Source organism: Oncorhynchus tshawytscha, linkage group LG14 (genome assembly GCF_018296145.1).
Source record: "Oncorhynchus tshawytscha isolate Ot180627B linkage group LG14, Otsh_v2.0, whole genome shotgun sequence".
NCBI lineage: Eukaryota > Metazoa > Chordata > Actinopteri > Salmoniformes > Salmonidae > Oncorhynchus > Oncorhynchus tshawytscha.
Window position 1 is genome coordinate 28179992 of NC_056442.1, and position 144179 is coordinate 28324170.

Genomic DNA, 144179 nt, shown 5'->3' on the forward strand with positions numbered 1-144179 from the left:
GTGTATCAAATACTTGTTCTCCCCACTGTACAATGTATTGAAACAGGATGTTGACGACATCGCGGTTTATGTATAATACACGCATTTACCATGTAACATGCTGCGCTGGTGTAGCTCAGTGGTTACTTTGAAAACTTTCTCTATCAGAAATGTTCTGTACCTCTGCAAAGGGGTTCGAACCACGGGCGCTGTCCAGTGTTTTGCCAGTCACTTTTTCATTACTGTAGCGAACCTTTGATAATTTTGAGTGGGAAAATAAAGACTACAACAAAACAAGACAGAGTTACGGTGCATGCAGGAGTCATTCGTTTGGGAATTTAGATTAACTTTCACATAATTGTCTATGATACAAAATTGTGAAACAGTGAACCCCTTTGGCCAAAATAACTTCTAATGTAGGCTACTTGCCCACCGTCCCAGATTCAGGATCGGTTATATATTGTGTCTCCTTCTGATTTATACCAGGGGTGTGGTTAGAATGCTGATCCAAGATCTGCATGTGTATCGGGTGTATCAAATACTTGTTCTCCCCACTGTACAATGTATTGAAACAGGATGTTGACGACATCGCGGTTTATGTATAATACACGCATTTACCATGTAACATGCTGCGCTGGTGTAGCTCAGTGGTTACTTTGAAAACTTTCTCTATCAGAAATGTTCTGTACCTCTGCAAAGGGGTTCGAACCACGGGCGCTGTCCAGTGTTTTGCCAGTCACTTTTTCATTACTGTAGCGAACCTTTGATAATTTTGAGTGGGAAAATAAAGACTACAACAAAACAAGACAGAGTTACGGCGCATGCAGGAGTCATTCGTTTGGGAATTTAGATTAACTTTCACATAATTGTCTATGATACAAAATTGTGAAACAGTGAACCCCTTTGGCCAAAATAACTTCTAATGTAGGCTACTTGCCCACCGTCCCAGATTCAGGATCGGTTATATATTGTGTCTCCTTCTGATTTATACCAGGGGTGTGGTTAGAATGCTGATCCAAGATCTGCATGTGTATCGGGTGTATCAAATACTTGTTCTCCCCACTGTACAATGTATTGAAACAGGATGTTGACGACATTGCGGTTTATGTATAATACACGCATTTACCATATAACAAACTGCGCTGGTGTAGCTCAGTGGTTACTTGAAAACTTTCTCTATCAGAAATGTTCTGTACCTCTGCAAAGGGGTTCGAACCACGGGCGCTGTCCAGTGTTTTGCCAGTCACTTTTTCATTACTGTAGCGAACCTTTGATAATTTTGAGTGGGAAAATAAAGACTACAACAAAACAAGACAGAGTTACGGTGCATGCAGGAGTCATTCGTTTGGGAATTTAGATTAACTTTCACATAATTGTCTATGATACAAAATTGTGAAACAGTGAACCCCTTTGGCCAAAATAACTTCTAATGTAGGCTACTTGCCCACCGTCCCAGGCTCAGTTATATATTGTGTCTCCTTCTGACTAATACCAGGGGTGTGGTTAGAATGCTGATCCAAGATCTGCATGTATATCGGGTGTATCAAATACTTGTTCTCCCCACTGTACAATGTATTGAAACATGATGTTGACGACATCGCGGTTTATGTATAATACACGCATTTACCATGTAATATGCTGCGCTGGTGTAGCTCAGTGGTTACTTTGAAAACTTTCTCTATCAGAAATGTTCTGTACCTCTGCAAAGGGGTTCGAACCACGGGCGCTGTCCAGTGTTTTGCCAGTCACTTTTTCATTACTGTAGCGAACCTTTGATAATTTTGAGTGGGAAAAATAAAGACTACAACAAAACAAGACAGAGTTACGGTGCATGCAGGAGTCATTCGTTTGGGAATTTAGATTAACTTTCACATAATTGTCTATGATACAAAATTGTGAAACAGTGAACCCCTTTGGCCAAAATAACTTCTAATGTAGGCTACTTGCCCACCGTCCCAGATTCAGGATCGGTTATATATTGTGTCTCCTTCTGATTTATACCAGGGGTGTGGTTAGAATGCTGATCCAAGATCTGCATGTGTATCGGGTGTATCAAATACTTGTTCTCCCCACTGTACAATGTATTGAAACAGGATGTTGACGACATCGCGGTTTATGTATAATACACGCATTTACCATGTAACATGCTGCGCTGGTGTAGCTCAGTGGTTACTTGAAAACTTTCTCTATCAGAAATGTTCTGTACCTCTGCAAAGGGGTTCGAACCACGGGCGCTGTCCAGTGTTTTGCCAGTCACTTTTTCATTACTGTAGCGAACCTTTGATAATTTTGAGTGGGAAAATAAAGACTACAACAAAACAAGACAGAGTTACGGCGCATGCAGGAGTCATTCGTTTGGGAATTTAGATTAACTTTCACATAATTGTCTATGATACAAAATTGTGAAACAGTGAACCCCTTTGGCCAAAATAACTTCTAATGTAGGCTACTTGCCCACCGTCCCAGATTCAGGATCGGTTATATATTGTGTCTCCGTCTGATTTATACCAGGGGTGTGGTTAGAATGCTGATCCAACATCTGCATGTGTATCGGGTGTATCAAATACTTGTTCTCCCCACTGTACAATGTATAGAAACAGGATGTTGACGACATTGTGGTTTATGTATAATACACGTATTTACCATGTAACATTTTACGCTGGTGTAGCTCAATGGTTACTTCGAAAACGTTCTCTATCAGAAATGTTCTGTACCTCTGCAAAGGGGTTCGAACCACGGGCGCTGTCCAGTGTTTTGCCAGTCACTTTTTCATTACTGTAGCGAACCTTTGATAATTTTGAGTGGGAAAATAAAGACTACAACAAAACAAGACAGAGTTACGGTGCATGCAGGAGTCATTCGTTTGGGAATTTAGATTAAATTTCACATAATTGTCTATGATACAAAATTGTGAAACAGTGAACCCCTTTGGCCAAAATAACTTCTAATGTAGGCTACTTGCCCACCGTCCCAGATTCAGGATCGGTTATATATTGTGTCTCCTTCTGATTTATACCAGGGGTGTGGTTAGAATGCTGATCCAAGATCTGCATGTGTATCAAGTGTATCAAATACTTGTTCTCCCCACTGTACAATGTATTGAAACAGGATGTTGACGACATCGCGGTTTATGTATAATACACGCATTTACCATGTAACATGCTGCGCTGGTGTAGCTCAGTGGTTACTTCAAAAACTTTCTCTATCAGAAATGTTCTGTACCTCTGCAAAGGGGTTCGAACCACGGGCGCTGTCCAGTGTTTTGCCAGTCACTTTTTCATTACTGTAGCGAACCTTTGATAATTTTGAGTGGAAAAATAAAGACTACAACAAAACAAGACAGAGTTACGGTGCATGCAGGAGTCATTCGTTTGGGAATTTAGATTAACTTTCACATAATTGTCTATGATACAAAATTGTGAAACAGTGAACCCCTTTGGCCAAAATAACTTCTAATGTAGGCTACTTGCCCACCGTCCCAGATTCAGGATCGGTTATATATTGTGTCTCCTTCTGATTTATACCAGGGGTGTGGTTAGAATGCTGATCCAAGATCTGCATGTGTATCGGGTGTATCAAATACTTGTTCTCCCCACTGTACAATGTATTGAAACAGGATGTTGACGACATCGCGGTTTATGTATAATACACGCATTTACCATGTAACATGCTGCGCTGGTGTAGCTCAGTGGTTACTTTGAAAACTTTCTCTATCAGAAATGTTCTGTACCTCTGCAAAGGGGTTCGAACCACGGGCGCTGTCCAGTGTTTTGCCAGTCACTTTTTCATTACTGTAGCGAACCTTTGATAATTTTGAGTGGGAAAATAAAGACTACAACAAAACAAGACAGAGTTACGGCGCATGCAGGAGTCATTCGTTTGGGAATTTAGATTAACTTTCACATAATTGTCTATGATACAAAATTGTGAAACAGTGACCCCTTTGGCCAAAATAACTTCTAATGTAGGCTACTTGCCCACCGTCCCAGATTCAGGATCGGTTATATATTGTGTCTCCTTCTGATTTATACCAGGGGTGTGGTTAGAATGCTGATCCAAGATCTGCATGTGTATCCGGTGTATCAAATACTTGTTCTCCCCACTGTACAATGTATTGAAACAGGATCTTGACGAAATTGCGGTTTATGTATAATACACGCATTTACCATATAACAAACTGCGCTGGTGTAGCTCAGTGGTTACTTTGAAAAGTTTCTCTATCAGAAATGTTCTGTACCTCTGCAAAGGGGTTCGAACCACGGGCGCTGTCCAGTGTTTTGCCAGTCACTTTTTCATTACTGTAGCGAACCTTTGATAATTTTGAGGTGGGAAAATAAAGACTACAACAAAACAAGACAGAGTTACGGCGCATGCAGGAGTCATTCGTTTGGGAATTTAGATTAAATTTCACATAATTGTCTATGATACAAAATTGTGAAACAGTGAACCCCTTTGGCCAAAATAACTTCTAATGTAGGCTACTTGCCCACCGTCCCAGATTCAGGATCGGTTATATATTGTGTCTCCTTCTGATTTATACCAGGGGTGTGGTTAGAATGCTGATCCAAGATCTGCATGTGTATCGGGTGTATCAAATACTTGTTCTCCCCACTGTACAATGTATTGAAACAGGATGTTGACGACATCGCGGTTTATGTATAATACACGCATTTACCATGTAACATGCTGCGCTGGTGTAGCTCAGTGGTTACTTTGAAAACTTTCTCTATCAGAAATGTTCTGTACCTCTGCAAAGGGGTTCGAACCACGGGCGCTGTCCAGTGTTTTGCCAGTCACTTTTTCATTACTGTAGCGAACCTTTGATAATTTTGAGTGGGAAAATAAAGACTACAACAAAACAAGACAGAGTTACGGTGCATGCAGGAGTCATTCGTTTGGGAATTTAGATTAACTTTCACATAATTGTCTATGATACAAAATTGTGAAACAGTGAACCCCTTTGGCCAAAATAACTTCTAATGTAGGCTACTTGCCCACCGTCCCAGATTCAGGATCGGTTATATATTGTGTCTCCTTCTGATTTATACCAGGGGTGTGGTTAGAATGCTGATCCAAGATCTGCATGTGTATCGGGTGTATCAAATACTTGTTCTCCCCACTGTACAATGTATTGAAACAGGATGTTGACGACATCGCGGTTTATGTATAATACACGCATTTACCATGTAACAAACTGCGCTGGTGTAGCTCAGTGGTTACTTGAAAACTTTCTCTATCAGAAATGTTCTGTACCTCTGCAAAGGGGTTCGAACCACGGGCGCTGTCCAGTGTTTTGCCAGTCACTTTTTCATTACTGTAGCGAACCTTTGATAATTTTGAGTGGGAAAATAAAGACTACAACAAAACAAGACAGAGTTACGGCGCATGCAGGAGTCATTCGTTTGGGAATTTAGATTAACTTTCACATAATTGTCTATGATACAAAATTGTGAAACAGTGAACCCCTTTGGCCAAAATAACTTCTAATGTAGGCTACTTGCCCACCGTCCCAGATTCAGGATCGGTTATATATTGTGTCTCCTTCTGATTTATACCAGGGGTGTGGTTAGAATGCTGATCCAAGATCTGCATGTGTATCGGGTGTATCAAATACTTGTTCTCCCCACTGTACAATGTATTGAAACAGGATGTTGACGACATCGCGGTTTATGTATAATACACGCATTTACCATGTAACATGCTGCGCTGGTGTAGCTCAGTGGTTCCTTGAAAACTTTCTCTATCAGAAATGTTCTGTACCTCTGCAAAGGGGTTCGAACCACGGGCGCTGTCCAGTGTTTTGCCAGTCACTTTTTCATTACTGTAGCGAACCTTTGATAATTTTGAGTGGGAAAATAAAGACTACAACAAAACAAGACAGAGTTACGGCGCATGCAGGAGTCATTCGTTTGGGAATTTAGATTAACTTTCACATAATTGTCTATGATACAAAATTGTGAAACAGTGAACCCCTTTGGCCAAAATAACTTCTAATGTAGGCTACTTGCCCACCGTCCCAGATTCAGGATCGGTTATATATTGTGTCTCCTTCTGATTTATACCAGGGGTGTGGTTAGAATGCTGATCCAAGATCTGCATGTGTATCGGGTGTATCAAATACTTGTTCTCCCCACTGTACAATGTATTGAAACAGGATGTTGACGACATCGCGGTTTATGTATAATACACGCATTTACCATGTAACATGCTGCGCTGGTGTGGCTCAGTGGTTACTTTGAAAACTTTCTCTATCAGAAATGTTCTGTACCTCTGCAAAGGGGTTCGAACCACGGGCGCTGTCCAGTGTTTTGCCAGTCACTTTTTCATTACTGTAGCGAACCTTTGATAATTTTGAGTGGGAAAATAAAGACTACAACAAAACAAGACAGAGTTACGATGCATGCAGGAGTCATTCGTTTGGGAATTTAGATTAATTTCACATAATTGTCTATGATACAAAATTGTGAAACAGTGAACCCCTTTGGCCAAAATAACTTCTAATGTAGGCTACTTGCCCACCGTCCCAGATTCAGGATCGGTTATATATTGTGTCTCCTTCTGATTTATACCAGGGGTGTGGTTAGAATGCTGATCCAAGATCTGCATGTGTATCGGGTGTATCAAATACTTGTTCTCCCCACTGTACAATGTATTGAAACAGGATGTTGACGACATCGCGGTTTATGTATAATACACGCATTTACCATGTAACATGCTGCGCTGGTGTAGCTCAGTGGTTCCTTTGAAAACTTTCTCTATCAGAAATGTTCTTTACCTCTGCAAAGGGGTTCGAACCACGGGCGCTGTCCATTGTTTTGCCAGTCACTTTTTCATCACTGTAGCGAACCTTTGATAATTTTGAGTGGGAAAATAAAGACTACAACAAAACAAGACAGAGTTACGGTGCATGCAGGAGTCATTCGTTTGGGAATTTAGATTAACTTTCACATAATTGTCTATGATACAAAATTGTGAAACAGTGAACCCCTTTGGCCAAAATAACTTCTAATGTAGGCTACTTGCCCACCGTCCCAGATTCAGGATCGGTTATATATTGTGTCTCCTTCTGATTTATACCAGGGGTGTGGTTAGAATGCTGATCCAAGATCTGCATGTGTATCGGGTGTATCAAATACTTGTTCTCCCCACTGTACAATGTATTGAAACAGGATGTTGACGACATTGCGGTTTATGTATAATACACGCATTTACCATATAACAAACTGCGCTGGTGTAGCTCAGTGGTTCCTTCGAAAACTTTCTCTATCAGAAATGTTCTGTACCTCTGCAAAGTTGTTCGAACCACGTTCGCTGTCCAGTGTTTTGCCATTCCCATTTTCATTACTGTAGCGAACCTTTGATAATTTTGAGTGGAAAAATAAAGACTACAACAAAACAAGACAGAGTTACGGTGCATGCAGGAGTCATTCTTTTGGGAATTTAGATTAACTTTCACAAAATTGTCGATGATACAAAATTGTGAAACAGTGAGCCCCTTTGGCCAAAATAACTTCTAATGTAGGCTACTTGCCCACCGTCCCAGATTCAGGATCGGTTATATATTGTGTCTCCTTCTGATTTATACCAGGGGTGTGGTTAGAATGCTGATCCAAGATCTGCATGTGTATCGGGTGTATCAAATACTTGTTCTCCCCACTGTACAATGTATTGAAACAGGATGTTGACGACATCGCGGTTTATGTATAATACACGCATTTACCATGTAACATGCTGCGCTGGTGTAGCTCAGTGGTTACTTTGAAAACTTTCTCTATCAGAAATGTTCTGTACCTCTGCAAAGGGGTTCGAACCACGGGCGCTGTCCAGTGTTTTGCCAGTCACTTTTTCATTACTGTAGCGAACCTTTGATAATTTTGAGTGGGAAAATAAAGACTACAACAAAACAAGACAGAGTTACGGCGCATGCAGGAGTCATTCGTTTGGGAATTTAGATTAACTTTCACATAATTGTCTATGATACAAAATTGTGAAACAGTGAACCCCTTTGGCCAAAATAACTTCTAATGTAGGCTACTTGCCCACCGTCCCAGATTCAGGATCGGTTATATATTGTGTCTCCTTCTGATTTATACCAGGGGTGTGGTTAGAATGCTGATCCAAGATCTGCATGTGTATCGGGTGTATCAAATACTTGTTCTCCCCACTGTACAATGTATTGAAACAGGATGTTGACGACATCGCGGTTTATGTATAATACACGCATTTACCATGTAACATGCTGCGCTGGTGTAGCTCAGTGGTTACTTGAAAACTTTCTCTATCAGAAATGTTCTGTACCTCTGCAAAGGGGTTCGAACCACGGGCGCTGTCCAGTGTTTTGCCAGTCACTTTTTCATTACTGTAGCGAACCTTTGATAATTTTGAGTGGGAAAATAAAGACTACAACAAAACAAGACAGAGTTACGGCGCATGCAGGAGTCATTCGTTTGGGAATTTAGATTAACTTTCACATAATTGTCTATGATACAAAATTGTGAAACAGTGAACCCCTTTGGCCAAAATAACTTCTAATGTAGGCTACTTGCCCACCGTCCCAGATTCAGGATCGGTTATATATTGTGTCTCCTTCTGATTTATACCAGGGGTGTGGTTAGAATGCTGATCCAAGATCTGCATGTGTATCGGGTGTATCAAATACTTGTTCTCCCCACTGTACAATGTATTGAAACAGGATGTTGACGACATCGCGGTTTATGTATAATACACGCATTTACCAGGTAACATACTGTGCTGGTCTGGCTCAGTGGTTACTTTGAAAACTTTCTCTATCAGAAATGTTCTGTACCTCTGCAAAGGGGTTCGAACCACGGGCGCTGTCCAGTGTTTTGCCAGTCACTTTTTCATTACTGTAGCGAACCTTTGATAATTTTGAGTGGGAAAATAAAGACTACAACAAAACAAGACAGAGTTACGATGCATGCAGGAGTCATTCGTTTGGGAATTTAGATTAAATTTCACATAATTGTCAATGATACAAAATTGTGAAACAGTGAACCCCTTTGGCCAAAATAACTTCTAATGTAGGCTACTTGCCCACCGTCCCAGATTCAGTTATATATTGTGTCTCCTTCTGATTTATACCAGGGGTGTGGTTAGAATGCTGATCCAAGATCTGCATGTGTATCGGGTGTATCAAATACTTGTTCTCCCCACTGTACAATGTATTGAAACAGGATCTTGACGACATTGCGGTTTATGTATAATACACGCATTTACCATATAACAAACTGCGCTGGTGTAGCTCAGTGGTTCCTTCGAAAACTTTCTCTATCAGAAATGTTCTTTACCTCTGCAAAGGGGTTCGAACCACGGGCGCTGTCCAGTGTTTTGCCAGTCACTTTTTCATTACTGTAGCGAACCTTTGATAATTTTGAGTGGGAAAATAAAGACTACAACAAAACAAGACAGAGTTACGATGCATGCAGGAGTCATTCGTTTGGGAATTTAGATTAAATTTCACATAATTGTCAATGATACAAAATTGTGAAACAGTGAACCCCTTTGGCCAAAATAACTTCTAATGTAGGCTACTTGCCCACCGTCCCAGATTCAGGATCGGTTATATATTGTGTCTCCTTCTGATTTATACCAGGGGTGTGGTTAGAATGCTGATCCAAGATCTGCATGTGTATCGGGTGTATCAAATACTTGTTCTCCCCACTGTACAATGTATTGAAACAGGATGTTGACGACATCGCGGTTTATGTATAATACATGCATTTACCATGTAACATGCTGCGCCGGTGTAGCTCAATGGTTACTTCAAAAACGTTCTCTATCAGAAATGTTCTGTACCACTGCAAAGAGGTTCGAACCACGGGCGCTGTCCAGTGTTTTGCCAGTCACTTTTTCATTACTGTAGCGAACCTTTGATAATTTTGAGTGGGAAAATAAAGACTACAACAAAACAAGACAGAGTTACGGTGCATGCAGGAGTCATTCGTTTGGGAATTTAGATTAACTTTCACATAATTGTCAATGATACAAAATTGTGAAACAGTGAACCCCTTTGGCCAAAATAACTTCTAATGTAGGCTACTTGCCCACCGTCCCAGATTCAGGATCGGTTATATATTGTGTCTCCTTCTGATTTATACCAGGGGTGTGGTTAGAATGCTGATCCAAGATCTGCATGTGTATCGGGTGTATCAAATACTTGTTCTCCCCACTGTACAATGTATTGAAACAGGATCTTGACGACATTGCGGTTTATGTATAATACACCCATTTACTAGGTAACATACTGTGCTGGTCTGGCTCAGTGGTTACTTTGAAAACTTTCTCTATCAGAAATGTTCTGTACCTCTGCAAAGGTGTTCGAACCACGGGCGCTGTCCAGTGTTTTGCCAGTCCCATTTTCATTACTGTAGCGAACCTTTGATAATTTTGAGTGGGAAAATAAAGACTACAACAAAACAAGACAGAGTTACGGCGCATGCAGGAGTCATTCGTTTGGGAATTTAGATTAAATTTCACATAATTGTCAATGATACAAAATTGTGAAACAGTGAACCCCTTTGGCCAAAATAACTTCTAATGTAGGCTACTTGCCCACCGTCCCAGATTCAGGATCGGTTATATATTGTGTCTCCTTCTGATTTATACCAGGGGTGTGGTTAGAATGCTGATCCAAGATCTGCATGTGTATCGGGTGTATCAAATACTTGTTCTCCCCACTGTACAATGTATTGAAACAGGATGTTGACGACATCGCGGTTTATGTATAATACACGCATTTACCATGTAACATGCTGCGCTGGTGTAGCTCAATGGTTACTTCAAAAACATTCTCTATCAGAAATGTTCTGTACCTCTGCAAAGGGGTTCGAACCACAGGCGCTGTCCAGTGTTTTGCCAGTCACTTTTTCATTACTGTAGCGAACCTTTGATAATTTTGAGTGGGAAAATAAAGACTACAACAAAACAAGACAGAGTTACGATGCATGCAGGAGTCATTCGTTTGGGAATTTAGATTAAATTTCACATAATTGTCAATGATACAAAATTGTGAAACAGTGAACCCCTTTGGCCAAAATAACTTCTAATGTAGGCTACTTGCCCACCGTCCCAGATTCAGGATCGGTTATATATTGTGTCTCCTTCTGATTTATACCAGGGGTGTGGTTAGAATGCTGATCCAAGATCTGCATGTGTATCGGGTGTATCAAATACTTGTTCTCCCCACTGTACAATGTATTGAAACAGGATCTTGACGACATTGCGGTTTATGTATAATACACCCATTTACCATATAACAAACTGCGCTGGTGTAGCTCAGTGGTTACTTCGAAAACTTTCTCTATCAGAAATGTTCTGTACCTCTGCAAAGGGGTTCGAACCACGGGCGCTGTCCAGTGTTTTGCCAGTCACTTTTTCATTACTGTAGCGAACCTTTGATAATTTTGAGTGGGAAAATAAAGACTACAACAAAACAAGACAGAGTTACGATGCATGCAGGAGTCATTCGTTTGGGAATTTAGATTAACTTTCACATAATTGTCTATGATACAAAATTGTGAAACAGTGAACCCCTTTGGCCAAAATAACTTCTAATGTAGGCTACTTGCCCACCGTCCCAGATTCAGGATCGGTTATATATTGTGTCTCCTGATTTATACCAGGGGTGTGGTTAGAATGCTGATCCAAGATCTGCATGTGTATCGGGTGTATCAAATACTTGTTCTCCCCACTGTACAATGTATTGAAACAGGATCTTGACGACATTGCGGTTTATGTATAATACACCCATTTACCACATAACAAACTGCGCTGGTGTAGCTCAGTGGTTACTTCGAAAACTTTCTCTATCAGAAATGTTCTGTACCTCTGCAAAGGGGTTCGAACCACGGGCGCTGTCCAGTGTTTTGCCAGTCACTTTTTCATTACTGTAGCGAACCTTTGATAATTTTGAGTGGGAAAATAAAGACGACAACAAAACAAGACAGAGTTACGGTGCATGCAGGAGTCATTCGTTTGGGAATTTAGATTAACTTTCACATAATTGTCTATGATACAAAATTGTGAAACAGTGAGCCCCTTTGGCCAAAATAACTTCTAATGTAGGCTACTTGCACACCGTCCCAGATTCAGGATCGGTTATATATTGTGTCTCCTTCTGATTTATACCAGGGGTGTGGTTAGAATGTTGATCCAAGATCTGCACAGTTGATGAAGCCCGGTAAAGATGGCTACAACACTAGATCTGTTTGATTTATTTTATCGGGCGCAGTTCCTAGGAGCAGTGGAATGGTATTGCTAGGCCAAATCTTCTCAATGAGCGCGCCAGGCGAGGTAAATTAATCGCACCTAAAATGTTGCACATGCGCAGACCATACAGTCAATGGCGCAGACAGCCAGTAATGTTGACAAACAACTGGGGAGAGGCCAATTGCACCGTAAGGGAAATATTCCGATCTTGTATGTAGCTATTGTACAAATACTGTATTCTCTATGCAATTAAATGTTTCAAGCAGCGTTGTACAAATGCCAAATGTTCGATATTTGCCTGGCTTTATTACTGTCTAAATAGCTAAGGTTAGTTTACGTTAATTCACAACATTAGCTAGTAGCAGCTAGCTATAGCCAAGGTGCTTTGTTTAACTGACCTGTCGCAGCTTGAAGTAACCCTTGGAATAATGCAGCTTGCTACATTTTCGTAACTTATACAATTAAATATCGGTATGTGTGTTGGTTTGCTACTACTTTAGCACTCTGGATTTGGCATTTCGAATTTTGACATTTAGCTTCAGCTGTTTGCATGACGTTTTCGGCAATGAAATGATCTGGAAAGTTACAGGGTAAAAGTAGTTATTTGTTGAATGATGTTCCAAGCTCGCGGCTACATTGTAGGGGGCAACATCCACTGTAACTACTGAAGGGGCCTAAAGAGTACTGTTATCACTCCAATCAAACATACTGTATAGCTGGTTCCTTGAATGCTTTCTAGATTTTTTGGAAATCAGAGGTTTCAGGTTTGTGATTGGGTATCTATAGCCTAGTTTGTTTTTCCCAAAAGATTACCAAGTTTACCTTTTTCCTCAAGCCTGTTTAGCTCCCGGGTGAATGAAGGAGATTCCCTTTCCAGTTGACACTCTGTGAAAATGAAGGGGTGAGCTAACAATGCATTGATTTAACCATAATCCATTTGAACCAAAGCTACTTCCACATGATTTGTTGTAATAAATTTGAGTGTTGGGCTAGATGGTCATATTCTAGCACAAGTTGAAAGAGTGGTGTGTTACTGTATATTTGTTACTGTGTATTATCATTGTTCTTCTCATTTTGTTATGTAGTCAACAGAAAAGCCCTGACCCGGATGAAAGTGCACATGTCATTGAAGAAGGTAATGTCATGTAGAAAGGAAATAACGACCCTCAAAACATCAGGAGACAAGACACCCATGGTATTTTCTTTCTGATATTATAGAGACTGTATTCTGAATTTTGCTCTACCAGGTGCAGTGGCTACAGCAGATGACCCATCAGCTGCCATCGCCACCATTCAGTCTGCCGCCACCTTCTCCTCAGAGCATCCGATAAAGTATCTATTCAAGACGGAGGGAGCTGGGGGGCAGGTAGGGGAGCTGTACTACCCTCCCGCTGGGCAGGTACAGTTGGGAAAAGCATACTGTACAGGGCTCACTAGATCTAGCCAAAGTCACTGAGCTGGAAATCTGAGCCCAGCCAATGTCCATCCAAGGTTTTCTAAGGCTCAGTCTTCTGTCATTACTAATGAACGATTTTATGTTTCGCTCAACAAACCTGTGTGTTTTCTTTTGCTTAAGGTGACATACAGAGTAATCCAGGTGTCTGATGGACAGTTGGAGGCTCAAAGTGATGGAGCCACAGCGGTCAGTGTGCTAACTGGATTTCCTGCAGCCACACAGCCTGTGACCCAGGTGAGAATTTATACGAGCAGGACTTGGGGCCCTCCCAACGGGAAACACTGGTTGAAATAATGTCAAAATAAGTAATTTCAGCCTGTTTTTGGTTGTAATTACTTACATTTCAACCAGTTTTGTCCACCAGGCTAGTAGTATTTGATTAAAGTCGGATTCTGCAAATCAAACATAGCATTGTTTTTAATCTGGGATAGCAAAGATGATCTACTCTATTCTATTCCTCTACTTCTACTACTCACTGTATACAGTTTCGATTGTTATTCAACACTGACAAAGGTGTCCTCTTGCTGTAGGCTTTGTACTCTCAGTCTGAGGGGTTGGAGGGGGACGGCACTGAGACGCATTACACCTACTACCCTGCAACCATCGCTGATGCTTCACCAGGCACCATGGTAACCAGCGTGGTACAGGCATCTGATACACATCTAAGTCAGAGCACTCCCACTGGTGAGGAGATGGAGACTCAATCACATAGAAATAGAATTACTATATAGAATGAATAGATCCTATTTCTATGTTCCATCAGCTTGGGCATTTATTTCCAATTGGCTTTCCATTTTGAATGCCATTTGATATTGATACAGTTAGAGTACCAGTCAAATATGGACATAATATGGTCTTGGTCTTTTACTAAATAGGACCCCCAACCCTCCCATGTCACAAATCAAAATCAAAATCAAATTTATTTATATAGCCCTTCGTACATCAGCTGATATCTCAAAGTGCTGTACAGAAACCCAGCCTAAAACCCCAAACAGCAAGCAATGCAGGTGTAGAAGCACGGTGGCTAGGAAAAACTCCCTAGAAAGGCCAAAACCTAGGAAGAAACCTAGAGAGGAACCAGGCTATGTGGGGTGGCCAGTCCTCTTCTGGCTGTGCCGGGTGGAGATTATAACAGAACATGGCCAAGATGTTCAAATGTTCATAAATGACCAGCATGGTCGAATAATAATAAGGCAGAACAGTTGAAACTGGAGCAGCAGCACAGTCAGGTGGAAGTTGAAACTAGAGCAGCAGCATGGCCAGGTGGACTGGGGACAGCAAGGAGTCATCATGTCAGGTAGTCCTGGGGCATGGTCCTAGGGCTCAGGTCAGTTGAAACTGGAACAGCAGCATGGCCAGGTGGACTGGGGACAGCAAGGAGTCATCATGTCAGGTAGTCCTGGAGCTCAGGTCCTAGGGCTCAGGTCCTCCGAGAGAGAGAAAGAAAGAGAGAAGGAGAGAATTAGAGAACGCACACTTAGATTCACACAGGACACCGAATAGGACAGGAGAAGTACTCCAGATATAACAAACTGACCCCAGCCCCCCGACACAAACTACTGCAGCATAAATACTGAACAGAACTGATTGGCTCAAATGCATGAAGGAAATAAATTCCACAAATTAAATTTTAACAAGGCACACCTATTAATTGAAATGCATTCCAGGTGACAACCTCATGAAGCTGGTTGAGAGAATGCCAATAGTGTGCAAAGCTGTCATCAAAGCAAAGGGTGGCTACTTTGAAGAATCTCAAATATAAAATATATTTTGATTTGTTTTACACTTTTTTTGTTACTACATGATTCCGTATGTGTTATTTCATAGTGTTGATGTCTTAACTATTATTCTACAATGTGGAAAATGGTAAAAATGAAGAAAAACCCTTTAATGAGTAGGTGTGTCCAAACTTTTGGACTGGTACTGTATATTGTTAATTTGGATTGAAAAAGGCAAGGGACTTCTTTGTTTCAGGGCAGTTGTATGTGATGATGTCCCCCCAGGAAGTGCTGACGGGAGCCAACCAGAGGTCCATTGCACCTCGCACACAACCGTACAACGCGTAAGCTGCCATTTTGATCAGTACAGTAGGTACTGTGATGGCTCTCCTGGAGAAGCCAGGAGAGTCATCACAGTTACCTTACTAGTTAGTCACACTGTCCTGTGTCCATTCATGAGTTTCTTTGTGTTGGGCTATTTTATTAGTCTTGTTACTGTTTTAGCTGCACACATGGATGTGTGCATGTGTATGCTGTGTATGCCAAAGTTTTCATGGTAATATCTGTCTATTCATGTCTATACTAATTGTGTCTTGTAGAAAATCAGAGGTCCCACGCACTTCTAGAGATGACAAAAGACGAGCCCAGCACAACGAGGGTGAGACCTAGATACCCATCATAAATTACTCATACAATACCTCATATGAAATGTCTCTTAAATTCTAGTTGGATTTGGATGTCACGATGAGCACAGAATCATGTGTTGCCCTGCCTACCTACTCAAATTTGTTATTGTGTCATTTGTCTTCAAGTTGAACGTAGACGCAGGGACAAGATCAACAACTGGATCGTCACGCTCTCAAAGACCATCCCAGACTGCAACATTGACCCTACCAAATCAGGGCAGGTCAGTATCAGCAATGAGGTCAGTATCACCATAAAATGGGTCACTGTCAAGTCTCATGGGTATGGCCAGGAGTTTTTCCTGACCATGTCACCTGACTAGAAAAAACCTAACTATAAAAAGTAGTACCAAGAGTTTTTTTCTTGTCAGAACACATTCTCAAGAAAAGCCTCCTGGCCCTACATGGGAGAGGGTGACACAGTCTTTGTGTTTTGGTCCAGAGTAAAGGTGGGATCCTCTCCAAAGCCTGTGACTATATCCAGGAGCTTCGGCAGAACAACCTTAGACTGGGGGATGACCTAAGCACCCTGGATAGGCTCAAAATGGACAACCAACTACTGAGGCAAGAGGTAAGATACTATGGTTGTGTTTACACAATTCTGATATTTTGCCCAATTATTGTTGAAAGAGCTAATTGGTCAAAATACCAAAAAGTGGGAAAGATCCGAATTGGGCTGCCTGTGTAAATGTAGCCAACTTTAAATCGTTCACGCTTTGTAATAGGTTCAAATTAGGTTCTGATTTTGATGATCAGGCTGTAGGATTAGCGAGTGAGGGATTTTTGTGCTATCAATCCTGTTCACCGACTTACTGCAACACTAATTGTATATGCAATCACACAGAACCACAGAAAACATTTCTTTGAGATTTGACAACGTTGTCGGACTGCGCAGCGTCACTGATCTACAGTCGTAGCCAAAAGTTTTGAGAATGACACAAATATTAATTTTCACAATGTCTTCTGCCTCAGTTTGTATGATGGCAATTTGCATATACTCCAGAATGTTATGAAGAGTGATCAGATGAATTGCAATTAATTGCAAAGTCCCTCTTTGCCATGCAAATGAACTGAATCCCCCCCAAAAACATTTCCACTGCATTTCAGCCCTGCCACAAAAGGACCAGCTGACATCATGTCAATGATTCTCTCATTAACACAGGTGTGAGTGTTGAGGACACGAGGACAAGGCTGGAGATCACTCTATCATGCTGATTGAGTTTGAATAACAGACTGGAAGCTTCAAAAGGAGGGTGGTGCTTGGAATCATTGTTCTTCCTCTTGTCAATCATGGTAACCTGCTAGGAAACACGTGGCAACATCATTGCTTTGCACAAAAGGGCTTCACAGGCAAGAATAATGCTGCCAGTAAGATTGCACCGAAAACAACCATTTATCGGATTATTAAGAACTTCAAGGAGAGCGGTTCAATTTTTGTGAAGAAGGCTTCAGGGCGCCCAAGAAAGTCCAGCAAGCGCCAGGACCGTCTCCTAAATTTGATTCAGAATGGCAGCAGGCAGGTGTGAGTGCATCTGCATGCACAGTGAGGCAAATACTTTTGGAGGATGGCCTGGTGTCAAGAAGGGCAGCAAAGAAGCCACTTCTCTCCAGGAAAAACATCAGCGACAGACTGATATTCTGCAAAAGGTACAGGGATTGGACTGCTGAGTCATTTTCTCTGATGAATCTCCCTTCCAATTGTTTAGGGCATCTGGAAAAAAGCTTGTCCGGAGAAGACAAGGTGAGCGCTACCGTCAGTCCTGTGTCATGCCAACAGTAAAGCATCATGAGACCATTCATGTGTGGGGTTGCTTCTCAGCCAAGGGAGAGGGCTCACTCACAATTTTGCCTTAGAACACAGCCATGAATAAAGAATGGTACCAACACATCCTCCGAGAGCAACTTATCCAAACAATCCAGGAACAGTTTGGTGATGAACAATGCCTTTTCCAGCATGATGGAGCACCTTGCCATAAGGCAAAAGTGATAACGAAGTGGCTCAGGGAACAAAACATCGATATTTGGGGTCCATAGCCAGGAAACTCCCCAGACCTTAATCCCATAGAGAATTTGTGGTCAATCCTCAAGAGGCGGGCGGACAAACAAAACCCCACAAATTCTGACAAACTCCAAGCATTGATTATGCAAGAATGGGTTGCCATCAGTCAGGATGTGGCCCAGAAGTTAATTGACAGCATGCCAGGGTGGATTGCAGAGGTCTTGAAAAAAAAGGGTCAACACTACAAATATTGACTCTTTGCATCAACTTCATGTAATTGTCAATAAAAGCCTTTGACACTTATGAAATACTTGTAATTATACTTCAGTATTCCATAGTAACATCTGACAAAAATATCTAAAGACACTGAAGCAGCAGCCTTTGTGTTATTCTCTAAACTTTTTGCCACGACTGTACAAATCACCTCGCATCCAAACAACTACTTATTAACTACTTATAAAGCGATCGAGGTTAGGGGTTCTGCACCTCGTCGTGCTCAAACTGTACCCCTCAAACATGCTGAAAATGTAACTTGCAAACAAAATATCAAACCAAAATACCAACAGCTTTTCACGAAAATCCATGCATCAGATGTAATAATAGGTTTTGTTTGAGCTGTTTTTCCCATCTAATTTTGCACAGGTAGAAGACTGGAAATCCAAGAACCAGGTTCTGAGGAACCAGCTGCGACAGAATGGCATTGTAGGAGCAGCAAACGCAGACACTCAGTGAGGAGCAGCAAGGGTAGTCGGGGGAGAATATCTCAGTGAAGGAATGGAACTTTTGACCTCAAACTAAAAGAAAATTCTCACTACAAAAACTTCACTGCAAAATCAGTCTGAAGGAGTTTGCAAGATAGGTCATTAAATGACCACATTTTACATAAGGAAAACCATGTTAGCTCCTGTAAAGATTTTTCCCGCAGCTCTTCAGCTGTTATGTACATACTTGTTTAGCTTTTTTACCTTTTTGACACAATTGCGCTTCATTGTATCAGGTATATATACTAACTCTTAGTATAGATTTCAAAATACATTTCACATTTGACACATCTAGAGTATCAGATGTCCCCACTTGCAGAAATGACTCAGAACTTTTTTTTCTAAACTTGTCAGCGGGAAATGTATTATAATGATATATATTGTAATAAAGGATCTTTGTATTGATAAATTATGATGGAACTTCATATTTGAGTGGAACGACTTCATGGGATTGAGAGCTTTCTATTCAGTTTACTTATTGAATCAAATCAAATTTTATTTGTCACATACACATGATCAGCAGATGTTATTGCGGGTGTAGAGAAATGCTTGTGCTTCTATCTCCGACAGTGCAGTAATATCTAACAAATTACACAACATATACACACAAATATAAGTAGGAATGAATTAAGACTATGCATATGGACGAGCGATGTCAGAGCGGAGCAGACTAAGATACAGTAGAATAGTATAGAAAAAAACAGTACATATGATATGAGTTATGTAAGCATTATTAAGTGAATGAGATGCTGTAGAATAGTATAGAAAACAGTATATACACATGAGATGAGTAATGTCAGTTATGTAAACATTAAGTGACAAAAGATACCATAGAATACAGTATAATACATATGAGATGAGTGCCAGATATGTAAACATTATTGACTAGTGTTCCATTCCTTATAGAGGCCAGTGATTCCTAGTCTATGCCTATAGGCAGCAGCCTCTAATGTGCTAGTGATGGCTATTTAACAGTCTGATGGCCTTGAGATAGAAGCTGTTTTCCAGTCTCGGTCCCAGCTTTTGATGCACCTCTACTGACCTCGCCTTCTGGATGATTGCGGGGTGAACAGGCAGTGGCTCAGGTGGTTGAATCTACTAAGAACATTAGTGGTATCATTCAGAGTTTTCATTTAATCATTGGCTAACCTATTACATAATGTATGATTGTCATTAGATTTTTTTATAAAACAAATTTACGAGTAATATGGATGTACTAACTATATTTTCAATAGTTTTACTGTTTCCTGAGTGCATGCAATTTACGTGATCTCGCCAGCAGGGGGTCATCTTTCGGAGACTGGCGCTTTAAGAATGAGACTACAGTGTAGCAGTCCTGTCGTCACAGTTCAACGTGAAATTGTATGGTAAACGATTTTACTATTTATTGTACCGAATCGCATAAACCAAGGCATTTGATGTCGTTTACACGCGAATAAGACAAGGGCAAAGAAAATGATTTGCATTTTATTGGTAGCTGGTCACGGCACTGTTCTAGAAACTCAGATAAAGGTAAGTTGTTTATGTAAGCAGACGAGGTTTGGGTGCAGAGGTCGTATAACTTACATGGTTAATTTCACAACACAAGCAGGTCAATGCACACAAAAACATACCCTGCACTTAAATAATACAAAATCAGACTTACCGCTGAACAAGGTAGGCTAACTACCAAAATAATTGAAAGATGTAGTTTCGAACAAAACGTTTTTTCAGGAAGAAAAAGGGATGTTCAATGACACAACGTTCAGTCAGTCTTGGAGTGTTACAGTGCATTCAGGAAGTTTTCAGACCCATTGACTTTTTCCACATTTGGTTACGTTTCAGCCTTATTTTAAAATGGATGACATTGTTTTTTCCCCTCACCAATCTACACACAATACCCCATAAACACAAAGCACACATTTTTTTGTTGAAATTTGCAAATATATCGAAGGTCTGCGTTCCTGAGCCCTCTGGAGCAGGTTTTCATCATGGATCTCTCTGTACTTTGCTCTGTTCATCTTTCCCTCCATCCTGACTAGTCTCATACCTTTTACTGAGGAGTGGCTTCCTTCTGGCCACTCTACCATAAAGGCCTAATTGGTGGAGAGCTGCAGGTTTTCTGGAAGGTTCTCCCATCTCCACAGAGGAACTCTGGAGCGCTGTCAGAGTGACCATCGGGTTTTTGGTCACCTCCCTGACCAAGACCCTTCTCTCCCGATTGTTCAGTTGGCCGGGCAACCGGCGCTAGGAAGAGTCTTGGTGGTTCCAAACTTCTTCCATTTAGGAATGATGGAGGCCACTGTGTTCTTCAGGACCTTCAATGCTGCAGAAATGTTTTGGTACCCTTCCCTAGATCTTTCTCGACACAATCGTGTCTCAAAGCTCTACGGATAATTCCTTCCACCTCATGGCTTGGTTTTTGCTCTGACATGCACTGTCAACTTTGGGACCTTATATAGACAGGTGTGTGCCTCTCCAAATCATGTCTAATCAATTGAATTGACCACAGGTGGACTCCAATCAAATTGTAGAAACATCTTAAGCTCAATTTTGAGTCTCACAGCAAAGGGTCTGAATACTTAAGGTATTTATTTGCTTCTTTTTTTTTTGCAAAAAGGTCTAAAAAAACAGTTTTTGTTTTGTCATTATGCGGTATTGTGTGTAGATTGATGAGGGGAAAGAAATATTTAATCCATTTAAGGCTGTAACATAACACAATGTGGAAAAAGGGAACGGATCTGAATACTTTCTGAATGCACTGTAAGTCTCTTTTTCCCTATTCACCTGTATGACTGTAGGGCAGGCTGAGCTGTGTGTGAGTGAGGGTGATAACTGGTCACTATGCTATAGGCCTGCTGAAATATGTCCAAGTATCAACATCCTTTGGAGAATATTATTTTAAGAGGAGAAAATAAAGTTCTACGGTGTGCAACAACTTCCAAACCCACATCCCTTCACTCCTTATTTGTAATTTCTCTAGAATGATGCCACTGGTTTGTATGGACAGCTGACTGGGGTGCCAAAGGCATTGTTGCCTGGGATAGGAGGAAAGAAAATCCTGGACTTCTGGTGGGAGACGGTGAACACGTGAGTAATCGGTCAAATTTAATGACTGTCGACTGCCCTTACAGTTTTCCTGTACAACATGTCTTATACTCAGTCCCAGTTGACATAATTACATTATTAAATCCCTTGAACTTTGGAATACTGTGCCTTCAGAAAGTATTCAGACCCTTTGACCTTTTCCACGTTTTGTTATGTTACAGCCTTATTCTAAAATGAAAAATCCTTGATGTTTCGTAGTATACCTGTGGTAAATTCAATTGATTGGACATACCTGCCTATATACACCTGTCACAGTTTACAGTGCATGTCAGAGCAAAAACCAAGTCATGAGGTTGAAGGAATTGTCCGTAGAGCTCCGAGACAGGATTGTGTCGAGGCACAGATCTGGGGAAGGACACCAAAACACTTCTGCAGGTCCCCAGAACACAGTGGCCTCCACCATTCTTAAATGGAAGAAGTTTGGAACCACCAAGACTTCCAAGAGGTGGCCGCCCGGCCAAACTGAGCAATCGGGGGAGAAGGGCCTTGGTCAGGGAGGTACCCAAGAACCCAATGGTCACTCTGACAGAGCTCTAGAGTTCCTCTGTGGAGATGGGAGAACCTTCCAGAAGGACGGCCATCTCTGCAGCATTCCACCAATCAGGCATTTATGGTAGAGTGGCCAGACAGAAGCCACTCCTCAGTAAAAGGCACATGACAGCCCTCTTGGATTTTGCCAAAAGGCACCTAAAGGCTCTCAGACCATGAGAAACAAGCATCACGTCTGGAGGAAACCTGGCACCATCCCTACAGTGAAACATAGTGGTAGCAGAATCATGCTGTGGGGATGTTTTTCAGCGGCAGGGACTGGGAGACTAGTCAGGATTGAGGCAAAGATGAATGGAGCATTGTACAGAGAGATCCTTGATGAAAACCTGCTCCAGAGTGCTCAGGACCTCAGATTAGGGTGAAGGTTCACCTTCCAATAGAACAACAACACTAAGCACACAGCCAAGACAATGCAGGTGTCGCTTCGGGACAAGTCTCTGAATTTCCTTGAGTGGCCCAGCCAGAGCTTGGACTTGAACCCGATCAAACGTCTCTGGAAAGACCTGAAACTAGCTGTGCAGGAATGCTCCCCATCCAACCTGACAGCGCTCGAGAGGATCTGCAGAGAAGAATGGGAGGAACTCCCCAAATACAGGTGTGCCAAGCTTGTAGCGTCAGACCCAAGAAGACTCAAGGCTGTAATTGCTGCCAAAGGTGCTTCAACAAAGTACTGAGTAAAGGGTCTGAATTCTTATTTAAATGTAATATTATTAATTTTTTTTCTTCATAAATTAGCAAACATTTCTAAAAAACAACATTTTTTACTTTGTCATTATGGGCTATTTCGTGTGTAGATTGAGGGAGAACCCCCCCCATTTAATCCAGTTCAGAATAAGTCTGTAACGTAACAAAATATGGAAAAAGTCAAGGGGTCTGAGTACTTTCCAAATGCACTGTATTTATGTATTTCTCTCCAGGCGGCAGTTGTTCAGTGAGGTCTATCTGGTCACAAACGCAGACAAGTAAGTACAGTAACATGTGGTAAAAGTGTTGACACTTGCTGTATTTCATCATAGCAGACAGAACTGACCCTGCCTCCCATGTATTTACATTTAAGCCAATTGTATTGGGAAATGTCCTATGAGCTGGAAATGATTGATTATCTACCAGTTACTGCTTAGCTGTTCCCCTTTTTGTCTCCCATTCCAGGTATAAGCACTATGAGCGCTGGGCAACGGCCAATGACTTCCCTGTGGAGAATGTAGTGAATGACGGCAGCACAACCCTTGAGGGCCGGCTAGGAGCAGTGGCTGACCTGGAGCTCGCCATCCGCAGCCGCAAGCTGCAAGACGATATCATGGTGGTACGGCACTGATCCTAGATGTCATTTTATAATTTCCTAATTGTGTGGATTGAAATGTTCCATTATGTGGGGATTATTTTTCAAACAGCGTGTTTGTGGACAGATTGCAGGGGATATGCTCTGTGCAGACCAGAACTTTGATATTGCTCAGGTTCTCCGCTTCTTCAGGTCCAAGGTAAGATAACATATGTGCTCCTTCTGGTGAATAACAACACCTCTGGGAAACTGTAACCACGCTCATAGCAGAGTAGGTTTTTGGCCTTGTTTACATGTTAGTATCTCTGTATTTGACTTAGCCTGGAGAGTTGGCCATATACTATGAGCTAGAGGAGGGAGAGAAGAGCAGCTCCAGGGGTATAGTGGAGGTATGCCCTGAGACCCACAGGTAGGCAACAGGAAACATAATCTTTGGCAGAACTTATCTTGATGCCAGTATATTGTTGATAACAGCACTCCCATTTGATCACTGAATGGGTAATTTGCCACCAACAGAAAAGTCTAAAAGAACGGGTATCTCTGTGTATTTTAGGATATCTCGCTTCCTCGAGAAACCACAGGAAGGAGTGACAGCATTGCGTCTGGCCAGTGTGGTGTTCTACTGCCTTCGCAAAGCCACACTGCCTTACCTCTCGGATTTCCTCACCCTGCAGCCCCAAGCTCAAGACAGGACCTTCGGCAGGTTCTGGGTCAGTAAGGACTGTGAACATGGGAATCTTTGGGTTTGGGCTCAGTTCAGTTTTCAATTCAGTGTCTTCCCGGAAGTGAATTGAAATTCAATTAATTAATTGAAAATTGTCTGTTGCTTTATATGAGGATTTTCTAGTCGTGATTTGAATATCAATTCACTTTCTGAATTGAACCAGGGTTGGGGTCAATCCAGTTTTATTTCAGTATCGCTAGTACTATCTATCAAATTGGTTAGCAACTAACACTCGCGTCACAAGACTCACTGTTTGTCTTTTCACCCAGGAGTGGATCATCAATGAGGAGAAGTTACCTGTGTTTGGCATGAAACTGCCCACAGGTTTCCAGCTCATTGGACAAGTGGTGGGTTGATTTTTTTCCCCCATCCATACAGACTACTGTTGATTAACAGAATATTCTAATTGTCACTATTGTGTAAGTTTCAGGTCAAGTTGTTATGACATGAGATATGTAAACTCTCCCCTGGAGAGCATGTGAATAGATTGACAATCATTTAGATTATCAGCTCGATTGGAAAGAGTAATTTGATGATGCTGTATATTGACAATATGTATTTATCTTCTGGATATCACAGGGGCTGTCAGACTACACCAAGTGGCTTGCCCACTATTCTGCCCAGCAACAGCAATGCCCTGCCAAACCCATAACATGCCGCTCATACGCAAGGTAGATTGCACCGCTACGAAGACTTTATGAAAAATAGTATTGATGGGTTGTTCTCTCACCTTCTGGACTATCTTCAGGGATATGTAATTTCAGTGAATGTGAGCTAACATCATCTTTCACGTCCTCATAGAGTTGGACTGATGGGGAATCCTTCTGACGGCTTCAATGGAAAAACGATCGCCATGACTATCTCCAACTTCTGGGCTGAGGTCACACTCATGGAGAGCCAGGCCCTGGTAACAGTCAGGCTTTACTCCAGTTAATATACACGACAGGACAATACAACATGCGTAGTGTCTTCTCTGATCAAATGTTAATGTATTCAACCATAAAGATAGTATGATTGATATATTTGCTCTGTTTTCTTCAGGTTCTTCTGCCTCATCCGCTCAATGATCCGACTGAATTTGGAAGCTTGCAGGATCTGTACTGTATCAGCCGTAAGGAGGGGTCAGTGTAAAAGCCCCAATGCCACACATGCATGCAGGATGTTTGCATGATGAATTCACAAACCGTATTGATATTGTTTTGATCTACAGGTACTTGGGAGGTCTACGGTTACTCCAGGCTACCTGTAAGAAGTTTTACCAATTCTGCTCAAAACAAGGGTGAGAAAAAAATGTCATTGGAGCCAGTAAACAGCAAATGCAGAGTATTCAATAACTCTGATGTGTGTGTGGGGTTGGGGGGGATACAGCTGAACATTCTTATTCTGACATGGTTAATGCTCGTTTGAGTCCCCTGCACGCTTTCTTTGGCAGTATTGCTTTGACAAAGCAGAACTTCACTCTCAAGTATGATACCAACATTCCTCGCCAGGTGGTAAGTGTCTATACTACAGTCTCTATATTTAAAGGCTCACTCTGTGATATTTAGTAGGTGTTTTTGTTCATTTGAATTAATGATACCCATTAATTCTTGAAGAACATCACTTATAAATGTCTCATGAGCCTAGTTCATGACAGTGTATCCTGAGAAAGTCCCTGAGAGATCTGTATGTGTCTGTATATGCTGTTTTCAAATATGTTAGGCCAAAAGGCTAGTGATAATGTTAGTGACTGATTTAATTATTATTTCCCCCCTTTCTGCTTTGTTGAAGGGCCTGGCTGGAAGTAGGTAAGTGCTGCCTGGTGAACTGTTATTTTCTTCCATATTTATAGGTAAACCACATACTAATCAATATTTCCTCTGAGTCATATACTTATATGTTTTTGCCTTTTTTGGTCTTGTCATCTTTTCTAGCTCAAATTCCCTTTGTTCATAATGACAGTTCTGTTTATTTATCTATTTTTATAACGTTCTCTTCTCTAACAGTGCAATAGTGTCTGCCACTCTGAAGTGTCTGATGAAATTCTACAACATCACAGAAAGTGTAAGAAGAGGAACATATTACTCTGGAGTTCACTCTATTCGTGCGCCAAATGATCAACCTGTGTTTAAGTTGTTTTGTTCCGTTTGCCCTAGGACCTTCCCAAACCCACCAGGGCCAACTTCATCCTCAACGTCGAGACGGATGAACTCTTCATCACTGCTGGTCTTCAGGACAGAGTTGTGCAGGTCAGCAATGAAAAGACAACACTCCCCTTTTCACACTACTGAGCTGAGCCAAGCTGAGCCAAGCCGAGCTGGACTGTACTTCCCTGGCCTGGTTACTGTAAAGTTTTTTTTCTGACAAATGTTCTTCTTTTCATTGCAGGTCTATGAGGGCTTGGTCTACATGGACTTTAGCAAACAACTGATGGATGAACAGGGCTATGGTATTTGAAATGTGCAGTCTCAATAGCCGTTATGGCACATAAACACATTTTAGGAACTCCTATACATAATAAGGACCGCCAGTATATTAACGCTAATAATAATGGTGAATACAGAAGTGAGCAGCAATGAACAGGGCTCACAGACAGGGCTCACAGACAGGGCTCACAGACAGGGCTCACAGACAGGGCTCACAGACAGGGCTCACAGACAGGGCTCACAGACAGGGCTCACAGACAGGGCTCACAGACAGGGCTCACAGGATGTCAGAAATGACATAAGATCAGTCTCATAACAAAGTTCCTACAGGATAGAGTGCTTGCTATCTTCCTTCATGTGCAATCAGTGAAAGCATTACCATGTTTATCTCTCAGTACTACAAGGAGGATGCAAGTGAAGTTAAGTCTAGTGCTGTAGGTTGGTTATCTTGGAATGCAGCAGGTAATCATACTTAAATGTATTGAGTTTACTGTATATATGAATATTTATAAATATATACTATATACACTGAGTGTATAAAACCGTAAGAACACATGCTCTTTCCATAGTATAGACTGACTAGGTGAATCCAGGCGAAAGCTATGATCCATTATTGATATCACTTGTGAAATCCACTTCAATCAGTGTAGATAAAGGGGAGGAGACCAGTTAAAGAAGGATTTTTAAGCCTTGAGACAATTGTGAAATGGATTGTGTACATGTGCCATTCAGAGGGTGAATGGGCAAGACAAAATATTTAAGTGCCTTTGAATGGGGTACGGTAGTAGGTGCCAGGCACACCGGTTTGTGATAAGGGCTGCAACGCTACTGAGTTCTTCACGCTCAACAGTTTCCCATATGTATCAAGAATGGTCCACCACCCAAAGGACATCCAGCCAACTTGACACAACTGTGGGAAGCAGTGGAGTCAACATGGGACAGCATCCCTGTGGAATGCTTTCGACACCTTGTAGAGTCCATGCCCCGACGAATTGAGGCTATTTTGAGAGCAAAAGTGGAATGTGCAACTGAATATTAGGAAGGTGTTCCTAATGTTTGTACACTTCGTGTATACACTCACTGCGCATGACTTCCAGTTTCTTATTTTCCAAAATAAAAGATCCACTTTTCACTATGTTCACACCACATAATAGGGCAACAATATGTGATTATACAGATGTACTAATCATGATATTTCACATTGTTTGTCTGCATAATTCAAATCTAACATTCATTTGCATGAGACAATGTCCACTTGATCAATAGTCATTGCTTTAGTATCTTCTGGTGCCACAGTTGCCAATGCCATCTATAGTGCAACCAACAGGTCTTGTACAGCCATCTAAGGTTGCAGTGACTTCATATTCACACAGCTTCTAAGGACATATACATAAGATTTACATACCAAATGTCATGGCCCCATGTCCATCGGTTCAGTTCTTATAGCCCTGGTGTGATATGCTGCCATCTAGTGGTGTGGCATGGCCAACTTTGAATGCAGCAACTAATCATTCTCAGATTAATTAGAGGCTAATTCATTGAGGCTATATAAATCTGGAGTCAATCTGACGTATGGTTCATGAGAAGATTTCTAAAGTATTTTATAGCATTAGCATATGTGCTAACGCAAATCTATAGGTACAGTGCGGCCATATTTGAATGCAATTTTCTTTTCTCAAAACCATGTAAGACTGATATGAGATATCAATACCAAATTCAGTGTGGTTCATCTTAGGGACATCCATAATAGCGACAGCGCGTTTCAAGTTGATAGGCCACTGTGGTGTTGATTTACAGTAGTTTAAGTGTACGCATGAAATCAGATTTTTGATTTGTCAATAGCTCAGCCATCTTTTGTAGCTTTTCTCAAACTAGTTAAGACCTTCATTCCACATTTGGTGTCATTTGGTCCTATGGTTCAAGAGAAGAAGATTTTTGAAGTATTTCTTTTACATAGTGTAGCACATTAGCATATGTGCTAATATGCTTCCACTATTATAGTGTTGCCATCTTTGAATGTATCAACGTCATTTCTCAAAATCTTTATGGACTATTGTTACAAGTCCAAAGACCAGATTTGGAGTGAATCTGACATTTAGTCAATGAGAAGATGTTTTATTATGATTTTAAGCATTAGCGTTACAAAGTAAAATAAGTGTTAATAGTTTCCTTATTTTTTTAAAGATATCAATGCCACACTTAACATGGTTCATTATAGTAATGGCTTTGATGACCCTAAAATGTTTCAAATTGATAGGCCATTGTGGAGTGGATTTACAAAGGATTTAAATGAACATGTAAAATCAGATTTCATGATTTATCAATAACTCAGCTATTTCTTATCTAATCCCTTATCTTTTAAGAAATGTACCATGGACGTACATACCGAATTTGGTTCATGAGAGGAAGTTATTTTAAATATTTTCTCAAATTTACAAGATGGAGTAAAATGTATTATGCATGAGAAAAGACACCTACATACAAAGATTCAAGTCTCTAGGTCAAACCGGCAACAGACATTAGGGTTAAATTGAGACTGCTTATAATAGTGCCACCTATAGGCCAATCGATACTATTCTTTTTGATCAAGTTTCTCATGGCCTCTAATTTTGGGGTGTCAAATTAGGAAAAAAGTTACCAATCAATGCTTAACAACTGTGAACCCCTGCAGGGATGTCAAACTCATTCCACTGAGGTTTTGGTTTTTTCCTTTCAATTAAGACCTTAATTCATCAGTCAAGTACAAGGGTGGAGCGAAAACCCGCTGATATTCGGCCCTCCGTGGAATGAGTTTGACACATCTGCGGCCTAATGATTGATTACTGATAATGATTTTTGAAAGGTAATTCATTCTTTAGGGGTATGGGAGTTTTGCTGCATGCGAGTTTAAGGCATCTGTGCATATCTTTGTGTGCATCCTCTTACATATATCTAGAGCTGAATGTTTATGTATACATTATGAAACTGAGTTTACAATGAACCTTTTACATGTTGATGTTTGTGTGTTGACTGTACACAGGAGATTACATTCCTATGGACATGAGCAGCTTGCCACCGTTCTGGTTAGCTTATCTGAGTGATCCCAGTGACTCTGGTCGGATTCACAGCAATGTCAGACAGCGCTGGCTCAACGGTAAGACACACACACACACACACTGTAAGCTCGGTTGGCAGGCAGCAATGTTCACCAGGGTCGGGGTCAATTCCATTTGGGATTTCAGTTTACTTCCTGTATTGACGGAATTATCACTTCATAGATTTTAAACTGTAGGCTAGAGGAATCAGATGATAATAAAAAGGGATACCTTTGTTCTCTATCTGTATTTAGTCCCTCTGTTCACCTCCTTTTTTTCAGGAGAAGCTGAAGTGGTTGATGCCATGAAGTCTTTTGCTGGGCTCACAGATCAAGCCAGGTTTGTGTAAGATGCTTGGAGGCTCACAGGATCAGTGGCAGTAGTGCCCCTGGTGCGATAGCAAAGGCACAACACCAGTGGATGGTAGTCATGGGATTTGAACCAGCAGCCCTCCGGTGCTGGTCTGCCCATCTAACCTCTGTCTACATACTCCCCCCACAAAGTTATTGCGTGTCTCTTGATATGGCTTAATCATGCCATCTAGGATCTTAAGCACATCAAATTCGTAACATGTAAAACATTTATTTATTTGCAGGACGTAACATATCAACATATCATACGAAATGGATGATGTAGTACAAAATTTGATGACTTAGTTATGCAAAAACGGGCACCACTTTTGGCTCGTAAGCACCATTCAAAACTACTGGCTGAAATTATACAAACATTTGAGAGTGCATCTTTAAGTGAGCATTACCTGGTAATGAAACGGTTGGGTTCTCTTGTCCTCCACAGGGTTGCACTGCAGGGAATGGACTGGAGCAGACTGGCACAGTTGATGGATGAGAACTTTGCACTGCGACGGTATAGCGTGACATCCTTTTGAGTCTGTCATTGGTTTGAGGAAGTTAAATCTCTTTGCCCCCGTGAAGTTGTTGGGCTTTTAAATATGTGACCTTGGAAAGATAAAAACATGATCAGCAACTGTCATATAGGGCCAGAAGATTTTCCTGACCCACACGACTTGATCAGCAAAAACTCTTGGCCCTAAAGAGTTAATTCTCATCACCGAACAGCAGGATTTTACGTAGTAAGATGTACAGTAAGTGCACATCATTGTTCACACAGGAAACCACTAATACTGGAACGATCTCTGTCCTGTAGGTCTGTGTACACAGAAGACTGTTTGGGGCCAGGCAATCTCAAGATGGTGCAACTGGCAAGACAGGTAAAGTATAGAGTTAAAATTTCCAAGATTATCTCATCTTTTCCTATGATGTTTCTTTGTAGTTTTTGTTTATCGTTCGGTGTGTTTGCTTGCCCAATGCAGTTTGGCTCAGCTGCGAAACTACCTGGCAGTGGTGGTGCTGTAGTGGGCTTGTGTCTGGACCAAGTAAGACTGGTAAGACTTATACTTTCACATCTTAAACAGCAATGTATACTGTATGCTCTGTGGAATCATTGGAAAAGAGATTGTGTTTCATACTTTGGTCACTTTATTTTGATAGTCGCGTACAAATGGTTAATTGATGCTCAAGCTATCAACTGCAACTCTGTTATATAACTCGACTTGATACACCGCAGCTTCCTAGGATTAGGGCTAAGGTTTGATAGTTACTTAAGCATTTCTAAACGGGTGTGCTTGTCTTTGCTTTGACACTAGGTGGAGATGAGGAGAGCGTTCCAAGAGGCTGGCTGTGTGTTCTGTGTGATTGTGCCATATAACCCATCTGGTACCATTGGAACCAACAGCCAAGACTGATTTTAAATTATCTATAATGGGCATCTTAATAATCAATCAAGTGTAAAACATCTGTAGCTAAGATGACACAACATATTTTTCTGTTCATGTGGGCAAATTTGTAGCCCATGATTTCCTGTATGAATGGATTATGATGAGACCGTTGTGCCTTGGTTTGAGTATGTGACTTGGCTTGAGTAATTTTATAAATTGAACACATTTGTATTTTTATGAACATTGAATAAATATGGTTTATTAATTTATTATGCAAATGCAGTGTGAGTAGCCTAATTTCACTTATTTATTGAATCTACCATATTAGGCGGTGTCTAACGTTACTCTGTATTACATATTGCTCACTTGATCTAAAATTCCCTTTATTTTTTTAATCAAACGTAACCTAACGTTTTGAGGACGCAATGTAAACATCAAAGCTATACTGAATGGGCTATTATTATTCCACTCTGCCAATTATTATTAGGCTACTGTAATTGGGACACTCCTTGGGTCGCTGCCAGAGTACAGGCGAAAATTCATAATAGATCCTGTGCACTCTGCACGTAACTCGGCTTTTGATACACAAAACGAGGCAGCAGACATAATTTGAGTAATTTGAGTTTCTGGGGGCGGGGAGGAGGGAGCGCCCGCGACCACACTGCTCACAATAATAATCGGTTGTAGTCTATTAGTTATCTTTCTCCACCGCTCGCTACAGTACCGTAGACTGGATCTGAAAACCAATGTAATCCTGAATCATGGCTGCAAAAGAGGATCTCTACAGCAAAATCATCCCGCGAAGACTTCGGCCGAAAGTACCTGGCACTGTGAAATATGGATCGAATTTGGACGTCCTCTTATCGATGGGTTTCCCCAAAACCAGGGCGTAAGTAGGCTACTGTGTATAACACGCTCTACTGACACTTTATCGGGGTCACTCGTAGAGGTGGACACTAGCGCTTTGGGTACAGTTTGGCATTTGTTAAAATTACAATTTATATTTGGTTAAAAATACAATGTTTTCTGACGCGCTGTCGTATTTCACCTATAAGGCAATTCATTGATCCCCATATTCTTTCTCACCATGTGCAATTGGCTGGCAGCGTCCTACTTTTCCTCATGACCAGAAACTCTCACACAATATGGACTCAGGGGTAATGGGTAGACAACATAGTAAACGAAAATCCTGGACACTCAAATTAGTATGATATGTTGTTTGGTATGGTATTAATTTGTTGATCCATTTTGTATGATGTCTTACGAATTACACTTCGTATGATAAACTATATATACAAAAATATGTGGACACCCTTTCAAATTAGTCGATTTGGCTATTTCAGCCACCCCGTTGCTGAGCACACAGCCATGCAATCTCCATAGACAAACACTGGCAGTAGAATGGCCTTACTGACGTGGCACTGTCATAGGATGCCACCTTTCCAACAAGTCAGTTCTCAAATTTCTGCCCTGCTAGAGCTGCCTCGGTCAAACGTATTTGCTGTTATTGTGAAGTGGACACGTCTAGGAGCAATAGCCGAGAAGTGGTAGGCCACACAAGCTTACAGAACAGGACTGCTGAGTCCTGAAGCGCATAGCTCGTACAAATCGTCTGATCTCGGTTGCATCACTCACTACTGAGTTCCAAACTGCCTCTGGAAGCAACTTCAGCACAACTGTTTGTCTGGAGTGTCATGAAAGGGGTTTCCATGGCTGAGCAGCCACACACAAGCCTAAGATCACCATGCGCATTGCCGAGTGTTGGCTGGAATGGTGTAAATCTCGTCGCCATTGAACTGGAAGCTGTTATAGCAGCAAAGGGGGACCAACTCTATATTAATGCACATGACTTTGGAAAGAGATGTTCAATTAGCAGGTATTCACATATGTTGGGTCATATAGTCTATGGGAACTGCAATACGTACAATATGTTACAAATTTGCAATAAGTACAGTGCCTTCAGAAACTATTCACACCCCTTGACTTTTCCCACATTTTGTTGTTTTACAGCATTCATTTAAAATGGATTCAATTTAGATTTTGTGTCACCGGCCAACACACATTACCCCATAATGTCAGTGGAATTATGCTTTCAGACATTTTTACAAATGTATAAATAATGTAAAGCTGAAATGTCTTGTGTTCAACCCCTTTATTATGCGGCAGGTAGCCTAGTGGTTGGAGGGTGGGGGGTGGGGTGGGGGGGGCAGGTAGCCTAGTGGATGGAGGGTGGGGGGTGGGGGGGCAGGTAGCCTAGTGGATGGAGGGGGGCAGGTAGCCTAGTGGTTGGAGGGGGGCGGGAGGTAGCCTGGTGGTTGGAGGGGTGGGGGGCAGGTAGCCTAGTGGTTGGAGCGTTGGGGGGGGCAGGTAGCCTAGTGGTTGGAGCGTTGGGCCGGTAACTAAAAGTTTCCTGGACTGAATCCCTGAGCTGACAAGGTAGAAATCTGTTGTAGGCCGTCATTGTAAATAATAATTTGCTCTTAACTGAATTGCAAAGTTAAATAAAGGTAAATAATAAATGGCAGGCCTAAAGTTCAGGAGTAAAAATGGAACATGAACATGCTTTTTGAATGACTACCTCATTTCTGTACCCCACACATACAATTATCTGTCAGGTCTTTCAGTCGAGCAGTGAATTTCAAACACAGATTTAACCACAAATACCAGGGAGGTTTTCAGTGCCTCACAAAGAAGGGTACCTATTGGTAGATCGGTAACAAAAAACAGACATTAAATATCCCTTTTGAGCATGGTGTAGTTATTAATTACACTTTGGATGGTGTATCAATATAACCAGTCACTACGAAGATACAGGTCGTCCTTCCTAACTAACCGCTCAGGAATTTCACCATGAGGCCAATGGTGACTTTAAAACAGTTACAGAGTTTAATGGCTGTGATAGAACACTGAGGACTCCAATACGAACCTAAATGATAGAGTAAAAATAAGGAAGCCTGTACAGAATGAAAATATTCCAAAACATGCATCCTGTTTGCAATAAGGCACCAAAGTAAAACTGCTGAAAATATGGCAAAGACATAAAATGTATGTCCTGAATACAAAGCGTTATGTTTGGGACAAATCCAACACAACACTGAGTACCACTCTTCATATTTTCAAGCATGGTGGTGGCTGCATCATGTTATGTGTATGCTCTTTATCGGTAAGGACTAGGGAGTTTTAAGTAACAGCCTGGTCTCATAGACTAGACGTAACTATCCGGGCCACTCAAATTAGTAGGATATGGTAGCCCTTTCCACACGTACCCCGTGTTAAAAATGGTGGATTTGGGCACTAAGAAGCACTTAAATTAGAACTTAGTGGCTGCTATACATGTCAGAGCTCTGGCTCTGCGCTTCACAGCGCTGTATGGGTTTTACAAGCAGCCCATGAGTCATTTCATGTGACCACCAACGGTTGATTAAAAAACAAAATCCTAGAAAATCAAGACAAACAACCAACACCATTAAAACAAGCAATCCAAAGATTGCGTGTTCGAATCTCATCGCGGACAACTATAGCATTTTAGCTAATTAGCAACTTTGCAACTACTTACAACTTTCTAACTAACCCTTCCCCTAACCTTAACACTTTAACTTGTCTATTAAACTTAACGCCCAACCCCTAGTTTAACGAACATTAGCCACAACAGTTCGGAATTCATAACGTATCATACGTACTGCAAATTCGGAATATATTTGTACAAATTGTAATTTGTAACATATTATACAAATTGTAATTTGTGACATTAAATGGATTCACAAATGAATACATACAATACCAAACGTAACATATCATACTCATTTGAGTTTCCTGGATTTTCATTTACTATATTACATCTATCAATGAGTCCAGGTTGTAAGTAACCTCCTGTCTATGTAACCATACAGAGAGAGGATATGGATCATGCTCAATATGATCTGAATGGACTGACTGTTCTTGATGTGACCAAATTACTGCAGCACAATGTACAACTGTTATGTCAGCTGGGTCCTCACTAGGAGAGACTCACAGACAGACCCACCATGTAAGGAAGCAGTTTTCCTAATGTCACCATTATAGAGAGTAAATACATTGTTAACTTTTAAACCTACATCAATTGCATAATTTCTATGTGATCAGGATCACAACTTCCCAGTGGTTATGATCATAGTTATTCACAATAGTATTGTGAATAAGTCCCGGTCTCAAGTCTGTATTATCTCCAAGACATTGACGTCAGATGTCATAGGGAGTCTGTTGTGACTTACATGCTGAATGGACACAGACAATACGCATGCGCGTGCACACACACACGTCAGAAGGAATGCCTCGAGGCTCCCTTTGTCAGCAGAGAAAGAAAGAAAGAAAGAGGGAGAGAGAGAGAGAAAGAATGCCTAGAAGCTGTGAGAGACGCCACAAGCTCTTTTACATTGGACAGCCCGTGACTGCTTGGCCCTGACAGAGCAAGTTATGAATAGCATCTTCCTGCCTCTCTCAAGTATTGACCCCCTACATTTCCTGACCGACTTAAAGGGACATGCCCTCGGAGATTTGTCATGTCTGCCTGCCACCAATGTCACTGACTAGCGTTTTTGATTCAGGGAGGGGGAGGGGGACAATGCAGATGGGGAGCAAAGCTGGGTTAGCATCAACAGACATTTACTAGAACCTCTCTGATGGGATGAACCACAGTAGCTACAGTGTGTGAGAGAGATCACTGAGGAGTGAAAGAGCAAAAGCAATGTACCGAATAACATCTGGGATGTTGAAACCCACAGTCACGAGGTGCAGTTTTTCAGACTTGCTTTCTGCACATAGTAATTTTGCCAAGCATACAACCCTTCAGCAGGGTTTTTATTCCAGTTGTAACCAGGGGTGCGTGCTGTGCACTCCCAAAACAAAGATAAATATAGCTGCAAGCAGCCATTCACGCTTTGGGCCCATAGCTCCACCATCAAGACAAATTGGCCACATTTCCCTTGGATGAGCTACTCCAACACCATCATTCAGTTTGCTGATGACACAACGGTGGTAGGCCTGATCACTGCCAACGTTGAGACAGCCTATAGGAGGAGGTCAGAGACCTGGCAGTGTGGTGCCAGGACAACAGCCTCACTCTCAATGTGAGCAAGACAAAGGAGTTGATCGTGGACTATAGGAAAAGGAGGGCTCAACAGGCCCCCATTCACTTCGGCGGGACTGAAGTGGAGCGGGCCGAGAGTTTCAAGTTCCTTGGTGTCCACATCACCAACAAACTATCATGGTCCAAACACACCAAGACTGTTGTGAAGAGGGCATGACAACACCTTTACCCCCTCAGGAGACTGAAAAGATTTGGCATGGGTCCCCAGATCATCAAAAAGTTATCCAACTGCACCATCAAGAGCGTCTTGACCGGTTGCATCACCGCCTGGTATGGCAACCATCTGACCATAAGGCGCGAAAGAGGGACCTATGTACTGACCTTTAAATTGCTTGATATAGCGCCACCATCTCGCCAATTGGCATGGCATTGCATGAGAGCATGGCCCATGGGCCTTTACCATTATGCCAAGTTGCACCCTCCTAGGCCTTGCCATTTCACTGGAATTCACATCTTTGACTAAATCCACAGAGAACCAGAATAATACACGCCTACAAATACAACACAGCTTTGCTGCTTGAACCCCTAATGTATATACATTTTTTAGGGCACCCCCAAGAGCCAATGATTTGACCCTGTACTTGAGGCTACTCGGTTGGTTCTGTAGAGACACTTAGACTCAGTATACTGGTGTAGTTGTTGTGTCTAATGTACAACTCTGCCCTTAGGGGGAAAAGCCCTCTCTCATTTCACTTCAATGTCTGTTTGGTGTTAGTTCCTTTTGATTTGGTTGATAGTAAATGATGCACTAAACATACAACACAAGAATAGAGGGTATGAAACAATGACCAGAGACCCTATTTTCTGCCACTGACTGACACCATTATCCCAGTCTACAAACAAATGACTCTTTTGGTTTGCATTTACATCAAGGGTTCAAAACAATACAGCCTCTGAGATGCTTTTGTCAACTGCTGCCCTTGAGGTTTGTCGTTTCTCCCTCTGTATCTGCTATGGCGAACTAAAACAGTGTTAATTAATTGGAACACGGGACAGAGTTGAGCCCTGGTATAGTTTTGATTTTTGATTTGATTTATTGGGATCCTCATTAGCTGACACCAATGGCGACAGCTAGTCTGGAATGGCACATTATTCTTCTAAAGGCCTCCCTCACACATATATTTAGTAAGACATAACCTATACAGTGTCTTTATAACAATACATTTACTCTATATCTATATTCTGTATGTACTGTATGTCTTATCATGTTCTGATGATTATATTTACTCCAAGGAAAAGCTGGAAAAGAGTAGGTGTATAATATCTCATTATTCTGCATGTGACTCTTTTCCAGGGATGTTCACCACACATATCCTGTGTGGTAGTAAATGCGGCTTTCAGCAATTAGCTACGCTCGCCGCATAATCCAAAATTGCAATGCACTGCAGCTTCCAGGGATATTTCTGGCACATACGATTTGGTTTAGCGCAGGCAAACACTGCTTTTGAGATCTCTGAACATTGCAGCGTAGTGGCAGTTCAAGTAACACAGTATGCTACGAATGCTGTCTCAGCACATTTCCCCCTGTTTCTGAGCAGTTTAGTTTATACTTTAAAAAAAAATAACTCTCCACACCTCTGTAATGTTCAGATTATTTGCCGAGGAGGTTTGTGGAAAATTGTGTAAAAATGCTGGTCCCTATGTGCTGTTCCTGCCTTGCCTTCTGCTGTGATGATGAGGGGGACTTTGTGAGGCTGAGGCAGCAGTAAAGCCATATCTGTTAGCTGTGGCTGGAAAGTCTGAAGCGTTGGAACATGTGTGGACAACACAGGGGCTGACACAGTGGAACCTGTCTACTTTCAAGGAGGTTGCTGTCGCCGCCTCCCCCCCTTCTTCTGGCAGCAACATTGGATATAGAAGAACACTTTTATTATCCACGATGACAAAAGATGATGGACATGTTTTTTGTTGTTTTTTGTTGTTGTTCAGGTGTCTTTGAAATAGTTTTGTAAATGAGAGTTCCTTGGATTGCTTTGTTTGACGTGCCAGTCGGGTTCACATGATTACCAATGTAGCCTTCAGGCATTTCATCATACATATTCAAATTCTAAGAGCCGCGGTTAAGTTTACAGGCCAACTTTGCACTAACGCTGCATTAACGCCACATTACTGTCGCTCTTTATCGGGAGGATCATGCTCGGGTGTGTACATGTCATGTGTTTCCTTCCTAAGAGAGTTACATTACTGAAGATAACCCTCATGTCCCTAATGCCTTTAAAACGCTGTCTGGAAACTCAGGGCACCAGATAATGTAATCAATGTTCTCCAACATCACACATCAGGACCAGTTAAAGAGGCTATACAGAACATTTGGATAGAAATATTGTCCTGAAATGACCTCAATTGGCCAGCAAGTGGCACACCTCCCCACACCCATGAGCAAAAAATATATTATTTGATTAAAACTAAGAATTAATGTGGTTTCATGAGATAAGAAATTGATTCATATTATATCATGAACCTCAGCCAAGATTGAAGCCAAAATTGAACGTAAACTATTAGCAAACAACTAAACCTCCATAGTGTATCTTTGCTCTGTCCAGATGCTCAGATACCAAATCATGTCATCATTGTGGTCTCCAATATCAATCAGTAGGGTCAGTTAAGAAGACTCTTCTTCAAAATCCCATGGGTGACCTGTACAAAGGCAGAAGTGTGCCAGTCTGCTCTCCTCAATACTGCCTATTGTCTCTCCAGGCTGACGACTTTGACGAGGCCTGGCCACAGTTGCTGACATCCCCGCAGGTGCCCGCCTTGGCATATTTTGGGACTGGCAGCTGTGCTCCTTCTGTCCCCTCTGCTACTAGTACCGTCTCTGCCCCTCTCTCTCAGTCCCCGTGGCCTGCGAGGCAGCTGTTGTTTGCATTAAGGCATACGGGGCTCGTTCAGTGTTGCATCTGTTCAGTGATGCCACCAGCGACAGACCACTTGGAGCTTTGCAGTAGACACATGGGAGACCAAGCACATATACAGTCCAGCCTTTTTGTCCCTTCCCCTCACACAGGCACGAGCAGTAGCAGAGCTAATCCTGCTTGGAAATGTGTGGATGCAATTTGGTCTGTTGGTAATTGCTTTTTTTGCTAGCCATCCTTTTCCCCCCTTTATATATTTGACTGTGTGTGTGCGTGTGTGTGCGTCTGTGTGTGTGTGTTTAGTTGTGGCCGGGCCATATGTGTCAGTGCTACCTTTGCCAGAACTGCGACAGCCAATCCAAGAGCTAGTGTCCTTCCAGCCTCATGCTTACAGCCTCATGCTTCCAGCCTCATGCTTCCAGCCTCATGCGGCATCCATCCACTGACTGGCGTCACTCTGTGAGGGAGCTCCAACTCCTTGCCAGTTCTCTGTAGATTGGGTCCAAATGATCAGAAATGAAATCACAATGGATGCACTTTTATATGCCGACGGTGCGTGAATGATGAAATGATTACATCAAAATGCATTTGCCCTCATATGGTGTGCCTGTGCAACGATATTCTGATGCCCATATGTGAGGCAGCCTACTTTATCCTTTTTATGTACACAGTTCATGGCTACTCTATGTATGCTGGTAATATTTTTATCCATATTTTATGTCCAGCACACTGTATCCAGCTTTCACCTACCGCCCCCCTAGCAATGTGAAAAACAAAGGTGTGTACCAACCCAGAGTCAAAAACAACTCACTGGAGAAACAGCAATGTGTTTTATAGCCTAAATAATGCCATTAGTTACAAAGGTACCCTTGTTTTCTGTGTCCGTAGAATAGGAACTGAACCAGAGGTGGTTTCTTGGCTCTGTGGTAGAGCTGTAATGACAAGGAAAGTGTGCTTGAGGCTTGGTTTGGCAAGCACAAGGTACTTACAGTTGTGGGGCATCTTTTACGGGCTGTGGCTGTGCACACTGTCTTTCTGAACTGGATGGTTCATTTCTGAACTGGATGGTTCCTTCCTTAACCGGCAGTCTCTTCATCTGATTTGTATCAAATAGGCTAGCATTTCAATGTATAACACATGCCATATGTACAGATGCGTTCCTATTTTTATACAGCAGTTCCCTTACTAAGAAAATATGCAAGAGTATCTATTTAACACCATAACAGACAATAGAGACATGCAACAGCATTTGATTTAATCCCATGTGTATTAGAGTGGTGCTCTACTGTAGGCTGAGGTGCTCTACTGTAGGCCGAGGTGCTCTACTGTAGGCCGAGGTGCTCTACTGTAGGACCGAGGTGCTCTACTGTAGGCCGAGGTGCTCTACTGTAGGCCGAGGTGCTCTACTGCTAGTAGGCCGAGGTGCCGAGGTGCTCTACTGTAGGCCGAGGTGCTCTACTGTAGGCCGAGGTGCTCTACTGTAGGCCGAGGTGCTCTACTCTAGGCCGAGGTGCTCTAGGCCGAGGTGCTCTACTCTAGGCCGAGGTGCTCTACTCTAGGCCGAGGTGCTCTACTCTAGGCCGAGGTGCTCTACTCTAGGCCGAGGTGCTCTACTCTAGGCCGAGGTGCTCTACTCTAGGCCGAGGTGCTCTACTCTAGGCCGAGGTGCTCAGGTGGACTATATTGTCTGTGGGGGAAGGAAAGCTGTGTTTAGTGCTCTAGTTCGTAATAAACAGTTCACTGACTGTTTGATTCTGTTCCCAGGCATACAGCATTAAATTAATATTGCTCATCATACCTGCATAATAAATGTGTTTTCCTTTACACTTGACTAATAATTTAAAAAGCAAAAACAGTTCAAGGTGAAGAAAATGCACACGTTTTATGGTTCTGAATATTTCAGTACAATATTGTTTTTACACATAAATGTCAAATTGAGAAGAAAGGCCGAATGGTTGTGTTCCTATATTCATGTGAAGAAGTTCAACAGTAGCCCCTTCTCAATGTTATATATTTGGAATACTACATAGTTAAGCACAATTTTTGTCTGGGTCAAATTGTTTGACCACCGTTGTGTGTACCCCTGTGATTTGTTTTGTGGTCACTGGTTTTGTGGAGACACAAATTGGCACCGACTGCATTAGTAGATATAATGAGGCAAGAGAAACACTTTTGTGAATCGTTTGGCAGTTTATGGATGACAGCTTTGTGAGAAAAAAACTGTGGATAAGTGAAGGCCTCCCTCACAAATAATTAGAGCATAATTGTAGCATGGTAGATAATTGCAGTCAGTGTGGTACAGCACAGTGGGGGAATTTTGTCTGAACAGTAAGTCTTTCATTTACCCCTCGAGACTTCCTCTAGACATCAATGAAATGCATAATGAGAGGAAAACAGCAGAGAATTAGTCGTCAGTAAAAGCATCACTGAATCCAGCGAGAGTCTGCATGTGAGTGAGGGATTACAATATTCTACATTGACACATTGTTATTAATAATAATGTCTGTGTGTACGTGCCTGCCTGCGGGAATGTGTGTAAGCCACAGTGCAATGATAAGTGTTATTCCAATGTTACAATGCCGTTTAAATTGGTTCAATTTAATTCAATTCATTAAATTGAGAACCTCTAACTTTCAATTCAAAACACATCTTCTTCACAGCTCCTGTGAGTAGATCAACAAAGACCTCTCTCAAGGTATTATACCACTTCCTTGTGTTTCTGTTTGGCTGCCTGAGTGTAGAGGCAGACAGACACATAGCGGTTGTAACAATGGACAGGAAAACATGACAAATCTGATTGGTTCTATTAATGTTAGGAGGACGGAATTCTCCCCCATCACAGCACAATAGGGAGGGAGGGAGGGAGGGAGGGAGGGAGAGAGGGAGAGAGGGAGAGAGGGAGAGAGAGAGATTCTACTGTAGGCCTCGAGATCTCAGTGTGACAAGGTCTCTGGCAGGTTTGTAAACAGGAACTGTCTGGATGCATAGGCCAGAGCCATGGGATTTCCCCATAGAGCTGAGGGGTGAGAGTGCGTCTGTCTGGGTGGTGGCGTTTGGTGTTGAAATGGTATGGGATGTCCTGGGGAGACATTTCCTGTAAATCGTTGATTGGTGATGGGGATGATGGAGCACAACTGATGTCAGACAATGAGGTGGGGCCATTGAATATCCAAAATCTTCTAGCATACAGACAACTTTCATTTGAGCCTTCCCATTGTTCCGATCATCCCCCACTGAGATAGCCAGAGTTATAAAGTGAAAGCACTTTGTCACACATTTTTATAATAGATTTCACTCGTCTGATACTGACCGGCTACAATAAATATTAACTCAACCTCCATTCTCTTTAGTTCACCAATTTCCAGCAATACAGTTGTCTATTTTATAGTGCAGTAATCAGCGTGTCACCCTTTTGAAATCAGATAAGTGCCAGAGAGAGAGAGATCAGAAATACCTCAGGCACTTAATTTAAGGCTTGGCCATTCCATGCAGTGTCTGCATTTGTGGTGTTTTTCCTTCCTTCCTGGTGAGTCATGTGACATCACACTGTCTGTCTGCTGCCCTGGTTGGCCAAGAGTAGACTGGGAGGAGAAGAAGCCAGGGGGAATAATCATAAACGCAGTAGCATTCTGAGTGGCGTTTTTCCCTTCCTTCCTGGTGAGTCATGTGACATCACACTGTCTGTCTGCTGCCCTGGTTGGCCAAGAGTAGACTGGGAGGAGAAGAAGCCAGGGGGAATAATCATAAACGCAGTAGCATTCTGAGCTGTAAATATTACATTGGAAGGCTTTAGTGCACATGGTAACTTTGGATTTGAACAAGGGCCCTGTTTGAATATTTAAGAAATACATCCTTCCCCTCCTCCTTTCGTTGACTTAGGCCATGATTCAATACCAGGTGCGTTATAAAGCAGCACAACAGACAGCTGACAGTCCACCTTTTAAAAGTAATTTCCTCGACATTTGAGGAGATCACATTCATGATAAACACTGGAAATATCGGCTCATAACATTACTTACCTTTTAAAAGGCGTATTGTCAGCTGTCTATTGTGCTGCCCGACGAAAACGCACCCTGAGTTGAAACGCAGCCTTAATGCCCTATATTGCTATTGCTGTCTGAGCCTGGCCGGATCACCTTGACATTTCATTGTCTCCTTGTTCATCTTGTGGTCTTCACAACACCTTTTAGGTATCAATTGTTCCTTATGATTCAGTCTTTCAACACATGGAAATAAAGTGACTAAAGTTCAGCTTAAAGGCTGACTAAACCCCTGGTTTCCTCAGCTTCATAGTGAATTCTTTTTCAGAACCTTTGGACAATATTAGTCATTGTCTCCGTGTGTACTTGTTTTTCTGCCCCATTATGTTGGCCGTCACACATTGTGTTTGTCAGACGGAGTAATGTAAATTTCTCTGCAGTGCTGCATAAGGACGTATTAGTTCTTTTGTACACCTCAAAAACACGCACGGCGCGCGCACACACAGACACACACATATACACTCGGCGTACTACTCAATACGTACACGAGTGAGCTGATTGTGGGGGCGTCCTGCTTAGTGCCTTGTCTGTTCCTCTTCCTGTCTGGAGAAGCTCACAGGATCTCTCTCACTTTCATAATGTAGTGGGCGTTAAAACAAAGCGAGTGGTTTTCTCACCTTCAAGAATGTATAGTTTGTGTGACACAATCATTTACAACCACTGAGTGTGATCTTAATAACATGCAATCCGTGTAACACAAGGCGAAACAATCGACTGGAAAGTATAATATAGGTTGTATATTACGCTGCATTGTCAGTGGTATATCAATAGATTATGGAATGGTAGATTAACTATCTGGGCTGTAAGCATTTTACTATTAATAATGACAAACTGTTTTCCAATGCACATGCACTGTTTATTGTATTGCAGGGGACTGTATAGTGATTGGAGGAACAATGGATCCAGTTATATATCGAGAAATTATTGTTGATGATATATCGTATTGTATCATTTTGACAGTATTATTTTGCCGCTGGTGTGCTGTACCTGCACCAAACTCCAGTATTTCTCCTTCATAGCTTGTTTCCCATCTTCTTCTTTTTTAAAAAGGAGACAATTTTGTTTTCAGCACTTTTATTTCCGTGACTGATCAAAAAACGTGTTTTCTTATGGCTCTCTCTTGTCCCTCTGCCGCAGGCACACGATGAGCAATATGTTTGGACATCAAATCGCAATAAAATGACAGTAATGAATTGTAATACACATCGATACGTGAGAATCGCTGTACACATCGTATCGGGAGGTCCGTGGCAATTCCCAGCACTAGTACTGTGTGTGGGTTTCCATGGGTATAGAAATACACTAGAACAGATCATGGACTGAGAGAAACTGACTTCCCAATACCCCATAATAACAAAGCAAATACAGGTTTGAGAATTTTTTGTAAAAAAATGTATGAAATATCTCATTTACATAAGTTGTCAGACAATTTACTCAGTACTTTGTTGAAGCACCTTTGGCAGTGATTACAGTCTCGAGTCTTCTTGGGTATGACACTACAAGCTTAGCACACCTGTATTTGGGGAGTTTCTCCCATTCTTCTCTGCAGATCCTCTCAAGCTCTGTCAGGTTGGATGGGGAGCGTTGCTGCACAGCTATTTTCAGGTCTCTCCAGACATGTTCGATCAGGTTCAAGTCTGGGCTCTGGCTGGGACACTCAAGGACATTCAGAGACTTGTTCCGAAGCCAGTCCTGCATTGTGTTAGCTGTGTGTTTAGGGTTGTTGTCCTGTTGGAAGGGGAAACTTTGCCCAAGTCTGAGGTCCTGAGCGCTCTGGAGCAGAATCTTGCTGTACTTTGCTCTGTTAATCTTTCCCTTGATCCTGACTAGTCTCCCTTTCCCTGCTGCTGAAAAACATCCCCACACCATGATGCTGCCACCACCATGCTTCACCGTAGGGATGGTGGCAGGTTTCCTCTAGACATGATGCTTGGCATTCAGGCCAAAGAGTTCAATCTTGGTTTCATCAGACGAGAGAATCATGTTTCTTATGGTCTGAGAGTCCTTTAGGTTCCTTTTGGCAAACTCCAAACAGGCTGTCGTGCCTTTCACTGAGAAGTGGCTCTGTCTGGTCGCTCTACCATAAAGGCGTGATTGGTGGAGTGCTGCAGAGATGATTGTCCTTCTAGAAGGTTCTCCCATCTCCACAGAGGAACTCTGGAGCTCTGTCAAAGTGACCATTGGGTTCTTGGTCACCTCCCTGACAAAGGCCCTTATCCCCGAATGCTCAGTTTGGCCGGGCAGCCAGCTCTAGGAAGAGTCTTGGTGGAGGCCACTGTGTTCTTGGGGATCTTCAATGCAGCATATATTTTTGGGACCCTTCCACAGATCTGGGCCTCGACACAATCCTGTCTCGGAGCTCTACGGGCAATTCCTTCAACCTCATGGCTTGGTTTTTGCTCTGACATGCACTGTCAACTGTGGGACCTTATATAGACTAGGTGCCTTACCAAATAATTTCCAATCAATTGGATTCACCACAGTTGGACTCAAATAAAGTTGTAGAAATATCTCAAGGATGAGCAATGGAAACAGGATGCAGGAGCTCAATTTCAAGTCTCATAGCAAAGGGTCTGAATACTTATGTAAATGAGGTATTTCTATTTTACATGTTTTATAAATTTGCAAAAATGTGTCATTATGGGGTATTCTGTGTAGATTTTTGTAGCGATTTTAGAATAAGGCTGTAATGCAACAAAATGGGGAAAAAGAGAAGGGGTCTGAATACTTCACGAATGCACTGCATGATCCGAAGAGACTGCTAGAGAATGGTAACTTGGGGTATGGTGAGTAGGCTCTCACGAACGGTCTTCTACATTGACTTCCACCGTACTTTGATCAGTTGCAGACAACATTGTGTGTTTTGAAATGTATATATTTATTTTGTTATTCCTAGATTGGACAAAAATGTAATTAGCTCGCAAAACAGAATGTTGTACAGCATCTGTACTTCATCCGTTCTGGTAGAAACTGGATCCCACCGGATCCAAACCTCTCGGTTGCCTTGAACCCAAACTCACAGAGCAAAATGTAGTTGATTACAAGTGCACATGGACCTGTGGGATGGTTGATATCATGTAGTTGTAGGACAGATGTGATAGGTTGGGAAACTGCGAAGCAAGACATGGGTGTGTGGGGGTAATAGTGTAAATAAATACCTCACGATGAAGCTCTTCCATGCTACAGACACACAACAGTCTAATAACCCTTCAAATATAATTCAAATACAGTCATAATGATATTAATTTGAAATCCATTTCTAAATTGATCCCAGCCCTGGTAAAACGACTTTACTGCTCAATAAAAAGTCTATTCTGGGAACTATATTTATTGTAATAGCCGTAGGGGGAAATAAAGTTGAATTGAATTCAAATGAATTCAGGGAGCAGAAAAGACAGCAGTTAAGAGTCAGTTTCTTACACCATGTTTGTACTTGAGGTTTCTCTCATCCTGCTGTGGTGGACACAGCACAGCACAGCACAGCACAGCACAGCACAGCACAGCACAGCACAGCACAGCACAGCCTTCAGTGTCTCTGCCAACTTCGCCTACGATGTGTTCACATGTGGCCGGGATCTAGCAGTCACGCTGTTTCTCTCTTCATTCCAGCCGTTCCCGTTGATTGCAAGGCGTATGATCTTCACCTTTAAATACCGGTGACCGCAGCTTATTTTACACCTCGTTCAGATCTGAGAAAGACTGACCACGTTGTCCTCAGCTGATGTACTTCTGAGGCTTTTCCTGACAGAAGCATATGAAGTGTGGATGGGGAAGCACTGCGATACTCTTGGGGGTTTCATTTCAGCGCAGCCCATAGACGGCCGGACAGGGAGAAGGCTCTCGCTACCTGTTTCAGGAGGTCTGTGCAGTTCACAGGGGATCTCTAGAACAGAGAGCAAGCCACAAGTCAAAAGCAGCTGGCTGTTTTATCCATTGCGGTCGGAACCATTCTGAGCTGAATGTAGCTGAACTCATACAACTGTGGCTTTTGTATGTATGATTGTGTTATGCACCTAACATATTCAGTTAGAGTGATGAGATCGCTACACCTCTCTGATTCACACTTGGTACATAGGCCACATTTAGCTTCCACTTTTGGACAGGGCTTGTCATATACACAGATGTAGCAGGGGCGGTGTGGAAACAGACACAAAAATATATATTTATTTGTTTATTTATTTATGCTTTGGCCACAAATACAAGTACAGGATAAGTCAACAAAATGATTGGTGTAAGAGTTAACAGAATAACAGAGATTTCCACTGGACGGTTACTTTAAAGAAGTCCAAGTAGTACACTATCCCACTTGAGTGGGAATTCTGTTGATGGGCAAGATGAATATAACAATGGCAGATATTGAGGATGAAGAGAAGGAGGAACGAGCGACCAGGGACTGTGTGGGATCCTCAGCGGAAGCGCAGAGCTGTGGTTATTGACTCAAGTTTCTGTTTGCAGATTACATCTGAACAATCTCCCTTTTCAGCTGCGACGTCGTTCTTCCAGATGACCTGGCACCTGGGGGTTCCCTGGGGGTTCCCTAGGGGCTTCTGCTGGGGAAAGTGTGATGCGGGAGAAGAAGGCAACACATCTCTGGGGCACTCTACCTCTGTTGCGTGGAGTATGCTGAAATATTGAAGATACATATGCACACATTGAGTTTGTTGTTCCTATGTATTTGCTCTCCCATACCCTTTTGACACTGTTGCGTCGACCTGTGTGCGGGTACAGAAGTCAGTTGAACTGGAGCAATATTGTGCCATTTAGTGCCAGACCACTTTTAAGTGCCCTGTCCAAACCAGACCCAGATCAGAGCCCTGAGACGCTCTGCATCCCTCCCGTTAGTCAGAAATGTACATAAACATTTACATTGGAGAGGGTCTCTGCACCACCTGGTCTCACTACTAGTGTCCGCCAGGTCTCGGAACTAGGTCCTCTCTTGTTCTCCACCACTGTGGGTGCCATGGAGATTATAGTCCCCAGAGTGGAAAATTGCATTAGGAATTTCCACTTTTTCCCCCCCCCTTCCCTTGAGTAGTCTCTAATTAGATTCTGAGGGTCTAATAAGAATAATTGAATCAGCATGCTCCCTCCACTGCTTGTTAACCAGGCCTCCAGGTGCTGCCAGATTTAGGAAGCTGTCTCACAACGCAGTAGTAGAGGTAGTCATTTCGTCACATACTGTGCAGTCTGCCATTTTGGGGAGTGACTGAGCACGTGTGTCTATTTTCGTGAATAAATTGATTTTGACATTTGAAATGGCTGAGTGGAAATTGTGAGGTGGGTTGTTTATTTCACACCTCTGTGTTTCAGTCACACTTATACAATATTGAGTAATCTCCTCCACCCTTTCTTATTAAAACTGTATGATTAGCTTAGCATGACTGTCCACTATATCAGACTGAACTGTTTAGGCTGTCATTGGAAATAAGAATTTGTTCTTAACTAACTTACCTAGTTAAATAAAAAAAATATATAATAATAATGGCTGTGCTACTCCTGCTAAACCATACCCCCCATGACTAAAGATACAGCCACCAGGACTGTTTTGAGTCCACTGACAGCGGCCCTGACGGACATCGCCGATGACCTGGAAGAGGCAGCGGATACCGTCTCTGAGTACATCCGTTTCTGTGAGGATCTCGTTATTCCCAAAAAGGAAGGCAACATCTTCCCCAGTAATAAATCGTGGGTAACTGAGGAATTAAAAGAGCTTCTCAACCCAAAAAAGTGAGTGTTTAAATCAGGTGGCAGTAACAAGGACAGTCAAAATATTCAGAGGCAACTCAAAAGCAAAATGAAAGAGTGCAAGGCAGAACAAAAAATATAGAAAACCTTTTCAAGGACAAGGACATGGTCCTGACGGCGTCAGGAACAAGGCACTTCAGGCGCAGACCAGCTCGCATTACCGTTCCAGAAGTTGTTCCAGCTGTCACTGAACAGTGGGATAATTCCAGACTCATGGAAGAAGTGGCTGATTTTCCCAATACCTAAAAACAACAGGCCAAACCAATTGGCACACCGCGCCTCCAGGGGTGTTGATGATGCGTTACTGGACATGCTGAACAATATCGACCAACATTTCGAAGAATGCATTTCGTGAACTCTACCTCAGTATTGCTTATTACCACTGTGTGAATTTGCGTCTCCCAAATGGCGCCCTTTTCCCTATATTGTTCGCTACTTTTGATGGGTTCCAATAGGCAATAGGGTGCCATTTGGGAGGTAGCTTTTGTCACTTATCTGAGACAAATAGGGAACAGAGATGGTCAACTCTGACTTTGTCCCTCTCGGTATGGCTATAAAGAGAAGTGAGATTCACCATATGTAGGCTATATATGCCTTCACCATACAACATCTCATTAAATATTTTAGTAACAATGTTACAATATACCATAAGTGGATGCAAATAAGGAGACTGCATACAAGCATTGGAAATAAAACCTTCAAAGGGAAGCATTGTAGCCATCACTGTTTTCCGTCTTTGCAGATTGAAGGCACTAGTATCAACAGGAGGCAGGAATGTACAAGCAGCATGTGACTGGTGAGTTCTAACACACACATACATACACTCCCAGAGATGACCCATGTTGAACTGTGATAATGTTATGGTAAGTGTGATGCTGCCCTCTGCTGTACTGCGTATGTGTGTACTCTTACTATTTAGCCAGGTGTGAATGACTATAATTCTTTCAAGGCTCACTGCAGTCAAAAACTAGATGTTCCTGTGTTTTATATATATTTCCACACTATGAGGTTGAAATGATACTGTGAAATTGTGAAAGTTATGATAATGCCCTTTTAGTGTACGAGCTGTTTGAAAAGACGGCCTGAAATGTCTGCTTGTTTTGGTAGGATGGAGTTTTGGCCTGCCTGGTGACATCCCCAGGTGGTAAATCTGTTAATAGACCAATAAGAAAGAGAGTTCCAAACCTTCCCCTACCTACTCAGACCACTCCCAGACAGTCCTAGCTAAATTCTTGCTTGGCACTTTCCTAAGAAGCAATTTTTTGCTTTACTTTTGACAATTTTAATTGAAAACAATCACAGTAAGGTACTTAATTGTTACCCAGAAATGATTTTATATTGAGATAAAAACAGCTACATTGGAGCCCCCCACCCCCACCCATCTTCTACCTCAGTCATTGTTAAGCCTCCTCCTCTTCTCCTGCTCTTCCTCAGGCTGTTCTCCCATGTGGATGACCCCTTCCTGGATGACCCGTTGCCCAGAGAGTACGTCCTGTACCTGCGCCCCAGCGGACCCCTGCAGAATCAGCTCCATCACTTCTGGCAGCAGTCCCGAGTCTCCTGCGGAAAGAACAAGGCCCACAACATCTTCCCCCACATCACACTCTGCCAGTTCTTCATGGTGAGCCCAGGGGGAAATGACACACCTAACGGTCATACATCAACACATGGATGCTCCTCTAATTCAGCTCACCATGAAGTATTATGATTATGTTACTTAACATTGACGTATGACTCTTTATTTTAATTTATTTTAATTGAACCTACACTCACAAAGGTGTTCTTTGGCTGTCCCAATAGGAGAACCCTTTAAAAAACACTAATTGGTTCCAAGTAGAACCCTTTTGAGTTCCATGTAGAACCCTCTGTTAAAAGGGTTCTAGACAGAACCCCAAATAGTTCTAACTGTAACCAAAAAGGTTTCTACCTGTAACTGAAAAGGGTTCTCCTATGGGGACTGTGAAGAACCCTTTTGTAACCCTTTTTTCTAAGTGTGTATTTATCCAGGAAGTCCCATTGAGGTCAAGAGACTGTATCATCTGTCTAGTACGGGCCAGTTTCCCAGACACAGATGAATCCTAGTCCCGGACTAAAACGTGCTTTTAATGGCAATTCTCAATTGAGCAGACTTCTAAGTCCAGGACTAGAATGTCTATGTTTGGAGAACTGGCACTATTGTTGATGAAAGACTCAGTGTTTGTGTGGTACTCAGACTCTACCCTGACCCCCAGTGTGCAGACAACAAGGTGGACGCCCTGTTGGAGGCCCTGCAGGCCACGGTGGACCAATGGAGGGGTCGTTTCCCTAGCCCCCTGCCCCTGGAGCTCTACACCTCCTTCAACTTCATAGGCCTCTTTGTTGAGGAGCAGATCGCAGAGGTCCTCAAGCAGTTTGCTGCTGACTTTGCTTCCGAGGCTGCCAGAAAAGCTGGTAGGGACTCTCTCTGCCTGTGACACCTGGACACACACCCAATCTCCAGAATGCATGCACTCAGCTCTCCAGAATTTTCTCCGCTGTCTCCTGCCAATTGTTGCACATTCATTGTTTCATTGTGTGAATTGTTGGCCCTTTGATTGTTTATTTTTTATCAATCGACATTACATATGTAACCAGTGGGCCTAGTAAATGTAGCATTAATCTCCTTCATTTGGTTACATACATTTCTGTAAAACGCATGTGTTACAGTAATTTACTGCTCTCATTCTCAGAGTGGAAACGTTGTTGGCAGAGTTCACAACCTGCTACACTTATGAGAAACAAGTTTTGGTTTATTTCATAACCATCATTTAGGAGTCTTAGAAAAAAGGGTTCCAAAAGAGGTTGGATGAAGAGGAACCTTTTTGGTTCCTGGTAGAACCCTTTTGGGTTCCATGTTAGGACCCTCTGTGGAAAGGGTTCTACATTGAACCCAAATGGGGTTCTACCTGGAACCAAAAAAGGGTTATTCAAAGGGTTCTCCTATAGGGACAGCCTTCAGTACCCTTTTGGTTTCTAGATAGCACCTTTCTTTCTAAGAGTGTATGGTCTTTATCATAACACCCATTAAGAAAATGTGTGTGCGCGCAAGCACACAGGTGACTTTCTTCATATTCTTTACCTTTATTCACTCGTTCCTCCTCTCTCTGTCTCAGATGTCCATTTAGAGCCCCATAAGAAGCAGCTCCATGTGACGTTAGCCTACCACTTCCCCACCAGTCACCTGACCTCCCTGGAAAAGCTGGCTAAGGGAATCGAGGTGAAGCTAGGCTGTGATTGGCTGGCTGTCCTTTTTTCCCGGGACATACGGTTTGCCAATCATGAGGTAATAATAACCACCTTGTTTTCTGACGCAAACCCTGTCCACCTTCATTTCACATCCAATACTACTCCTGTACTTTCTACTAATCAATACCATGACATGGACCTTGTACATTTTACAATACAAGCTCATGAGGCATTTATAATAAGTTATATTCTTCAAGAATCAATGGGAATATACCGTATAATTAATTTAGAAACGGCTGTAAATATCAGTGACCCTTTACAGGCTTGCTCATTTACACCTATAGCCTTGCATTGTACTGTATTCTGGTGCTAGATAAGGCATGGGTGTTCTCAAGTTGTGTCCTTCCCTCCCTCTGTTGCAGACGCTGCGTGTGATGTATCCCTACGCCCCTCAGAATGAGGACGAGCTGGAGCTGGTCCCGGGCGACTTTGTCTTCATGTCTCCCTTGGAGCAGAACAACACTAGCGAGGGCTGGGTCTACGGGTCCTCCCTGGCCACGGGGCTGTCCGGCCTATTGCCTGAGAACTACGTCAGCCGGGCAGACGAGTGTGACACCTGGGTCTTCCACGGGTGAGCCCTCAGAATGTGCTGTGCCAGTTTGAGAATGTATTATTTTCACCAGCTTCTTACTTACAGCTCTCAGTCCACAACATGGGGGCTGGGGTCAATTCCATTTCAATTCATTCAATCCCGAAGGAACTGTAGAAGAGCGTGGAGAGTTCTGCTCAGTAGTCAGTAGTGATGAATGAGTAGTAGTGAGGATGTGTGTCCTCTACCCTGTCCTCTACTCTTGTCCTCTGTGTCCTCTACCCTATGCAGATCACACTCCTTCTTCAGTTGCTCCGCCCCCTCGGACAAAGTGAGCAGGGAAAGGGGCCTATTCGATGGGCTGCTGGACAGCCGTCTCCTCGACAACACAAGCCCTGGGGACACACCCACCTTGAGCCTCATCTGTCATCCCATGCAGGTACTGGACAGAAGGAAGTCTCTTTAACTGAACCATACATTTGTGATTTTTAGGGCCAGGAGCTTTTCCTGACCAGGATAACTAGTGCCTAGCATTTAATCTTGAAAAAGGATTATTCTTATTCTTGAAGAATGACTTCAATTCAGGGTTAGATTAAAATTAAAACGAATCATGAAAAAACAATTTTAGTAAACTGAAATAAAATAATTAACAAACTAAAACTACATGGAAAATATTATCTTTGACTCCAAAACGAACTCAAATATAATAAAAACAATCATGAATTATGTTCAGTTTTAGATGGTACGTTTTTTTTCACACAATACATTTTTTAATAGAAAACAAATATAAAACGACAAAACTATAATACCCTTGCTTCAATAGCAAAGCTGTTTTTCTGGTGTAAATCAAATCAAATGTATTTATAAAGCCCTTCGTACATCAGTTGATATCACAAAGTGCTGTACAGAAACCCAGCCTAAAACCCCAAACAGCAAGCAATGCAGGTGTTGAAGCACGTTGGCTAGGAAAAACTCCCTAGAAAGGCCAAAACCTAGGAAGAAACCTAGAGAGGAACCAGGCTATGAGGGGTGGCCAGTCCTCTTCTGGTTGTGCTGGGTGGAGATTATAACAGAACATGGCCAAGATGTTCAAATGTTCATAAATGACCAGCATGGTCAAATAATAGGTCTGGGACAGGTAGCATGTCCGGTGAACAGGTCAGGATTCCATAGCCACAGGCAGAACAGTTGAAACTGGAGCAGCAGCACGGCCAGGTGGACTGGGGACAGCAAGGAGTCATCATGCCAGGTAGTCCTGAGGCATGGTCCTAGGGCTCAGGTCCTCCGAGAGAGAGAAAGAAAGAGAGAATTAGAGAGAGCATACTTAAATTCACACAGGACACCAGATAAGACAGGAGAAGTACTCCAGATATAACAAACTGACCCTAGCCCCCGACACATAAACTACTGCAGCATAAATACTGGAGGCTGAGACAGGAGGGGTCAGGAGACACTGTGGCCCCATCCGATGATACCCCTGGACAGGGCCAAACAGGAAGGATATAACCCCACCCACTTTGCCAAAGCACAGCCCCCACACCAGAAGAGGGATATCTTCAATCACCAACTTACCATCCTGAGACAAGGCTCCGCCACGGCACTACCCAAGGGGGGGGGGGTCGCCAACCCAGACAGGAAGATCACATCAGTGACTCAACCCACTCAAGTGACGCACCCCTCCTAGGGACGGCATGAAAGAGCACCAGTAAGCCAGTGACTCAGCCCCTGTAATAGGGTTAGAGGCAGAGAATCCCAGTGGAAAGAGGGGAACCGGCCAGGCAGAGACAGTAAGAGCGGTTCGTTGCTCCAGAGCCTTTCCATTCACCTTCACACTCCTGGGCCAGACAACACTCAATCATATGACACACTGAAGAGATGAGTCTTCAGTAAAGACTTAGAGGTTGAGACCGCGTTTGCGTCACTCACATGGGTAGGCAGACCATTCCATAAAAATGGAGCTCTATAGGAGAAAGCCCTGCCTCCAGCTGTTTGCTTAGAAATTCTAGGGACAATTAGGAGGCCTGCGTCTTGTGACCGTAGCGTACATGAAGGTATGTACGGCAGGACCAAATCAGAGAGATAGGTAGGAGCAAGCCCATGTAATGCTTTGTAGGTTAGCAGTAAAACCTTGAAATCAGCCCTTGCCTTGACAGGAAGCAAGTGTAGGTAGGCTAGCACTGGAGTAATGTGATACATTTTTTTGGTTCTAGTAAGGATTCTAGCAGCCGTATTTAGCACTAACTGAAGTTTATTTAGTGCTTTATCCGGGTAGCCGGAAAGTAGAGCATTGCAGTAGTCTAACTTAGAAGTAACAAAAGCATGGATTAATTTTTCTGCATCATTTTTGGACAGAAAGTTTCTGATTTTTGCAATGTTACATAGATGGAAAAAAGCTGTCCTTGAAACAGTCTTGATATGTTCGTCAAAAGAGAGATCAGGGTTCAGAGTAACGCCGAGGTCCTTCACAGTTTTATTTGAGACGACTGTACAACCATTAAGATTAATTGTCAGATTCAACAGAAGATCTCTTTGTTTCTTGGGACCTAGAACAAGCATCTCTGTTTTGTCCGAGTTTAAAAGTAGAAAGTTTGCAGCCATCCACTTCCTTATGTCTGAAACACATGCTTCCAGCGAGGGCAATTTTGGGGCTTCACCATGTTTCATTGAAATGTACAGCTGTGTGTCATCCGTATAGCAGTGAAAGTTAACATTATGTTTTCGAAAGACATCCCCAAGAGGTAAAATATATAGTGAAAACAATAGGAGGAATACCGAAATTTACAGCTGATTTGTCAGAGGACAAACCATTCACAGAGACAAACTGATATCTTTCGGACAGATAAGATCTAAACCAGGCCAGATCTTGTCCGTGTAGACCAATTTGCATTTCCAATCTCTCCAAAAGAATGTGGTGATCGATGGTATCAAAAGCAGCACTAAGGTCTAGGAGCACGAGGACAGATGCAGAGCCTTGGTCTGATGCCATTAAGAGGTCATTTACCACCTTCACAAGTGCAGTCTCAGTGCTATGATGGGGTCTAAAACCAGACTGAAGCATTTTGTATACATTGTTTATCTTCAGGAAGGCAGTGAGTTGCTGCGCAACAGCCTTTTCTAAACATTTTGAGAGATTCGATATAGGCCGATAGTTTTTTATCTTTTCTGGGTCAAGGTTTGGCTTTTTCAAGAGAGGCTTTATTACTGCCACTTTTAGTGAGTCTGGAACACATCCGGTGGATAGAGAGCCGTTTATTATCTTCAACATAGGAGGGCCAAGCACAGAAAGCAGCTCTTTCAGTAGTTTATTTGGAATAGGGTCCAGTATGCAGCTTGAAGGTTTAGAGGCCATGATTATTTTCATCATTGTGTCAAGAGATACAGTACTAAAACACTTGAGTGTCTCTCTTGATCCTAGGTCCTGGCAGAGTTGTGCAGACTCAGGACAACTGAGCTTTGAAGGAATACGCAGATTTAAAGAGTCCGTAATTTGCTTTCTAATAATCATGATATTTTCCTTGAAAGAAGTTCATGAATTTATTACTGCTGAAGTGAATGCCATCTTCACTTGGGGAATGCTGCTTTTTAGTTAGCTTTGCGACAGTTTCAAAAATAAATTTCAGATTGTTCTTATTTTCCTCAATTAAGTTGGAAAAATAGGATGATCGAGCACCAGTAAGGGCTCTTCGGTACTGCACGGTACTGTCTTTCCAAGCTAGTCGGAAGACTTCCAGTTTGGTGTGGCGCCATTTCCGTTCCAATTTTCTGGAAGCTTGCTTCAGAGCTCGGGTATTTTCTGTATACCAGGGAGCTAGTTTCTTATGAGAAATGTTTTTAGTTTTTAGGGGTGCAACTGCATCTAGGGTATTAGGCAAGGTTAAATTGAGTTCCTCAGTTAGGTGGTTAACTGATTTTTGTCCTCTGACGTCCTTGGGTAGGCAGAGGGAGTCTGGAAGGGCATCAAGGAATCTTTGTGTACTGATCAATTCTCGAAAATGTTGGGAAATGTTATGGATTTGAGTCCCCAATTCACTGTATTGTTTCTTAGGTGCTTCAGGTCAGCAGCAATCACTCTCAGCTGCCCAAGCGGACCCTGTTTGTCTGCCGGCACGGTGAGCGGATGGATGTGGTGTTTGGGAAACACTGGCTTTCACTGTGCTCTGATTCCAAAGGTGAGCAGAGTCAGACCAATGGTACTGGAGGTGCAATCCTAAAAGCAAGTGTGCTTTCAAAGGAGTCATACATTTTGAGTTTGGATGAATCTGATGTTTTTGATAGGATAGATAAAAGAGCAGTATTGTTTGTAGGTTTTAAAACCCTAACAGCAGTGTGCTGGGTTGTGGTGTTCTGTTCTACAGGTAGATATGTGCGCACTAACCTGAACATGCCAGTCAGCCTGCCCATGTGGAGTGGAGGACACAGAGATTACAACATGGACACCCCCATCACTGTGTTTGGTTCCACACAAGCACGAATAGTGGGTATGTGGTTGTCAACACATAGTAGTAGGCTATGTTATCTGCCCAATTCCATATCTCATGTTTCATTGCAGCGTGATAACAATCTATTCCCCTGTCTATCTGTCTGTCTGTGTTGCAGGCGGGGCGTTGTTGGAGAGCAACACAGTGATAGACTTTGTGTACTGTTCGCCCTCTCTGCGCTGTGTCCAGACTGCTCAGAACATCCTCAAAGGTAACCAGCCTGTAGCTACTTGCCACTACAAATCCTATTTAGGATTTTTTTTATTCATCCATAATCCTCTCTAACATTTGATGAAGACTTAAAGGGGCAATGTGCAGTTGCTACATCCATTTTGGGGCTGAGGTTGGAGTGTTGTGGCGTCTGTTCTTGCATCGACACGGTCATTTGTGCTCGTCTCTTCCTGTTTTTGTTTTTCTGTTTAAAGTATTTTAAAGTTGCGAAGTACTGCAATCCTGCCCATATTACAACTAAGCACAAGGTCTGCACTAAAGACATTGAACTCATTGCTCTTAACCTACGGCCATACGACCTGCCACAGGAAGTAAATCAGGTCTGATTATTTATTGTCTACATAGCGTCCTCCGCTGACATCCAACTAGCTGCCGACTAGATTCATGACCTTGTATCCCAGGCTGAGACAGAGTGACCTGAAGCATTGAAGCTAATCATGGGAGACTGTAACGTGTGCAATATATCTGAACATTTACCATCATATCAGCAATATGTTACATGTCCTACCCCAAATGAAGCCTGTCTGGACGTCTGTTAAGGTAACATCCCAGGTGCGTATTTTTCCAAAGCACTACCCAATCTTGGGGGTTGGGATCATAACATTGTTCAGCTCATGCCAGTCTACAAAGTGCGTCTGCAGGGACAGAAGGCTGAAAAGTGGTGGAGATTAAAAGCTGGACTCCAGGGCCGGGTGGCGCAGTGGTTAAGGGCGCTGTACTGCAGCGCCAGCTGTGCCACCAGAGACTCTGGGTTTGCGCCCAGGCTCTGTCGTAACCGGCCGTGACCGGGAGCTCAGTGGGGCGACGCACGACTCCTGTGGCGGGCTGGGCGCAGTGCACGCTAAACAAGGTTGCCAGGTGCACAGTGTTTCCTCCGACACATTGGCGTGGCTTGCTTCCGGGTTGGATGCGCGCTGTGTTAAGAAGCAGTGCGGCTTGGTTGGGTTGTGTATCGGAGGACTCATGACTTTCAACATTCGTCTCTCCCGAGCCCGTACGGGAGTTGTAGCGATGAGACAAGATAGTAGCTACTAACAATTGGATACCATGAAAAAGGGGTAAAAAAAAAAAGCTGGACTCCTGAAACTACTGAAGGCCTCCAGGACTGTTTTGAGTCCACTGACTGGGCGGCCCTGACAGACAGCTCCGATGACCTGTAAGAGGCAGCGGATACCGCATTACCGTTCCAGAAGTTGTTCCAGCTGTCACTGAACAGTGGGATAATTCCAGACTCATGGAAGAAGTGGCTGATTTTCCCAATACCTAAAAACAACAGGCCAAACCAATTGGCACACCGCGCCTCCAGGGGTGTTGATGATGCGTTACTGGACATGCTGAACAATATCGACCAACATTTAGAAAAGACAAATAGCCTAATCAAAATTGTATTCATTGACTTCAGTCGCACGTTTAACACCATCCAACCCCACCTACTGGTGAATTTGGGTGTCAACTCTCTACTGATCAAGTGGATTAATAGTTTCCTTTTGAACCGTACTCAACAATTGAAGTTTACCTCCGCCATCTCTACATTTTGAACGGTGAATACGGGAGCCCCTCTGGTTCGCGTGCTTTCACCGATACTGTACACACTGTACTGTTAGGTTCTAAATATCAGAGTAAGAAGTTGACGGACACTATAAAAGCTCCAACCAAGTTTATTCACCCAATTGATCGAACAGCTGAACAGATAAAAACACATTTCCACCAGCGATAGTATATATACCCCAATTTGGGTGGAGTCTCCTCTCTTAAACATGAAATCTTTATTGCTAGGCAGGAAGTTAAGTGATACAGGCAATAAACTGATCCTTCTCCCTTAATGTGACCTGACCTGACCTCGACCCCCTTCCCCGCGAAACCACATATCTCCATCCTTATCAGTGTCTGCCACATGTGATTACCTTTATTTTACTCATTACATTCTGAGCTTAATTGCCTCCACCATATACATTCCTCCTACAGATAACCATTAACTTCTGGTCTAGACCCTAGACTATAGCACTCAATATTTCAATAGGATACCTGATAATTAACAATATTCCAAGTTTAGCCAGAACTCATCAGTACACAAACGATTGTCAAGCCTCTGACGCAGCCCACATTTATTTGTTTAATATGCAGATGACACCGCTGTGGAGCGTTTCCTCCACCCAGAACAAGCCTCTCTTCAAGGTTTTGTTAGACGAACTGCAAGATTTATCCAGTGGTGTGCAAATAACTTTCTTGAAATAAACGTTAAGAAAACAAAAGAGATGGAAATTGATTTCAGAAGGAACAAAACTCCACTACCACCTACGAAAATCAATGGGGAATCAGTTGATAGAGTGACCCCATATAAGTACCTGGGAATCTAAATTGACAATACACTGAAATTCAATGACTGTGCCTTTGCAAAGATAAAGAAATTGCAACAGATAATGTTTTTTTTTAATGCAAACTGAACCATTTTAATGTTGACTGCCGTATCTTACAAATGTTCTATAAATCTGTCCAGAGTGTGCTGTACTTTGGTCTGATATGCGTGTTCGGAAACATGCGAGTACAAGACCAAGTCAAGCTTCAGCACTTGATTAAGACGGTTGGAAGGATAATTGGTATAGATCAAGAATCATCCACCAACCTATACACAAAACTCATCCTCCTAAAACTTGAAAGCATTTTATAGGATGGTACTCATCCCCTTCACTCAAAACTCAGTCACAGCAGCATTCCGACAAGAGGAAACTCAGTAAAACAGAAAGATATGGGGACTCATGGGGCAGCATGGGGACTCTAGATATATAGATAGATATGGGGACTCTAGATATATAGAAGATATGGGGACTAGATATATAGATAGATATGGGGACTCTAGAAAATTAAATGGGGACTCTAGATATATAGATAGATATGGGGACTCTAGATATGGGGACTCTCTAGATATATAGATATATAGATAGATATGGGGACTCTAGATATATAGATAGATATGGGGACTCTAGATATATAGATATGGGGACTCTAGATATGGGGACTCTAGATATATAGATAGATATGGGGACTCTAGATATATAGGGGACTCTAGATATGGGGATAGATATATATGGGGACTCTAGATATATAGATAGATATGGGGACTCTAGATATATAGATAGATATGGGGACTCTAGATATATAGATAGATATGGGGACTCTAGATATATAGATAGATATGGGGATGATATATGGGGACTCTAGGATATGGGGACTCTAGATATATAGATATATATGGGGACTCTAGATATATAGATATATATAGATAGATATGGGGACTCTAGATATATAGATAGATATGGGGACTCTAGATATATAGATAGATATGGGGACTCTAGATATATAGATAGATATGGGGACTCTAGATATATAGATATATATGGGGACTCTAGATATATAGATAGATATGGGGACTCTAGATATATAGATAGATATGGGGACTCTTTTATTCCAACAGCCATTAGGTTGTATAATAGATAGTCTGTTTGTCCCTCCAGTATATATTATATTGCACTTTCCCTTTAAATGTGAAGCTATTGCACTTTGAATGAATTATTTTGTGTAGTTTCTGTGTTTTCATGTTTTATGTACTGTCTTTTTAAACACATGACCAAATGAATTTGGCGGGAAAATGATGGGATAATAAAGTTGATGTGAATCTGAATCGGAATTATATGTAAACAATCTAATTTATAAATGCTTCATAAGCTTAGCAACTGTCATATCCCATCAGAACCAAAATATGTTTTTTTAACTCCAATGTTTCTAAACAAGTAAACGTAAACATACACTGTATAGCCTACATACATGGTTAAAACTATCATATTATATCATGGATGGTCAGTTCTTGCATCCCTACCTGTGTCCATAGCTTTGAAAATGGTTACATTTCTCCGGCCCCATCCCGAAACAGTGGCAGGGAGTACGCTTTGTTATTGTTTCAACCGTGGATTGCCCCTTTAGTGGTAGAAATGCACTTACTGTATGTAGATCTGAGAGGGCTTTGATACCATTAGTCAATATGGTAGTATTTCCCTTTCCTTTTGATGGGCGGTAGCGGTGCGTGGGAATTAAAACCTATGTGTTGTGATAATTGCGTTCTTTGCTCTATAACCGGTTAGTTCATATGCCTTAACACCGTGATATTTAGGCCTAAGGCCCAGACAATAAGAAGACACAGTGGCAGAATAAATTCAACTACACCTTTGTTTCATCACAAAACCGGACTCCACAAAGCATATTGCATGTAACAAACAGTGACAAACAGCAAGTTAATGTTCCAAAATGTTCAGAATACTAAACAACTATTGATTTATAACCACCAAGTCGCAAAGAAAACACGAGCTGCCTCCACTATAACAGCACCATTTCAACTTCAAGATATCAACATCATCAAATCACCTATGGTTCGTCTAATACAGTCTAAAAGAGACCAAAAACAATATAGTCCAATTAACGTAAGCTAAATATGATGTGGTTGTCCATGGTTCTGATTTCTGTGTGTGTGTGTGTTTGTGTGTTTGTGTGTGTGTGTGTGTGTGTGTGCGTGCGTGCGTGTGTGCGTGCGCATGTTCGTGCAAGTAGAAAAAACATGTTGGCTCACCCTACTTGTAGAGAAACACCAATGCCATCCCCCTCTCTTTCATGTTACTGTTTGACGGCAGGGTAGCCTAGTGGTTAAAGCGTTGGACTAGTAACCGGAAGGTTGCAAGTTCAAACCACCGAGCTGACAAGGTACAAATCTCTTGTTCTGCCCCTGAACAAGCAGTTAACCCACTGTTCCTAGGCCTTCATTGTAAATAAGAATTTGTTCTTAACTGACTTGCCTAGTTAAATAAAGGTACAAAAAAAAATGTTGACGAAACGGTCTATTACTGTGCATTACAGTACACGGTTTTCTTTGTTCTTTTCCTAGGCTACCTGGCTAAAATGCTTACTCTGCTAGCCTAACTTCCTTTCATGGGCAACGTTAGCTAGTTAACATTAACCTTCTAGCTACATATTGAACTTCCATCCCCTCAGGCCAAGGGGACAAAGTATGAATGAATGGTTGGATCAGAATTTCCGTTATAATCATTGGCCAGTACAGACAATTAAGTAAAACCACAAGTCCAAATCCCTAACTCCATCCATGGCTAATTTAGGAAAGGAACTATGTTTAGCTAGCTAGCTTGCCACCAGAGGACAACAACACAACGAGATGCAACAATTCATTTTTTTCTGTCAATGAGTATGCTCTCAATGTGATTTGACGCCAAATCCAAACTGGCTTCCCTTGAGACTTTTTTTGGTGCGTCAGGACCATTCACAGTTGAGCTCACTCAGTTTAGCTCAATGCTGATTGGCTATTATTTTATACGGGTGGCAACAATGTCATACTCTTTTGGATCAAACCGTATCAGATAAATGGCCTACACATACAGAGACAGAAGGGCGATGTTTCGCTCGCTCGGATGCTTTCTCCGGTGAAATACATTCGGCCTCTTGTGAATTGAAGGAGAATTATGAAGCACAGAGAGCCGAAAGATAAAAGATTTTAAAAAATATTAGTAAATTATTATTATATATACAGTACCAGTCAAGAGTTTGGACACACCTACTGATTCCATCCATGAATATATGCCACTGCTGATAGGCTAAGGGAAATTGTCTCCATATCGCTTACATTAATCCGATCGTTTCAATCCAATGCTTTCAGATCTACATAAATGCCTAGGGGCTAGGTGCTACGGGTTGTTTTTGGACAGGGCTTTTGTGTGTAGCAGAGGCTGCAGTCTTCCTCTTTTGCTGATGTGCCTCTCTGTCTCCCCTTGCAGGTCTGCAGCAGGATGGCAAGCTGAAGATCAGAGTGGAGCCAGGGCTATTCGAGTGGACCAAGTGGGTCTCTGGGAGCTCTCTTCCTGCCTGGATCCCTCCCACAGACCTGGCTGCATCCCACTTCACTGTTGACACAACATACAGGTGATACAGGCAAGACTGTTTCCTGGTTCACCTCCAACCTGTAATCTTACTGGCCATTTACACTATACAAGCGTCACTCGTCTAGCCACGCTAGCCTCGCTCTCATGTGGGTGCTAACAAGCTTGAAAGCATGCTAGGTAGTGCTACGTATCAACAGCTATTGTCAGCAAATCCAGTAGGGGTTGGAAGCTATGGTGAGATTCGATTGGTCACTCGCATCGCTCAACAGTCCCCCGCCCACTCCGCTTCTTTTGCTTTCCTTACATTTACAATGAACAGTGGTGTAAAGTACTTAAGTAAAAAATACTTGAAAGTTATTTTTGGAGCATCTGTACTTTATTATTTATATTTTTGACATCTTTTACTTTTACTTCAAACATTCTGAACGAAAGTGATGTACTTTTTACTCCATACATTTTCTCTGACACCCAAAAGTACTCATTACATTTTGAATTCTTAGCAGGACAGACAAATTGTCTAAATCACACACTTCTCAAGAGAACATTCCTGGTCATCCCTACTGCCTCTGATCTGATCTGGCGGCCTCACTGAACACATGCTTCGTTTGTAACTTAAGTTCTGAGTGTTGGAGTGTGCCGTGCCCCTGGTTATGCGTACATTTAAAAAATTAAAAAACATGTTGCCGTCTGATTTGCTTAATATAAGGAATTTTAAATGATTTATACCTTTTTCTTTTGATATTTCAGTACATATAAAACCAAATACTTTTCGACTTTTACTCAAGTTGGTATTTTACTGGGTGACATTTTCTATTAAGGTATCTTTACTTTTACTCAAATATGACAATAGGGTACTTTTCACCCCACTGAAAATGAATGGCTTCCAATGTTTCACAGCACGATGCCGCTTCTATGTGTAAACGCAGAGTTAGGACCAACCCCTAGTCCCTCTAGCCTTGAATCTAGGCACAGCTATAAAGAAACCAGATATATACAAATAATATGGTCAACATTCCATTAAGACTATCATAGAAGATTATAGAGCTACTACGATATTTCCTGTGCTTATTTAATTCCTTCTGACCTATGTACATGAAGTGGTAAATGTAGGGGCTAAGGGTTGTTGCTGGACGGGGCCAGAGCCTTTTCAGCCATGCCTCTGTCTCACTTGTTCTCACTGTTTCTTCCCACAGACCTCTCATACCGATAACCAAACTTAGCGTGTCGGAGTCCTATGACACGTACATGAGCCGGAGCTACCAAGTGACCAAAGACATTCTGTCTGACTGCAAAAACATGGGTAATTATGGTGCAGGGTTTAGTCACTGCTGTGGCTTTGGATGGGATGTGAATAAAAATAACAGTCCTGGGTTCAATTAGTACTTACAGTGGGGCACAAAATTATTTAGTCAGTCACCAATTGTGCAAGTTCTCCCACTTAAAAAGATGAGAGAGGCCTGTAATTTTCATCATAGGTACATTTCAACTATGACAGACAAAATGAGAATAAAAAATCCAGAAATTCACATTGTAGGATTTTTAATGAATTTATTTGCAAATTATGGTGGAAAATAAGTAATTGGTCACCTACAAACAAGCAAGATTTCTGGCTCTCACAGACCTGTAACTTCTTCTTTAAGAGGCTCCTCTGTCCTCCACTCGTTACCTGTATTAATGGTACCTGTTTGAACTTGTTATCAGTATATGTCCACAACCTCAAACAGTCACATTCCAAACTCCACTATGGCCAAGACCAAAGAGCTGTCAAAGGACACCAGAAACAAAATTGTAGACCTGCACCAGGCTGGGAAGACTGAATCTGCAATAGGTAAGCAGCTTGGTTTGAAGAAATCAACTGTGGGAGCAATTATTAGGAAATGGAAGACATACAAGACCACTGATAATCTCCCTCGATCTGGGGCTCCACGCAAGATCTCACCCCGTGGGGTCAAAATGATTACAAGAACGGTGAGCAAAAATCCCAGAACCACACGGGGGGACCTAATGAATAACCTGCAGAGAGCTGGGACCAAAGTAACAAAGCCTACCATCAGTAACACACTACGCCGCCAGGGACTCCAATCCTGCAGTGCCAGACGTGTCCCCCTGCTTAAGCCAGTACATGTCCAGGCCCGTCTGAAGTTTGCTAGAGAGCATTTGGATGATCCAGAAGAAGATTGGAAGAATGTCATATGGTCAGATGAAACCAAAATATATATTTTTGGTAAAAACTCAACTCGTTGTGTTTGGAGGACAAAGAATGCTGAGTTGCATCCAAAGAACACCGTACCTACTGTGAAGCATGGGGGTGGAAACATCATGCTTTGGGGCTGTTTTTCTGCTAAGGGACCAGGACGACTGATCCGTGTAAAGGAAAGAATGAATGGGGCCATGTATCGTGAGATTTTGAGTGAAAACCTCCTTCCATCAGCAAGGGCATTGAAGATGAAACGTGGCTGGGTCTTTCAGCATGACAATCATCCCAAACACACCGCCCGGGCAATGAAGGAGTGGCTTCGTAAAAAGCATTTCAAGGTCCTGGAGTGGCCTAGCCAGTCTCCAGATCTCAACCCCATAGAAAATCTTTGGAGGGAGTTGAAAGTCCGTGTTGCCCAGCAACAGCCCCAAAACATAACAGCTCTAGAGTAGATCTGCATGGAGGAATGGGCCAAAATACCAGCAACAGTGTGTGAAAACCTTGTGAAGACTTACAGAAAACGTTTGACCTCTGTCATTGCCAACAAAGGGTATATAACAAAGTATTGAGATAAACTTTTGTTATTGACCAAATACTTATTTTCCACCATAATTTGCAAATAAATTCATTAAAAATCCTACAATGTGATTTTCTGGATTGTTTTCCATCATTTTGTCCGTCATAGTTGAAGTGTACCTATGATGAAAATTACAGCCCTCTCTCATCTTTTTAAGTGGGAGAACTTGCACAATTGGTGGCTGACTAAATACTTTTTTGCCCCACTGTATCTTTCAAATCCTTTAGCTGTGCTCGATTGAGCTTGCCTGGCGCAATGGAATCAACGGATTCCAAAACGGATCCCAAAAGTGCAAACACTTCTCTTCTCCCACTCCACTCTAGCTAGACAGGCTCAATCAAACGCTCACGGTATTTGAAAGAAAACAAATACTTTTTTAACCCAGATGTGATACAGAAACATCATGTGTGGGATGAACATTGGGATTCATTTGGTCCGTGTTGTTCTTCCGTTCCCTCATTTCCTCATCTCCCACTCTGTAGGAAACAACATACTGATTGTTGCCCACGCTTCCTCTCTGGAGGCCTGCACCCGACAGCTCCAGGGCCGCAGCCCCCAGACCTCCAAGGACTTCATCCAAGTAGTCAGGAAGGTCAGCTGGAGTTATTTTACTCGCTCAATGTGATGTTTTCTTTTGATCTCATTGTGTCTTCCCCCTCACTCTTTTTTCCTCTTACTTTCACTCTATGCCGGTCTCTCTGTACCTGTGTTTCTGCCTGTGTTTCTGTCTGTCTCTCTCTCTATCTGCCTTTCTCGTTCTCCCCCTGCCTTTCCACCCATACTGCCTTTGTTTTGCGGCTGACGAGAGCCTCTTTCCCTCCTGTAGATCCCCTACCTGGGTTTCTGTTCCTGCGAGGAGCAGGGCGACACAGGAGTCTGGCAGCTGGTGGACCCGCCCATCCTGCCCCTCACACATGGACCCAACCACAGCTTCAACTGGAAGGAGACCCTCCTTCAGGAATGACATCCGCTTCCCTGGAGAGCAGACTTGCTCAGCCCCATCCCGAGGCTTAAGTTTCTGCTCAAATAACAGGGAGAGACCCCACCAGAGTCAATGGGTGGTTGGACCTGGATGTACTGTACTGTACATATTGTCATTTGACAGTATTGTTGACATTTCTAATTTGACAGTATTGTTGACATTTCTAATTTGACAGTATTGTTGACATTTCTAATTTGACAGTATTGTTGTTAGTGAGAGCAGAGAAAGAAGAGAGTGAAGTTGGAGAGGGCAGGGCTACTGTAAGTCTCAGGGCCTGGTTAATTGTGGAGGCTATCAAATCAAATGTATTTATATAGCCCTGCGTACATCAGCTGATATCTCAAAGTGCTGTACAGAAACCCAGCCTAAAACCCCAAACAGCAAGCAATGCAGGTGTAGAAGCACGGTGGCTAAGAAAAACTCCCTAGAAAGGCCAAAACCTAGGAAGAAACCTAGAGAGGAACCAGGCTATGTGGGGTGGCCAGTCACTCAGCTGGCTACAGCAAGCACATGGGCCATTACATATGACACCGAGTCAACAGCGTCCCAGAAGGGAGTCATAAGGTTGAGAACATTGACCTAAAAAAAATTAGCAGAATTGTTTGTGTTTGGAAAAGCAATTGCATTCCTTGTCCCGCTTGCAGATTAACTGTTGACGAGGGCAAATGTTATCCTCAAAAGCCCTTGACTGTAGCCACAAGTCATCTCACAGATGTGGAATCTGTGTTTCTGTGTGTATAAAGTTGATCTCGTTGGGGGAAAAAACCTGCTAAACTTAATCCATGCTCTCTTGAATACTGTGCGTACAACCACTTATTCATCCATTTAAACGGATTGCAGTGTGGTCACTATGATGTCTTTTATGGTCACGTTGTATGCTGGTTGTAGAAAAACTTTGTGTTAACGTAGTAACCAGAAAAATACGTCTTTGCCTGGTTGTAATGTGTTATGTGACAAGATAACAACCAACATATGACATATTTACTATGACATCTTGAGCTCATCATAAAAAATACATCTTTATGTGGTTGTAACCGAGACTAGTTGGAAATCTGGTTTTATGACTTCTTCACAACCAGAAAACTGGTTTACAACTAGTTTGCAACCAGAAAATGACGTCATTAAGACAACGTGTCAAAATGTTTTTCACTGGGTGGCTTGTCACCCGGTTTGGTTGAAACAGTCTCGATGGCACAAAGTGCACTATTGACAATCACAGGTGAGCCTTGGTGAGGCCGGTCGAATAACCAGTAGTTAGGAACTTGTATGTGTTTGTTTTACATAATGTAAGGTCTTATGGCAGAATAGTTGTTGACCACTGCACTAGAAAACATCTTTCAGTCTTCCAGTTGTGAAATATCATATACAAAAGACCTGTCCCATGGTAGGGAAATACATGTTTTTCTCAGGTGTAGATTTCATTGTGACCTTTTACAGTATGTGCATTTCATTGGGCCATGAAATGTGTTGAGTGCCTCTTAAGATTGAACCTGATTTCTCTTGATGTCAGAGAGATGTTCTCTGCTCATTGAGTCAGCTTTTGTTTAGCCTCATCTAAATCTATCTGATCTAATCTTTCTGCAAATATTGATTATTAAGGAGGCTCTTAAACAATGCTCTGATGCTGTTCTTCCATTGATACATGCAAGTATGATACTTACAAGTACAATTACAAATTTGTGATAAAGGTGTCAGTGAGGAACAAAGCAAGCCTACATGCACTGTTGAGGAAACCCAGGAAATCTAAAAACTGAGGAGGAAGCCATCTGTCAATTTGTGTTAATTTATTTTCTCCAATATTATATTTCCAAATGTATATACACTTTAATTTAAGAAATATACTTTTCACCAAAATGCTTTGGTTTAGAGGACTAGTGGGCTAAGATGTGCAAAAGATTGAAATGAAAACAAACTGATTGAAGGAAGAGAGGATACAGTATTCCCTGTATATTCAGATATGAGCATCTCTGAGGTGGGTTCTTTATTTTGTTTCAAATTTTGTTTCAAATACCCCCCCCACCCCCACCCCATATGATACTGACAGTATCACTTTTTCAGATATGTAGAAGTTACATATCAAATAAAAAAATCTGGTTGTTTTGTTTGGTTATCTTTTTTGGGGGGGTGGACAATTCCTTCAACAGTTTGTTCAATACGTAGTATTATGGTTTAGCCACTAGGTGTAGGTGTAAGACCTTTGGAGTTGACTACATACAGTATCTATCTTAGCAGAGGCGTCATGCCCATATGGGGCACAAGGGCACGTGCCTCCTCAGGTTTGTCTTTTTTTGTTTCAGATGTTAAATTAATTACTAAACTTAATTTCTAAGTCCATGTTTTAACATAATTATTTATAAAAATGATCTGTCAGCTGTATTTTGTGGAGGGGGTACACTTACTGGACCAGGCAAAGAGTACCCCCCCACCCACATATAATTGAACAGGTAAAGAGGTATGCTTAGATAACCTATGCAGGAAAATAGACATCTTTTTACATAGAATTAGGCATAATGATTATGGATCTAGATTGCAGGAAAAATATGTTTCAGGTGTATGCAAAATTCTCCATTATTACATACTTTGTGCCCCTTTTAAAATAATAGGTGCATGACATCCCTGCCTGAAGTGATTTAAAAACAAAGTAATCCTTAGAAGGGATGCTGGAAGTAGACATAAATAACAAACTAAAAGGAATAAGATACTGTGATATTGTGTAAAATAAATAAAAAATCTAATATTTTGAGCCTTTGGTGGGATGGATTTTTGGCCTGCCAGGTGACATCAACAGGAGGTACATTAGACCTATAAGAAAGAGAGTTCCAAACCTCTGACAATAACAGCTAGTTTTAACTTTTCCCCTCCCCACTCAGACCACTCCCAGACAGTCCTAGCTAAATTCTTGTTTGAGAAAGTGCTCTTTGCCAAGCAGTTTCTTTTTGACCGTTTTAATTGAAAACAATCACATTAAGGTACTTAATTGTTACCCAGAAATTATATGATACTAGGATTTAAAAAAAGCTGTGTTAGACCTTTAAAGGGATACTTCAGGATTTTGGCCATTTTTATGTCTCTGTCCAGTATAAGGGAAGTTAGAGGTAGTTTTGTGAGACAATGCTAACTAGCGAAGCGCAATGACTGGAAGTCTATGTACCCATAGACTTCCAGTCATTGCTCTAACACTAGTTAGCAACTTCCTTCAAACTGCACACAGGGACATAATAATGGTATCCACAAATTAATCTGACTCTGAGGAAGTAGATAAAGGCCCTCATTGCTAAAATCCTGACGTATCTCTTTAAGTCAGGTTAAGCAACCCAAGCCGGGTTAAACCAGAATGAGCTCTGCCGTCAGTCTGATTTAGCAGGCAAACGTGACCATATCACACCCGATGATGATGCATTTATGTCGTCAGCACCACTGATAATGTACCTAGCAACACACGTAATCATGCATACAAGTAGGCTATACAGGCCCACAGTGGAGCTGTCATAATACCCATAAAACCTAGCAGTCAAAAAGGGAAATGGTTCTAATAATTTTTCCACCATTAATTTTTCCCATATGGAATTATAGAAATACTTCAAATGTTTCGTGTAGACTTACCCTGCTGTGACGTTTTGATAACCATGTAAATCTCTCTCGGACAAGGTGATTTTTATCAATATATTCGGCTGTATTTAATATCAGAATCAAAAATGCTAATTAGCATCAAAGAAGACATCATGCAAGACTACAAATCCCTGCAAGCTCCTGCACGTCATCTCTAGCTGACACCTTTGCCTTCAGGTATTGTGTCAATATAGAACTTGCACAAGACAGTTCCCAGAGTTGTCAATTTAAGGAAATGTTGCCAATTTATTCATTACTAAATGTAGCTAACATTAGATAGTTAATCCAGAGATTCTTACCTTTGCCTCGATTCTGCAGTCTTGTCCAGATCATCATGGCATTTGTAGTTCTTTATGATAGCCACATTAGCAGTTAATTAGCCTTTCATTTTGAAGGGGGTAAATACAGGCTTTGTCCAAGGAGATTCACATGGTTCTCAAAATGTCACGCCAGGTTAAGCCTACACGAAATACAGCCCTTATTTGAAGTGTTCCTAAAGTACCCAATGGGAATGGTGGAAATACGATTGGAACCATTTCCTCATACTGTGGTACTCTATGGTACGACTACAAATCTGACAACCAACTCACACCTCTGATTATGTGCATAAAACTTCCATGAGAGTCAATTGTGTATCAATCATCTTGTTACATTTTTTGGGAAACAAACAGCATCCTTCTATCAATAGCATCTTTCTCACTTGTTGAGTCCTTATCTCTGTATAATTAGAGACCCAAATGCAACATTTATTTACTCTGACATTAGGTTATTGTTGCATGTACTTCCAATTATATTTTGTGGCCTGCTCACCCCTATTTACTCCTGCGTATAAATACACCTGGGGCTTTGGGGATCTGGTTTCAGACACTGTTTCAGCACCAGCAGCAGCTTAAAAAGCCTGGCCAACAGGTTTATCCGAGCTGGGGATATTCGATCTCTGCCACTCTTGTCCTGATTTAACCTGAACTCTCCTTTAATAAGCCAGTCCTCCCCCATCCCCAACAGAACTCTGATTTGGAGGCCAAATTAAACGTATTAGTTAGATTTTTTGGTATGTGCTATGATTACCCTCTTCTAAAATACCTAAAGTAGACTAGGAAATGAGAGAAGTGATGCATTGACCCACTTGGATGTAAACAGGACTTTGTATTACCTAGGGCTAAAGGCTCTACTTAGCAAAGCATCATCTACTACTGCAGTGCAGAAAAACTCAGCAATCATCTGAAAACAAACACGTTTCTATTAAATCTCCCAGGCAGATGCTTATTGATGCATGAAAAAATTATTTGCTGAATATACAACTTTGTTGAAAACCTCTGCATAGAAATAGGTCATCAACAAAACATTTTATTGAAGAATTTGATATCAAGGTAGATATCAGTTAGATATACTCAGGTAGATATTCAACATAAATGTACAGTTCAATTAAGAATTTTGTTGAACAACTTGATGTAAGGACATTTCGTGTTTTGTGTCCTAATCTTCCTGTCAAAACAAGAGTGATGTTTTACCTTTGACATAATCTCTCAAAATCTTTCAGTGTTTAATCTATTCCCCATCTACAGTAGTATAGAGAGCCGGGGTGTCTGGGTCGCATGTTCCCCTCCTTTGTTTCCCCTCAAATTGAAGACCAGCACTTTTATGTGTATCTATTAATTGTTTTGGGTTTGCAATGACTTTTTATTAGACATTGTGTCTTTTTAGTTTATTAAGATTGAACTTGCTTTGCTGCGCTGTGCTTCCATTTTTGTTGTTCTCTACTTGATTTATCGTAAACTCCTGCCCCTTGTCTGGTCACCTTGGAGATGGGAGTTGGTCAAGGTCTGCCACAACTGTGCCTGTTGACTAACAAGCTACCTGAGCTACTTAAAATTGCGCTTTTAGTCCACTCTGGGCCTGCTGCTGGAGGGGGAAGTCCCCACCAACACAAACACCACCAACACCTTCCCCCAGCTGCCGCCTACCTGGAACCAGAGGGAGACCTGAGTTGACAATGCTGTCTAGCATGCAGTTAAGGGACAGTCGACCCCCACACCTGTGTGAGTGTGGTATGTCTGTCTCACATCATTGTCAGTGTCCACCCTCTGTTGCAGATTGGAGTTTTCCTTAAATTAAATTAAATCACATTTTATTGGTCACATACACGTGTTTAGCAGATGTTATTGTGGGTGTAGCGAAATGCTTGTGTTTCTAGCTCCAACAGTGCAGTAATATCTAACATGTAATATCTAACAATTTCACAACAATACACACAATATACACACATCCAAAGTAAAAGAATGAAATTAAGAATATATAAATATTTGCACGAGCAATGTCTGAACAGCATAGACTACTAAAATACAGTAGAATAGAATAGAATACAGTATATACATATGAGATGAGTAATACAAAATATATAAACATTATTAAAGTGGCCAGTGTTCCATTGTTAAAGTGCCCAGTGATTTCAGGTCTATGTATATAGCGCAGCAGCCTCTAGGGTGCTACTGATGGCTGTTTAACAGTCTGATGGCCTTGAGATACAAGCTGTTTTTCAGTCTTTCGGTCCCAGCTTTGATGCACCTGTACTGACCTCGCCTTCTGGATGATAGCGGGGTGAACAGGCAGTGGCTCGGGTGGTTGTTGTCCTTAATGATCCTTCCTGTGACATTGGGTGCTGTAGGTGTCCTGGAAGGAAGGTAGTTTGCCCCCGGTGATGGGTTGGAGAGTCCTGCGGTTCCGTCATATTCTGAAGGCAGCTCTGACTTGAGGACAGAAACAAATGTGATTAGTTAATTTTAGGAAACAAATGTGATTAGTTTAGGGTTATGGGTTGAAGTTAGGTTAGAAAACAAAATTGCACTATGTTGAACAAGGAAAACTTCACTCAACACCTCTGTAGTGAACTCATAGACAGGTTGTTTTCTGTGGATAGATGCTGGCTTTGGTATCAGTGTACAACCAGTTACAGGGACCCACCAGGGGTTCAATCTCCACAAACTCAGCCTGGAAGAGCAGACCTGTGCTGCCTCTGAAGAATTATGTTTTTGCATGTTTCTAGTAATGCCAATGTTTACAGTACATGGGCCATCATTGAAAATAAGAATTTGTTCTTAACTGACTTGCCTAGTTAAATAAAGTTAAAATGTCGACTTCTAGGGAGTTTTTCCTAGCCACCGTGCTTCTACACCTGCATTGCTTGCTGTTTGGGGTTTTAGGCTGGGTTTCTGTACAGCACTTTGAGATATCAGCTGATGTACGAAGGGCTATATAAATACATTTGATTTGACTTTGAAAAAACTCCTATCCCCACTGGATTGGGCTGTGTCGGTATCATTTCCGAAGCTCTTCCATTGATTGTGTTTATCCTCTGTGATTGCTATATTCCAGTCTCTCATTAGTCTGATGTTGATTAATTTGTTTAGCCTTTTGTTTAATGCCAAGCTCTAAACCACACCAATTCCTCACGGATGTCTGAGGGACCCAAATAAATGCCTCACTGTTTATCTTCTCTTGTTGCCTGAAACCTCATTTGTATTGGACAAGATACAGGATGGATGTTATTTTTAGGGAACTTCCACAAGAATACACTATGCTCATTTATTGACAAATATTTAAAAAAGGAAAATGTTGGAAGTTGTTTATCGCATTTTGTCTACACCCCAAATAATGGTTTTGAAAAGGTGTGACTGAGATAGAATCATGGCAACGGTATTATTACAACTGCCAGGTCACAGTTGTAAATGAGAACTTGTTCTCAACTGGCCTACCTGTTTAAATAAAGCTGAAATATTTTTTTAAATAAAAATTCACTCGGGAATCATGCCTGTACCAAGTTTCATGCTTTTATGAAATAATTTATATATATTTTTTCACATATCGCCTGGACTATGTATACATGATGGTACTATCATGTTGTATGTGTGAATGCAAATATAGTAGGTAGCTTTTCTCATACAACACTATCAATTAACTGAAGCATCCACAGCTGAAGAACTACTAGGCTTTAGATTGAACATTTATGATATTGACTTAGTGGTTTTGTACAGATGTCTTTCAGGCAGGTATTGATTATCAGAAAATAAATAATAGATCCTCATGAAATAATGAAGTAGTTGCAGTTGATTAGAACGTTTTTATTAAGCCCTTACTCCATATGCAATCAACCTTTTTCCATAGGCCTACTCCACAGTCACATGAATTGTTTGTTGCCTTAAAGTTCTTGATTTATGGAGTGATAGGACACAGAAGAGGCTGATAAAAGCACAGGCGATTTCATTCCTCTAAAAAAACAAGTAATTATCGGAGAGCAGTGAATCTTTGCAATCTAATAGTGCTCTCGGTGTTCTTCTCAAGCTTTTAAACTAATTCGTGATTGATCGCTAATTATCGGTGACGGAGCCTCTCGAGACAGCTGTACTTCCCACCTCAAACATCCCCGCCTTTTCTCTGATTGAAAGAGCTATAACTTTCAAACGGTCGACTCTGCTCGTTGTTTGGTTGAGTCGATAGACTTGAAGACGTTTGAATAATCATTGTGCCCTTTCCCAATAAAGAAGGTAGTTTCACAACAATAAAGCATCAGGCACCCAATATTAGCTGCTGGATGGTGCAATAATGGTAAGCACTGCTAAATAACCTAACCATTTAGAATGAAATATATCAGTATTGCATCGTTATTACAATTGAATATGGTTCCATAGCCTAGGCTACTGTTGCTTCCGAGGTAAATATCCTAGACCTGGAAGATCGCTAAACATGTACCAATATCACAGTGAAATGGTAAAAGAAACGACTCCTAATTGGCTAAATATTGATTGCAGTGAGTCAAAAGTGTTGGCTCAAGAACCCCTGGACTTGTTCCCTTTCCAGGCGGCACGTGACAGGAGTTGCTCTCAATGACCAGCGCAATTGATGTGGGCTATTTGGATGTGAATCGCCATTCTCCCACTAAGTAAAGCATTAAGAATGGGTGTCGACAATGAATTTGTTTTCAGCGCTAGATCAATTGAGGTCTGCTTTTGTCTGTCTTGGAAATCTATTCGCCAATTGCATTGCCTCGAGCCTTAGGATAGGCTATAAAAGTGGACTTCGTTTTTCAAGCAGTATAAAGGCTAGCCTGCATCAGTGATGCTGGCAAATTCAGTTGTAGGCTAGTCTACCATAGCAAGTGACCAACCTGACCATTCTCTGACAAAATTAGGGACCAAAAGAGGACCAAACTATGCGCTGCACTTGACGCGTAGGCTAAGCGATAGGCTATATTACCAGGTAGGTAATGCTGTACCATTCTTGATTTATAGGCCAATTTGATTATTATTGGCTGCAATAATAATAATGGTAATAATGCTGATAATGATAATAATAATGGCCTAATTATTAATAAATTAAAGTTTCAGTAATCAGGCAATTAACGCTAAAATGTAGGTCGAAATCTTGTTCTATGTTTATTGTCTGCCTATATTTTTGGAATTCAGGTGGCTATGGCAAACATCATCAAGAGGTCATTTCATCATGATTTCGACTTTTTGTGTCTCAACGTTCTGATTGTTTCCAGGAAAGTTGTTTTTGCAAAATATATTTGCAAAATACATGAAAGGAATATAATGAAAGGGGTCTTTTGACACTTTACATACAGTACATCATTGATACATTTGACATAAGGCCCCCTCTTATTGAATGGACTTTCTGCAAATGTTTGGGTGCTGACTGCATCAGTGGAGAGACTGGTTGAATATGCAGGTATTCTAATGCAGTGAGGGGTGTGAGGTTATAATTTATATTTCTAGTTTTTCGTAGAATGAACTTTGTGGCTTTCACTGTCGATGACATCGATAAATGATCAGGCATGGACGTTTGTCAAATGACAAATGAGTGATAGAAAATCTGAAAGCTAAATGCCTGTGAAATTATGTGCAATTTGAATCCAGTGGGGGTCACTGGAGAGCCATCTTGTGAGGTAGGTATGACGCTCCAACCCCTCTCGGCGAGCTGGCTGCCCTCAACAATCCAGTCAGTGTTGTTGGTTGCTCTGGTCCGAACTATGTTGTCGGCTGTCTTGGACTTTAGGACCTTACTGTTGAGAACGCTGTTCAATTGGCTCTGATAAAGGTTTATGTTTTGATTATCTTTGAACTGTTATTTCATGGTAATTTATGTCATTGCATTTGCACAACTGTGCATGTTGTTACCCTTATAAAAAAAAAGTGCAGTTACTGCAGTCAACATTTTTGGACCAGTAATTGCAGAATAACTGCACTGTAACTTCAGTTATACTGCAAAATTACTGCAGTAAAAAAAACTTTCTTTTGTTACTTTTTCCTAATTAATCGACACACAATAACCCATAATGACAAAGCGAAAACAGGTTTTTAGATTTTTTTTTTGCAAATGTATAAAAACAACAAAAAACAGAAATACCTTATTTACATAAATATTCAGACCCTGCTATGAGACTCGAAATTGAGCTCAGGTGCATCCTGTTTACATTGACCATCCTTGAGATGTTTCTACAATTGATAGAGTCCACCTGTTGTAAATTGAGTTGATTGGACATGATTTGGAAAGGGACTCACCTGGCTATTTAAGGCTCCACAGTTGACAATGCATGTCAGAGCAAAACCAAGTCATGAGGTCGAAGGAATTGTCCATAGAGCTTCGAGACAGCATTGTGTCGAGGCACAAATCTGGGGAAGGGTACCAAAACATTTCTGCAGCATTGAAGGTCTCCAAGAACACAGTGGCCAAGACTTCCTAGAGCTGGTTGCCCGGCCAAACTGAGCAATCAGGGGAGAAGGGCCTTGGTCAGGGGGGTGACCATGAACTTGATGGTCACTCTGACAGAGCTCCAGAGGTCCTCTGTGGTGATGGAAGAACCTTCCAGAAGGACAACCATCTCTGCAGCACTCCATCAATCAGGCCTTTATGGTAGAATGGCCAGACGGAAGCCACTCCTCAGTAAAAGGCACATGACAGCCCGCTTGGAGTTTGCCAAAAGGCACCTAAAGGACCATAAGAAACAAGATTCTCTGTTCTGATGAAACCAAGATTGAACTTTTTGGCCTGAATGCCAAGCATCATGTCTGGAGGAAACCTGCCACCATCCTTATAGTGAAGCATGGTGGTGGCAGCATCATGCTGTGGGGATGTTTTTCAGCGGCAGGGACTGGGAGACTAGTCAGGATCAAGGGAAAGATGAACGGAGCAAAGTACAAAGATCCTTGTTGAAAACCTGCTCTAGATCACTCAGAACCTCAGATTGGAGCGAAGGTTCACCTTCCAACAGGACAACTACCCTAAGCACACAGTCAATACACTGTAGGAGTAGCTTTGGGACAAGTCTCTAAATGCCCTTGAGTGGCCCAGCCAAAGTCCGGATCTGAACCCGATCGAACATCTCTGGAGACATGAAAATAGCTGTGCAGTGACGCTCCCCACCCAACCTGACATAGCTTGGGAGGATTTTCAGAGAAGAATGGGAGAAACTCCCCAAGTACAGGTGTGCAAAGATTTGTACTGTCATACCCAATAAGACTTGAGGCTGATATTGCTGCCAGAGGTGCTTCAGTAAAGATTTTGTATTGTATTGTGCCTTTATTTAACTAGGCAAGTCAGTAGGCAAGAACAAATTCGTATTTTTAATGACGGCCTAGGAACAGTGGGTTATCTGCCTTGTTCGGGGGGCAGAACGACCAATTTTTACCTTGTCAGCTTGGGTACTGAGTAAAAGGCACTGAGTAAAGGGTCTGAATACTTATGTAAATGTGATATTTAAAAAAAAAAACTGTTTTTGCTTTGTCATTATGGGGTGCTGTGAGTTGCAATCTACTGCAGAGATAGCCTGCAGAGTTCTATCATACTATCCAGGTCTGTGCCCAAACATTTCTAGCTTCTACTTTTAAAAATCCACCTTTCCAGAAACAAGTCTCTCACCGTTGCCGCTTGCTATAGACCCCCATCGGCCCCCAGTTGTGCCCTGGACACCATTTGTGAATTGATTGCCTCCCATCTATCTTCAGAGTTCGTACTGTTAGGTGACCTAAACTGGGACATGCCATCCTACAATCTAAGCTAGATACCCTCAATCTCACACAAATCATCAAGGAACCTACCAGGTACAAACCTAAATCCGTAACCATGGGCACCTTCTTAGATGTCATCCTGACCAACCTGCCCTCTAAATAGACCTCTACTGTCTTCAACCAGGATCTCAGCGATCACTGCCTCATTGCCAGCGTGCGTACTGGGTCCGCGGTCAAACGACCAATCCACATCACTGTCAAATGCTCCCTAAAACACTTCAGCAAGCAGGCCTTTCTAATCGACCTGGTCCGGGGATCATGGAAGGATATTGACCTCATCCCGTCAGCAGAGGATGCCTGGTTGCTCTTCAAAAGTGCATTCCTCTCCATCTTAATGCCCCATTCAAAAAATGTAGAACTAAGAACAGATATAGCCCTTGGTTCATGCCAGACTTGACTGCCCTTGACCAGCACAAAAACATCCTGTAGCATTCTGCATTAGCATCGAATAGCCCCCTCGATATGCAACTCTTCAGGGAAGTCAGGAACCAAAATACTCAGTCAGTTAGGAAAGCTAAGGCTAGCTTTTTCAAAGAGAAATTTGCTTCCTGTAGCACTAATTCCAAAAAGTTTTGGGACACTGTAAAGGCCATGGAGAATAAGGGCACCTCCTCCCAGGATGCCCACTACACTGAGGATAGGAAACACTGTCACCACCGATAAATCTACGATAATCAATCATTTCAATAAGCATTTTTGCTCTCCACCTGGCTATCCCTACCCTGGCCAACATCTCAGCACCCCCTGCAGCAACTTGCCCAACCCCCCCCCCCTTCTCCTTCACCCGAATCCAGACAGCTGATATTCTGAAAGAACTGCAAAATCTGGATCCCTGCAAATCATCTGGGCTAGACAATCGGACCCTCTCTTTCTGTAACAGTATATTTTATTGGAATTTCACAATTTTCACCCATATTAAGAGATACAACAACAGAGACAAAGCAACAAAAAAACAGCACCCACTTACACATACCTACGTATATATATATATATATATATATATATATATATATATACACATACATGCATATACATATATATATATATATATACACATACATGCATATACATATATATATATATATATATATATATATATATATATATATATATACATACATACATATACACACACACCCAAACATACGTACACCATTTTCCTCTTCCCGCTCGGTGCTTCTCTCACCCCATCCTCATCATTGCGTCTCTCAATACATACATTTTAAACAAACTTACAAACAGAAATTAAACAAAAAAGCTCAGTTTAAACCAAGAAGTTAGGTTCCACATATGGAACGTACAGTGTAGTTCTGAAATAAATAGATCCCCGCCATTCTAAGAGAATCCTTGCAGCATAATAGCTGATACCTCAGGTTCTAGGTAATTTAGATAAGGTTCCCATACTTTGTCGAACTGGTCTGTTTTAGAATGCAATGTACAGATATTCCAGAGGCACCCATTCAAATAGTATCTTATGCCAATCTTTAATAGAAGGAACCTTATCACTAATTCACTGTAAAAGGATGTTTTTCCTCGCTGCGAATGTAAGGATGTTGTAAAGCCTCCTTTTACCCACAGAAGTAACATGCCTACTAGGGAGACCTAACAGTAAAGAAACTGGGTCCAATTCTAGATCAACCCCTAGGATCTTTTCAATTTCTTGCAGAACACCAGACCAGTATCTTTGTATTTTGGTACATGACCATAAACAATGTGTTAGGGTGCCTGTATCAGTTTTGCATTTAAGACACTGAGGAGAAGAGGAAGTGGGGCTAAAAGCATGTCTGCGATTTGGGGATATATGCAATATATATATATGTGTATTATTCTTAAATGGATTGCTCTAGTACGATTACATATACTGTGCCTTGCGAAAGTATTCGGCCCCCTTGAACTTTGCGACCTTTTGCCACATTTCAGGCTTCAAACATAAAGATATAAAACTGTATTTTTTTGTGAAGAATCAACAACAAGTGGGACACAATCATGAAGTGGAACGACATTTATTGGATATTTCAAACTTTTTTAACAAATCAAAAACTGAAAAATTGGGCGTGCAAAATTATTCAGCCCCCTTAAGTTAATACTTTGTAGCGCCACCTTTTGATGCGATTACAGCTGTAAGTCGCTTGGGGTATGTCTCTATCAGTTTTGCACATCGAGAGACTGAAATTTTTTCCCATTCCTCCTTGCAAAACAGCTCGAGCTCAGTGAGGTTGGATGGAGAGCATTTGTGAACAGCAGTTTTCAGTTCTTTCCACAGATTCTCGATTGGATTCAGGTCTGGACTTTGACTTGGCCATTCTAACACCTGGATATGTTTATTTTTGAACCATTCCATTGTAGATTTTGCTTTATGTTTTGGATCATTGTCTTGTTGGAAGACAAATCTCCGTCCCAGTCTCAGGTCTTTTGCAGACTCCATCAGGTTTTCTTCCAGAATGGTCCTGTATTTGGCTCCATCCATCATCCCATCAATTTTAACCATCTTCCCTGTCCCTGCTGAAGAAAAGCAGGCCCAAACCATGATGCTGCCACCACCATGTTTGACAGTGGGGATGGTGTGTTCAGGGTGATGAGCTGTGTTGCTTTTTTACGCCAAACATAACGTTTTGCATTGTTGCCAAAAAGTTCAATTTTGGTTTCATCTGACCAGAGCACCTTCTTCCACATGTTTGGTGTGTCTCCCAGGTGGCTTGTGGCAAACTTTAAACGACACTTTTTATGAATATCTTTAAGAAATGGCTTTCTTCTTGCCACTCTTCCATAAAGGCCAGATTTGTGCAATATACGACTGATTGTTGTCCTATGGACAGAGTCTCCCACCTCAGCTGTAGATCTCTGCAGTTCATCCAGAGTGATCATGGGCCTCTTGGCTGCATCTCTGATCAGTCTTCTCCCTGTATGAGCTGAAAGTTTAGAGGGACGGCCAGGTCTTGGTAGATTTGCAGTGGTCTGATACTCCTTCCATTTCAATATTATCGCTTGCACAGTGCTCCTTGGGATGTTTAAAGCTTGGGAAATCTTTTTGTATCCAAATCCGGCTTTAAACTTCTTCACAACAGTATCTCGGACCTGCCTGGTGTGTTCCTTGTTCTTCATGATGCTCTCTGCGCTTTTAACGGACCTCTGAGACTATCACAGTGCAGGTGCATTTATACGGAGACTTGATTACACACAGGTGGATTGTATCAATCATCATTAGTCATTTAGGTCAACATTGGATCATTCAGAGATCCTCACTGAACTTCTGGAGAGAGTTTGCTGCACTGAAAGTAAAGGGGCTGAATCATTTTGCACGGCCAATTTTTCAGTTTTTGATTTGTTAAAAAAGTTTGAAATATCCAATAAATGTCGTTCCACTTCATGATTGTGTCCCACTTGTTGTTGATTCTTCACAAAACAATACAGTTTTATATCTTTATGTTTGAAGCCTGAAATGTGGCAAAAGGTCCCAAAGTTCAAGGGGGCCGAATACTTTCGCAAGGCACTGTAGATATTGTTTTTGCATATCTCCAAATGTCCTCCCACATCTCTTCGTCAATAGTAACAGACAATTCTTTCTCCCACACTTGTTTCGCCCTCTGTGTGTTGACAGCAGAAAAGGACCTTAAAGCATCATAAAACAGACTTACAGACATTTTCCTTTGTGGGAAAAAAAGCATTCTTTCAATGACAGACACATCAGGGTTACCAATTAAGGTGGTGCTCTTCAGAATATAATGTCTTACTTCTAGGAAGCGGAAAAAGTCCTGCTTTGGGAGTTGATATTTCTCGACCATCTGCTCAAATGACAATAAAATCTTGTCAGCAAATAAGTCATTTAGTCTGCATATGCCCTTATTAAGCCAAAAGTTAAAGCCAGCATCCAGCAATCCTGGACTAAAATCTGGGTTGTTAAGAATTGGGGTAAGAGTAGAGGTTAGTTTGGACCTTCCCAGGAAGCGTTGAACTGACCTCCATACTTTGAGTGTGTTAAGTGTAACGGGATTATTGCAGTGATCTTCTACAGACTTGAAACTTCTGAAAAATATAAGATCATGTAAGGGGTATTTTGAAAGAGAAGTCTAAATGTCTAAACAAATAGAGGAGTCATCATTTGTGATCCAGTCAGAAATATAACAAAGGTGGGCACACCATTGATAGAACCTGATATTGGGCAGGTCCAAGCCGCCCATAGAACTTGGCAGCTGCAATATTGCCATCTTAAGTCTTGGCTTGTTTACTCCATATAAAGGAACTTAGCCATCCATTTACATCCTTTATTACCTTATTGGAGAGTAATACTGGGATCATTTGGATTGGGCAAAGTAATCTAGGTAAAACGTTCTTTTTCAAGAGGGATATTCTACCCAACCAAGAAATTGGGAGAGAGTTCCACAGCGCTCCAGATCCTGTCTTATTGTATCAAACAAGGGAACAAAATTGGCTTTGTACATTTGCTGGAATTTAGGAGATACAAATATACCCAGATACATGAAACCTGAGGGAGACCATTTAAAAGGGAAGGGGGGAGAAGTATTAGGTACAGAGTGTAGGCTACCAAGTGGCATAGCCTCTGACTTAGTTAGGTTAATCTTGCAGCCTGAGAATTCGCTGAATAATTCAATAATATTAATAAGAGATGTAATTGAAGTCTCGGGACTAGAGATGAATATCAGGACATCATCAGCATACAAGCTTATTTTATGGTGAACATCACCAATGAGCAGCCCCTGTATAGCAGGCGTTACCCTGATGGCTTCGGCCAGTGGTTCCATAACGAGTGCAAAGAGGAGAGGGGACAAAGGACAGCCCTGTCTGGTACCTCTGTGTATAGAGAAGCTATTTGACCGTAGCCCATTAGTAAGGACAGCAGCCTGAGGATCATCATATAAAACTTTCACCCATTTTATAAAGTTGTCCCCTAGACAAAATTCTATTTAGAGCAAATAATAGGTAAGACCACTCCACACGATCAAATGCTTTCTCAGCATCTAGGGAGAGCACAAGACCACCCATAGCACTTTGTTGGTAGGCTTGAATTACATTAAGAAGCCGCCTGACATTGTTGCATGACTTATGGCCCTTAATGAAGCCAGTTTGGTCTCCTTTCACAATTAGTGGCAGTGAGTCCTCTAATCTTGTGGCTAGAATTTTATAAAGCAATTTTCTATCCACATTCAGAAGGGAAATTAGTCTGTACGAGGAACAAGACTCTGGACATTTACCCTTTTTGAGAATAAGTGATATGTTGGCTTCTCTCAGCGTTTGAGGGAGCTGGTCATTTGAAAATGAGTGGTTAAACATTTCACGCAATGGCTCAAGGATCAGGCCATGGAACTCTTTATAGAACTCACTACAAAACCCGTCTGGTCCTGGGGCCTTACCATTTTGCGGTTTCTTAATTGCGAACATTATCTCTTCCTCGGTAATAGGGGCATTAAGGAGAGACCTCTGTTCTTCGGAGATAGTAGGGAGCTCAATCTTACAAAATAAGTTCTCCATTAATTTGGGTGCATCCTTTGGCAGTTCTGAGGCATAAAGTTTTGTATAAAATTTCTTAAATGAGTCATTTATCAATTTATTTTCATATAAATGATTGCCATCAGAATCAGTAATGGTAGCAATTGACTGAGAGTCAGCTCTCTATTTAGCTAGGTATGCCAAGTACTTTCCTGGCTTATCGCCATGTTCAAATAGCTTTTGCCTGACAAATCTCATTTTCTTTTCAGCGTCCTGTGTTAGGAGAGAGTCCAACATTGATCTAATGACTGATATTTCCTTTAATAGGGCAGGAGTGGGAGTTTTAATGTAGTCCTTCTCTTTAGTTCCTAATTCACCCTCTTAGTTTTTTGCTTTTCACGCTTTTTCCGCCTCTTAGTGGCTGTGAATGACATAATCAGACCCCTGGCATACGCTTTACAGGTCTCTTAGTGGCTGTGAATGACATAATCAGACCCCTGGCATACGCTTTACAGGTCTCCCAAAGGAGCGAGGGGTTATCTGTTGATTGGGAGTTAGAGAAAAATGCTTTAAACTCTGTAATAAAATATGATGTAAATGTATGGTCTTTAAGAATGGTTGTATTCAACCTCCAATGTCTTGACAGATTGGATGCCCCGTTGAGTTTTATGTCCAGGATCACCTCAGCATGATCAGATATGACTATGCTTCCTATCCTAGCGGATAAAATAGACTTCAAAGACGTCCTGGGCATAAAAAAGTAATCTATTCTAGTCTGACATCCATGAGGTGCAGAGAAAAAAGTGAACTCTCTGTTGGAGGGATGAAACGTTCTCCAGACATCCGCATACCCCAGATCATCACAAATAGCTTTAAGTGACTTAGCTTGAGGAGAGAGTGAAGCTATACCGCTGGGAAACTTATCAATAAGGGGGTTCAACAAGCTATTAAAATCTCCTCCAACCACTGCAGTGTCCGAGTTTAATTCTGAAAAGTCTAGAAATACCTTAGTGAGGAAATCAGGGGGGAAGTAAATATTCATTATGGAAATGTTCTGCCCTTGTAAAGTACCATTAATTATAACAAAGCGACCAAATTTATCTTTCACACAATTCAAGACCTTAAGTGGTAAGTTCTTTTTCACCAGAATTGCTACACCTCTACTTCTGGATGTAAATGATGAGAAAAACACTTGACCAAACCCCCCTTGTTGTAATTTCAGGTGCTCCTTATCATCCAAATGAGTTTCTTGCAACAGGGCAATATCAATATTTTATTTTTTCAAAAAAGACAGTACCTTCTTCCTTTTAATGGGGTTATGGCTCCCTCTAATGTTCCATGTACATACACGCAGTCTGTTACCTGCCATTGTGCCTTGACCATTCAATATCCAGACTGAATCCTACTGTAAAAGTGGGGTGGTACCTTTTTCCATGTGTTGAACTCTCCTCTATCTCACGAGCATAAACAAACGATATAAACCCTGAACTCAAACTATACTAAACCCAAAAATTTAACATATAAAGATCCAAAAGGGGGTTTTCCCACTAGCTAATGTGCAGGGGATTTCAACTTTCCAATGTAGACTCTTAAGTCCGCATTGCCACTAAATAGCCTCATCCTTTATATACAGTATATGGAAATGAAAATCAATAGAAGAAGATTGAGGATCTTCCACCTAAAACCAAGCCTGGGCACCAATATGGATTCACACATATCTCAGCCTGAGCTATAGTGGCTATTACTTTAGCAAGAAAAATAATAAAGACACGAATATTACTGAACCGGAGTACGTGAGAACTCACACCACTGTTTCATGATCAGATTCAACTAAAAATTTTAAAAAAGGTATCCAATGCTGCGGAGGTGCAGCTTAAAGTTATTTACCCGAGAGAGTCAATAAACGCAGCAGCCACTTCAGGTGTGTAGAGTTTTTTAGGCGATCCGTTGACCATAATCTTCACTGTGGCCGGGTACAGCAGTGCGTAGTCCATCTTCATTCTCTTGAGTCGAGCCTTGGCCTCATCAAACACTTTGCGTCTTCGTACAAGCGCTGTGGAATAATCATTGAAGAATGAGACCTTTGGACCTTTACGTTGACTACTGTCAGAACTGATGTTTCTAGCCGCATCCATGATGCGCTGCTTGTCGGTGAAGTTGTGGAACTTTATAACCACCGGCCGTGGGCGCTGGTTGGGACCGGGTATCGGTGCTTGAGAGCGATGGGCTCTGTCCAGCTTCACACGACCAGCCTTAGTGTCCATTTGTAGGTAGCCAGGGATCCATTCCTCAAAGAATTTTACTGAACGTGTCCCTTCAGAATTTTCTGGGAGTCCCACAACACGAATATTGCATCTGCGTTCTTGATTATACAAGTCGTCAATGTGCTCCGCCATTTCGCGCACCTGTTTCTCAAGTGCTTGTATCTTTAGTGTCCATTGATGTAGTTGAAGTTTCCACTGCAGCAATTCTTCCTTCCGCCTCATCAACACGTTTCACAACCCTCTGTAGTTCAGCTGAATGGCCTGCTATTGCTTCCAAGACCGTTCTTATCTTAACATCGATCACTTTAGTAATGTTATCAGTCATCCTTTGAATCACCAGGTCCATTGTGCCTGGATCCGCAATGGTGTTACCTTCGCTAACATTAGCTAGCTCCTCCTGCACATCTACAGGGATTGTGGTTTTGGTCAAGTTCTTAGTAGTTCTGTTGGGCATGTTGTCAGAGATGTTTGAGAAATAGCCGTCAAGACTCATTGTAGGATAACTTATTTAGCCAATTCTACCACTTTTTCAAGCTAGGAGATTAATGTAAAAATATAAATGTACGAATGCCACGGGAGCTCGCTGAAACACAGTGTTCTATCTACGGCGCCATTTTGTCCCCCATCGGACCCTCTCTTTCTAAAGTTATCCACCGAAAATGTTGCAACCCCTATTACTAGCCTATTCAATCTCTCTTTCGTATCGTCTGAGATCCCCAAAGATTGGAAAGCTTTCGTATCTTCTGAGATCCCCAAAGATTGGAAAGTGCCCCTTCAAAAGGAGAGACACTCTAGACCCAAACTGTTATAGACCTATATTCATCCTGCCCTGCCTTTCTAAAATCTTTGAAAGCCAAGTTAATAAACAGATCACCAACCATTACAAATCCCACCGTACCTTCTCCACTATGCAATCTGGTTTCAGAGCTGGTCATGGGTGCACCTCAGCCACGCTCAAGGTCCTAAACGATATCATAACCGCCATCGATAAAAGACAGTACTGTGCAGCCATCTTCATCGACCTGGCCAAGACTTTTGACTCTGTCAATCACCGCATTCTTATCGGCAGACTCAATAGCCTTGAGTTCTCAAATGACTGCCTCACCTGGTTCACCAACTACTTCTCAGTTAGAGTTCAGTGTATCAAATCGGAGGGCCTGTTGTCTGGACCTCTGGCAGTCTCTATGGGGGTGCCACAGGTTTCTATTCTCGGGCCGACTCTTTTCTCTGTATATATCAATGTCACTCTTGCTTCTGGTGATTCTCTGATCCACCTCTACGCAGATGACATCATTCTGTATACATCTGGCCCTTCTTTGGACACTGTGCTAACAAACTTCTGAATGAGCTTCAATGCCATACAACACTCCTTCTGTGGCCTCCAACTGCTTTTAAATGCTAGTAAAACTAATTGCATGCTCTTCAACCGATTGCTGCCCGAAACCTCCCGCCCGACTAGCATCACTACTCTGGACGGTTCTGACCTAGAATATGTGGACAACTACAAATACCTAGGTGTCTGGTTAGACTGTAAACTCTCCTTCCAGACTCACATCTCCAATCCAAAATTAAATTTAGAATCGGCTTCCTATTTCACAACAAAGCCTCCTTCACTCATGCCGCCAAACATACCCTCGTAAAACTGACTATCCTACCGATCCTTGACCTCTGCGATGTCATTTACAAAATAGCCCCCAACACTCTACTCAGGAAACTGGATGTAGTCTATCACAGTGCCATCCATTTTATCACCAAAGCCCCATATATATTACCCACCACTGCGACCCGTATGCTCTCGTTGGCTGGCCCTCACTACATATTCGTCGCCAAACCCACTGGCTCCAGGTCATCTTTAAGTCTTTGCTAGGTAAAGCCCCGCCTTATCTCAGCTCACTGGTCACCATAGCAACACCCACCCGTAACACGCGCTCCAGCAGGTATATTGCTCTGGTCATCCCCAAAGCCAACACTTCCTTTGGCTGCCTTTCCTTCCAGTTCTCTGCTGCCAATGACTGGAACAAATTGCATACATTTCTGAAGCTGGAGACTTATTTCTCCCTCTCTAATTTTAAGCATCAGCTGTCAGAGCAGCTTACCGATCACTGTACCTGTACACAGCCAATCTGTAAATAGCCCACCCGTCTACCTCATTCCCGTATTATTACTTACCCTCTTGCTCTTTTGCACCCCAGTATCTCTACTTGAACATCATTATCTGCACATCTATCACTCCAGTATTAATGCTAAGTTGTAATTATTTTAGCCTCTAGTGCCTATTTATTGCCTTACCTCCCTACTCTTCTACATTTGCACACACTGTACATAGATTTTTCTATTTTTCTTTTCTTCTGTGTTATTGACTGTACGTTTGTTTATATGTTGTTTTTTTTTGTCGCACTGCTTTGCTTTATCTTGGCCAGGTTGCAGTTGTAAATGAGAACTTGTTCCCAACTGGCCTACCTGGTTAAATAAAGGTGGACATTTTTTTGTAATAGGCCTACAATATTTCTGTATGACAATTCAAATGACTCAAAATGGCTTGGATCACTATGAGATAATTAACGGGGAGTGCCTGGATACAGCCCTTAGCCGTGGTATATTGACCATATACCACAAACTCCTGAGGTTCCTTATTGCTATTATGAACTGTTTACCAACGTAATTAGAACAGTATACATGCCCTTAGTCGTGGTATATTGATTATATACCACAAACTCCCAAGGTGCCTTATTGCTATTAGAAACTGGTTACCAATGTAATTAGAAGAGTAAAAATGTATGTTTTGTCATACCAATGGTATACTGTCTGATATACCACGGCTTTCAGTCATGGTATAAATAATATTTCCTTAAGACACAAAATTGATCCAGAAGTAAATATTGCAGCAATGTTATGTAAAGTAAGTTGGGGAAGTTGACTTGAGATCTGTGGCTAATGGGAATGTTTGTGCATTATCAATACATTATCAATGCAGTTCATTAATAACACAGATATCAATAGCTGTATATCAATTAATTGCTCTTTCAATACATACAGTGGACTCTGAGGTTAGGTCCTCATACAGTAGCATTTATCAGTAGAATGCAACGTATTTCCTCTCCATCTCCCTCATTTTACTATTGCTATGGGGACTTTTCACAAAGAAAACACAGCAGACCTTAGTGAACCTTTCTTGACCCCGTCTCTCTTTATGGTAGAAGTGGTCATTGAAATGCCAAACGTTTTTCTCCTCAATGTTTTCAATTCAACTACCGCTCTCGACAACCAGCACTAGGCTTGCTCACAAACTCTTAAGATCAGATTGCTCTGAGCTCCAATTTAAATGGCTCTTGACTTTAGATTCTCTGCACACCGCTTAGACATGTATTATTTTTCTTGGTTCTTGATTTATTGATTTAAAGAGAGGGAAATATACTACTGTGGACTACCATGATTATGGGGTTTTAGGCACTTGATGGTCAAAAACAAACAAACAATGGACTTTACACATGTATTTGCACAGGAACAGGTGGACGTTAAGTATGGTCCATTAACAACATGTTGTTGCCGCCTGCCTTCCCTTTTCAGTGCCAGACTTGAGTTGACAAGCAGTGCGTTTGGGTGAACTAATGCGTTCGGCCATTTCATTTCATTACAGACTGACACTGCTGCACATTGTAAGGCTCAGCCCCTTCTGGGCTGCTCTTAATGGCAGTGCTTTGTTCTCGATGCACAGCTTGTCGGCACACAATGTCAGAGGTCATGTTCGGCCTCCTGCCCCCAGACCTCTGTAAAAGAAAGCTAATGAGGCAGCATGGAGCTAAGAGGAACTGGCCACTCTCCTACTGGGAGCCCCACAACACTGGGGCCCCACAAGGGTGCATTCTGAGCCCCCTCCTGTACTCCCTGTTCACCCACGACTGCGTGGCCATGCACGCCTCCAACTCAATCATCAAGTTTGCGGACGACACAACAGTGGTAGGCTTGATTACCAACAACGACGAGACGGCCTACAGGGAGGAGGTGAGGGCCCTCGGAGTGTGGTGTCAGGAAAATAACCTCACACTCAACGTCAACAAAACTAAGGAGATGATTGTGGACTTCAGGAAACAGCAGAGGGAACACCCCCATCCACATCGATGGAACAGTAGTGGAGAGGGTAGCAAGTTTTAAGTTCCTCGGCATACACATCACAGACAAACTGAATTGGTCCACTCACACAGACAGCATCGTGAGGAAGGCGCAGCAGCGCCTCTTCAACCTCAGGAGGCTGAAGAAATTCGGCTTGTCACCAAAAGCACTCACAAACTTCTACAGATGCACAATCGAGAGCATCCTGGCGGGCTGTATCACCGCCTGGTATGGCAACTGCACCGCCCTCAACCGTAAGGCTCTCCAGAGGGTAGTGAGGTCTGCACAACGCATCACCGGGGGCAAACTACCTGCCCTCCAGGACACCTACACCACCCGATGCTACAGGAAGGCCATAAAGATCATCAAGGACATCAACCACCCGAGCCACTGCCTGTTCACCCCGTTGTCATCGAGAAGGCGAGGTCAGTACAGGTGCATCAAAGCTGGGACCGAGAGACTGAAAAACAGCTTCTATCTCAAGGCCATCAGACTGTTAAACAGCCACCACTAACATTGAGTGGCTACTGCCAACACACTGTCAATGACACTGACTCTACTCCAGCCACTTTAATCATGGGAATTGATGGGAAATTATGTAAATATATCACTAGCCACTTTAAACAATGCTACCTTATATAATGTTATAATGTTACTTACCCTACATTGTTCATCTCATATGCATACGTTGATACTGTACTCTATATCATCGACTGCATCCTTATGTAATACATGTATCACTAGCCACCTTAACTATGCCACTTGGTTTACATACTTATCTCATATGTATATACTGTACTCGATATCATCTACTGTATCTTGCCTATGCTGCTCTGTACCATCACTCATTCATATATCCTTATGTACATATTCTTTATCCCCTTACACTGTGTATAAGACAGTAGTTTTTTTTTTTTTTGGAATTGTTAGTTAGATTACTTGCTCGTTATTACTGCATTGTCGGAACTAGAAGCACAAGCATTTCGCTACACTCGCATTAACATCTGCTAACCATGTGTATGTGACAAATAAAATTTGATTTGATTTGATTTGATACTGGGGCTTTCCTGAAGCTCAGATAGGCATAGCAAGCCCCACCTTTGAAGCCCTCTTGGCTCAGGGTCTTAGCCTCAGTCACTTTGTTGACGATCCGCATCCTTCTCTTCCCAGGTCCTGTTAATGACCAAAACTACCTCACAATGCCCCAAAATACCCCAAACAGCTATCCTAATCAATCCTTAAAGCATTAAAGCATAGGCCATAGACGCCGAGACTCGCTAGTCCGGCATCCCATTGTGACATACAGTAGTGACGCTGCTCTGAGAAAACCGCAGGGGACGAGCAGCTCGAACACACACCGTCAAAAATGAAGGGGGGAGGGTAATGAATTAGTAGCTAGGACCCTTCTCCCCCCTAGCCTGCCTGTCTGTCTGTCTGTCTGTCTGCTCCCTGGCAAGTTGGAGCACCAGTCTGACATCACCATATTGACCTGTGCTTTCCCACGACCTTTCATTGACTTTTGATCTCTAGGACCAGTCCACAGCCGTCTGGAGCTCAGGCTTGACTGATACCCCCTTCCCCCGACCCTCTTCCCCAACTTGTCCCCCCCATATTAACGGACTTGGGTCAGCATGGAGGAGTCTTGAGATTACACAGGCACCTAACTGCATAATATGGTCTCAGAAGATAAACAACTTAAATGAATAACCAATAATTCTACCTTTCGGCTGTATTAGGCAGTTAAGTAATTTAGTTCTGGAAGACATATTGTTTTATGTAATGGTGTTAAGGTGGCTCAGTGTTTAAAAAATGCTTAGGTTTTTGTTAGTGCATTATGTGCCATGTGTACAGGTCAGTATTAGTGCTCCCTGTTCAGGATTGTAGCTCGCTTCTTCTCTCACTGTGCAATGTAATCCCTCTCTTCAGAATGACTCTCCATTTCCCCGGCCTCTGCTATCAGCCCAGTGTGGGTACGTACACTGTACTGATTCCAGGGTGTTTGTGTGTGTGTCTGTATGTGTGTTCAGGGGAACAGTGATACGTGGTGGGAGTAAGTCACCCATCTGTGTGAGGCAGTGGTGTGGGACACAGTGAACAGAAACTGAAGTCCTGCTGGATCACCAGTCTGATGCCAAATAGGGGGCTCACACATAGGAAGAGATTATGTTGTTATCAGTCAAGCCCAGATATAAGGGACCAGCGAGAGAGAACGATAGAGAGATACATAGATATATGATTGTTTAAAATGTTCTGTTTTTATAAAGCATTTGCAAGCAATTGTGTTTTTGTGATGACAACAAGGAAGGAGCTGTGTGAGGAGATATGTTGGGAAAATGAGAAAGGTCACATTTGACATCATTCTGACCTTATTTATGACCTATGGAACACTGGGCTGGTTCTAGTCTTAGAGACCCTCACATCAACTATCATTACTGTTTAGACTTCACAGAGAGATGAAAAGACTGTTGTAAGTGATCTGGATTGAAAATGAGCTTGAGGCTATGAGTTCCAGTAAGTAGAGCACGTCTTGCTCCAATATTACTAAAATACTGTTTCCACTGTCTGTCTGTATGTTTGTCTGTCAGGGGAGGGATATGCTCGTTGATCCAGAGAGGTTGGCATGTTCCTTGGTGGGTAAGGCAAATCGCTTGACTTTGGTATGAGAATAGCATTCCTGATTCCTGTTCAACTGAGAGACAGGCATGAGGAGGGAGGGAGAGAGAGAGAGAGAGAGACAGTTTCCATCAGATTACACAGACCCACAAAGAATTCAAAAACAAATCCAATTTTGATAAACTCCCACATCTATTGGGTGAAATACCACAGTGTGCAACACAGCAGCAAGATTTGTGACCTGTTGCCACAAGAAAAGGGCGACCAGTGAAGAACAAACACCTTTGTAAATACAACCCATATTTGTTTATTTATTTTCCCTTTTGTACTTTATCTATTTGCACATCATTACAACACTGTATATAGACATAATATGACATTTGACATGTCTTTATTCTTTTGGATCTTTTGTAAATGTAATATTTACTGTAAATATTTTATTATTTATTTCACTTTTGTTTATTATCTATTTCACTTGCTTTGGCAATGTAAACATATGTTTCCCATGCCGATAAAGCCCTTGAATTGAATTGTTAGAAAGAGAGGAGAAGAGGAGAGAGGAGGAGGAGGAGAGAGGAGATAGAGAGGAGGAGAAGCTAGGGATTGGAGAGAGGGGAGGAGAAGCCAGGGACTGGAAAGGAAGTAATGTTCATTTAAAAGTGTGCTTCTCAGTTCTGGGCATGCTCAGTGGGGCTTGGCTCTGCTCTACCAGCTCCAGCCTCTAAATTTGAACAGGAGGGAGGTGAGGTGACTGTGTCCGAGCAGACTTTAGTGCCACACACTCTCTGTCTCTGTCAGGCTCTCTCGCTGCACAGCTCTCTCTTTTTGTGTTATTTGACCCGTTTTTTTGGTGTTCAGAGATGGCCGAGGGAGGAAGACAGCTTCAACTAGACAAAACAACTGAAAGAAGAAAGAAAATGAAGAGAAGAAAAATGAACAGAGTTTATCTGTCTATTTCCTCCATTGACTTTGCCTCAGAAACAGTGGATCTGGAGGGACTAACTTCAAAAGAAAGGCAAGAGGGAGCTGGTGTGAAATATGAGCAGGAAGGAGAGATGAGAAACATGGGATCTTCTGTTAAGGTCAGTACTATGAGGTTCTCAAGCAAGGGACAGGAGTTCCCTTTTCATGCATCTTTCCTGGTTATTGCACAGTGTAAGTTAGTTTATCTCATGTTTGCTTGTATGTGGTGTTATAGGGTGCTTGTGTGGTGCAAATCCTTATTGGCTAGGAATTGTGCAGTGTTACAGGGTGGGCGGACGAGAACACGTGGACTCTCTTTATGCCCTTCAGTGTTGCTGAGTGGCACCTACTGTATGTAGTCTACTGGTTTAGCTGCCTGCATTCTACCACAGCGCATTATGTGACCATTTTGTGTGGAGACTTCAGACGTTTGCATGTCCTGGAATAGGAGTCCACAACCTTAGCCGTAGAGGGATTTGTCTTGGTGTCTTGACTGAAACCGCGTGGTTGTGATAGAGGAAACATCACTTTGAGAAATGACTACAGCGTGGGCGTGCAGGTTGGATCTATGGAGGTCAGGGAGGTTGTTTCTTGTCGTGGTCAATAGCACTAGCAGAGCAATATGTAGAGATATAGTATACGGCTCTGGTCAATATCATTTGACAGTGGTCATTGAATGAGTGAAAACTGTTTTTCTTGACTACACTCTTACGAAAAAAATGTGCCATCTAGAACCTAAAAGTGTTCTTCGGCTTTGGCTGTCCCCATAGGAGAACCCTTTGAAGAAAACTTTGTGGTTCCCGGAAGAACCCTTTTGGTTCCAGGTAAAAACCAAAAAGGGTTCTACCTGAAGCCAAAAAGGGTTCTCCTATGGGAACAGCTGAAGAACCCAGTTGGAACCCTTTTTTCTAAGAGTGTAGAGCACATTTACTGTTTTGTTGATTCACTACCACGCATTCAGATGTCCTCAAACAAATGATCATAGTTGGCATACACACAGTCATGCTGCAGCCAACTCAGATTATTTATTCTAATACACTCAATGTCACAATGTTATATACCTATTCCATTCTGTTTTATTCTATTCTATTCTCCCAATTTTACAAGAACTTCAGCATAGTAGTGGAATAGATCGCCCTGAAATCGTGAGACTTGTTTGAATAACGTGTCATTGTATTGCAGTAAAAAACAGCATCTTGGTATGATCGCCTGAAAGAGAGAATACAATAATGAACTTGTCGTTTTACTATTCGTGGCATTAGGCAGTTTATCTGGCTGTGCGAATACTGAAGGTATATTTCCTGGGTCTTGTTCGTTCGGTTCAAATGAAAGAAAAGGGACAAACAGGAGCGGGACTACCTCCATAAGAAATGCACATTTGAGTTTTTTCATTTTTAAATCGTTTTCCTGTGTGTGCCCTAATGAACACTACCCATGTATATCCCAGCATGTTTCATGTCTTGCTACTGGTTGGTGTCAGTGGTGACCACCCCACGGATGTTGTGTTGCCAGATGAATCATTTATGCCTCTAGAACTGGGGCAGAATATGTCACCGGGGGAGAGTGTGCTAGTGCTGATAGAGCTGAACATTGTGTACATTACCCTATAACCTCCTTGTTATTTACTCACTAAATAAGGCATAGAATTAAACACCACAAAATCATCATGCTTTTGTGGGTTTATGAATTTCAAGACAACGTGCAACGTTGATAGTATTTCAAGACCTTCCTAATGGAGGTATGTGGTATCTGTTTAGTTCAATCCAAGCTCATAGTGGTTCTGGTTGTAGCTTTCCAATACATACTGTGACAGAAATTCAGCAACATACAGAGGATGCAATATTATCTAACAGATGTGCCCTCTCTTACTACATAGATGTAGGTATATCCTAGCATCATAGTACTGACAACCTTAGGTACTGACAACTGTGTCTCTCATTTCCTCCTATTGACTAAGGTGTGGTAGAGATGAGCGGTGGTTTCAGTACACTGAACATGCTGTTCGGTAACTGTGGCATACCAGACATATTTATCCTTCCCACCTACCCCACTGTCAGGTTATGCTCTGACTGAAACAGGCATTCCTTTGAAACACCCTGTTGTCCTCTTTACACTGAGTATTCGTGTTAGTTCAACAGACTCCCATGACTATGAACCACCATCGACACTATGGATACCTAGTCAGTTGGTCAACTGAATGCGTTCAACTGAAATGGGTCTTGCACATTTAGCCCAAACCCTCTGAATCAGAGAGGTGCAGTGTGCTGCCTTTAATTGACATTCACAGCACCAATATGTTTTGTTGGGGGTTAACTGCCTTACTCAAGGGCAGAACTATCAAGGTGAGACCCAAATGCAGACACAGGAGGCAGATGGTTAGAGTCTTACAATGTTTATTTATCCAAATGGGTAGGCAAAAGAATGGTCGTGGACAGGCAAAAAGGTCAAAACCAGATCAGAGTCCAGGAGGTACAGAGTGGCAGACAGGCTCGTGGTCAAGGCAGGCAGAATGGTCAGGCATGCGGGTACAAAGTCCAGAAACAGGCAAGGGTCAAAACCGGGAGGACTAGAAAAAGGAGAATGCAAAAGCAGGAGAACGGGAAAACCGCTGGTTGACTTGGAAACATACAAGACAAACTGGCACAGAGCGACAGGAAACAGGGATAAATACACTGGGGAAAATAAACGACACCTGGAGGGGGTGGAGACAATTACAAGGACAGGTGAAACAGATCAGGGCGTGACAAGAACAGCAAATGTTTCCACCACCTCCACCACCTTACTGCCCCAATGCTCTTAACCACTAGGTATAGGTTTGACAGATAGCAGGCTTGTTATTGCCTGATGAATCCCCAAGAGGATATGATATATCTTTGAATCATTTCATACATTAAAAAAATAGTTAATCTCGAAGCAGAGACATGTTAGGCTGGTTTTGACCAAATGACAGCAGGGATTATGACTAGAGTAAAAGATTAAAACTGATTTTCTTCGGATATGACAGTGGACATGATCAAATCACACATTATTGTCTATTTCATAAGCGTAACTACAGTTGTAAAAGTCATCATTGGCATTGTTTTAGACATAGTAATATACTTGGACAGCCTCACTTAGGCCATGAGCCAGGCAAGCAGCTCACAATTAAACTTGGGATGAGTAGAAACCTCACATGGCCCAACTCTTCCCAGAGAACTCCAATAAAGAATCCTCATTAAACATCACCCCAGAGAGCGAGCCAGAGAAAGGAGAATGGAGGCCAGAGGCCTGGGGAGGCATGAGGCCAGACCTTGGCCCATTGGACTCTGGTCAAAAGTAGTGCACTATGTCGGGAAAAGGGTGCCATTAGGGATGCCACCCTGTTCTGAAGTGCACAGTAAATGCCAACCCAATCTTTGCCCTCTGTAGGTCCAGGATCATTCAAACAGTATGAAGCCATATTCTCTGAAAGTGCTGTGAACTTGTCAACTCCCTTCGGCTCCCTGTCACATTTCGCTGTTTGTTACTTTTCAGTCCCGGGGAGAGGGACATTGAAATGCTCCAATGACTATTGGCCTCCATTCATTGGGACTAGGGCTTGTTTGATGGTTGGAAATAGATGCATCAATCTAATGCCACTTCTCTGGGCATTGACACATCTCTCCTGGGGAGAGGACAAAGGCTAGGGCATGATGGGTAGACAGATGCATGATGGGAGCAGGGCAGCCTCTCATCACCATGGTGATCCTAACAATGAAGCCAGAGCTTAGATGGGCAGATACTGAAGTATCCCATCTGGGGAGTCCTGAGTCTCGGTACATGTGGCTGATATTCAAATTGCAACCTCAAGGGGGTTTGTTCAATGTTTTAAACCATGTTTTCTCCTGCTTGTCAGAGAATTGTTGTGTGGTAATGAGATTGAAGGGTAGAAAGAGGCTCATAGGTGGGAAGATGGTGGAGTGGGTTGATTATTTTTTATTTCAGTATGAGCTGCACGGCAAGTCTCCATCTGACATGGTGGCTGTCTGGAGGACCATTTAATGAGAAGCAGAGTGGTGAGCGGGAGCAAGGCTTGAAAACGAACAGTGTCTAGTTAGCAGATCCGCATCAGTGGTTAAGCAAGGTTATTTCAGTGACATCAGGGCTGTGTTATGAATGCGGGGTAAAAGGATTCAGTCGTCTGTTGACATAAAGCTAACGGCATGCCTGCAGATGGGAACATAAACACAGAATACTGTGCTTTGTTGGAGGTCAACATTGGTCCATCTTAGTTAGTTTCTACTTTCTACTTGCTAACAGAAGGTGGACATATTTGACGCACACAATACAACGACAGGTCGTTTTCAACAGTCGTTTGGTATAGATTGTGTCAATTGGTCTTGGTTGCGGTTTGCGCTGTGTAGGAGTTATCTGGGCTTTGTGAAAGGCGAAACAATCTTCGGAAGCACCTGGGTCACTTATCTGTGTGGCTTCTCATTTTCAGAGAGCTGAGCCTTTTTGATTGACTGACCCTGGAGAGATCCAGTGGCAATGCACTTCCTCTGAACCCTGTATCAATCCACCATCTCTCTTCTGTTATTATCTGTTCTTTCCCTTTCACTGTACTGCTGTAGCTTGTCATATAACATCATCATACCAGTAATTCTGCACTGATATAATCAGTCCAAGTGTTCAAAATGCGCTTTTCTGGTTGAAAATTAGTCTAAGGACCCTGCTTGGCAATGAGCCTAAGGACCCTGGGACTGAACACCTCCTTCTGAATCTGGATCCTGGACTTCCTGACGGGCCTCCCCCAGGTGGTACGAGTAGGCAACAACTCTGCCATGCTGATCCTCAACATGGGGGCCCCACAGGGGTGCGTGCTTAGTCCCCTCCTGTACTCCCTGTTCACCCATGACTATGTGGCCAAGCACAACTCTAACACCATCATTAAGTTTGCTGACAACACAACGGTGGTAGGCCTGATCACCGACAACAATGAAGCAGCCTATAGGGAGGAGGTCAGAGACCTGGCAGTGTGATGCCAGGACAACAACCCCTCCTTCAATGTGATCAAGACAAAGGCGATGATCGTGGACTACAGGAAAAGGAGGGCTGAACACGCCCCCCCCCCATTCACGTCAACGGGGCTGTAGTGGAGCGGGTCGAGAATTTCAAGTTCCTTGGTGTCCACATCACCAACGAACTATCATGGTCCAAACGTACCAAGAAGAGGGCACGACAAAACCTTTTCCTGCTCAGGAGACTGAAAAGATTTGGCATGGGTCCCCAGATCCTCAAAAAGTTATACAGCTGCACCATCCAGAGCATCCTGACTGGTTGTATCACCGCCTGGAATGGCAGCTGCTCAGCATCTGACTGTAAGGCGCCATAGAGGGTAGTACGTCCTAGAGGTCGACCGATTAATCTGAAGTTTTCATAACAATCGGAAATCTGTATTTTTGGACACCGATTTGGCCAATTTTTTAAAATATATATAGATATTTTTTATACCTTTATTTAATCTTTATTTAACTAGGCAAGTCAGTTAAGAACATATTCTTATTTTCAATTACGGTGGGTTAATGGCGGTGGGTTAATAACCAGTTGTTACTAGGGGGCAGTATTTTCTTTTTTGGAAAAATAAACGGGATATTTTGTCAGGACAAGATGCTAGAATATGCATATAATTGACAGCTTAGGATAGAACATACTCTAAAGTTTCCAAAACTTTACAAATATTGTCTGTGAGTATAACAGAACTGATATTGTAGGCGAAAGCCTGAGAAAAATCCAATCCGGAAGTGACTCATGTTTTGAATGCTCTGCGTTCCGATGCGTCCCTATTGAGCAGTGATTGGGCTATCAACCAGATTACTTTTTCTATGTATTCCCCAAGGTGTCTACAGCATTTTGACGTAGTTCCACGCCTTTATCTTGAAGAATAAGCGTAAGCGGCTACATTGCGCAAGTGGTCACCTGATGGCTCTCAGAGTGATTCTTGCTAAAATACAGAGGTAGCCATTTTTCCTCTCGCTCCTACTGAAAAACAAATTGTCCCGGTGGATATATTATCGAATAGATATTTGAAAAACACCTTGAGGATTGATTATAAACAACATTTGCCATGTTTCTGTCGATATTATGGAGCTAATTTGGAATATTTTTCGGCGTTGTCGTGACAGCAATTTCCGGTCAATTTCTCAGCCAAACATGAAGAACAAACTGAGCTATTTCGCCTACAAAAATCATCTTTTTGGAAAAAAGAAGCATTTGCTATCTATCTGGGAGTCTCGTGAGTGAAAACATCCGAAGCTCATCAAAGGTAAACGATTTAATTTGATTGCTTTTCTGATTTTCGTGACCAAGTTACCTGCTGCTAGCTGGACATAATGCTATGCTAGGCTATCGATAAACTTACACAAATGCTTGTCTTGCTTTGGCTGTAAAGCATATTTTGAAAATCTGAGATGAAAGGGTGATTAACAAAAGGCTAAGCTGTGTTTCAATATATTTCACTTGTGATTTTCATGAATAGGAATATTTTTGAGTAATATTTATGTCCGTTGCGTTATGCTAATTAGTGTCAGATCAATCTTGCAACCTTACAGTTAACTAGTCCAACGCTATAACCACCTGCATCTCGTTGCACTCCACGAGGAGACTGCCTCTTACGCGAATGCAGTAAGCCAAGGTAAGTTGCTAGCTAGCATTAAACTTATCTTATAAAAAAACAATCAATCAATCATAATCACTGGTTAACTACACATGGTTGATGATATTACTAGTTTAACTAGCGTGTCCTGCGTTGCATATAATCTGACTGACCATACAAGCATACAAGCATACAAGCATACAAGTATCTGACTGAGCGGTGGTAGGCAGCAGCAGGCTCATAAGCATTCATTCAAACAGCACTTTCGTGCGTTTTCCCAGCAGCTCTTTGTTGTGCGTCAAGCATTGCGCTGTTTATGACTTCAAGCCTATCAACTCCCACGATGAGGCTGGTGTAACCGAATTGAAATGGCTAGCTAGTTAGCGGGGTGTGCGCTAATAGCGTGTTAAACGTCACTCGCTCTGAGACTTGGAGTGGTTGTTCCCCTTGCTCTGCATGGGTAACGCTGCTTCGAGGGTGGCTGTTGTCGATGTGTTCCAGGTTCGAGCCCAGGTAGCGGCGAGGAGAGGGATGGAAGCTATACTGTTACACTGGCAATACTAAAGTGCCTATAAGAACATCCAATAGTCAAAGGTTAATGCCTGAAGCACAGAGCTGTTTATGACTTCAAGCCTATCAACTCCCGAGATTAGGCTGGTAATACTAAAGTGCCTATAAGAACATCCAATAGTCAAAGGTATATGAAATACAAATGGTACAAAAGGAAATATTCCTATAATTCCTATAATAACTACAACCTAAAACTTCTTACCAGGGATTATTGAAGACTCATGTTAAAAGGAACCACCAGCTTTCATATGTTCTCATGTTCTGAGCAAGGAACTTAAACGTTAGCTTTCTTACATGGCACATATTGCACTTTTACTTTCTTCTCCAACACTTTGTTTTTGCATTATTTAAACCAAATTGTTATTGTTATTGTTATTTTATTGTGTTACATTTTATTTCATTTTTTACTTTAGTTTATTTCGTGAATATCTTCTTAACTCTATTTCTTGAACTGCATTGTTGGTTTAAGGGCTTGTAAGTAAGCATTACACTGTAAGGTTGGTTGTATTCAGCGCATTTGACAAATAAAGTTTGATTTTATTATTTTGGGTCTAAAATGGTATACTATTGGATGTATGTGATAAATGTTATAAAGTTCATATCTCAGTTGTACCTGCCATGTCCGTCTGTCTGCCTGTTCCAGACAGAGGTGTGTGAGATGGAATGCGTCTGGGTTTGGGCTACTTTGCCCTCTCTCTCTATCTCTCTCTCTTCTGCTTGGGGTGATACTCACAGGTTGGCTCTTTATGGGGAGGCTGGTGCTCAGACAGAGATTTATAGAGATGATAAAAGCAGTGGAGGAGAGCAATAATGGCACAGCACAGACGGATGCTCCTCCAAGCCCTGTCCACTCACATCTCACAGGACATAATCTACCACAGACAGACAGACATACTTTTCTGTGCCACTAAAGGCGTTTGTGGGCATCAGGTGCTTGTCTGGGTGAAACGATACTGGTGATTTTCAAAAAATGTAAGAAGATAGCAACTAGATAATATGTAACAAAGACTGATATGTATTGTGCCTTTGAAATGTTGCCTCTCCCTGCAGCTTGCTCTCAGCTTACTCTCTTGCTCTCACTTCTCTGACAAAAATATGAATCATTTTTTTAATGCAGGAGTGGTGTGTAACTGGCAGGCAGGGTGAGGATAGGGGAGAATGAGAGAGGGAGAGAGAGAGGTGGATAATGGAAACGAAGGGAACATATTTACAGAGCTTTGTTTCCTGTTGAGGACTGGAAGACCAAACATAAAACATACTGTATGTCCATAGCAGCCAATGTCTTTGACGTTCATATACCTCTTCCTGCCTGCCGCTATATTTCAGAGGTGGGACCAAGTCACTTGAGGCTTGAGGCTTCAAGTCTCAAGTTATTTTCTTTTCTTTCAGGTTGAAACTCAAGTCATCAAATTTCTGACGAGTCAAACTCGAGTCCATGTCATGAGACTCAAGTCCACACCTCTGCTGTAATTTCCTCCTCTCCCTACTCCTGCCCCAGTCTCTCACTTAAGGTTGGGTCATTGCATTTTTTTCGTGACACTGTTGGATGTGATGTTACCACACATGGGCATTGTGGTTGTCGTTGGTTTCCGAATGAACTGTTTTGCTTATGACATTGGACCCCGCTTGCACTGAATTTCTTTGATGAGTTAGTGATCTCTCTGTGTCCTTATCTTCCTTCCTCTCTCTTTCCCTGTCCTCCTCTCCTGCTTCATCTCCCTTTCCATTTCTTCCTCTAACCAGCTGGAGCTGAGGGCGGAGAGAGCGTGACCTTTTGTTAGTGGGCTGAGAGTAAGGTCCGTGTGGTTGACTCCCCCACCCTCTCCCAGATAAACTCAATGAATAGTATCGTCCTGGGGACTGCTGGGTAGGCAGATTAACCAATGAGTCTCTCACAGTAAATTACTACACCAGGAATTGTTTGGCCTTTTTCACCTTAGGTTTACCACCATTAACACAACTGAAAATAAGAGCAACTGAACTGTCATGACTTTGATTTAGATGCGTTGAATATTACTGCCAATAGGCACTTTCTTCAGGAAATGTATGGTCTTTGCGCTGATGTTTTTCCACAGGATACATTTAATTAGATAAATTCAACCAAATTTCAGACATATTAACAGTGAGGAAAAAAAGCCTTTGCAATGTTTTTGTGTATCCAATCATATTTGCCAAAATGTGTGTGCAACGTTGGAGCAACATGTTATTGGGCGTAGCTCTTTGTCAGAGCGTGTCACCCTGTAAAGAGATCTGTATGAAAGGGCATAGTTTGTTTTCACCGTAACTGAAACTGAGGAGGAGAGTCGGCCAAGGGCACACTGTGAGCTGTGTTTGGTCACTCTCCCTTTCCCTCATCTCTCTTTGCTTTTAGTTCCTTTCTGGACCATTCAAATGCTAATAGAGGTCAGGAGATGAGGTGGTTCTCACGTTCAACTTGAAACTTGGGTCCTTTGTGTGGCTGTGGCTCAAGCTGCTGGGACAGAAGCCAGAGTTGAAATGAATGTCTGTTGAAATTCCCCAATGGGATTGGCCTTGGGCTGGGGCATGGGCTGGCTTTACAGGCTGGGGCTGACCACCTGGGGAAGGTCTGGTCGGGGTTGGCCTTTTCTAGACTTACCTAAGTTTGGGCTTGGGTTGCTGATTTGGTCTGAGTTTTGGGTTTGGGTTGAGCTAGGGTTTTAGCTTTGGCTGGAACTTTGCAGAGGCAGGGGTCTGGGGTTTGGGCTGGGGTTGTGGTAGGGGACTGGAGCTGGGCTTTAGTCTCTAGAGCTGCCAAGGATGAACCTATTAGGGATATGTTGGAACTTTGGACAAAGGTCCATTGACTTTGTAATTATTATTCAGTAAAAGGAAGAACGGGGCCTCCTGAGTGGCGCAGAGATTGTCACTACACACCCGGGTTCAATCCCAGGCTGTATCACAGCTGGCCTTGATCGGGAGTCCCATAGGGCGGTGCACAATTGTCCCAGCGTCGTTTGGGTTAGGAGAGAGTTTGGCCGGGAGGGGCTCATCGCACTCTAGCGACTCCTAGTGACGGGCTGGGCGCCTGCAGGCTGACCTCGGTCATCAGTTGAACAGTGTTTCCTCCAACACATTGGTGCGGCTGACTTCCGGGTTAAGCGGTGGGTGTTAGGAAGCGTGGTTTGGTGGGTCATGTTTCGGAGGACGCATGACTTGCCCGTTGGGGAGTTACAGCGATGAGACAAGATCGAAATTGGGGAGAAAAAGGAAGATCAGTAGCTAAACAGCAGATTGGTGATGATTAGTGTTTCTGTGGATGCTTGCAGATCCACAGAATTAAAGAGGACTCTTATTTAACCTTTATTTAACTAGGCAAGTCAGTTAAGAACAAATTCTTATTGACAATGAAGGCCCACCTGGTCAAACCCGGACGACGCTGGGGAAATTATGCACCGCCCGATGGGGCTCCCCACGGCCGGTTGTGATACAGCCTGGAATCGGACCAGGGTCTGTAGTGACCTCTGCGCCACTCTGGAGCCCGAAATACAGTAACAAAATACATATTTTGAGCTCCTACATTTTTCTTGTACATAGGCCTCTAAACAGCTTCTGGAGTTAGGAGTTTGCATCCATTTCAGTTCTGACGGGTTGTCCTTAAGTTAACTTTGTAAGCATGATTAACCACTTTGCCAAGCCTCGCAATCGTGGGTCATTTTTAGAAACTGCGTCAGAATTGCATGGCCTATACAGTATGTAAGAGACAAATGACACGTGAAATGACATGTGAGTTGGTAGTCAAGGCAGTCAGCTGAAGGTTGGTAGCTGATATGTGGTGGTTTTGTAAAAGTACTTGTTTATGTTATACTTACATTTTAGGAGAACAAAAATAGTTTTATGAGAGTCCATTCTCTGTGTTACCTTGAGGAATCAGAGAATTCCTCAGTAGGGAAACATGAATTGCATGAGCTCCTGCCCATGCCCTTGGGTGTGCTGAAACAAGCAGTGATTGCTGCATTTGCCCTGAGGCTACACTAGTGGTATCTATCAATAATATAGTGATATAGAACCCGTGTTTGCGTACGCCAGGAGTTGAGGAGTTAAATAACTGAATGGTATCATTAAAGCTTAGTTAGAAGGAAAACAAGGCTGCCCAGCCACAAGTGGTTGAATGTTTATTATAGAGGATGACCGATTATGATTTTTCAACACCGATACCGAAGGAGGACCAAAAAAAGCCGACACTGATTAATTGGCCGATTTTTATATATATATATATATTTGTATTAAATGCAAATTACAACAATACTGAATGAACAATCAACACTTTTATTTTAACTTAACTTAACATAATAAAAATCAATGTATTAAATAAATAATGAAACATGTTCAATATGGTTGAATAATGCAAAAACACAGTGTTGGAGAAGAAAGTAAAAGTGCAATATGTGCCATGTAGAAAAGCTAGCGTTTAAGTTCCTTGCTCAGAACATGAGAACATATGAAAGCTGGTGGTTCCTTTTAACATGAGTCTTCAATATTCCCAGTTAAGAAGTTTTAAGTTGTAGTTATTGTAGGAATAATAGGACTATTTCTCTCTATACCATTTGTATTTCATATACCTTTGACTATTGGATGTTCTATAGGCACTTTAGTATTACCAGCCTAATCTCGGGAGTTGATAGGCTTGAAGTCATAAACAGCTCTGTGCTTCAGGCATTGCTGAGAGCTGCTGTTTGAATAAATGCTTACGTGCCTGCTGCTGCCTACCACCGCTCAGTCAGACTGCTCTATCAAATATCAAATCATATACTTAATTATAATATAATAAGCACACAGAAATACGAGCCTTTGTTCATTAATATGGACAAATCTGGAAACTATCATTTTGAAAACAAAACATTTATTCTTTCAGTGAAATACGGAAACGTTCCGTATTTTATCTAACGGGTGGCAACCCTAAGTCTAAATGTTTCTGTTACATTGCACAACCTTCAATGTTATGTCATAATTATGTAATATTCTGGCAAATTAATTAAGGTCTTTGTTAGGAACTAACTTTGTTAGGAACTAACTTTTTTGTTACGGTCTTTGTTGCGAACTTTCAACACTTCGCAACGAGCCAGGCGGCCTAACTAGAGGCCCGGTTGACCTCTAGTTTATTATCTTGTTCATCATCACCTCCTTCGCGAAGAAATCTAGGCAGCTCCACAAAACAATAGGCATCATCTTAACGGAAAAGGGTTGGACGCTAATCTGAAGTTGACAACATAAAACTACCTTCATAGAAAATGACAGAAGTAAAAGAGAAAGTCACCCAGTGAAATACTACTTGAATAAAAATCGAAAAGTATTTGGTTTTCAATATACTTAAGCATCAAAAGTAAATGTATAAATAAGTTCATATTCCTTATATTACGCAAAACAAACAGCGCGATATTTTATTTCACGAAATAGCCAGGGGCACTCTCCAGCACAGACAATATACAAATGAATATTTTGTGTTTAGTGAGTCTGCCAGATTAGAGGCAGTAGAGATGGCCAGGGATGTTCTCTTGGTAAGTACGTGAATTGGACCATTATCGTGTCCTGCTAAGCATGTGAAATGTAACAACTACTTTTGGGTGTCAGGGATAATGTATGGAGTAAAAAGTACATTATTTTCTTTAGGAATGTAGTGGAGAAAGAAGTAAATGGTGTCAAAATTATACTGTAAATAGTAAAGTAAAGTACAGATACCCTAAAAAACTTATTCTGTCTTACTTTAAAGTATTTTTACTGACTGTAAGTACTTTACACCACTGTGTGTAAGCAGTGTGCTACCTACCATGCTGGAATATTTATGCCCGAGCCACACAAAGTGCAGTAAGAATATAGGAGCCTTTATAAGGCAGCCCATTTTGGTTTAGTGGAAAGAAAAGTGAACTAGCTGCATTCTTAAACATAAATAACAAACCTCCCCCGTCCTGATGGAGTTTGTTGGGGGGGCTGATCTCGACCCCGTGACAACTCTCTGATGACGGTTAGGCAGGGTGGCACGAGACTGATTGGGAAATATTTATTCCTTTTTGTTCTGAAATCCTGGCTGCGGACCAAACATCACAAATGATGTTTGTTTTGTCATAGGGCGTGAGCGGCAATGGGCACCGAATCTGTCTCAGAGGGCGTTGTGGAATGACTGATGTTCTCTCCCGCCCCAACACAGCTGCCGTCTATAGACCAACATCACACATACCCACGCATACACTTTACTTACTTGACCTTATTACATGTATTTTTACGGGGACCATGCACATTAATCGACATTTCTCTAAAAGTGCCGGTTTTAGCCAGCAGGCTCATTTTCAACTGCACACACACACACCGGCGCTCACATACAGCACTTCAGAGCATGAAGACACACCACTGTTCATAAAATACTTCTCTTAGCTCACCATATACAATATACCCTTCAGGACCAACATTTCATGAGACAATAACACTACAGGCCTAGGTTGAACAATATATCAAAGTAGATCAATATGATTTTATATACAGCCTTTACTGTGTGTGTGTGTGTGTGTGTGTGTGTGTGTGTGTGTGTGTGTGTGTGTGTGTGTGTGTGTGTGTGTGTGTGTGTGTGTGTGTCTGTGTGTGTTTTTTTTCTTGTGTAATTCGTTCAGATAATAGGTCCTTGCCACTCATAAACCCTATCAGATCGTTTAGCGTCCATCTTGTGTGCTCCATATTCAACTTGTTCAGCTGTCTCAATGTGCAGCGGCCATTCTGACAGCATCAGTACGAGTGAAGGAGAGGAACGAGAGAGCCATTCATCTCCAGGACCATTTTTTTTATTTCCCCATGCAAAAATGACTGCTACTCAGACAATCGCTTTCGTGACAGGTAATTATTTACGTCTGGAGCTCCAGCCGTACACCTCCCTCCTCCTCCTCCTCTGCTTCCTCCCCAACCATCTCTCTCAGGGCCCTGGCTGGCAAATGAGTTTCAGCTCAGCCCCAGCTGCCCCAGATAAGTGAGAGGAATGTGGGGCAGCGGTGGGTGCTGCTTTTGGTGTGTGGGTCCTGGTCTCCTCTCCTTGCCTGTCACCGGGATAGGGGAGCCTGGAGGCCTGTGGACCTGGGCCAGTTCCTGCTCATATTTTATCATGTTTAGTGGGAAGTGAGAGATGGAAGGGAGGAGGGAGAGACTGGGACGAAAATGTTGCTAATCAGTGACAGTCACCCTCCTCTCATTATATGGAGTCAAAAGCATTTCCCAGAGTCTGAGTAGAGACTGTATGAATATGTGCCTTCTAAAGCAACATCAACATTTAAGGCTGTGTGGCAAACCATAATGCAGGCACTAGGGAGGGGGGTGTGAACATGCAGGCACTAGGGAGGGGGGTGTGAACATGCGGGTCTGGGCAGAGGAGATGTAGTCATTGTTTGTGTTCGTCTGTAAGTTGTTGTTCGTATGTTATTTTTATATTTGGTGTAAACAGATCTAGGGATGAGTCCCAAATTGCTCCCTATTCCCAGGGCTCTGATCAAATGTAGTGCACTATATAGGGAATAGGGTGCCATTTGAGATGCAGTCTAGACTAGAGAACAGTCGGCTCCCCCAGGTTAAGTGTCTCTTTGTACAGCGCCTCAGGGGCTCATATCAGGTTTCTCCCCAATCCCAAAATCTACTGATGATACTTAAACAGGGGACAGATGTGATTTGTTTGTTGCCGATGGGTTCTTGGACATTAGGGACACAGGACACAGATAGAAGAGCAGAGGGCCGGTCAGTCGGTTCATTGCTGGTAGACTGCTGGTGACATTGCAACTCCTCCTGGCTCCAGCTGTTTGTCAGGTTGTTTTGTAGAGAGAGAGAGAGAGAGGAGTGCAGTGAGAGACGGATTTGTGTGGTAGTGCCTCCGACGCATGGCAAGGAGCGATGGCAAGGACGGGTGCATCGCACAGGGAAAAGCAGAGCTCTTTTTTACAGCGTTTACTGTCTGTCTGAGTCTATCTGTCTGTCTGAGTCTGTCTGTCTGTCTGAGTCTGTCTGTCTCTCTGAGTCTGTCTGTCTCTCTGAGTCTGTCTGTCTGTCTGAGTCCGTCTGTCTGTCTGAGTCTATCTGTCTGTCTGAGTCTGTCTGTCTGTCTGTCTGTCTGAGTCTGTCTGTCTATCTGTCTGTCTGAGTCTGTGTCTGTCTGAGTCTGTCTGAGTCTGAGTCTGTCTGAGTCCGTCTGTGTCTGAGTCCTGTGTCTGAGTCTGTCTGAGTCTATGTGTCTGTCTGAGTCTATGTGTCTGTCTGAGTCCGTCTGTCTGTCTGAGTCCGTCTGTCTGTCTGAGTCCGTCTGTCTGTCTGAGTCCGTCTGTCTGTCTGAGTCTATCTGTCTGTCTGAGTCCGTCTGTCTGTCTGAGTCCGTCTGTCTGTCTGTCACGGTCTTCCTCCTCTTCATCTGAAGAGGAGAGGCGAGAAGGATCAGAGGACCAAAATACGGCGTGGTATGTGTTCATAGTGAATTTTAATAAAGAGAACACTGAACACTGCAACACTATACAAAAGAGTAACAAAAACAATAAACCAATGACGACCGTGAAGCTACAAATGAGACCTGTGCTGACACAAGCCACTAACATAGACAATCACCCACCAACAAACAGTGCAACCCAGGCTACCTAAGTATGATTCTCAATCAGAGACAACTAATGACACCTGCCTCTGATTGAGAACCATACTAGGCCGAAACATAGAAATCCCAAATCATAGAAAATCAAACAGAATTCCCACCCAACTCACGCCCTGACCATACTAAATAAATACAAAACAAAGGGAATAAAGGTCAGAACGTGACACTGTCTGAGTCTATCTGTCTGTCTGTGTCCGTCTGTATACTTCACTCGACATGCCTCTGCCTGTCTTCAAAAGAATGATGTCCATCAAAATATTCTCTTTCCGGTATTGCTCTCAATGAATGATGACGTCTACTGTAGATTGTCAGGCCTAGACAATATATCTATATATATATCTATATATCTGTGAATTGCAGTCATTATTTCTAAGATCTGGATTCCAACTGAAAATGTACTGTGGGGTCTTTATGTTGCATATCTCAGTCACTTCACATGTAGCATGGAAATCACACAGAGCAGTCTAAGGTACCTCTGGAAAGGTAGTGTATGCCATAGCTGTAAGATGAAGTGCATCTAAGGAGAATGTTTTCAAGTACACTTATGAGGACCAGTGTCAAGATATATAATGAAAACTGAAGGTAATTGATTGTCTACTGGATCTCAAAGAAGCTCACTGAGATTGTATGCCTACTTCAGAACCTGCTAGACACATTCTGTATGGAACACAGGCTTTCAGGATTCACATGTGAAAAGCTACTGCTGTTCTTTGATCAAAGTACCTCATTCTTTCATCAACGTAGAGGCATTCTGTACAACAGTGGTCTACTGTATGTCTCTGGGTGTAGCTTTAATGGTTCCCACACACTTAACTGGATTCTCCCCCCAAACACGTCAGCCTGAGTTAGTCAGCAAATTAATAGGTGCAGAAATGCGAAGGATAGCCTGATCCCTCTCTCACTTTAATCGATCTGACTACAGTGACACTAAGTGCAGGATTGTGTGTGTGTGTGTTGGGAGATAAGAGATTGCATTTGTGTTTGTGTGTGTTAGTCCTATGAGAGGGAGAGAGCGTGTGTGTGTGAGAGCGTGTGTTTGTGAGAGCGTGTGTGTGTGAGAGGGGTGCGTGTGCATGTAAGTGTGTGTGTAGAGGCTGTGGTGGGTGTGATTGATGGCCCTGCACACACAGTGCGTCACACACACACACCGGCAAACACACTCCGCTTTGGCTGGGTGCAGATGTGCTGCTCTCCTCTGCAGCCTGCACTCGGGACCCACCATTGTTATTACTTATTCTCCCCAGCGCTGGGGGAACGGCAGGCTCTGAATGCAGAATGCCCGCACGGCTGTGCAGTTTCACACATGGTGCTGTGTATCGATACCAGTCAAAAGACACTGTATCGATCAACACATCTGGAAGGTGGTCAACACTGCATGAGCTCACTACTCGTTTACCACCACCACCAATACGGGCGGCCATCTTGTCTTCATGCTAATTATTGCAGTGCTTTTGTCACCTTGGTGCAAAGACAATAGTCTGCCTGTGCGATGTACAAGGCCTGTTGTAATGAAATGAGGCCTGTTTAGCTGTGATGTATCACTTTAATTACACTTAGTTACAAAGTGCCTCCACCTGATTTGATGTTTTCGAACACAGCTTGGCTTTTAGTTGCTGCCCCAAAATGATCCCAAAAAGCGAGAATCTTATTTGTGAAAGATGCCCCAAGTCAATTTTCCACCCATGCTATGTTTACGAAGAATGTTGTTTTTTGTCGACTTGTGTGCGAACTCTGAATGAACTCTCCTTTTTGAGGGATTTGAGCAGACATAAAGGAGATTCGTTCTCTCTCTTTTTTGGGGTAGCTTTTTTCCCTGCCGTTTTTACCCAAATATCCATTGAAATCTCTCTCAGCTTCTGTCTGGTCTGGATTAATCATGTTTAGAGCAGTTGTTTTATGAGGCTTGCCTCAACCGCTGAGCTGTGGGTTCGCTGGAACATCATACATCAACGTTTTTCACATTTTTTACTTCACAAGAAACAAAATACCAAAAAATAGACCATATGTTAATATTCTCAGATTTTGTACCTTGCAGTCAAGAAATATGCAGTTCAACATGAGCAACAGTATGTCCACGAATAAATAAAGACATTTCTGATGGTGCAGAGTGTGTGGGGCTTGCCATTGTAAGGCAACCATTCTCTTGGCTGCTGTTTAGCTGGCAAATCCTTCTCTGCTTATATGTTAAATTCAGTGAACACAAAATGCCTGATAATGATGAAGGAGAAAACCAGAAGGAGAAAACCTCTGGGTACTTCCAGGCTATGGACAAGTGTGCCAGCACTTCCCTGGGGGCAGAGGAAACAGACAGGGGGGAATTTATGTCCAGCTGGAAAGTTTTTTTTTTTTGTCGCATATGGGCAAAATTGTAGTGAGTCATTTGGTGATTTGGGTTTGTAGATGAGAAGGTGACAGAACATCATGACATATATGATCATGCTATGATATTGTAATAATAGCAGGTCTTGTGATGTGTTCAGTGGTCTTCAAGTGAAAGCTCTGGTAATAAAAAAAAAAATTAAATACGTTTTCGCGAAATGTTGCTGTGATGTCGTCATCCTCATGAATGATCACGATCTAATAACTAATTCAAGTAGGGTCAACATATTTTAGAAGGGGGGCAGAAAGTTCTATCACCTTCCCGGGTTGATGAAAGATTGTCTGAGAAAAGAACCACAGAAAGTGTGTCACTGGTAACACATTATTTACATAATGGCGATATGTATAATGCTTCATTAGGCCTACTTGTTATAAACATGCATGAGCCTTTTTTAATGTCTTATGATACATCTTATAATATGTTATCCCCCTCTATGTCACTTGACTCAAAATGTCTGCTATTTATCCCGAATCATTGTGAGATGATAATAACATCTCATGAGGAGGTCATACTGCTTATGACAAGTCTTACAATGCATTTGAATCATAATACATTATACCAGCATTAAAGTAAGCAAGTTGGCTAACACCTCGAAGAGTAGAACTCATTAATATGAGTCTATGTCCCCCTCAACAAACTCTTTCCCTGGGTTTTTGGTCAAACGGCTGGCGATGGCTCTTCGGTGTACTGTGTCGGGGCCCATAGCTGCTGTGAATCAGACAGAGACACATCTCAATTGTCCTCTGAGACAGCTGCAGTGGGGAATATAAATAATACATGGAGTACAAGTGAAGACTTTAGAAGTATCGAGCAGCCTTATTCCTCTGGGCATGTGCACCAGACACCTCATTTATTCCTGGCCTCGCCTTGACTCTCCCTCCCTCTTTCCCTCCCTTTCTCTCTCGCTCTCATTTTTTTCTCTCTCGCTGTCTCCTTACCTCTGTCTCTCTTCATCTCTCTTTCTTTCCCTCTCTTCATCTCTGTCTTCCTGTCTCTTCTCTCTCTTCATCTCTCCCTTCCTCTTTCTCACTGTCTTTGGAGACAGACTGACCCTATCATCACACACATCATATTTGTACACAACCTGCATGCATATGATATGGCCACGCTGTCAGACTATGCCTTGTAGTTTTTTTGTATTTTTATTTTATTTAACTTTTTAAGTCAGTTAAGAACAAATTCTTATTTACAATGACGGCCTACCCCAGCCAGACCCTAACCCGGACAACATTGTGCACCGCCCTATGGGACTCCCAATCACGGCCAATTGTGATAAAGCCTGGAATCGACCCAGGGTCTGTAGTGACACCTCAAGCACTGAGATGCAGTGACTTAGACCGCTGTACCACTCGAGAGCAGTAACATTATTCAAAGGGAATAATAGTTAGTTCATATGCATTTTAATATATATATATATATATATATATATATATATATATATATAAGATATATATAAGATATATATATATATATATATAAGATATGTTTAATTCAATTATACTGTATGGATCACAGATAGTTACAACTGACAGTCATTTCTTCAGAAATTGTAGATTTAACACAGACCTGATAAACAAATCCCATAAATATTGTATTGGTCTGTTTTGGACCACAGAATGAACATGAAGAGCAGGTAAGAATAGTTTTGACTTGGCTACTGTGTATTTCTATGTATTTGTATCATTTTCTAATCAAATCCTACATCCTAGTCTTTGAGAGACGGTAAATGCTCAGACTACATAGTCTCTCCTCCATTGCCATGTACAGTATTTGCCTTACCAAGTTCACTAGAAAAGTTCCTCCCGCAATGTAACACATTTCCTCCTGGCTTCCTCTCTCTGCTGAACCGTTAAAACCAAGCTTTTTTCTCGGCTTGGTCTGTCTGTATGGAAATACAGATGCAGGATCTTAATTTGAACCAGTTTGCTACAGCAGGAAAATAATCCTGCAACAACATGAAATGTGAATAATTATGTGAATTATATTTATTGGATTTTTTTGTAGGGGTTGATGCATTTTGAGAGAAAATCAAGCCTGAAATTTCAAAGTGGAAATTACAAACTTCAGAAGCCTTTTTAAATCTACATTTTTACATTTCCTGCATTTCAGGAAAGTTCTCCTGCAATAGGGTGTTCAAAATAAGTTCCTACACCTGTATGCAAAGCCCCTGTAGCTACAATATATTGTGGAGCGGGCATACCTGTCTGTTACACTTTTACCAAGGGAATTGTTACTGCCCATAGTGCACAGCCAAGCTGCGATTGTTTGAGAGAAAGGGAAGTGTGTCTGTTCTGTCGGGGTAGCGTAGCGGAGATGCTATTGTCTGCATCATACCTTTGTTCTCCTGTGTTTCCCAGTTTCCCATGTTCTATAGGCTCCTGTTGAATGATATGTGTGAGAAATGTAATGAGCTGCTGAGGACAGGTCTTCACACCTGACCCGGTGCCTTATTAAAACACACTGGATGTACGCATGAGCAGATGCACACACGCGCATGTATACACACACGCAGGTACACACACTCAGACACGCAATCACGCCCCCCCACACACGCACACACACACACTCAGACAAACACACACACTCAGACAAACACACACACACACTCAGACAAACACACACACTCAGACAAACACACTCAGACACACACTCAGACACTCAGGCACACACACACTCAGACACACACACACACACACTCATTGGAACTACTTATACTTGCTGTTATACTTGTGAGTGGAAAGGGAGGGAGGGGGACAAGAAAGTCCTTATGCCGCAACTGTGTAGAGAAGCAGGAGGGATTCAGGGGAAACAACAGCAAAACATCAACAGCTGAGCTGACCATCTCACACTCCTTTTCTATGTCATCTCCAACTAGGACTGGACAATGACCGCAAGCAGGGGGAAAAACACTTCCCATATTCCAAAAAGTGCGCAGGGCTGAATATGAAAATACGTAACAGTACTCATCGCATTACGGTTGCGGTACTCTGTCCCAAACTTTGTGACGGATTACTATGCAAAAATTCGGAAAATGAACGAAACACACAAACAACAAAGAGTCGGACAAAAGGTGAGCGCAGTTCGCCGATCTTACCCTACCATTCATCCTAACCCCCTTTCCCCCCTCCACTATCCCCTGCTTGCTCTCTCTCTATTCTTTCTGTTCTTACGTTTTTCTTGCCATTGTCTGTGTCCAGCGTAGTCTGTCTGGCTGAATGCGGGTGTCATGGAGAGGGAGCAAAGGTTCTGGTGTTTGGGGAAGGCATTGTCAAAGCCACGGCTATCTATTGTGTCTGTGTGCCTGACCCTCCCTCTCTTCCTTCTCTCTCTCTCTCTCCCTCCGCTCTCCCAATCCTGGGCCTCTCTCAGCTCTGGAGCGAGGGATTGATAGAGAGAGTGAGAGAAAGGAAGAAGAGAAGCGTGGCGTCAATTTGGCAGCTGCCCGGTGCCCAGCTGCATTGGAAACCTCCTGCCGCCTCTTCTTTTGCGGTAGTTCCCTCCCGGAGTGGTTTGTTTGGTCGACGGGTGTCCTGAGTGGGTGTCTGGCTACGCTCCCCTGCGGCAGGGCTGGCTGCTGGGGCTGTAAATGTGGCTATACCCCCTAGGGGGCTGAGGAATGGTGGTCTGGCCAGAGCTCTGAGGCACTGGCCCCCAGGTCTACTGCTCGGAGCCTGAGTGAGTTCTCCCTCTTGCTCTCCCGTCGTCCCCAATCCCCTTAGCCGGTAGCTGAACTGCCAAAACCACCACCGTCTCTCTCTCTCATCCCCCTTTTCCAGCTCTTCGCTGGGTTAGGATACGTTTTAATGATCTCTTACCTGTCAGTAGTTACTAAGTGCTTTTTAAGTGCATGTTTCCCTTCAATTGAGTGTTAAAACGTAGTGTTAGAGCTGTTCACCTATAGGGGCCGTGGGACTAAAGAGTGCATGCTTCTGTTTAGTAAATCAGTGAGAATTTTGGGGCCGTTGGTAAACGTATGCACAATGTTCACACACACATGCACAATGTGTAAGTTTGGATCTTTTGTATTGTTACTGTAAGTGAGTACTTTTACCAAAGAATAGACAACTATGAAGGATAGCTCAACCTTTGGATGCAAAGCACACTTCCTCCTCTCATTTCCTGTCTCTGACTGGGACTGCGTTTATATTGCTGTAGACGTTCATAATTTGAAGGACAGAGCTCAAGTACTTAACTGATAGATTTACAGAGACAAATGTTTTGGTACCAACTCAAATTGTTCTGAATTGAATTACGCGTTACACCAAAGAATAAACGTTTGTTTTACAGTGATATTGAAACATGGTGACGAACTTGAAAGTTGGTATAAAAAAAAGGGAGAGAATTTGATGGTTCAGTAATTTGTATAGTCTGGTGCCTGTTTGTTCCCCATAAGCTGCTGTTGTTTTTGTTTCTAAATGTTTACTGTTCTTTTAAACCCAGTTTTGAATGAAAATATACTGTGACATTGTAGCTGTATATCTGAAGCTAGTAAAATGCCTTTTCAATCTCCTATATTTCAGCTTCTGAAATGTAAAATAGATCATCTAAGCAACTTTGTAACTCACCCTATCGTCTTAGTGCCTCATGATATTCCTCAGCTTTAGTCAGCAGATTTCAAATTGATTAAATATGTTTCAGGATTTTGCCATATTCCTCCCCTGCAGTTCAGTATTAGATTTGGGTTTTTTTTGTCAGGGGGTGCGCAGTTGAGCTCCTACCAACTGGTGTTGCAATGCAGCAGTCTGAAGCTAAATTGATTAAACAGTCTGGAATGCCAGACAACCGATAGTCTCACACTCAGGTTTGATAGGCTGGAATTACATTCTAGCTGATGGCAGATGGGATGATTTTCAAATGGTCATTTTTGCATCAAAATCCTTATAGCCTGATCCTTATAACCTGATCATTATTGCACATAATGGCATGGCAGATGAAACAGAGACTATTTCTGGAATAAATCATTTGGAATAAAAACATTTGATTATTTTATGTGGATTTAATGTGATTTATTATCACAATTGCTAAGGCTTCCGAAAGAGAGCAATCTGAACTCTTTGGTTCTGAGGTGACCCCTGTTATATATACTACTAAAACACTGGCAAATAAATTTTCCTTTTCTTTTGTTGAGAAATTGTGTGATAGTTTAGCCACAAAAAAAAGTGTTTGATGGAAGACTAAGGGAGAATAGAGAGAGATAGACAGAGAGGGGGAGAGAAACATTTGTACTTTACAAATTGGAAGTACAATTAAATATACATATTTCAAAGGAGTAAATATAGCATAAAGAAAATATCTTTACATTGACGTATTCTTTTAACTCACTGAATTTTGTAGGATTACTGGAGAACAACCCCTTTAGAATTCTATAGTGTATAGTCAGTAAACTATATACTTTCTTCATTGTAGCCTCTGATATTGTAAGAATACTTTCAACTGAGAGATAATATTACATGTTATTTACAAAAGTGGACAGATTCATTTAGTTTCCAAATGTTCTTACCGAAAATGTTAGTGCTCGGCGTTGTGGAATCTGCAGTGCAGAAGTGTGCTGTGATTAGAGTGTAGTATGTCTGACTGTCCAGGAGAGGGGGAAAGGAAATCTTTATTCAGTAAATAGAAATCTCCCCGATGAACTGCATTTCTGATCGTCCCAGCTCTTAGTCCCAGTACAGCATACCAGTACTCATTTTCACAAAACTTCTCAGTTTAAGAGTGCTGGTCTAGGATCAGCTCCTCCCTGCCCATGTCCTTTTATTTATTAAGTGCTTTATGAATACAGGCCCAGATCTGAGAGAAGCCTGGTTGATTTATTGGTGGAGGGGCTCTATCATGAAACAATTGTATCTTTGGCCAAGCAGCCAAATGCTTTCTGAAATAACATTTCTTAAATAACCTTTTCTTAAATATCATTTTTTTTAAATGACCTTTCTTCAATAATTGTGAGCAATATACATGAATGGTGAATGGCATATTTCTGCCTACTATTAAGCCATAGTCATGTTTAGTCAAGAACATGATATAGAATTTCTACTTAACACATATTTCTGCCTACTATTAAGCCATAGTCATGTTTAGTCAAGAACATGATATAGAATTTCTACTTAACACATATTTCTATAATAATGATACAAGGATTTTGTGACGAGTTTAGTTTTAAAGTTGAGATTATTCCATAGGAACTACTTACTGTACTCGGTCTCTTCATTAGAAATGAAAACCAACTTTATGAAGGAGATGGAATGTTTCCGATGTTGTTTATTTTACCAGATAATTGGTTTGAATTGTACCATGACATACTAATAAATAGCCTTACATTTGTAGTGATTGGAATAAAATGATACTGAAGACTGTTCGATGGAAAATATGTATATATATTTTTTTTAAATACTACAGTAAATGTAAAATAAACAGAATCAATATAAATATAAATACCAATATCAATAGTTTCTAGTTTTACCATAGGCTCCGGGTTTTCAGAATTGTTAAGCCAAGCTAGTTTTTATGTAGAATCTCGCTTTGTGAGAATGATGAAATTCACTCTGCAGAATGTACAATTGTTTTTGACATGATTGGAGTGTTGAACGTCCTTTTCCATGTGTGTCTCCAGAGGCACAGAGAAATATGTGTTTGATTACCAGATCTAACTCTGCTCCTTAGAGTTTTTCCCCAACTTTTCAACACATAAATTATTAACGTTAATTAAATAAACCACACATCTAGCAAACAAACAAAAATCTGTACTAGATTCCAGGCTGTAGATAATAAACACTCTATCAGCCTGTTGCTTTTCTTCACAGATAATGCAAAGTTTGTGATGATTCAAAAGCCTGGTTGAAATGATAGTGTAGTGTTGCATTGGCTCAGCGGTAGAGTAGAGTAGAGCAGGACGGGACTGTATGGCAGAGGGACGGGACGTTGATTTGTTCCACGTTCTGTAAGCCCCCTCGTTCCCCCCTGGCGCCCCACCCCTCTCTCTCTCTCTCACTCTCTCGCTCTCTCGCTCTTTCTCTCCCAAGCAGTGTAAACACACAGCTCCAGAGGAATGTTGGACTCTCTGACCTCACAGCAAACACTCTGGTGCAGTTCACTCGGTTCAGCCTGGCCGTGCTGTGCTCCGAGTGCAGCCAGCCCCTCTCCCCTCGCCTCGCCCCTCTCCCCTCGCCACTCCTCTCCTATTTGACTCAGTGAGAGACAGAGAAAGAGAAGGAATGAGGGAGGTAGAGAGAAACAGAGCGGCCAGCTTCCTTCCTGCTCTTGCTCTCTCTCCGTAGCGGGCGGACCCCATTGTGTGCAGTGCCTGGCACACATGAACAGCCCCCCCAACACACTTCTGCACACTACAAAACCCCTTCCCCAATGCCCCCCTTCTCCCTCTCCCCTTTAACTGTCACTCCCCACAACTCCCCATTTACGTCCACACCGAGCCCCACCACAGTGGCTTGCGGTTCCTGGAAATATGCTATATGGTACGGAGACGCAGGTAGTGTCCCTGCCTGGGCGGTTGGTTGTGCACTGATAGGCAGCTGTAAAGCATTGAAAAGCAAAGGGTTACTGCCTTACTGGTGTTTGTATTTGCCTGTGATTTGGACCTCTCCCCATAGTGTTAGATTGCGTAGCTTATCTTTCTGTGGCGCAGGAGAAGCAGAACCTTTAAGCTGCTTCCTGACCATGCAGTCACCACCAGCGAACTGACAGACAGGAGTGGATCAGCTGAAGTTAGATCAAAGCAGACCTCACCTGTCAGTATGTGTAAAGGTAGTGTAAAATGAATGTTTGACCTCTCTTTCTCTCCCTCTGTCTAAGCCAGCCAGAATGGGCTCGGCCATTTTTTAGCAGACACAGCAAGCCATCCCTACACACATACTGTACATGCACACAGACCAATGTGCATGCATGCACGCTCGCACACGTGTGTAGACACAGATTTATGCTTGTACACATACACCACACACACAGCTGCCGAGGCTGGAGGGCTAATAGTTAATGTGTCTGGGATGGGTGGGGAAGCTGTCAGGGCAGGGAGCACAGTGAGCCACACATTCATCCCACTGGGCTACCTCTCATACAATAAACAGGTATGATAAATGTGTTTTTTTTCACTTCGCTAAAAGTGTTTTCACTGTGGTTTCCTTAGGTCCTGTCATTTCATACACATCACAATTTACCCGGAGATTTAATTTTATGAACCTAGATTACCCTGGGATTTAATTTTATGAACCTAGATTACCCTGGGATTTAATTTTATGAACATTATTTACTCTGGGATTTCATTTTATGAACATTATTTACTCTGGGATTTCATTTTATGACCATTATTTAGGCTGGGATTTCATTTTATGAACCTAGTTTGCCCAGGGATTTCATTTTATGAACCTAGATTACCCTGGGATTTCATTTTATGAACATTATTTACGCTGGGATTTCATTTTATGAACATTATTTACCCTGGAATTTCATTTTATGAACATTATTTATGCTGGGATTTCATTTTATGAACCTAGATTTCATTTTATGAATATTATTTACCATGGGATTTCATTTTATGAACATTATTTAGGCTGGGATTTCATTTTATGAACATTATTTACCCTGGGATTTCATTTTATGAACCTAGATTACCCTGAGATCTCATTTTATGAACCTAGTTTATCCTGGGATTTCATTTTATGAACATTATTTACGCTGGGATTTCATTTTATGAACATTATTTACCCTGGAATTTCATTTTATGAACATTATTTATGCTGGGATTTCATTTTATGAACCTAGATTACCCTGCGATTTCATTTTATGAATATTATTTACCATGGGATTTCATTTTATGAACATTATTTAGGCTGGGATTTCATTTTATGAACATTATTTACCCTGGGATTTCATTTTATGAACCTAGATTACCCTGAGATTTCATTTTATGAACCTAGTTTATCCTGGGATTTCATTATATGAACCTAGATTACCCTGGGATTTCATTTTATGAACCTAGATTACCCTGGGATTTCATTTTATGAACATTATTTACCATGGGATTTCATTTTATGAACATTATTTAGGCTGGGATTTCATTTTATGAACATTATTTACCCTGGGATTTCATTTTATGAACCTAGATTACCCTGAGATTTCATTTTATGAACCTAGTTTATCCTGGGATTTCATTATATGAACCTAGATTACCCTGGGATTTCATTTTATGAACCTAGATTACCCTGGGATTTCATTTTATGAACATTATTTACCCTGGGATTTCATTTTATGAACCTACAGAGACATATGTTACAATTCTACGACACATTTTATGATCCCTAATATCATTTTCCACTAGTATGTCTACGTTATGCCATCACCATTTAAATCATGTTTACAGTGTAGGCCTACACCCTAAGAATGACTGGATTATCTTGGCTGTTACATCCTCTCTGTCTATGGTTGCTTGCCAAACGGCACTCTGTTTGCTTTCTAGTTCATAATATAGGACATAGGGTGCCACTTGGGACGCATCCTCTGTCTATGGAGATGGCTGGGGAAGAGGGTGGGCGCCAAGCAGCTAGCTACAAGACTCGTCTCATTTCTTTAAGCTGAGTAAATGCAGCTCGGGAGTTTGGGAGCCGGAGATACCAGGGAAGAATTTCACCTGAACAAAGAGGCTGGTTGTGTTGACGCTCTACCAGGGGCTTGATCTCTGTGAGCTGTCATTTAACAGAGAAAAGGACAGTGTTCAGTAGAGGGAAGGATGGAGGGAGGGATGGATAAAGAGAGGGATGGAGGGAGGGAGAGATAAAGAGAGGGATGGAGGGAGGGAGAGATAAAGAGAGGGATGGAGGGAGGGAGGGAGGGATGTAGAGAGGGATGGATGTAGCGAGGGATGGATGGATGGATGTAGAGAGGGATGGAGGGAGGGATGTAGAGAGGGATGGATGTAGAGCGGGATGGATGGAGGAATGTAAAAGAGGGATGTAGAGAGGGATGTAAAGAGGGATGGATGGATGGATGGATGTAGAGAGGGATGGAGGGAGGAATGTAAAAGAGGGATGTAAAGAGGGAAGGATGGAGGGAGGGATGGATAAAGAGAGGGATGGATGGAGGGAGGGAGAGATAAAGAGAGGGATGGAGGGAGGGAGAGATGGAGGGAGGGAGGGATGTAGAGAGGGATGGATGTAGCGAGGGATGGAGGGAGGGAGAGATGGAGGGAGGGAGGGATGGATGTAGCGAGGGATGGATGGATGGATGGATGTAGAGAGGGATGGAGGGAGGGATGTAGAGAGGGATGGATGTAGAGCGGGATGGATGGAGGAATGTAAAAGAGGGATGTAGAGAGGGATGTAAAGAGGGATGGATGGATGTAGCGAGGGATGGATGGATGGATGTAGAGAGGGATGGAGGGAGGAATGTAAAAGAGGGATGTAGAGAGGGATGGATGGATGTAGCGAGGGATGGATGGATGGATGGATGTAGAGAGGGATGGAGGGAGGAATGTAAAAGAGGGATGGATGGAGGGAGGGATGGATGTAGAGAGGGATGGAGGGATGGATGTAGAGAGGGATGGAGGGATGGATGTAGAGAGGGATGTAGAGAGGGATAGATGTAGAGCGGGATGGAGGGATGGATGTAGAGAGGAATGTAAAGAGAGATGGATGGATGTAGAGCGGGATGGAGGGATGGATGTAGCGAGGGATGGATGGATGGATGTAGAGAGGGATGGAGAGAGGAATGTAAAGAGGGATGGATGTAGAGAGGGATGGAGGGAGGAATGTATGGAGGGATGGATGTAGAGCGGGATGGAGGGATGGATGTAGAGAGGAATGTAAAGAGGGATGGATGGATGTAGAGTGGGATGGAGGGATGGATGTAAAGAGGGATGGATGGATGTAGAGCGGGATGGAGGGATGGATGTAGCGAGGGATGGATGGATGATGTAGAGAGGGATGGAGGGAGGAATGTAAAGAGGGATGGAAGGAGGAATGTAAAAGAGGCATGTAGAGCAGGATGTAGAGAGGGATGGATGGAGGGAGGGATGGATGGAGAGAGGGATGTAGAGAGAAATGTAAAGAGGGATGGAAGGAGGAATGTAAAAGAGGCATGTAGAGCAGGATGTAGAGAGGGATGTAAAGAGGGATGGATGGAGGGAGGGATGGAGAGAGGGATGGATGTAGAGAGGGATGTAGAGAGAAATGTAAAGAGGGATGGAGGGATGGATGGAGAGAGGGATGGATGTAGAGAGGGATGTAGAGAGGGATGTAGAGAGAAATGTAAAGAGGGATGGATGGAGGGAGGGATGGAGGGATGGATGGAGAGAGGGATGGATGTAGAGAGGGATGGAGGGAGGGATGTAGAGCGGGATGGAGGGATGGATGGATGTAGAGAGGGATGGAGGGATGGATTTAGAGAGGGATGTAGAGAGGGAGGATGTAGAGAGGGTGGAGGGAGAGATGTAGAGAGGGATAGAGGGATGAATGTAGAGAGGGATGGATGTAGAGCGGGATGTAGAGAGGGATGGAGGGAGGGATGGAGGGAGAGATGTAGAGAGGGATGGAGGGAGGGATGTAGAGAGGGGTGGAGGGAGGGATGTAGAGAGGGGTGGAGGGAGGGATGTAGAGAGAGATGGAGGGAGGGATGTAGAGAGGGATGGAGGGAGAGATGTAGAGAGGGATGGAGGGAGGGATGTAGAGAGGGGTGGAGGGAGGGATGTAGAGAGAGATGGAGGGAGGGATGTAGAGAGGGATGGAGGGAGAGATGTAGAGAGGGATGGAGGGAGGGATGTAGAGAGGGGTGGAGGGAGGGATGTAGAGAGAGATGGAGGGAGGGATGTAGAGAGGGAGGATGTAGAGAGGGATGGAGGGAGGGATAGAGGGATGAATGTAGAGAGGGATGGATGTAGAGCGGGATGTAGAGAGGGATGGAGGGAGGGATGGAGGGAGAGATGTAGAGAGGGATGGAGGGAGGGATGTAGAGAGGGGTGGAGGGAGGGATGTAGAGAGAGATGGAGGGAGGGATGTAGAGAGGGATGGAGGGAGAGATGTAGAGAGGGATGGAGGGAGGGATGTAGAGAGGGGTGGAGGGAGGGATGTAGAGAGAGATGGAGGGAGGGATGTAGAGAGGGAGGATGTAGAGAGGGATGGAGGGAGGGATAGAGGGATGAATGTAGAGAGGGATGGATGTAGAGAGGGATGGAGGGAGGGATGTAGAGCGGGATGGAGGGATGGATGGATGTAGAGAGGGATGGAGGGATGGATTTAGAGAGGGATGTAGAGAGGGAGGATGTAGAGAGGGTGGAGGGAGAGATGTAGAGAGGGATAGAGGGATGAATGTAGAGAGGGATGGATGTAGAGCGGGATGTAGAGAGGGATGGAGGGAGGATGTAGAGAGGGATGGAGGGAGGGATGGAGTGGAGGGAGGGATGTAGAGAGAGATGGAGGGAGGGATGTAGAGAGGGATGTAGAGAGGGATGGAGGGAGGGATGGAGGGGTGGAGGGAGGGATGTAGAGAGAGATGGAGGGAGGGATGTAGAGAGGGAGGATGTAGAGGGATGGAGGGAGGGATAGAGGGATGTAGAGAGGGATGGATGTAGAGAGGGATGTAGAGAGGGATGGAGGGAGGATGTAGAGAGGGATGGAGGGAGAGATGTAGAGAGGGATGGAGGGAGGGATGTAGAGAGGGGTGGAGGGAGGGATGTAGAGAGGGGTGGAGGGAGGGATGTAGAGAGAGATGGAGGGAGGGATGTAGAGAGGGAGGATGTAGAGAGGGATGGAGGGAGGGATAGAGGGATGAATGTAGAGAGGGATGGATGTAGAGCGGGATGTAGAGAGGGATGGAGGGAGGATGTAGAGAGGGATGGAGGGAGAGATGTAGAGAGGGATGGAGGGAGGGATGTAGAGAGGGGTGGAGGGAGGGATGTAGAGAGAGATGGAGGGAGGGATGTAGGGCAGGATGGATGTAAAGGGGGATTGAGGGAAGGATGTAGAGAGGGATAGATGGAGGGAGGGATGGATGTAAAAGGGGATTGAGGGAAGGATGTAGAGAGGGATGGATGGAAAGAGGGATGGAGGGAGAGATGTAGAGAGGGAGGGAGGGAGGGATGTAGAGAGGGATGTAAAGAGGGATGGAGGGAGGGAGGGATGTAGAGAGGGATGTAAAAGAGGGATGGAGGGAGAGATGTAGAGAGGGATGTAAAGAGGGATGGAGGGAGGGATGTAAAGATCCCAGATTTTCCCATCATATGATTTTTCTCACATTATCTTTTTCAGTAAGCAAAACCTCAGCACAGCAACCCTATCTAAACAGTCATTTCAAAATGTCTGCCAATTGTATTTGCTCAAGACCATATGCTGTGTCATTGTCAAATTGTATGTAATTATGTTTTTAGATTATGATCGTTGTTGTCATCGTGAACCTGACTGATCAGAAGCATAACCCAGTTTTTTTTGTATAGCGTTGAACCTGGTATGGTCCTCCCTGGAGAATAATTTGTTAAAGGGGACAGAGGGGTTACTCTGTCCTCTGCTGGTGGATGTTGGCCAGTGCAACAGGTTCATGACCAGAAAGTGGCATTAGGAGTGGTGAATGTGTTACTTTTCGGTATAATTTGGTTCAAGTCAATATAGCTTTAAGGTGATCATATGACAGCGATTCCTTTTGATTTTCATTACAGAGGGAAAATTATGATTCTTGCACTTGTTGTCCATTTCCCTTAAGTTGAACTTTTGTAGCATGTTGAGTAAAAGTCAGCTACTTCACAGAAGGATAGTTAATCCATACAAATATACCTTCATAAATATTCATGACATGGCTGTCATGGCTTTATCATTATAATTATCTTTGGCTACCTTCCTCCTCAAACCTTTTACACCGGGATTCCTTGTATTGCGGCTATGCGAATGAGAAGCACAGCATTTAAAGTAAATTATGCATATTAACACTGAGTATGAATATGTATGTCAATGTATATGAATGTACCTATGTACTGTATATGTCTATGGGTGTGAATATGTATGTGCACGTTTGAAGCCAATGCAAGCAGCCAGTGACCGTAGACTAGGAGGAGGACTGATGGCCAGGCAAAGAGAACCAGATGGCTGGAAATATAGACTGCTAAATTATTCATCAGGTTTGGAGCCTTGGGATGGATGGGAAGCTAGCTAGAGTGGACGGTTTTATTAGCTAGGAGTCGGTGGAGGACACAGAGAGGGGGGGGAGACAAAGAGGGGGAGAGGGAGTGAGAGAGAGTGGGGAGGGAGAGATACTGTAGACGGTCTAGATACAAGCTGTTCTGCACTCATAGTTAAGTGTGTCTAAATTGAACATCATTCCCATTTTATGCACTTTTCTCTCTGTGTGGAGTCTGACCTTGAACTTAAGCTGAAAATAACTTGCTATTCACACCATTCATTCGGCTTGGAGATGTAAGAAGTGAAGGTGTGGCGAAGTTGTCTACAGATACGCCGTATTCTGACCTCACTCGCAAGGTCGAGCAAACCTGCCGCTTCCAATTGGGAAAAGCATCTACTTAATTTTTTCGAAAAGAAATAACAGCGTTCTCCATGCACTATCTTTTTATAAGTTGATAAGATAAGAGCTAGTGATAATACACACAGCAATTGTTTTAGATCATTTTTTCCTTATGATCCCTGGAGATTAATGTGAAACCAGCCACATGGACACAAACTGAAAATCATATCAACATGACATGTATTGGGCCCCTTTTCCACAGTTAAGTAGGCTATAAATAGATGTGCCATTATTCAGAATTGTAATTGTGTGCCCTCATAATTTGCGTGGATGAAATATGGACAAGATATAGGCTTCTATATAGGCTTCTATTGTGCTGAACCTGCCGAGTTGATGCATGTGCTTTAGAATGTTTCAACTATATACGCAGGTTTTTTCCATTTTACTGTACAATTTTTACCATGTTAAATATTAGCCACTATCGGGAGCCACCGTCAGTAATACCCACAGACATTTATAACTGTAACTTTAGTGTTAGTTTTCTTCCATTTGTAGCTTACATTTCACATCATTCCATTCCATTGACCTTTCTTTCCTCTGTCACGTCTGTGCAGTTGTTCCTGAGGGTCACTAGCATTACTGGATCATATTAGGCTAACGCTGTACAGTAATTTAGGACATGTAGCCTATTAGAATCATTATGGAACAGACCACACGTAGCAGGTTAAACCTGGAGCCTGGCGTATGGTTCGTACAGTTCCATGATTTGTCAGAATGAGGGTGGATTTATAGGACTATTGTTCAACCTCCTATTGTGCACTTTTTTTCCACCTTCCAATATTTCATGAAAAACTATACATTCTAAAAACCTTTAACAAGACTAGGCCAACGAAAGAGGACATAGACACAACTTTTAACTTTGAAAATGTGCCTAAAATAATCTACAAGATCAGAGTATTTATTAATCTACCAGTTGGTGCTGAAACTGAGACGAAGATGCATTAATGGCCTTCTTTCATTGATACTTTCTTTCTTTCCCTACTTTCTGAACTCTTCTCTCAATCTATTCTAGTCTGTCGACAAAATTATAATTCATGTACATTGTATTTAAAGGGATGGGTTAAGATAAATGTACTGAAAACAAGAAAATCTCATGGCCACTAAGTGGGAGGGTTTTCAGCAGTTTCATTAAATGTATTCAGCGTGTGCCAGGGGAACCACGCCTGCAAAGCCCGTTACTCACCTGCATAAGATATTCATCTGAGAAAAGCCTAGGAAAGGCGAACATTTCTTTAGTCAGAATCGGCCCCTTACTGTTAAGCATGTTGTCTGCATTACTGTAAATGTTTCAAGCGAGGCTTGTTACATGGTGTTTCAGTAATATGGCATTGTTCTTTATTCATGATACATTTTCCCTCCTTGCTGCATCCGATGCACGACACGTTAAGTGTATTCTTATTTACCTTGGGCCCGATTCAGATGCTTTTCCTACACACTTCCAGATAGTTGTTATCTTCGGCAGGCGCATAACGGGCTTTGCAGGCATGGTTCGCTTGCGAGCGCTGAAAACATTTAATTCTACCCCTGAAAACCCTCCTACTTGCTGGCCAACAGATTTTCTCGTGGAGTTTAAGATTAAGGTCAAAATACACTTGGAGAGAAAAGTGCATTAAAAGGGAATTCCGTTCCATTTACGTGCATTTAACTCGGGTCGGAATTACCTCCCTTGTGAATGACATACAGTGACGTCAAAAACACCCCATAACCACATAAAAACACCCCTTAACCACATAAAAACACCCCTTAACCACATAAAACACCCCTTAACCGCATAAAAACACCCCTTAACCGCATAAAAACACCCCTTAACCACATAAAAACACCCCTTAACCACATAAAAACACCCCTTAACCGCATAAAAACACCCCTTAACCGCATAAAAACACCCCTTAACCACATAAAAACACCCCTTAACCACATAAAAACACCCCTTAACCACATAAAAACACCCCTTAACCACATAAAAACACCCCATAACCACATAAAAACATCCCTTAACCACATAAAAACACCCCTTAACCGCTTAATAAGTTGCAAGGACTCATTTCATGTTCTATAATAGTGGTTAACATATATTTTTTTAGAACTACCCCATCTCTGTACCCCACACATACAATTATCTGTAAGGTCCCTCAATCGAGTATTGAATTTCAAGCACAGATTCAACCATAAAGACCAGGAAGGTTTTTCAATGGCTCATGTGTAAAAAAAAAAAAAAAAATCAAATAAAAAACAACAGATGCTGAATATCCGTTTGAGCATGGGGAAGTTATTAATTAGGCTTTAGATGGTGTATCAATATACCCAGTCACTCAGTTGCTGGAGAGGAAGGAAACTTCTCTGGGATTTCACCATGAGACCAATGATGATTTTAAAACAGTTGAATGTTTGTGATATGAGAAAACATTGGAGTGACTCCACAACACTAAGCTAAATAACAGAGTGAAACAAAGGAAGCCTGTACAGAATATAATATTCCAAAACATGCATCCTGTTTGCAACAAAGCACTTAAATACTGCAATAATGTGGGAAAGACATTTTTGTCCTGAATACAAAGTGTTATGTTTGGGGCAAATTCAACACATGACTGAGTACCACTCTTCATATTTTCAAGCATGGTGGTGGCTGCATCATGTAATGGGTATGCTCATCATTGGGAAGGACTATGGAGTTTTTCAGGATAAAAATAAACGGAATACAGCTATAAGCACAGGCAAAATCCTAGAGGAAAACCTGGTTCAGTCTGTTTTGCAACAGACACTGGGCGAATTGCTTACCAAGGCGACATTGAGTGTTCCTGAGTGACCTGGTTACAGTTTTTACTTAAATTGGTTTGAAAATCTATGGCAAAACTTGAAAATGGCTGTCCAGCAATGCTCAACAATCAACTTGACAGAGCTTGATTGAGAAGTTTTAAAAGAATAATGATCAAATATTGTACAATCCAGGTGTGCAAATTCTCTTAGAGACTTACCCAAAAAGACTCACAGCTGTAGTTGCCGTCAATGTTGCTTCTACAATTATTGGCTCAGGGGTGTGAATATTTAATTTTCAATACATTTGAAAACATTTCTAAAAACATGTTTTCACTTTATCGTTATGGGGTGTTGTGTGTAGATGAGTGAGAAAAATGTGGAATAAGTCAGGGGGTATGACTACTTTCTGAAAGCATTGTACATACAAGTGACATACTTCTGTCCTTCTGTCCTTTTATATGGGTGACATGCATTCTCACTCTGATGCGCTCTCACTCTGTCACTCTCAGTCAGACACACACACACACACACACACACACACAAATCAAATTATATTTGCCTCATGCGCCGAATACAACAGGTGTAGACTTTACTGTGAAATGCTTGCTTATGAGCCCTTCAAAAGGATGCAGATTTTTTTTAAATTTGAAGAAAATAAAAATAGTAATTTAATACACAAGAATGTGGCTATATACAGGGAGAGCACAAACACACACTCACACACACTCACATAAACAAACAGACATACACACACACACACTCACTCCTCTGTGGAAGGCTCAGGGGAAATAGAGCAGAGAGCCTTCATTGAGCAAGGGCTGTCTGGTGTCATGGCAACTAGTGTGGATTACCCCACCCTCCCTCCATCAGGCAGATAGTGAGAGAGCGTGAGAGAGCGATAGAAGGTGGGGTGGGGGGTACAGGTATGTCTGTATTAGCCTATGTATTTTTATAGATCAAATATATTTGAGAATGTAAATAAATCTATTGGGATATTTTAAGTGATGAATCTGAATACTGTAGCAGAGGGAGAGGAAAGGAAGGCACCAGCCTGAAGGTAGCTACAAGCTAGCTATAGCGTTGTGCTCTGGGTGGGTGTCCTATAAAAGATAGGGGTGTCGAACTCATTTTGCCCCGCGGACCGCTTTCGGTCTTCAACGAGGTCTGGAGGGCCCCACTGAAAATTGTTTATATTTCCTTGCCATCAACATTAGCAAACAAATTGTATTCTATACATAGTTTTTGGAATTTTCAATACTCCCTAACTAGCTTCAATTTCAGTGGTTCATTTGAAAGTATATTGAGTTTGTTTCCCCCCAAAAAAATATATACAGTACAGTATATATATATATATATATATATATTTTAATCTAACCACTCTCGGGCTGGATTGGAGCCCCTATGTTTGACACTCATTGGATAGAGTGATAGACAGGGGGAGAGGTGTGGAAACCTCTGATAGAAGAGATGCTGAGGAGAAACAGGGGTGGAAGGTTGGCAGAAAGGATGGAGAGTTAAGTGGAGCGATACTAGGAGTCGGGAACGAGGGAAGGCGACGAAGATAGGACGGGAGGGAGGGTGGAGTGGAGAAAGAGAGGCAGAGTGGAGAGTAGGAACACTGGGTCATTTGAGGACACACTAAAAATCTTCTCTCATACTGACATCTCTCACAGCCCCCATGATGACTTCATTACACCCCGGCTTCAGAATGGAGCCATCCTCACCCTCAGTCCCTCAGTCCCTCAGTCCTCACCACCCACAAATTGGGACAGGGGTTTTGTCTGAAATGGAACCCTATTCCCTAGCCTATATACTGTAGTGTACTTTGTTCAGGGCTCTGGTGAAACGTACTGCAATATAGGGAATAGGGTACCATTTAGGATACAATCAGATTGACAAGCTGTTATACCAGTGGGGATCTACAGAACACACACATTCACAGTTAAAATGTTCCTGAAATACTCATTATTTTCCCCCTTTCCCTGTTTACCCTACACTCAGTATGACATCATTACCTGCTCTGGTGTACATTACCATTACATCTTACACCGGTGGCTGTGTCTTCTAGTCCAGACAGAGGAGCGCTCTACTGTTGACAGTTGAGCCGTGTCTGAGTCATGACCAGGCCACACATAATTACACCGCTATAGACATTGACTCAAAGTACATGGCATTAACTGCTACTTTGATTACCTGTGTTACCAGGTAGGCTGGGAGGGAACACGCAGAGGCTGCCAGTAAAGCAGAGAGGCTGTCTAGTGGAAGACTAGTGGTGTAGTGCCTGGCTATTGGCTAATGGGCACCCAGAAGGAGGCTCACTGTAATAGCTCTCTGGTTACACCGCCGCTACTTGGAATTCAAGGTCATAATTAAGACCTTTTATTACAAAAGGCTTTAAAATTAGAACAGAATCCACTCCAATAAAAGGAACCGCCGGCTAATTCAGAGAGAGAGAGGTTTTTTCTCTCTGTGTTTTTGAAGCGGTGCCCAGAATAGACCACTCGTCTTGAGAAATGTACAGAGAAAAACATTCAAAATGAGAATTTCCCCTTTGAAGGATTCACAGATTTTTCCAGGAATATGCAAACTGGAAACTGTTGATTGTGAAAAACCCAGCAGCATTGCAGTTCTTGACACAAACCGGTGTGCCTGGCTCCTACTACCATAGCCCATTCAAAGACACTTAAACATTTTGTCTTGCCCATTTACTCTGAATGGCACACACACAATCCATGTCTCAATTGTTGCATGGCTTTAACCCATTTCCTCCCCGTCATCTACACGGATTGAAGTGGATTTAACATGTGACAACAATAAGGAATCATAGCTTCACTTGGATTAACCTGGTCAGTCTGTCATGGAAAGAGCATGTATTCTTAATGTTTTGTACACTCAGTATATATCAACGTAGTGGCATGATGATAAGATATATGCTTGTTGCATGTTGTGTGTCTTTCAGGAACCAGAGACAGTATCCACAGAAGCCATGAGCGGAAGAGAGCAGCCTCACAAGATCATTCGCACCACTTCTGGACTGTGAGTATTCGTAGCTGGGTCGTTCCACGAAAAGAGTGCCTTTTGCGTCCCTTTGATATTTTAAGTAGAAATTGTGCACCAATATTTAATTTAAAACCCTGCTATATTAAATTAAGTGCCCTGGAGAATTCACTACTTTTGAAATGTGAGTAAAGAAAACTAAAGTGACAAAATTCAGTATTTTTACATTTTCCTCTGTGACTTCAGGCTTTTAACCCACTTAACCACAACCTTGTAAAGCCCTCTTTGTTTTGTTGCTTTGACAAAGTCATTTCTGAAGAGTATTATTTATTTCATGTGATTAGTGATTCATTTACTGTCACTGATTTTAAGGTCAACCCTGTTGCATGAACTGATCTCTCTTTTTAAAACGGTAAAACTATTCCTTTAAAAAAATTTTTTTTTACCAAACATTGAACATCTAATAGTCAAATCATAGTGTAAAAGCAGGTGAGCTGGTTCTACTCTTTTTGGCCATTATCTGGTGTTTTGTGGCAGAAACCGTCCACCCTGTTCCCCATAGATAGACAGGCTAGAAATGTTTTAACAATTGAATTTGTTTTGTGAAGCTTGCATTCAATTGCGACTCCCTGTTGCACACAACAAGCTTCCATTCCCCCTGTCACAAGGGGATTTATGTCTTGAATTAATATGAAATCGTCAACCCTGTTACTTTATTTGGCACTTAATAGACAATTACTATAGTATTTTTTTATTTTACTTTTCGAGATGGGAAAACGTGTTTGTATTAAGTTGAACATGTGCTCTTTATGACAGAATGTTTTAAATTTGGTGAAATCAAACGTTTCTTTGGACCAAGATACACTTCTCAAAAGGCTACTTTTACCAGACCGCATTTCAAGTGTGCCTGTAGAATCTGTATTGGAGCAGTCCTTGGAGCTCGCCACCCTGCTGGAATGTACCTTGAACGGTCTACTGAGATGGTAAACAAACACAGTGAAGGGTCTGGGTCTCCTCCCTCAGCGTCTCCTGTCTTCCTCTCAGCTCTGTTCAGCTGCTGCAGCTATACACTCTCTGTGGTCATCAGCCTATGAATACAACAGCTGCCACCGACAGCCTTCCCATGGCACATGTATAGACACACACACGCACACACACACACACACAAGCACATGCATGCCCTCTCGCACACATGCATGCACAGAAAATACACACTTGCGTATGCACATTCACTCTCAAGCACGCAAGCACATGCATAGACTTAGGCATGCATGCACGCACAGAAGAACTTGCACGCACGCACGCTTGCACACACACACGCATGCACACGCACACACTTGCACACCCACAGACACACACAAACACAGACATGCACACAGACACACACATACACTATATATTCAAAAGTATGTGGACACCCCCTCAAATGAGTGGATTTGGCTGACAGGTGTATATAATCGAGCACACCTTTTCCAACAATCAGTTTGTCAAATATCTGCCCTGCTAGAGCTGCCCCGGTCAACTGTAAGTGCTGTTATTGTGAAGTGGAAACGTCTAGGACAGGTTTTGTCTTTATTCATGTGTGGTTTTATTTGGCCCCCCAACTTTTCTGAGCAAAAAATACAATAATGTTTGGACCATTTTTGGACCATTATAGTTATATGTTTGGACCATTATAGTTTGTTGGTGATGTGGACACCAAGGAACTTCAAACTCGCAACCTGCTCCACTACAGCCCCTTCGCTGTGAATAGGGAAGTATTCCACCCTCCTTTTCCTGTAGTCCACGATCATCTCCTTTGTCTTGCTCATGTTGAGGGAGAGGTTGTTGTCCTGGCACCACACTGCCAGGTCTCTGACCTCCTTCCTATAGGCTGTCTCATTGTTGTCAGTGATCAGGCCTATAGTACCATAGTTTTGACATTTTATTTAAAATATAACCTTTGTTTAAGTAGGCAAGCCAGATTTTTACCTTTTCAGCTCGAGGATTTGATCTAGCAACCTTTGTGGTTACTGGCCCAATGCTCTAACCACTAGGCTACCTACCGACTAGTGTTTTTGTCAAATGTAATGATGGTGTTGGAGTCGTGCTTGGCCACTCAGTCGTGGGTGAACAGGGAGTACAGGAGGGGACTAAGCACGCACCCGTGAGGGGCCCTCGTGTTGAGGATTAGCGTGGCATATGTGTTGTTGTCTACCCTTACCACCTGGGGGTGGCCCGTCAGGAAGTCCAGGATCCAGAGGGAGGTGTTTAGTCCTAGGGTCCTTAGCTTCGTGATGAGCTTTGTGGGCACTATGGTGTTGAACGCTGAGCTGTAGTCAATGAACAGCATTCTCACATAGGGGTTGTAAGCAAGGTTTGAAATGATGATGTTTTAGTCAATCATTATATCTGCTTGGGCTTCTTGCGGTCAATTTGCAGTCTACAAATTATTAGATATTATGTTCCGGCCCCCCGACCATCCGCAGCTAAATCTAGTTGATGATCCCTGGTCTAGGAGCAACAATGGCTCAGCTGTGAAGTGGTACAGTATGCCACTCAAACTCATAGAACTGGACCCCCGAGTACTGAAGCACGTCAAAATCGTCTGTCATCGGTTGCAACACTCACTTCCGAGTTCCAAACTGCCTCTGGAAGCAACGACAGCACAATAACTGTTCGTCGGGAGCTTCATGAAATGGGTTTCCATGGTGCACACAAGCCTAAGATCACCATGCTCAATGCCAAGCATCGCTGGGTTGGAGTGGTGTAAAGCTCACCGCCATTGGACTCTGGAGCAGTGGAAACGTGTTCTCTGGAGTGATGAATCATGCTTCACTATCTGGCTGTCCGACGGACAAATCTGGGTTCGATGGATGCCAGGAAAACGCTACCTACCCCAATGCATAGTGCCAACTGTAGAGTTTGGTGGAGGAGGAGTAATGGTCTTGGGCTTTTTTTCATGTTTCAGGCTCTTCAGTTCCAGTAAAGGGAAATCTTAACGCTACAGCATACAATGACATTCTTGATGATTCTGTGCTTCCAACTTTGTGGCAACAGTTTGGGGAAGGCCCTTTCCTGTTTCAGTATGACAATGCCCCCATGCACAAATCGAGGTCCATACAGAAATGGCTTTTCGAGATCGTTGTGGAAGAACTTGACTGGCCTGCACAGAGTACTGACCTCAACCCCATTGAACACCTTTGGGATGAATTGGAACACCAACTGCGAGCCAGGCCTAATTGCCCAACATCAGTGCCCGACCTCACTAATGCTCTTGTGGCTGAATGGAAGCAAGTCCCTGCAGCAATGTACCAACATCTAGTGGAAAGCCTTCCCAGAAGAGTGGAGGCTGTTATTGCAGCAAAGGGGGACCAACTCCATATTAATGCCCAGGATTTTGGAAGGAGATGTTCGACGAACCAGTGTCCACATACTTTTGGTCATGTTGTGTATGACCATTACCATACCAAATCACAAGTACTGTATAAGGATAGTCCTCATTACGTGGATGTTATTTGTGAGCGATAACACAATTCCTGTACCAACACACAATGCTAACACCAGCAGAGTTTGCCTGCTGCCCCTGACAGCAGCAGCTGGACGAGTCCTATACCTTTAGTATTCATAATTTAAAATGCAGTCTGTTTATTGTTTTTGGCATCTCCCACTAACCAGCCTCAAGTACATGTCGTCTACAACACTTGCAACCACAGACATCCATTACAATTCTTTGTAAATGAACAATGAATTGAGCAGATGAACGCTTGAAAGGCTTTGACTGAATGAGCGTGGCAAACGATCCCAGGCATTAACCTGGTGCGGAGGAGGAGGAGTCATTGCAAGGTTAAAGCCCAGCAGCACGTCGTCGAAAGAGAGAGAAGTGGGATAAAGACCTGGTGCCAGGAATACATTTTGATGACGGCGGGAAAGGCCAAGTGCCTCTAGCAAATTGCTTTGGGGTTACAGAGATAATGCTGAAAGCTTTAAGCTGAGGGGTTTTCAGTCTGGGGCCTGGAGCCACTGTTTACTGCAGCTCATGGCTACTGCAGCTGCTAGAGAGAGTGAGAGAGACAGAGAGAGAGATGGCATCTTGGATGTTGTCCCTGATCCAAGGCAGGATGGGCGACGTGGGTTGTAGGGTACGTCAGACCAGCCTGGCATACGCTGCCTGTACCTGACAACCCACCACTAGAGCTGATGTGGGGTTTGGGGGTGGAGGCGGAGGCGGAGGCGGAGGCAGGGGCAGGGTATTTTGAAGAGGAAGGGGTTGGGTGTGTGCGTGTCCCTGTGCGTGTGTGCGTCCACCACTAATGTGTATGTGTGTGTCCACGTGTATGCCCGTGTGTTTGTTTGTGTGTAGAAATGCCATGCCCTCCCCAGCGCTGCTGGCTCCAGAAGGTTAGCCATGCCCAACGCAGAGGGAGCTGCCAGTGCTGAGCTGTCTGGCACTTCTGCAGGGCATTGATTAAGTGGCACACAACAGCACAGCACAGCGCTACTGCCTCACCTGCCATTAGCTGAGCCAGCGCCAGCCAATACCCACGCATGAGTCAGGGAATATTGGCGTGGTTCGAGACAGACTATCAGCCAATAAGAGCTGACTGTGTTTTGTGGCAGAGAGAGAAAGAGGGTGGAAGAGAGAGGGGGGAGTGAGGGAATGAGAGAGAGGAGGAGAGAGAATGAAAAGAGAGAAAGGGAATTAGAGAGAGCCTTTGAAATGGTAACAGAGAGGAGCTGGTTACAGGGAGACATGGATCTCAAATCAAATCAAAGTTTATTTGTCACATGCGCAGAATACAACAGTGAAATGCTTTCTTACAAGCCCTTAATCAACAATGCAGTTTTAAGAAAAATACCTTAAAAAATGTAAGAAAAGTAACAAATAATTAAAGAGCTGCAGTAAAATAACAATAGCGAGGCTATATACAGGGGGTACTGGTACAGAGTTGAGGTAATTGAGGTAATATGTACATGTAGGCAGAGTTATTAAAGTGACTATGCATAGATGATAATAACAGAGAGTAGCAGCAGCGTTGTTTGGAGATTAAATGTACGATGGCACATTTAGAATATTTTCGAGAGGCTTTAATGAACCTGGCAAAGTGAAAATGTGTTATTGAAACCTAACGAGAGAAGTTAAGCACCAAACATGTAATGCATAACTTTTGTGAATAGTTACCGCTGATATGGCGGCGAACCTCTGCAAAGCAGCAAAATATCTAGGCTCCAACAATAGATAATTAAGAAAAGAAAAAACAACTATGATTAGTGCTCATCGTTTTATTGGCATTAACATACAACTCAACTGAGACACAGCAGTTCTGAGCATGTTTCACATGAATGATTTTACTATGGGAACAGCTGTTGACTTGTCAGTTTAAAAAAGGCTCAATGTAGTATAGTCTACTATATTTGTTCCCCCTCATAGCATCCGTCTAGCTCTGCACTCTCTCTTCTTGCTTGGCATGGTGCTGTGCATTACCAGGCCTCCATAGCAAGACCACCAGCGCAGTTCCCTGTGTGTGAGTGTATGCGCGTGTGTGTGTGTGTGTGTGTGTGTGTTCAAGTGCTTGCCTGTGTGAGGGCAGTCAGAGAATCTGATAATCTGTCATTATCCAATAAGAGCTGGGGGACTTCCATTGCCTCTTAAAACAAGAATGTCTGCATTTTTCTTTTTGACAGAGGATGTGGTTGTCATTTCTACTCAGAATCCTAATACCCAATACAGTCATTGTTTTATTGGTTTATGTTGCAAACTACTTGGTATGCTGTGGTCAGGGAAACACTATTAATTCAGATAATAATGGCAAAGAGTGTGGCATGTCTAGCGTCTACGTCACTTACCAAAGGTTTGATGTTTGTCATGAGTGAATCAGCATTTAAGGAAAGAAATAGTAAAGACCATGACCTGAAACATTGTTGATACTGGTAGTGTAACGTTAGGTAGACCAGAGGTTCTGAAACTTTTGGGGTCCAAGGGAACCCTTTTGTGATAGCAAATTCATCAGGGCACCCCTCATAATCAGAACACAACTCGAGTGAGATAAAAAAATAGCATACAAGGAGTTCTACTATGACTTTGGCAGTGCATGGCTGGACGAAACAAGTCTTAGACCCTGGGAAGGAACATGTTAAAGGCCCGCCTCTTGGCATCGGAGAGAAATGGTGCCGTTTTCAAGCTTTTTTTTTTTTCAATTCTACAAATTTTATCATGGGGCAGAGATACTTTTTGTTGTTACGGCTTTAAAGCAAATATCCTGCAATTATTTATTGTTTTGCCATGAGGCAGAGAAAAAGAAATACAGTTTTAAAGCTTAAATTACATTGCATTGGTGTTATTATTATTTTTAACTGGACTATGAAAATGATTGAGTTGAACAATTTATTATTGGTGGAGTACTGTGGAAGCCAATATCCCTGTGAACCTCCCATGGCAATGCGGGTTCCTGTGTGGTGCAGTGATCTAAGGCACTGCATCTCAGTGCAAAAGGTGGCACTACAGTCTCTGGTTCAAATCCAGAGTGTATCACATCTGGCTTTAATTGGGCGTGGTACAGAGGTGCATGATTGGTCTGGATTTGGTCTGGGTAGGCTGTCATTGTAAATAAGAATTTGTTCTTAACTGACTTGCTTAGTTAAATGAATCAAAACAAATATATAGCTCCTTTAATATTATTAAGTTGTATTGTATTACAACCTCAAAACTTGTTCCACGATACCTTTGCCAAAATTAGTTGAATCTGTTGTTGTTAGTAATATTCATAAAAACACCCTTCTTTGAGAACCCCTGAAGTAAACCATGCCTGTAAACTGTAATTCAGTTGAGTCCAAAGATGCGGACACCCCATAGTCTGTTGCCCATTGTGACATACAGAGCATTCGGAAAGTATTCAGACCCCTTGACCCTTTCCATATGCATTTACATTTTCTTCCTAGAATGTATAAAAACCTGTTTTCGCTTTGTCAATATGAGGTATTGTATGTAGATTAATGAGGATTATACTTTTTGAAATCCATTTTAGTATAAGGCTGTGACGTAATAAAATGTGGGAAAAGTTAAGTGATCGGAATACTTTCCGAATGCACTGTACTCTAGCTACGGTACACTGCTCTGAGACCCCGCACAGCATGACCCCGTACACCCCCAAAATTCCCAACCAGTGGGGTTCTGCATACGCGTCTTCTATTCATTTGAATGGGGTGAAGGTTGGAGAAGTTGCTTCGGAAAGTATGAAAGCCAACGGTCTGATATTCTAGAACAGTGCTGTGCAGATGCCGACCCGGGATTCAATCACCAACAACAATGAGACTTTGTGCTAATGAAGCTAGCATTCTAACCATGGTCTTGGTTGGTGAGGACAAAATACTGGGTGTTAGCTAACATGCTAAACACTACCGCACCGTTCCTAACACACACAGCTAACTACTTCCCATCTGCTAAACTAGTTGATCAAACAGAATTATCAACCCATGATTGATAGCAGTAACCTTGAATTCCTCTGTATGTACTGAAGAAAAGCATGTATTTATTATTTGACTCTGTTAGCTTGCTGAGCTCATGCCTAGGCATTAGTTCGGGGAGCGAACAACAAGTCTCAGACAAGGTTACTCAACACACTACCGTGGCTCACCGAATCACCTTCATTATTACACTCATACTAGTTTTCACCTCTCTGAAATTGGAATTCGACTTCACTGAATGATGCAAGCCTTGGTCTCTCTACATTTTACGGGGAGTACGGTCGTACCCGGTCGTGGAACATTAGGATTTTCCGACTGCTGATTAGTCGCGGCCCTCCATGTCTCTTAATTTTCTCATCGCCCCTTGAGTTTGAAGAATTCTCTCATCGAGCCTTTAATCTTATCTATTCCCTCCCTCTCTCCCTCTCGCTCTCCTGACCTCACCATCCCTCCCTTCTTCTCCCTTTCCCTCCCTCTACCTCTCCTCCCCTCCACTCTCCACATACCGAGCCTGCCTGCCAGAGCATTATAAACTAGAATTCTGCTGGATCCTCTCAGGATGTGACCTGCACTTCTTTATGAAAGGATTTTCCATTATGTCCTGTAGCTTGTGTGTGTGTGTGTGTGTGTGTGTGTGTGTGTGTGTGTGTGTGTGTGTGTGTGTGTGTGTGTGTGTGTGTGTGTGTGTGTGTGTGTGTGTGTGTGTGTGTGTGTGCGCGTGTGTGCATGTATATGTGTGAGTGCGTGTGTGCTCGAGTACCGTGAGTGCGTGTTAGAGAGAGACGGTGATAGAGGGTGAACCAGGGTAGAGAGCGATAGACGGACAGAAGGAGGCATATCTGTCCTAACTGTTCATGATCTGATACTGACACAACCCGCTGAAACACATCCCTGTATGAAACATTAGAACCACATACAGTGTGTGGTACAGTGTTAGAACTCGCTTCCATTTATACAGTAGAGAAAAAAACACAGAATACAGTACCTTCAAAAAGTATTCAGACCCCTTAACATTTTCCACATTTTGTTACATTACAGCCTAATTCTAAAATGGATTAAAAAAACAGAAATACCTTATTTACATAAGTATTCAGACCCTTTGCAATGAGACTCGAAATTGAGCTCAGACTCGAAATTGAGCTCTGTCCCACAGTTGACAGTGCATGTCAGAGCAAAAACCAAGCCATGAATTTGAAGAAATTGTCTGTAGAGCTCAGAGACAGGATTGTGTCGAAGCACAGATCTGGGGAAGGGTTCCAAAACATTTCTGCAGCATTGAAGGTCCCCAAGAACATAGTGGCCATTTGGAACCACCAAGACTCTTCCTAGAGCTGGCTGCCCGCCAAACTGAGCAATCGAGGGAGAAGGGCCTTGGTCAAGGAGGTGACCAAGTATCTGATGGTCACTCTGACAGAGCTCCAGAATTCCTCTGTGGAGATGGGAGAACCTTCAGAGGGACAACAGCACTCAACCAATCAGGCCTTTATAGCGTGGCCAGATGGATGCCACTCCTCGGTAAAAGGCACATGACAGCCCACTTGGAGTTAGCCAAAAGGCACCTAAAGGACTCTGACCATGAGAAACAAGATTCTCTGGTCAGATGAAACCAAGATTGAACTCTTTGGCCTGAATGCCAAGTGTCACTATCACTTCAGGAGGAAACTTGGCACCATCCCTACGGTGAAGCATGGTGGTGGCAGCATTATTCTGTGGGGATGTTTTTCAGGGGCAAGGACTGGGAGACTAGGCAGGATCGGGGGAAAGAAGAACGGAGAAAAATACAAGAGATCCTTGATGAAAACCTGCTCCAGAGCGCTCAGGATCTCAGACTGGCGCGAAGGTTCACCTTCCAACAGGACAACGACCCTAAGCACACAGCCAAGACAACGTACAAGTGTTTTCAGGACAAGTTTCTGAATGTCCTTGAATGGCCCAGCCAGAGCTAACATTTCTGGAGAGACCTGAAATTAGCTGTGCAGAGACGCTCCCCATCCAACCTGACGGAGAGCTTGAGAGGATCTGCAGAGAAGAATGGGAGAAACTCCCCAAATACAGGTGTGTCGAGCTTGTTGTGTCATACCCAAGAAGACTCGAGGCTGTAATCATTGCCAAAGGTGCTTCAACAAAGCACTGAGTAAAGGGTCTGAATACTTATGTAAATGTTAGATTTAAGTTTTTTATTTGTATTTTTCCCAAAAAATTCTAGAAACCTTTTTTTGCTTTGTCTTTATGGGTTATTGTGTGTAGATTGATGAGGAAAAAATACTATTTAATGGATTTTAGAATAAGTATGTAACGTATAAAAAAATGTGTAAAAAGTTAAGGGGTCTGAATTCTTTCTGAATGCACTGTAACGGTTTGATAATCCTGACCAAGAACTAGAATGAATATTCTCACACACACACACACACACACACACACACACACACACACACACACACACACACACACACACACACACACACACACACACACACACAGTGGGAGCAGGTTCTAACAGCCCCTGGCAGGTCCTGTGTGGCCTCGACCCTGCTGCTCTAGTTGGGAGCGGTGAGGTTGCTGCAGAAGAAACAATGGAGCTCTTTGTGCTGTCGGCTCTCTGGCTCTGAGAGAGAGAGAGCTGCAAAATGTCTCCCCCAGATGAAACTGCATATTGTTTCCCAGTGAGAGCTGCTCAGTTTTCTCTGTCTGTCCCCCTGCACACCACTCATACCCCCCAGGCCACAGCACTGCCTCTTCCTGGCTGGTCTGTTTTCTGTCAGACCCACTGGCCTTCCCCTCGTCTGCTGCTGCCCTGCACCACTTATGTTCTACTGTATATACCACACGCACACACACACACACACACACATATATATATATGGACACACTTAAACATTCCAGTCCACATGCATTCACACATGCACACACACACACATACAAATGCATGCACATACACACACACACACATGCATGCATGAAATCATATACTGTACATGCTCACACATGTACACAAACACACACACATACACGTGCACATCATCGGCAATCCCTCAAGGATAATCTCTTCCTCACAGGTTTCTTAGGTGGCTTGATTGTTGTGGGTCCAGCTATGGCTGACCAGGCCGATTCTGGAGTCTCAGACCTGTCCACAGACGCTGCAAGTGGGTTTTGGAGGAGAGGGGAATGGGTTTCTTGGCGGGTTGGTCTGTGCGTTTCTGTCATTTTTTCAATGGCCAGTGTGGTGCAGATGTCCTCATAACCCCTAAGAGTTTAAGCCTTTGACCATCTTAATACCAACATATTTAGCATATATGGATTAATAACTGGGGTCATTTTGACCCCAATCACAAATTATTTCACTGCTAGTGAAACAATGGGAGTGGTAGAGCCAGGATCCTTCAAAAAGCCTGCCCAAATCCTGTCACTTCAAACCAAATGTTATAGCAACCCAAATACCATAACAAGTTTCAAATATAGAATATTGAAGGGTATATAGGAATTCCCCCAAAAGTCTATACTAATACAGAAACACGAAACAATTATTTTTTATTTATTAAGAACAATTTTATTGACCAAGTCATGAAAAATTGGAAGAATTGAATAAACCACCTT

At 42.5% G+C, this 144179-nt stretch overlaps 3 protein-coding genes across 10 annotated transcripts; all 3 read left to right on the top strand.

Moving 5' to 3' along the window:
* The first annotated feature begins 12267 nt into the window (after positions 1-12267).
* On the top strand, positions 12268-19236 carry LOC112266918 (upstream stimulatory factor 1). Of its 7 annotated transcripts, none has more exons than XM_024444854.2 (11): positions 12268-12291; positions 13043-13108; positions 13293-13342; positions 13455-13606; positions 13784-13897; positions 14194-14347; positions 15638-15725; positions 15981-16039; positions 16194-16306; positions 16507-16635; positions 18706-19236. In XM_024444854.2, exons 2-11 carry the CDS (start codon positions 13101-13103, stop codon positions 18793-18795), a joined length of 957 nt encoding a protein of 318 aa, XP_024300622.1. In that variant the 5' UTR covers positions 12268-12291; positions 13043-13100; the 3' UTR covers positions 18796-19236. The 7 variants fall into 7 exon arrangements, with proteins under 7 accessions (XP_024300622.1, XP_024300620.1, XP_024300623.1 ...); XM_024444852.2 differs by lacking the exon at positions 12268-12291 and adding an exon at positions 12300-12395; XM_024444855.2 differs by lacking the exon at positions 12268-12291 and adding an exon at positions 12300-12395 and having other exon boundaries at positions 16194-16288.
* An 883-nt stretch (positions 19237-20119) lies between these two features.
* On the top strand, positions 20120-31955 carry gkup (glucuronokinase with putative uridyl pyrophosphorylase). Of its 2 annotated transcripts, none has more exons than XM_024444860.2 (23): positions 20120-20336; positions 21787-21893; positions 23378-23422; positions 23610-23763; positions 23852-23938; positions 24060-24148; positions 24293-24449; positions 24733-24810; positions 25043-25134; positions 25265-25370; positions 25505-25584; positions 25674-25742; positions 25896-25956; positions 26234-26250; positions 26449-26506; positions 26599-26691; positions 26831-26891; positions 29888-30001; positions 30224-30281; positions 30738-30806; positions 31107-31170; positions 31273-31344; positions 31606-31955. In XM_024444860.2, the coding sequence occupies exons 1-23, from the start codon at positions 20280-20282 to the stop codon at positions 31702-31704; spliced, it is 1887 nt and encodes a 628-aa protein (XP_024300628.1). In that variant the 5' UTR covers positions 20120-20279; the 3' UTR covers positions 31705-31955. The 2 variants fall into 2 exon arrangements, with proteins under 2 accessions (XP_024300628.1, XP_024300629.1); XM_024444861.2 differs by having other exon boundaries at positions 23867-23938.
* Positions 31956-32234: 279 nt separating this feature from the next.
* LOC112266921 (ubiquitin-associated and SH3 domain-containing protein B-like) lies at positions 32235-70541 on the top strand. The gene is made up of 14 exons (XM_024444862.2): positions 32235-32566; positions 50182-50235; positions 50874-51060; positions 51671-51869; positions 52571-52740; positions 53066-53274; positions 53524-53671; positions 57278-57401; positions 57588-57710; positions 57829-57921; positions 63773-63917; positions 65071-65177; positions 67134-67243; positions 67478-70541. The coding sequence occupies exons 1-14, from the start codon at positions 32439-32441 to the stop codon at positions 67613-67615; spliced, it is 1935 nt and encodes a 644-aa protein (XP_024300630.1). The 5' UTR covers positions 32235-32438; the 3' UTR covers positions 67616-70541.
* The last annotated feature ends 73638 nt before the right edge of the window (positions 70542-144179 follow it).

Coding starts and splice junctions, on each gene's coding strand:
- LOC112266918 (XM_024444854.2), top strand. Junction 13,898..14,193: donor CCACACAGCCTGTGACCCAG/GTGAGAATTTAT, acceptor CTCTTGCTGTAG/GCTTTGTACTCTCAGTCTGA. Junction 14,348..15,637: donor AAGTCAGAGCACTCCCACTG/GTGAGGAGATGG, acceptor TCTTTGTTTCAG/GGCAGTTGTATGTGATGATG.
- gkup (XM_024444860.2), top strand. CDS start 20,280: ATGATTTGCATTTTATTGGTAGCTGGTCACGGCACTGTTCTAGAAACT. Junction 24,811..25,042: donor TCCAGCTCATTGGACAAGTG/GTGGGTTGATTT, acceptor TGGATATCACAG/GGGCTGTCAGACTACACCAA. Junction 26,892..29,887: donor GATGGATGAACAGGGCTATG/GTATTTGAAATG, acceptor GACTGTACACAG/GAGATTACATTCCTATGGAC.
- LOC112266921 (XM_024444862.2), top strand. CDS start 32,439: ATGGCTGCAAAAGAGGATCTCTACAGCAAAATCATCCCGCGAAGACTT. Junction 50,236..50,873: donor GTACAAGCAGCATGTGACTG/GTGAGTTCTAAC, acceptor GCTCTTCCTCAG/GCTGTTCTCCCATGTGGATG. Junction 57,711..57,828: donor CACACAAGCACGAATAGTGG/GTATGTGGTTGT, acceptor TCTGTGTTGCAG/GCGGGGCGTTGTTGGAGAGC.